Here is a 144,179-nt window from a genome sequence, read left to right on the forward strand (position 1 = left end):
AATCCTCGTAAGACAGGTCTGGTGTCTGACAAGATTTTCTTTCAGATTGTAGACTTCCTTTTGCAATTCTTGTAAGGCAGATCTGGTGGTGGTGAATTTTCTCAGCTTTTTGTCTGGGAAAGCTTTATCTTTCCTTCATATTTGAAGGATAACTTTGCTGGACACAGTATTCTTGTATGACAGTTTTTTCATTGTTTTGTTTTTTAGTTTTAGCACTTTGAAAGTGTCATCCTATTCCTGCCCTGTATGATTTCCATTGAGAAATCTGTTGCCTAATGAATTGGCGATCCTTCATATGTTATTGACTTATTTTCTCATTCTACTTTTAAGATCTCTTCATCCTTGACCTTTGAGAGTTTATTATATGCTTGTGGGGATAGTATTATCTGGCTTGAATCTGTTTGGTTTTCTCTGACTTTCCTATAGCTGGATATTTCTCCCTTTCTCAAGTTTTGAAAAGTTTTCTGGTTTTTTTTTTTTTTTAAAATAACCTTTCTTCCCCTTGCTCTTGCCCTACTCCATCTTGAACAACAATAATTCTTACATTTGTTCTTTTGAGGTAATTTTCTGTATCTTGTAGGTGACCTTCGTATTTTTTATTCTTTTTTATCTTTTTTCTACTCCAACTGTATTTTCAAATAGCCTATCTTTGAGTTTACTGGTTTTTTCCTCTATTTTATCTATTCCACTGTTGAGAGTCTCTCGAATTTTTCAGTTCAGCAAAACTCTTTGTCAGTTCCAAGGGTTCTATTTGATTTTTTAAGTATTTTATTCTCCTTGTTAAATTTCTCTAATAAATTTTCGAATTGTCTTTCTGTGTTGTCTTGGAAATAACTGAGTTACACTGAAGGATTATGTATTCTAGTCTTCCCTGTCTGGCTTATTCTGATTTTTCTCTTAGGTTTATTTGCTTAGAGATTCTTTGTGACTTATAATACATCTGTTAATTTTCTTTTTTGTTGTTGTTATACTTTAAGTTCTAGGGAACATGTGCACAACATGCAGGTTTGATACATAGATATACATGTGCCATGTTGGTTTGCGGCACCCATCAGCTCATCATTTACATTAGGTATATCTCCTAATGCTATTCCTCCCCCAGCCCCTGACCCCACAACAGACCCCACTGTGGGATGTTCCCTGCCCTGTGTCCAAGTGACCTCATTGGTCAATTCCCACCTATGAGTGAGAACATGTGGTATTTGGTTTTCTGTCCTTGTGATAGTTTGCTCAGAATTATGGTTTCCAGCTTCATCCATGTCCCTGCAAAGGACATGAACTCATCCTTTTTTATGCTGGCGTAGTATTCCATGGTGTATATGTGCCACATTTTCTTAATCCAGTCTATCATTGATGGACATTTGGGTTGGTTCCAAATCTTTGCTATTGTGAATAGTGCTGCAATAAACATACGTGTGCATGTGTCTTTATAGTAGAATGATTTATAATCCTTTGGGTATATCCCCAGTAATGGAATTGCTGGGTCAAATGGTAATTCTAGTTTTAGATCCTTGAGGAATCACCACACTGTCTTCCACAATGGTTGAACTAATTTACTCTCCCACCAACAGTGTAAAAGCATTCCTATTTCCCCACATCCTCTCCAGCATCTGCTGTTTCCTGACTTTTTAATGATTGTCATTCTAATTGGCATGAGGTGATATCACACTGTGGTTTTGATTTGCATTTCTCTGATGACCAGTGATGATGAGCATTTTTTCGTGTCTATTGGCTGCACAGACATTTTCTTTTGATAAGTGTCTGTTCATATCTTTTGCCCACTTTTCGATGGGGTTGTTTGTTTTTTTTCTTGTAAATTTGTTTGAGTTCTTTGTACATTCTGGATATTAGCCTTTTGTCAGATGGGTAGATTGCAAAAAATTTCTCCCATTCTGTAGGTTGCCTGTTCACTCTGATGGTAGTTTCTTTTGCTGTGCAGAAGCTCTTTAGTTTAATTAGATCTCATTTGTCTATTTTGGCTTTTGTTGCCATTGCTTTTTGTGTTTTAGTCATGAAGTCCTTGCCCATGCCTATGTCCTGAATGGTATTGCTTAGGTTTTCTTCTAGGGTTTTTATGGTTTTAGGTCTAACACTTAAGTCTTTAGTCCATCTTGAATTAATTTTTGTATAAGGTATAAGGAAGGGATCCAGTTTCAGCTTTCTACATATGGCTAGCCTGTTTTCCCAGAACTACTGATTGAATAGGGAATCCTTTCCCCATTTGTTGTTTTTGTCAGGTTTGTTAAAGATCAGATGGTTGTAGTCATGTGGTGTTATTTCTGAGGCCTCTGTTCTGTTCCATTGGTCTGTATCTCTGTTTTGGTACCAGTACCATGCTTTTTGGGTTACTTTAGCTTTGTAGTATAGTTTGAAGTCAGGTAGTGTGATGCCTCCAGCTTTGTTCTTTTTGCTTAGGATTGTCTTGGCAATGCAGGCTTTTTTTGGTTCCATATGAACTTTAAAGTATTTTTTTCCAGTTCTGTGAAGAAAGTCATTGGTAGCTTGATGGGGATGGCATTGAATCTATAAATTACCTTGGGTAGTATGGCCATTTTCACGATATTGATTCTTCCTATATATGAGCATGGAATATTATTCCTTTTCTTTGTGTCCTCTTTTATTTCATTGAGCAGTGGTTTGTAGTTCTCCTTGAAGAGGTCCTTCACATCCCTTGTAAGTTGAATTCCTAGTTACTTTATTCTCTTTGAAGCAGTTGTGAATGGGAGTTCACTCATGATTTGACTCTCCATTTGTCTGTTAATGGTGTATAGGAATGCTTGTGATTTTGCACATTGATTATGTATCCTGAGACTTTGCTGAAGTTGCTTATCAGCTTATGGAGATTTTGGGCTGAGATGATGGGGTTTTCTAAATATGAAATCATGTCATCTGCAAACAGGGCAATCTGACTTCCTCTTTTCCTAATTGAATACCCTTTATATTTTTATCTTGCCTAATTTCCCTGGCCAGAACTTCCAACACTATGTTAAATAGGAGTGGTGATAGAGGGCATCCCTGTCTTGTGCCAGTTTTCAAAGGGAATGCTTCCAATTTTTGCCCATTCAGTATGATATTTGATGCGGGTTTGTCATAAATAGCTCTTATTATTTTGAGATACGTTCCATCAGTATCTAGTTTATTGGGAGTTTTTAGCATGAAGGGCTGTTGAATTTTGTCGAAGGCCTTTTCTGCATCTATTGAGATATTCATGTGGTTTTTGTCACTGGTTCTGTTTATGTGGTGGATTACATTTATTGATTTGCGGATGTTGAACCAGCCTTGCATCCCACAGATGAAGATGACTTGATTGTGGTAAGCTTTTTGATGTGCTGCTGGATTTGGTTTGCCAGTATTTTACTGAGGACTTTTGCGTCAATGTTCATCAGGGATATTGATCTAAAATTCTCTTTTTTTGTTGTGTCTCTGCCAGGCTTTGGTGTCAGGATGATGTTGGCCTCATAAAATCAGTTAGGGAAGATTCCCTCTTTTTCTATTGATTGGAATAATTTCAGAAAGAATGATACCAGCTCCTCTTTGTACCTCTGGTAGAATTCAGCTGTGAATCCATCTGGTCCTGGACTTTTTTTGATTGGTAGGCTATTAATTATTGCCTCAATTTCAGAGCCTGTTACTGGTGTATTCAGAGATTCAGCTTCTTCCTAGTTTAGTCTTGGGAGGGTGTGTGTGTCCAGGAATTTATCAATTTCTTCTAGATTTTCTAGTTTATTTGCATAGAGGTGTTTACAGTATTCTCTGATGGTAGTTTGTATTTCTGTGGGATTGGTGGTGACATCCCCTTTATCATTTCTTATTGTACCTATTTGTCTCTTCTCTCTTTTCTTCTTTATTAGTCTTGCTAGAGGCCTGTCAATTTTGTTGATCTTTTCAGAAAACCAACTCCTCAATTCATTGATTTTTTTGAAGGGTTTTATTATGTCTCTATCTCTTTCGGTTCTGCTCTGATCTTAGTTATTTCTTGGCTTCTGCTAGCTTTAGAATGTGTTTGCTCTTGCTTCTCTAGTTCTTTTAATTGTGATATTAGGGTGTCGATTTTAGATCTTTTCTGCTTTCTCTTGTGGGCTTTTAGTGCTATAAATTTCCCTCTACACATTGCTTTAAATGTGTCCCAGAGATTCTGGTATGTTGTATCTTTGTTCTCGTTGGTTTCAAAGAACATCTTTATTTCTGCCTTCATTTCTTTATTTACCTAGTAGTCATTCCAGAGCAAGTTGTTTAGTTTCCATGTAGTTGTGCGGTTTTAAGTGAGTTTCTTAATCCTGAGTTCTAATTTGATTGCATTGTGGTCTGAGAGACAGTTTGTTGCGATTTCTCTTCTTTTACATTTGCTGATGAGTGCTTTACTTCCAATTATGTGATCCATTTTAGAATAAGTGTGATGTGGTGCTGAGAAGAATGTATATTCTGTTGATTTGGAGTGGAGAGTTCTGTAGATATCTACTAGGTCTGCTTGTCGCAGAGCTGAGTTCAGGTCCTGGATATCCTTGTTAACCTTCTATCTCATTGATCTGTCTAATATTGACAGTGGGGTGTTAAAGTCTCCCATTATTATTATGTGGGAGTCTAAGTCTCTTTGTAGGTCTCTAAGGACTTACTTTATGAATCTGGGTGCTCCTGTATTGGGTGTATATATATTTAGGATAGTTACCTCTTTTTGTTGAATTGATTCCTTTACCATTATGTAATGGCCTTCTTTGTCTCTTTTGATCTTTGCTGCTTTAAATTTTGTTTTATGAGAGACTAAGATTGCAACCCCTGCTTTTTTTGTTTTTCTGTTTTACTTGGTAGATTTTCTTCATCCCTTTATTTTGAGCCTATGTGTATCTCTGTACGTGAGATGGGTCTCTTGAATACAGCACGCTGATGGGTCTTGACTTTATCCAATTTGCCTGTCAGTGTCTTTTAATTGGGGCATTTAGCCTGTTTACATTTAAGGTTAATATTGTTATGTGTAAATTTGATCCTATCATTATGGTGTTCACTGGTTATTTTGCCATTAAATGATGCAGTTTCTTCATAGCATCTCTGGTCTTTACAATTCTACCTGTTTTTGCAGTGGCTGGTACTGGTTGTTTCTTTCCATGTTTAGTGCTTCCTTCAGGAGCTCTTGTAAGGCAGGCCCGGTGGTGACAAAATCTCTCAGCAATTGCTTGTCTTTAAAGGATTTTGTTTCTCCCTCTCTTAAGAAGCTTAGTTTGGCTGGATATGAAATTCTGGGTTGAAAATTCTTTTCTTTAAGCATGTTGAATATTGGCTCCCCACTCTCTTTTGGCTTGTAGGGTTTCTGCTGAGAGAGCTGCTATTAGTCTGATGGGCTTCCCTTTGTGGGTAACCCGACCTTTTTCTCTGACTGCCCTTAACACTTTTTCCTTCATTTCAACCTTGGTGAATCTGACAATTATGTGTCTTGGGGTTGCTCTTCTCAAGAGGTATCTTTTTGGTGTTCTCTGTATTTCCTGAATTTGAATGTTGGCCTGCCTTGCTAGGTTGGGGAAGTTCTCCTGGATAATATCCTGAAGAGTGTTTTGCAACTTGCTTCCATTCTCCCCTTCACTTTCAGGTATACCAGTCAAACGTAGATTTGGTCTTTTCAAATAGTCCGATATTTCTTGCTTTGTTCATTTCTTTTTACTCTTTTTTCTCTAACTTTGAATTCTCACTTTATTTCATTAATTTGATCTTCAACCACCGATATCCTTTCTTCCACTTGATCAAATCAGCTACTGAAGCTTGTGCATGCATCACATAGTTCTCGTGCCATGGTTTTCAGCTCCATCAGGTCATTTAAGGTCTTCTCCACACTGTTTATTCTAGTTAACCATTCATTTAATCTTTTTTCAAGGTTTTCAGCTTCCTTGTGATGGGTTCAAACTTCCTCCTTTAGCTTGGAGAAATTTGTTATTACCAACCTTCTGGAGCTTACTTCTGTCAACTCATCAAAGTCATTCTCTGTCCAGCTTTGTTCTGTTGCTGTCAAGGAGCTGTGATCCTTTGGAGGAGAAGAGGTGCTCTGATTTTTAGAATTTTCAGTTTTTCTGCTCTGGTTTCTCCCTATCTTTGTGGTTTTATCTACCTTTGGTCTTTGATGTTGGTGACCTACAGATGGGGTTTTGGTATAGATGAACTTTTTGTTGATGTTGATGTTATTCCTTTCTGTTTGTTAGTTTTCCTTCTAACAGTCAGGACCCTCAGCTGCAGGTCTGTTGGAATTTGCTGGAGTTCCACTCCAGACCCTGTTTGCCTGGGTATCACCAGCGGAGGCTGCAGTGTAGCAAGTATTGCAGAACAACAAATATTGTTGCCTGATCCTTCCTGTGGAAGCTTCGTCCCAGAAGGCAGCTGCCTATATGAGGTATCTGTCAGTCCCTAGTTGGAGATGCCTTCTAGTTAGGCTACATGGGGGTCAGGGACCCACTTGAGGAGGCAGTCTGTCCATTCTCAGAGCTCAAACACTGTGCTGGGAGAACCACTGCTCTTTTCGGAGCTGTCAGGGACATTTGAGTCTGCAGAAGTTGTCTGCTGCCTTTTGTTCAGCTATGTCCTGCCCACAGAGATGGAGTCTAGAGGCAGTAGGCCTTGTTGAGTTGCAGTGGGCTCTACCCAGTTCGAGCTTCCCAGCCACTTTGTTTACCTACTCAAGCCTCAGTGATTGCAGATGCCCTTCCCCCAGCCAGGCTGCCATCTTGCAGATCAACCTCAGACAGCTGTGCTAGCAGTGAGCAAGGCTCCATGGGTGTGAGAGCCACCAAGCCAGCCACAGCAGAGAAACACCTTGTTTTCCGGTTGCTAAGACTTTGGGAAAAGCACAGCATTTGGGCAGGAGTGCCCCCTTTTTCCAGGTAGTCTGTCATGGCTTTCCTTGGCTAGGAAAGGGAAATACCCCAACCCCTTGCACTTCCCTGCACTGCTTCAGCTCGCCCTCTGAGGGCTACCTCCACTGTCCAAAGATTCCCAGTGAGATGAACCAGGTACCTTAGTTGGAAATGCAGAAATCACCCATCTTCTGCATCAATCACACTGGGAGCTGCCGACCAGAGCTGTTCCTGTTCGGCCATCTTGGAAAGCCCCCTGATTTTCTTTCTCTTCTTTTCTTTTCTCTTTCTCTTTCTGTTTCTTTCCTTTTCTTTTCCTTTCTTCTTTCTTTCTTTCTCTCTTTCTTTTTTTCTCCTTCCTTCCTTCCTTTTTCCCCACTAGGTTTCTGATGCCATTTTGGCACTAAATAGCACTTTAAGCCCTGGTTTGCTTGGTTCTAGTAAACAATCAGAGTGCTATCCATCCCAGATAAGGGAGGTTCCAAAGGGGATATCCCAGTAGTGTGGGAAGGCTGGCTAAGGATTCATGCCCAAGGGACCTGTGGAAGAAACTTCCTGTAGTGTGGCACTGTTGAACAGCCACTCTAATTTGATGTCTCCTTTGGCTGAGTTATAGAACAGAGTTTTCAGGGCTGGAGAAGGTAGTCCTGCCTCCCTCCTTTGTCTGTGACTGTCCTCAGGGATATTTCTCCCTTCAGGCATTTCTGATGCTGTCTGTGGGTTGAGATTGAGACATGTCTCTTGCTAGGGAACTCAAGATGATGGGGAAGCTTGGTTTCTGCCTCAATCTAACTTTTTCCAGGGTAGAAACTGTGAGTTGGGCAGACTGGGGAGAAGGGTTTTAAAGACATGAAAGTCTGGTTCTTTTCCTATCTGCTTATTTTTATTTATTTATTTATTTTACTTCTTTGTGGCCTCAGAAACTGTCTCCTTCTTATATTTGAGATTTGGGATATTGGTGGTGATAATCTTGGTGCTGTGTATTTGTTTTAGTTTTTCTGGGAGGAGAGTTAAACCACCTTGCTCTATGCTGCCATTTTGGAACCAGAAATTTCTACTTTCCTAACTCTTCTGTGATAATTGCTATATAAATGTTCCACTCCTTCTGAGGTCAATTTTGGTACTTGTGTTTGTTAGAAATCCATCCATTTCTTCTAGATTTTTACATTATTGCCCCTAGGTTGTATATATTAATTTCTTGAAAGTATTTTAATTTATTTTGTATGTGTGTTTATATTTACTTTCACTTTACTAATCTCTTTCACTTTTCCTTAATTCAGCTTGTGAGGATTTATTTATGTTATCAATATTTTCAAAGTACCTGATTTTAGATTTGTTTATTCTTTTCCTTTTTGAATTTTTTTGTTCTTTAATTTCAAAGTTTATATTAATGAGTTGTGTATTCCTAGATTTTTGGTTTCTTTTGCTTTTCTTAATTTAATTTCTTAAATTCTAAATTGCCTTAATTTTAATTTTAGGTAGTAAAGGTATTTAAGGCTATTAATTTTTGCTGGTATGGTTTTTTTGTGACCCACGGAAATGTTCTTTTTACTGACGTCCACAGAATTTGTAATTTCCTTTTTTATTTCTTTTTCTATCCAAGGATTTTCTAGGATTTTATGTGTTAGTTTATGTAAGTGGTTAATATTTTTAACTGTCTTTTTGTTATTTCTAATTTTATTGGGATATAATAAAAAAAGGCTGGGCACAGTGGCTCATGCCTGTAGTCACAGCACTTTGGGAGACCAAGGTGGGTGGATCACCTGAGGTCAGGAGTTCAAGACCAGCCTGGTCAATATGGCAAAACTCCATCTCTACTAAAAATACAAAAATTAGCTGGGCATGGTGGTGTGGGCTTGTAATCCCAGCTACTTGGGAGGCTGAGCAGGACTATTGCTTGAACTGAGGAGGCAGAGGTTACAGTAAGCTGATATCGCGCCACTGCACTCCCACCTGGGCGACGAGAACAAGACTCTGTCTCAAAAAAAAAAAAAAAAAAGAATATAATAAAAAAATTTTCTATTTTATATGAATCTCTAGATTATAGAATATTCAAAACGTTTCTTTTGGGGAAATAGTGTCAATATTTTACATGATTTGTTTATGCTGTATTTATATTTTATTATGTAACAAAGTCAAAGCAATTATAGATCATATATATGAAGTCAAGATTGACTTTTTAAAATTCGTATGTGTCCATATTTAATTTAATTTATTAGATATAATATTTTGAATACATTTTCTGAAAATTTTTCTGTATAATTTTATAAATCAAGCTATTCTTGTATTTCTTTCCTTTTCTTATTTTGAGATGGAGTATCACTCTTGCTACCAGGCTGGAGTGCAGTGGTGCAATCTCGGCTTACTGCAACCTCCACCTCCCGGGTTCAAGTGATTCTCCTGTCTCAGCCTCCACAGTAGCTGGGATTATAGGTGCCCAACAGCACACCCAGCCAATTTTTTGCATTTTTAGTAGAGACAGGGTTTCACTATGTTGGTCAGGCTGGTCTCGAATTCCTGACCTCAGGCGATCCACCCACCTAGGCCTCCCAAAATGCTGGGATTACAGGCATGAGCCACCATGCCTGGCTTATTCTTATATTTCTAAAAGCTTTAGCTTTATATGTTTAGCTTATGTGTTGTTTTGCACATACAGTTTTTGAAATATTTTCATAAATTGTACAATGTGTTGTTATTCAATGTCACTTTTTTATCCTGTTTAGTATACAATCTTGAATTCTATCTTATTTAATATTAAATATTGCCAATCTTGTTTTATATTTGTTTGCAATTTGCCTGGTATCCCTCCTTTTATCCCTATAATTTGAATCCCTTGTTACCAATTTATTTTAAGTGTATTTATTCTAAGGGTATAAATGTTGTAGGTTTTCTTTTCTCTTTTTGAAACAGGGTCTCACTTTCTTGCCCAAGTTGGAGTGCAATGAAACTGCATCGTAGCTCACTGCAGCCTCAAACTCCTGGGCTCAAGTGATCTTCCTGCCTCAGCATCCTGAGTAGCTGGGACTACAGGCATGTGCCACTGCACCCAGCTAATTATTTTATTTTTGTAGAGATGGGGTCTCACTGTGTTACCCAGGATGGTTTTGAACTTCTGACTTTAGGGAATGCTCCCACCTCAGCCTCCCAAAGTGCTGGTTTAAGTGTGAGCCACTATGCCCAGCCTGCTTTTGGTTTTTAACCCTCTCTGACAAGCTGTATCTTTTGACGAGACGATTCACTTTGTTCACATATTTAATAATTAAATGTTTAATAATGTGCATGCTTGTCTTTTCTGTTTCCTATTGTTTTATATTTGTACTTTATTTTAAATTGCTTTTTCCCCCTTATTTTCATTGGTTTGGTCAAATTGTTACTCATCTTTTAATGTGTAGGGTCTAACAAAACTGTTACATTTTATTAATAGTTTCTATTTCCTTGTACTCACAATGGAACACGTATTTCTCTATTGTTCTTTGAAACAAGATACCAACTATTTCACGGGGGGGTGAGACATTTCCACAGCTTTCTCCCCTTCCTCCCCACATAAGATAAGACCACTAGAACACCTTCCTCTCTTATCCTTCCCTTCATCCCTCCTTCTCTCAGTCCTGAGACGGACATTTGGAATGTCTCCAACCTCCTCCCCCTCCCACTGCCCCTGCTGAAATTGTGTTGCTGAAATGGTTTCGTGCTATTAGTTTTTGGCTATTGTAATAATTTCCCTTGAAATATCGCCCTTCAATTTCCAGATTATTTAAGGTTAATATTTCACATTCCCAGAGAATCCATTCTTCTCCATTCAGATTTTTCTCCTGTTACTGAATTATTATCTTTTTGCTATATAGCCCCCCTTTTTTTCCTTCTGGAGCCTCAATACTTGAATGTTAGGTTCATGCATCCATTCCCCAACTTGTTTTTCATCATTTTCATCATCTTATAGTTTTGCTCTGGGTGTTGGCATATATTACTTCCACTTGACTCTAATTCAGGTCTCAACAGTAGCCACATTTTTCTTTCCTTCACTTGTTATGTTTTGTAGTTGGGAAATCCACACTTTAGCTTTTGAAAGTCTTTTTGGGCGTGTCCTGCTCTTGATTACCAATAAGTGCTCTGTTTTTCTGTTCAGTCTCAGAGATAAGGATTTGAAAGCAGACACAGCCGCAGATACAAGATAAATTAAAATACTTACAAGAGAAGAGTATATGTAACTTTGGCAATAATTTTAAAATCTAGAAGAAATGGATGATTTTCTAGCAAACAAAAGTTTCTGCAATTGACTTCAGAAGAAGTGGAACACTTCAAAAGACCTATTATGACAGAAGAGAGAGAAGTAAACTACCTTTTAATCAACGACCAGGGCCCAATGATATCACAGCTGAATTGTATCAGACATTGAAGGATTAAGAGAGCAGCCTTCTGTGGCTAGGCGTGCACTTTGTCTGATAGGTCATCCTCACTCTGGACACCTTGAGCATTGTTGCAGGTGGGATCCCCAGGAAGGAGAGTAAGCTGGAGAGTGTCCTGCACAAGTGTATCAGGGAGTTCTCTTGGGACCATCCCTGGAGGAAAAGGGAAGAAAGCAGGGTTGAGAAGAGGGAGATAATGGAGTGTGGTGGTTGCCTCCACAAAGCCACACTCTAAGAAGAGCCACTAGGCTTTTAGGACTCTTCAGAGTTGTCCTGAACTGAGTTGAGAGGGCTGGGATTTTATATCCCTGTATCAATGAGGCATTTGACATTGCCTGCCTTGGATATGCCAAGGCAACTCCCAAAGAGACCTGACAATTGAGTGCCGTTGCCAAGAGCCTCTCAGAAGCTGAGGATAGGGCGGAGCCCTTCATTCCTGTAGGGTGACACAATACAGCATCCACTACAGATGGGCTGGTATTTTTCTTTGTTCTCCCCTGAGTTTTTGGTCTGTTACTGCATCTCACAAGAGGCAGCAGTTTCAGAACTGGTGGTGAGTGGTGGAGCAGTCCTCTCACTGCAGCGGCAGTAAGGGTGACCATGTATGGCATCTGGAGGACATTTTCCTGGCCCCTCCTATTCTCTCAGCTGCTGGAGCAGGGAGGACTCAGTCTACTCATTCAACTCTCTCTTGGCCAGGCACATGAGAGCAGGGGGAAAGGAGGGTAGCACCTCCCTACAAGAGGACCTGCTGCCTTATCATCTTTGCCACGGGGCCTGTAGGAGAAAGTTCTACGTTGGTTTCCTTGGCCACGACTCACCTTATACCCATGGCCTCATACAGGCCACACACTGGCCCCAGAAACTGGTTGACTTGGGAGAATCAAATTAATGAGATCTGTTAATGGAGAGGAAGGTAGCCGTAGGCAAGTGGCGTTCTCCTGAGAATCCCTTCCTCCTACCTTTCTCCTTTCTCACCGTGTCCATGAGACTCAAGTAAAGTATGTTTTAGTTGAGTAGCTGAAATCAGCATGCTAACTCAGCAGCCAGTGCAGCCAGTAAGAACTCGGCTGTGGGCAGAAAACAGACAAACACACTCCACTTGAGGCAAGGAAAAAGTTTAATCAGTCACCACACAGGTTCCTCAATGGAGAGTTCTCAGCCCTGGGCTATGACCCATGGGGAACCGAGGGAGGAACAATGAGCAAGCTCCTGCCACTGTCCCTGCACTTCCTCATCAACGTTTATGTATTTAAGTAAAGCCTTATGTCTTATATATGAGTGTGTGCAGGGAAAATGTTTACTCAGCCTGAGGCTCTGATGCAGATCTCTGTGATCCAGGTCCTTTGAAATTTAAACATATTCATGAGGCTGAAACACAGAGGCTCTTTATTAAAACAAAGAGGCTGTCTAAAAAAATAACTCGCAACACTGTATGTAAGCTTGGGAATAGACGTGTCAATTGAAGTACCCTATGTGGAGGAGCAAGGAAGAGCTGATGACTCCCGGAAGGGCTGCTCCATTACTCACAATGGGGCAAAAGTTAAATGCCACCAGCTGTCCTGACTGCATATCCCACCTGAGCCCAAGGGAAGCAGTGGGGAAGGCAGGGCCACGGGTGCACAGGGAGCTGAGTCTGAGTGGGATGTCAGAAGGAGACACACAAAAGGCAGACACACAGCCAAGGACAAACGCTGAAGCGTGCTCTGGGGCGGTAAGAACAGCATCAGGAAAAGCTACCGTTTGGAATGAGCTAAGATTTGGAAGAAAAAAGCCAAGGACAAGAGAAAATCAATTCTTTTTTTTTTTTCTCTCATTTTGTTTGGAGCCAGGAAAATACAAATGTGGCCACAATTTGGGGCCACTGGGCTTCTCTGCCTTCGGTGACCAGGTGCTCCCCAAGCCCACAGGGCAGACAGGTGTGTAACAGGGCACAGAGGGAAAGCACACCCGCCCAGCCACCCACTCCTCTCCCATCGTTTTCCTCCCGAGGGGTTTTCAAGACAGCGAGAGAATGAACCCAGCTGTGAGGTGGGTAGATTAGGGAGAGGAAGGAAGCTCCCTGCCGGCCATTCATGCTAGCAGCATCATCAGCATTGACTTCATTCAAGTCCTGGGCTGCCCCAAATTGTACTTCAAATCCAGAAAGAACTCCCTGACATGAGCCCAAGGAATCCGCTGTGTGGAATCTCTGAAGACTCAGAAAGGACAAGAGGGAGGAGAAGACTCGCAACCAACAAATGCTGTCTGGATGTTCAAAATCCAAAAACACAAAATAAAGTCAATTTCCAAATCAAAAACTAAAGGCCATTGACCTTGGCATTAATTCCTGGGAAAAAAACTCCAAACGCAGTTGTTAAATGGTCCAGTTGTGCCTGTGTGAGGAGGGAAGCAGCTGGCCAGTGAGGGCTCCTGAAGAAGAGCCGTGCCGCATGGACCTGGTTGATGAAGGTGTCTGCCCATCTGCAAAGCTCTTCACAGTCTCTCAGTATTGTCCGGTTCATGAGAGAGAAGCATGTGGGGTACACGGCTGCAGTGGGAGGACTCGGGTTGGATTTGACGAGGCGGCCCAGAAGCGTGTTCATGAGGAGACCTGAGTCAGCCTGAAGGGTCTCTAGTGGGTTGTCACAAGGCTGGGTTCCGGAAGACTCTGCTTTACTCAACAGGGAGACAGGCCAGCCCAGTGGTTAGAAGCACAGTTTTTGAACTTGGATGAACTTTCTATACTTAAATCTTAGCTCAATCACTTAGCAGGTGTATGATCAAATAAACTTAATGTTTCTGAGCCTTAGTTTCCCCATCTGCAAAATGGGAGATAATATCCACTTCCACTTACAAAATTTATACATACACACATAAATTATACACATACGCACATACATATATGTGTGCGAACATGAATGTGTTTGTATGCATACATATATATATAATATACGCCATATATATGTATGGCGTATATTATATATACATGCATGGCATATTTTACATATACATGTATAGCATATTTTATATATGCATTTATATGTATATATAAATGTGTTTATTACACATGTGTGGACAATATACTATGTAGTATATTATATATACACATATGTGTGTGCATGTGTATATATCTCTCTACTTACATAATGCTTAGCACAGGCGTGGAGTGTTGTGGGTATTGAACCAGTGATTGTTGGGTGGTGGTTGTTTATCTGAGGGCACTATCACCTCTTCCTCTAGGAAGCAGAGGCAGGAGTTTGTGTCTGTGAAGGACAGGGTTGGGGTGGTTCCCAGGGCACAAATGTACGAGAACATCAGGAACTTCATGAAAGGGGAAAATTTAAGGTTGAAGTAAGCCTAAAAGAAAATAATAAATCTTGAGCAGATTTGCTAAACGAGACTGGATTGAGGGTCTCTGGCCAGCGGGAAATTTAGGAGTTAGTGCAGCAATTATAGCCCTCCCAGAGGTATAGGGAGCACCAGAGTCTTTAACCAATGCCCTGTAGCTGGAAGAATAATTCACAAGCCAGGACTGTGTGTCTAAAGAGAAGCCCTGCTCATGACCAAGCAGTTTTTTCTTCCAAATTAAAAAGCAATTTACATCTGTAAATCACAAGCTGCTGAGTTCTCCCCCACACCACTATGCAAATCTTATTCTATAGGCAGACAGATTGAGACTGCAGTTTTAAAAAAAAATCACCGCTCCACACAAGCTTCCAGAGGACACACTCTATGTGGCTGCGTGCACCCAGTCCATTCACTTGCTGAGCTTCTGCCGAGCGTGAGACAAAGTTCACATACCCATCTGAATTGCCAGCTCAATACAGAGAGCTCATCAAGTCCCAGAGGTCCAGCTGGATCTCAGGGAAGAAGTAGGTGATATTAAAATGAAACAGAAGAAATTCATAGCTGTTGAGCATCTCTCATGCATAAGGAGCTTTCAAATAGGAATTTTCACAAAAGAGAGCCTCAAAGATATTATCCCCATTTTACCAACGGAGCTACTGAGCATTGGTGAGGTGAGAATTCTTCCAGATTCAAGTGACAGAAGCCCAATTCAATGTAGCTTGAGCAAGAAAGGAGGTTTAGGGAAAGGGTTCTGGGGGACCTTTTTTTTTTTTTTTTTTTTGGTCCATATTCATACATTTACAGAGCTCATATGTCAAAAACTTTACACAGTGATACCATTAGCCTCTGGCCCACCCCTCTCCTTCTGGACACCTATGTGTCCCACCCTGCTTAGACCCTGGCACACAAAGATTGATCAAAGGCAGTGGCCACCTCAGACTGACACAGTGCTCATCCTGCAGGGGAGAGGCCTGGCAAGGTGAGGGTGAGGCCCCCGCAGCCCAAGACAGGTCCCAGACCTTGACCCACCCAGCGAGGACAAAGGGGCCTCAGGTCCCCAAACTTAGCTCACGTTAAGAGCCACCACCCACTATTGCCCCTACCATACTAACTTTTATGGGCAGGACCCTGGCCCAGCAGCACGGCAGGCTGAGGGCATGGCGGGCTCAGGTCCGAGAGCTGAGGGTGGCAGGTGCAGAGCAGCGCCGGAGAGCATGCTTCTCACAGTGCGGCTCATCGCCTACCCGGAAGCGCCTGCGCATCTTCAGGTTCACAGAAAGGTGTTGTGTGAATCCTGGGGCTGTGGACCCCAGAGCCTTTGTCCCCACCTTGCTCTCTCCCCACCTCTCCTGGCTGTCTCACTCCCTGCACACTCACACCCTCTGCCTGGCAGCTCTGACGTTCTTCGATTTATCCAGGTAGGATTACGTGCCCACCCTCTGGACCCCTCATAGTGGCACCATGGCTGGCAAGCCAGTGGTGCAGCTGGAATCTGAAGAGCAGTTTTTCAAGGCAGTGTGTGGGGGTGGGGGTGTGGATAATGAGTAGGAGGGGTATTGTTGCAGGAGAGGAAAGGAGAGTTAGGCTGACAGAAACCACCATTGTCACCGGTTTTGTTCAAAGATACCTGACTCTGAAGCAGTAGTGATCAGGTTTGAACACACAGCAGTCTACAGGGAAAACTTGCCTGCTCATATAGTGAAAAATTAGCAAAGATATCCACTGGACAACTGAGATTTGGGTTCAGTTAATTGTGGTGTTTTTTAACGTGTGTTCCAATGTTCATTAATATTGGAATCTGCTGGGGTTGCTTGCTAAAATGCAGATTCACAGGCCCAATGTCAGACCTAGTGAGTCAGACTCTGTAGGGTGAGCCCCAGTAATCTGCGTGTTTAACAAGTCTCAGAGGGAGCAGAGGAGAACCTCAACAGTTAGGGCACAAAGTGGCTGAGACACATTTTATCCACGTCTTTCTTGTCACCGTTATATGGAGCAGAGCTCTGTAGCTTTCAAACCAGGATGTCTCGAGGATACCATAGGCCTTTAAGAACATCTGTTCCTCCATCCATCTATCCATTCATTCATGCATTCCTTCCACACCTACTGACCATCTACTATACACCAGGCACTGGGCTCAGTGCCATGAGATCAGTGAGACATGACAGCTCCCAGCTTCAAGGAGTCTACAGAGGGCAGGAATTACATGAACTGACTTTTAAATCTTCCCAAAGAGGCTAGGCACATTGATTCACCAAGCAAACTCTCTGTAATTGAGAGTGAATGAACGAGTGGAGTTTGTAGGACCGCTAAGCTTTCATTTACTGCCTGTAAAATACAAGCATATGATAAAGAATTTTTAAAAACTAGAAAATTAGGGAGAAGACCGGCACACTATAGAAATATGTATAGGGTGGCTTATCATGGGTTGAGACGATTATTTATCTTGATTGTGTGAGCATTTAGGGCTCATCAGATGCCAGCCAACTTGCTGGACAAGGGCTGGCCAGACGTGGGATCTGTAAAGTGCCTGAGGACATACCCATCACAGGTCTTACCTTGGGTCTTGGTCTATGTCATCAACAAAACCCACCTATTAGGTGCCTAATTGCCTGTTAAGCATGACATTTCTCCCCCTCCCTGCTTGTTCACTTGCAGCCTACAGCTAATTTTGAGGTAGAAGACAGGGCTTTCCATTTCACATGTCATTACCCTCTTGTCCAGGAGAAGCCAGGAACCAGCCAGCCAGGGAGCAGCAGGGCCATTGTGCTTCCACGAAAGCAGAGTGTGAGCCCTCTTGAGGTGGCCCATAGTGTCTTCATGTTTAGCTCTGCACACCGTCCCTGCCCTGTAGCAGACACAAAAATGCTGGCTGAAAGATGCCGCTGGCAGTCTTGATCGCTGACCCCTGATGGGGCAGCCAGCCTTTCTGGCCGTCCAGGCCACCCAGCCTGGAAACAGGCACCCTCACCGTGCGTTCTCTGGCCTGCCCAGCACTGTACCCACCCTCCCATCTGTCTGCCTGTCTCCCAGTCCTCCCTGAGTTGCAAGAGTCTGCCAAGTCCTGGGTATGAAGGTTAAAGAACCCGCAGCTGTGGGCTCTCCGGGGTGGGTCCTCTTGAGCATCCTGGTTTCCTGCCTGCCATGGGGCCTTTGTCTTTGCATCCCAGCCTTTAAGTCCTCCTCAGAGGAGCTGGTTCTCATTAAACATCCACTAGCTGGTGTCCCACTCTGGCCAGTTCCCTCCCACATACAGACGCACCCCTCCACCCCCAGCCAGTCTGGAAGAGGCTGACCAGCTGCACCCGCATGCAGAGTCTTCTGTCTGTGGCCTGGTGAGCAGGCTGCACATCTGCCAGTTGCCAGATGTGGCTGCAGAGTTTCCAGAGAATGAGAAGACAGAGAATCTCCCTCTAGGAGCTTGGAGTCCCTTTCAAGAGACAATGTCTGGGAACAACTAAAACCATGGGAGAGCTTCATGGTCAGCTGGGACTGCAGGTGGCAGGAGATCCTGGGCAATGAGGGCTTCAAGGGGAGGATGGGGCTAATGGAAGGGAAGGAACAAATCCATAGGCAGCTGGGGTGTGGCTGGAACTTGGAGGAATGGGTGAAGTGAGGAAGTGCATTTGCAGGCTCAGGCAGGCCTTGTGACGTGTCCCACCCACCACTACATTTTACAATCAGGCTTCTTGTACTCATCTGGTACTGCAAGAGCTGGCTCCCATCCCCAAGCCTTTGCATGCTGGTTTATCCCTGTCCAAATCTCTGTCCCCTCCTGTGATTTCTGCAAAACCCTGTGAGCAGCCTCTTCTCTCCAAAGCCCAAAGCCCACAGCCCAGGAGAGTGAATCACCCCTTCCTGTCCCACTCCTGCTCCTCATGCCCCCACAACCTGCTGCCTGACTTTCATGGCTTGCTCTTCCCCACTATACCCTCCCTGGGACTGGCTGCCTCTTTGTTTGATTGTTTTTTAGAGAGAGAGACAGGGTCTTGCTCTGTCATCCAGGCTGGAATGCATTGTTGGGATCATAGCTCACTGGAACCATAAACCCCTGGGCTTAACTGATCCTCCCTCCCCAGCCTCCTGAGCAGCTGGGACTACAAGTACATGCCACTTTGCTCAGCTGATTAAAAAACTTTTATCTATTTTCCTTTTGGAGAGTCAGGGTCTTGCTATGTCGCATAGGCAGGTCTTGAACTCCTGGCCTCAAGCAATCCTCCTGCCTTGGCCTCCCAAAGCACTGAGGTTGCAGGCGCAAGCCACCACACCTGGGCAAAACTGTGTCTTACCTTACTCATTTCTGACCCCATCCCACCATGAGCCCTGGCATACAGTAGATGCTCAACAAATGCCACTTGTGTCAAACTGAGCTGCTAGCCAAACCCAGCCCAATGGCATCTCTGCTGTGAGGACGCTCACTATGTATGGTGTTGGTCTGGTCATCTCTCCTGGTGGCCCTACATCTCCACTCCTCCTCCCAGGTCTCCTTAGACCCTGACTGCTGGGAGGTGTAGGAGGAATGAGACACTCTGAGCTTCGGAGTCAGGCCTGGCCCTGCCACTTACACCGTCATGCTTGGAGCCACTTGCTTTGACTCCTGGGGCCTCAGGTTCCTCTGAATCAGTTGATCATCATAAGATCTTCACACAGTTGTGATGCTTACATGGCCCAGTGCCTGACACCTTGAAGATCCCCAATAAACATCCATTTCTCTCTCCAATGCTTAACACCTTTCTCTGCCTCCACCCATCCCCTCCCAGCCTGTCTTCCCATCCTTCAATGTCATTTTCCACCCCTAACACCTCTCTTTGGCCGAGGTGAGCTTTTCAGGGCCTAGTGAGGCTTCCCCAGATGGGCAAAGCTTCCCCACAGCATCCTTTAGCTTGTATGGTTAAGGTGGGAGAAAACAACCATGGCAGTGGGAAGCCTGGGGAGTGCAGTGGTGGGAATGGAGGGCCCAGGGAGATGGGCCCTCAAAGAGGAAAATAGAAGCTCATCAAGCACCTCATCTGCTGCTGCTCTAAGGGTGTGTTTGCTGTGGCTGGAGGAAGTGGGTCTGCCCAGCTGCAGACACCCTAGCCCTGTTGAAATGTAACAGAGACCAAGGGAAGGGGAATGTGACAGCAACCACACAGGCACTGGGTCAGATCCTGCTTTGGTCACCTATTCTGCTGTGTGACTTCAGGCAAGCTGGTTTAGCTCTCTGAGCCTCAGATCCCCCAGGTAGAAAATGAAGATGGTGCTGGAACAGGCCTCACAGAGGGTGATGTGAAGATGAAACAATGCTAACACCATGCTTAACATGGTTCACGGAACGTAAGAAGCATTGAATGAATTATACACATTAGTAAATATGTGCATTTTTGCAGCTTCAACAAGCCCGAAGAACAGAATGATCCTTAGGGTGCATGGAGCCCCAGGAAAACATCTGATTAAAACTGTGTTATGAAATCCACATGGAGTATAATGATTTACTGATGAAGGTTTAGAATAATGAGCAGAGAAAAGGAGCTTAAGTGTGTGCTGATTGTCCAGTCAGTGCCGGTGAAGATAATTTGGAGTGAATAGGCACTGTGTCTTCCTGGTCAGGTCCAGGAGCTGTCTCCCTGTCAAATCACATACCTGGCTTGTTTCATATTTCCTACTGTGAGAAAGAGGTGGCAGCACCATTGTAGCTCACAATGCCACAGCTTTTTGTAACCTGTATGGATTGAAACCATATTAGTCTTTTTACCTCTGCGGTTCCTTCATGCTGTTTACTTAATGCTGGTTACATCCTTGCTCACCCACGTGCTGCCCGTGAGTGCTGACTTCAGTGACTCTGAGTTGTTATTGTGTTGCTGATGACCACATGTGCAAGCCTTGCCCTAATAATGCAAGACAAACAGTAATTTGTCTTCCAGTCATGTTAAGTTTACCATTTGGAATTTTGTAGCATAAACATAAAACCGCACATCCTTCACCCACATCTTCTCTTGAACTTGTTAGGCTGTGATCACTGCATCGCTAGAATGTGGCCGCTGTCATCGTGGCCCACATCCCTGCCTTCCACACACCATCACAAGGGCAAAGGATAGGCAAGGAGATGAGGGGAGCAAGAAGACTGGTTCATTCCCACGTTGGTGTGTCTTAAGATGATCTGAGGGAGCATGATGTCACCACACCCATCACTGCAGGAGCATGCATCCATTGGACAGGTCCATTGGCGTTCTCTCCAAAGCCCTCAGAGATGGGCATGGCCACCCCTGGAGGCTGCCAGACTTGGAATCTGTGGAGCAGATGGGTGCACTGTCCTGGGGCCAGTGACGAAAAATGCATGGAGTAAAGGATGCCTGTCACCATCCTCACCACTCTTAGATGCCATAGACTTGAGAGAGCATTGTGGTGGAAACATGCACAGTGAGACCAGTACATGGGCACACAAAGGTGGTTTGCACCCAAGGGTCTGAAGGAGATAGTGGGTAGCTCAGAGCCCTAAATTCCTCCTTTGTCCATCTTGAGTGAGGCTTATCCCCAGTCAGCAAGTCAGCACCATTCTGGAGGCCCACGTTCTTGCCATCCAGTGAAAGAAATACTATCCTGGTCAGTAGTCACAATCCACTCAGCAGACCAGCCTTCTGGAAACATGGGCTATCTTGGGACAACCCTCCAGGCATGAGTGCTAGAGCTCCTTCAGTTGTCTTATAGATTTTATGTGCAGGTAAGAGGGCGTCCGAGCACCTGGAAGGGGAGAAATATGGACAGAGGCCTTTCTGGTTCAGGTCTGGGTGGCTGGAGATGTCCAGCATAGATGGCTCTGCCAGCCCTGGAGATTTTCAGGTACTAGAGGGACCTTAGGGAAATGTCGGTGGGGGTGCTTCTAGAATCTCAGATGTACACAGGACCTGGCCCGGGCCTGAGATGGCCTGCCTGAACAGAACTCTTAGCCCTCGCTTGGCCCAGGTACCCAAGGGGAACTCAGAAAATTTCAAGGAAAGTACTCCAAAGTGGGGACACCTGAGGCACAGGGCCAGCGCAGGACCTCCATGCCTGGGCCTTAGGGAATACTTCCAAAGAAAGTGCTGAATAAGATTTTTAATCTAAGGTTAATGAAAAACTGAATTGCTTAGGAATTTCTCGGCCCTGTCCAGCATTCAGCCTCATTGCTGTGGGCCTGCTGGGCTGAAGCTGGGCAAATGGGCTCAGCTTGGGCGGTGGTGGCCCAGCTCTCCCAGGGAGGTCATTACTTGCACAGAATAACTCAAAGGCTGGCATTTCTCCCTGGGCCTTGCCTTCCTGAGCCAGGGCAGGGGTTCCCAACCTGGTGGGACATTGGTATTTTTGGGGGATGTTCCCAAAGTCACACCAGATCAGTTTAATCAGGCTCTTTGGTGACTTCTGTGCTCAGAGAATGGATAAAGAGAGGGAATGAGAACAGCAAGGTCTTTGGGGTCAGCAGGTCTCAGTCCAAATCTAATTCTTTCCCTTATAAGCTGTGTGACCTTGAACAAGTTAACTAACTGCTCTGAGACCCAGTTTCCTCCTCTGTGAATGGCATGCTTATGCCTCATAGGACTGTCATGAGTACAGTGATGAAAGCTTGACTTGTAGGTCAAGCAGAGATGCGTCTGTTTTTTACTGGATGCTTCTGTTTTTTACTAGGCAAGGTACCTAACCTCTCTGAACCTTCATCTCTTCAGTTTTTAAATGAGTATAATAGTACTACCTCCCTGGACTGTGAAGACAGAATAGGATAAAGTGTTTTATTTTATTTATTTATTTATTTATTTATTTATTTATTTTTGAGATGGAGTCTTGCTCTGTCATCCTGGCTACAGTGTAGTGGCACAATGTTGGCTCACTGCAACCTCTGCCTCCCTGGGTTCAAGCAATTCTCCTGCGTCAGCCTTCCAAGTGACTGGGTTTACAGGAGCATGATACCACACCCAGCTAATTTTTGTATTTTTAGTAGAGATGGGGTTTCACCATGTTGGCCAGGCTGGTCTCAAACTCCTGACCTCAAGTCATCTACCCGCTTTGGCCTCCCGAAGTGCTGGGATTACAGGCATGAGCCACCGTGCCTTGTATTTAAAATACTTTAAATTTTAACACAGTGCCTGCACTTCATAAGGATTTTTTACAATGTGTAAAAGTAAAGACTGTTCACTTGCCTGTACAGAGTAGAGGATCCAAATCCCCCATCCAGCTTTTAGCTGTCTCCACTGTCACTCTCCGGCTCCCCCGGCCTGACAACACACACCTCATCAATCCTTCTCTCCCCTAACTGCTCCAGTCATATTAATCTTCCTTGTTCTTTCTTATCTCAGAGCCTTTGCTCCTGTCAGGTGCGACTGAATGATCGCCCCTCTCCTTTCTGCCAAACTAGGATGAGCACCTCATTCACGCCTTTGTCAAATTAAAATTTTCTCCATGGTGAAAAAATACCATGAACGAAGCAAAGGGACAAACCAAGGGAATATATTTACATATTCATATCCATGCAACATGAAGGGCACTTACAAATTAGTGAAAAAGAGCAATAACTCAACTTTTTAAAAAGAGGGAATGAACGCATTTAGGCAGTTTACAAATGGGGAAGTACAAATGATCACTAAGCACGTGAAAAGAAGCTCAGACTTACTCGTCATTAAAAAACGCACATCAACGCAATGAGATGCCATTTTCCACAAATATATTGGCAAAACAATGATGATGATATACAGTGCGGGCCAGGGCGTGGGGAGGAAGGCGCAGTCGTATACTGCTAATGGGAATGTAAATCAGTGCAGCCTCTTTGGATGAGAATCTGGCAATATTTACCAATAATTTTGAAATATTTGCCAATATTTAAATGTGTCTCCCTTTCAGAGGGCAGTGCCACTGGCAGGAACTATTTTACAATTGTAATACACATGCACTGCTAGTCACTCAACAAATCTGTAGTAAGCTCCTACTACGTGGCACTGGTGGTGACATTGGGAATGCAACGTGCAGGCACCAAAACCACCTTTGTATTAGTTCCTTGTTGCAGTGGTAACAAACTGCTATAAACAGAGTGACTTAACACAGATGTATTATTTACAGTTCTAGAGGTCGGCGGTCTACTGTGAAGGTGTCAGTAGTGCTGCCTTCCCTCTGGAGGCTATTGGGAAGAATGTTTCCTTCTGTTTCCAGCTTTAGAGGCTGCCAGCACTCCTGGTTTCGTGGCCCCCTCACTCTTGCTCTGACTTTGACCCTCCTGCATTCCTCTTCCTCGGACCCTGGGATTTGCTATTGGACACACCCAGATAACACAGGATCATCTTCCCTCCTTAAAATCTTTAATTGAATCACATTTCCAAACTCCCCTTTGCCACATAAGGTAACCTGTTCACTGGTCAGGGGACTAGGATATGGGCATATTTGGGGATCCATTATTCTGCCTGCCACACTGCCTCATAGAGTCAATATTCTAGGTTTAGTGATACACAAAGATATTCATGGCAGCAATATTTGTAACCTCAAAGAACTTGAGAAGCCTAACTGTTCTTTAATAGCCAGCTAGTTAAACTGGTTCCAATACAGCCATTCGGTGGAATATCAGGCTGCCAAGGATCTGAACGTGGTATCGAGGTTGTGGTCATAGGGATCCATCTCCCAGATACTTTGCTAAGTGAAAAGTGCCATGCAGAGCAAGATGAGTACTAAGCTGACACTTGTGGAAAGATAAGCACACATGCTTTTATATGTATAGAATATATTTGGAATGATACACAATAAACTGTTAACAGAGACCAGGAATGAGAACTAGGGGGTTCAGTCAGGGTGAGACTTACTTTTCACGATATAATCCGTTATGTGGGTTTGAAGGCATTTATAGGGCATCTGGAGGGTGGCAGAGCTGTGGCAGTGTTGTGGCAGTGGGCAAAGTGGCCCAGGCAGCAAGGTGACACCCAGGAGGGACAGAGCAGCAGCAGTAATCCTGGAGGGGCACTTGGCTCAAGGTTGCATGCACACATATAGCACCCTGCTCTTGCTCAGATGACCCCAATAGAAATAACAAAGTCTTTGAAACATGTGTTCATTCAAGCTTTACTTAAGAATGAGAAAACACACACTTTGCTTCTTTTTTTTTCTCCCCTTCTCCCCACTCTTTCTTCCTTGTCTGCTTTGCGGGGCTCTTTGGGAGGAAGCAGATGAAGTTGGGTGGTAACCACCCCCAACCACCGCTTGGTGTCATCCCTGCTAGGGAACATGTGGACAGAGAAGAAAGACGAGGGTGGTGTCAACTTTTAAGGGGCAAGCTGGGAGAAAGAAGCCAGGGAAGAAGGCTCAGGGAGAGGCTGGGAGACAAGTGGCTTGAGACTCTAAGAGAGGTTGAGAAAATCATGAGCAGAAAATGTTTCAAAAAATATACAATGCATTTGGTATTTTAAAATCAGTTTTTTAAATGGGGCAAAGCAAGGGTGAACACTGTCAAATATTTCCTGTATCCATCTATCTATCTATCTATATCTATCTATCTATCTATCTATCTATCTATCTATCTATCTATCTATCATCTATCTATCTATCTGTCTGTCTGTCTGTCTGTCTCTGTCTGTCTGTCCGTCCGTCCGTCTGTCCATCTATCTATCTATCTATCTATCTATCTATCTATCTATCTATCTATCTATCTATCTATCTATCTATCTATCTATCTGTCTGTCTATCTACCTATCTAATCTGTAAATCTATCATCTATCTTATCAGTAAATACCTTAAGGCATAACTGCCAAACACAAGGCATTGTGTTAGAATCTGCAGGCAATGTTATAAGCAGCTTACACTTTATTTGGGTGAAAAATGAAACGACCTCTAATATATTTAAATAACAGCTTAGCCCCGAAGCCACAAAGGAAAAGACTGATAAATTTGACTACACAAAAATTTAAAAGCTTTAGTACAGAGATGGGGGAAAAGCTTCAGGATAAACTGTAAAGGTATTTGAAATGCATATGACAGACAAAAGACTAATTTCCTTAATTTACGTTGAGAGAATCATTGAAAAAAAGACCCTAGATGAGCAGATGTGAACAGGAAGTTCTTAAACATGAAAGCTGGGAGGGAAATATTCTCATCCCAACTCATAATTAAAGAAATGTAATTCAAAACAACAACGAACCTTCGTTAGTCACATCTCAGATTGGCAAATATTAAAATGCAAATTATTACCCGGCACTGTCAAAGGTGTGGGGAAATCGGCACCCTCTTATTGCTGGTGGGAGTCAATGGGCACAACATTTTTGGAAGACAATTTAGGAATATGTCAGCATTTCAACTGCATATACTATTTAATCCAGCAATTCCGCTACAGCTGCCTCTGCAGATTCACCAAGAGGCCCTGGGCAGGGGCTCCTGGCAGCACTGTTTGCAATAGCCCTGACTGCAAACAACCTACCAACACCCACTGAGGACCAGGCGAGTGAGTTATGCAGTGTCTCTACTGTGGAATATGCTGTAGCCATAAGGAAGGCTAAAAATTGGCTTGGCAGAGAACAGTATGTTCAGCGTCATGCCATTTGTGTTAATAAAAACTCCATATACTGTATACAGATTATAGTAAATTATTTTGGGGGCGGATACATGTGAAACTAATAACCATTTCTGGTTTGACACGCTGTGTGCTGTGTGAATAGTTGTTCTATCAAGTGAGATAAGAAATGTAGGAGCAGATTCCTAAGAAAAGATGTGTTTAAAAAAACAAAAAACAAAAAACAGACTTGCCCCTTTGGTGTAAACCATGAGTCTAACTTTTGACTGTGGCGTTTAAAGTACGTCTGGGAGGAGAACTGAGTGGGGATGGGTGTAGAAAAGAAGGCTAAGGCTGGTATTGTGTATTTTATGTTTTCAAGAACTGTTTTGGGAGGGGAACAACACACACACGGGAATGGTGGGAGGTGCGGTGTGGGGAGGGAGAGCACTGGGAGAAATAGCTAATGCCTGCTGAGCTGAATACCTAGGTGAAGGGCTGATAGGTGCGGCAAACCACCATGGCACACGTTTACCTGTGTAACAGACCTGTACATCCCGCACATGTACCCTGGAACTTAAAATAAAAGTAAAAATTAATTAAAAAAAATAAAACCAAAAAAATTTAAACTGTTTGAACTTTTAAATCAGCTAAATATGTTGCTATTTTATCGAGCATTTTAAATAAAATTACGTACTAAGACGACAACTGAGTAGCTGGTCCGCACAGGAGAAACGTCATTGAATTGCTCAGCCAACAGGGGCCAGGACGGGGAGTCTCTCTGACAACCCCTCTGACCACATCGTTTCTCTATTTTGTGAAGTCCTTTTGTCACTGCATCTTGCTCACTGAGGTCCTTAGGAAGATCTCCTGCAAAGTGTCTGAGATGTTCCCTACCACCGGCCCCCTTCATCTGGCCCAAGACACTCCCATAGCAGAAGTTTGTTCTGAGTAATTTCCATTTCACTGTGATCTCAAAACATCAAAGAATTGTGCTGCCCAAAGATAGAATCATTCGCTGATTTGAACAACTCTCTCTCTCTCTCTCTCTCTCTCTCTCTGTGTGTGTGTGTGTGTGTGTGTGTTCCAAGAAGAGTGGCACAGCTTCTTGAGTGAATGAAGCCCTAAATTGGGAGCCAGGAGATCCGAATTCTAATCCAGAGCAGTAGTCAACCAGCTGTGTCCTGGGGCCAATCTTGTTGCCACCGTAGGCCTCCATTGTCTCTAAATGAAGGACTTCAACTAAAGTCATTATGTTATTTATTTATTTATCTATTTATTTATTTATTTTGAGACTGAGTCTCACTCTGTTGCCCAGGCTGGAGTGCAGTGGTGTGATCTCAGCTCACTGCAACCTCCTCCTCCTGAGTTCAAGAGATTATCCTGCCTCAGCCTCCCAAGTAGCTGAGACTACAGGCGTGTGCCATCATGTCCGGCTAATTTTTGTATTTTTAGTAGAGACGGGGTTTCACCATGCTGGCCAGGCTGGCCTCGAACTCCTGACCTCAGGTGATCCACCCGCCTCGGCCTCCCAAAGTGCTGGGATTACAGGCTTGAGCCACCATGCCTGGTAGTCATGCCATTTAATAATCCTCCCACACTAGCATTCTGATTTTTCTACATTTTGTCCTAGGCCTTGGCTCAAGCCTTGGTTATGTATTCTTCCATTTCTCTACTTTACTATAGCGGCTCCCATAGAGTGGAGCCTACATAGGGCTGGGGCACACGGCACTGTAGGATGGAGAGTTTGGGCCTTGGAGTCAGATACCCCTGGATTTGAACCTCTTTTCCTCTCCTCACCAACAGTGTGGGGTAGAACAAGCCAGTTATCCTTTCTGAGGGTGGTTTCTCCCACTATAAATTGCCTTCTGAGTGGTGGCACAGATTAGAGATGCTTCATCTCAGGGACCTGGTAGATAGTAGATGCTCAATTAAAAAATTCATATGTTTGCACCAGAAAGTATGATAGGAGAGCACAGTGTGCCCTGCTTCCTCCCCTTCTTCAAGTCTTCTCAAATGCCCTTCCTCTAGGCATTTATGTCACCATCCTGTAACTGTGTGTGTGATGTGTGTGTCATGCCCTGCTGGAATTGTCGGATGTCCACTAGACTGTGAAGTCCTGAGGGGCCTGGATCTGGACTTTCATCCCTGGATCCCCAGTACCTGGCCCAAAGAAGCTGCTCAATACACTTTTCTTAAGTAAGTGCATCCCTGTGGTTTCTTGCCACACGTAGGCCTGAGAAGCCTGCAGGCTTTACAGGGTAATTTTCCCTCTGGTCTGCCTATGCCCCCGCTCTGTAAGTTAACCCTCTATGGATGCGAGTGAAGAGGGCTCTCTGGGCACACTGATGTAAGCAGTGACACCTTGGTCTCCTTGCCCCATGGGGATTTGGCCTTAGGCTGTCAGCTTCTGCAAGAGTCAAGTCCATTCATCCAGGAGATAGAGTGCCATCGGGTGCAGAGCTGGGAGCATCTGTAAACGCAGTCCACCTGGGGAGGAGGCTGATTTTTAATTGCAGCCTCTTTTATCAATGGCAGCAGGGGCCACAATCAGCATCACAGAGTCGCCTTTATTGTCTCTGAGAACTTTCCACACTTGGGGTGCCATGGGAGGGCCTCAACAGGCCCAGGTAGCCCCAAAGGGTCCCTGCTGCCCACGCCAATTGGACAGCTCTTCTCAGGCCCCGCAGGGAAACCCAAGCCTATCCCTCCCTGACTTGCCTGTCTCCCGCATTCTCTGATTTGGTGACATTCCTGGGCACCGCAGCTGGGAACCTGGAATCAGCCAGGACCGTGCCCGCTGTTCTGTGCATTGCGGCCCGCCCATCCCATGCCCCTTGGCCTCTCCCTGCCCCATGCTGTCGTGGCTGGGCTGCTGGGCTGGCCTCCTCCCTGGTCGTGTCCCCCGAATGGCCAGCCCCATACTGGCTTATGCAGCTCCCTCCTCCCGCAGTGTCTGCTTTTCTCCTTGTTGCCTTGTACTCATTTTCCAACTCAGGTGGGGCTCCCAGGGGAAGGCTCTCTGCCCTTCACCAACCCAGGTGGGTTCTCATCCTCCTCTGTGTCCCTGCACCTCATACTAGATCATCTAGTTGTCTGTTGATGGTTCTGTCCCCACAGTGGGCTGAGCACCTTGAGGGTCCGGCTGGCCCAGGTCACATGCCCAGCACCTGCTGCAGGCCTGGCACTTAGAATGAGCCCAGGTAAGTTTGTTGAAACATAATTAAACCAGAAACACTCCTCAGGAAAAGAGCTGGAGGAGTGAGGCAGCTTCTAGCAGGGGGAAGGGGGCTATCAAATGCCAGAGGGCATGAGACAGCAGGTGGTCACCAAGACCATGGGTGAGTGTCCGCTGGAGTGGGCCTGTGCTGCCCTGCCACCCAGGCAGGCCTGTGGCCGGGGCCACTCTTCAGGGTCTCTGGGCCTCTGGTATCCAGCAACCTTACTTCACAGATGGCGCAGCCCAAAGATGGGTTGTGTGACGGCCTCCTCTTGGCTCCCTTCTCTTCTCACTAACCAGCCCTGATCCAGGAGTCTTCCATGCACAAACTGTAGGAGATGGTGGTGGTGTTTAAATGACCCAGTCCCACTCTTCCTAGTCCAAAGGAGGAAAGGGGACCTGGAGGAGAAAGACTTGGCTTGACGCCATAACCCACTATTTGGCAGACAAGGGACTAGAACTCAGTCTCCTTGACTACTTTGATGCTTTCCCACTACAGAACTCCTAGTCTCCCCAAGCTCTTCAGAAGTCCCTCCAGCAAACCTGCTGGAGTAGCCACCTCCTCCTGCCCAAATTCTTTACCCCGTGGGGGTTGGCATGGGAAGAGGGCGACAGGTATAGGGGAAGACATGGCCTTCTGGGTTAATCTTAGGTTTCCACCACCAATTCTATTGCTTACCGGCTTGCTGTGTGGCCCTGGGCAAATAACCTAACCTCTCTGAGCTTGTTTTCTTCTTAGTAAAACGGGCACTATGGCGTGTCATGGGATTGTTCTGAGGAATTAATGTCTATAAAGAACCCCACAGAGTACCAGGTCACAGTCGGGGGAGTTTCCCAGCCTCCTAAGGGTGCTGGCCCCCTTCACATAGCTTTTTGAATGCCATCTGACCAGGGTCAGCAGTGGATTTGTTATCACGGGGGGGTCGGAAGGAGAGAGCGAGGAGGGAGTTTGGCGGAGCCTGGGGCCGGTACAGCTGAAGAGGGGAGTATTTCTTCCGAGGTGGGAGGGCTGGGTCCAGGAGGCGCCGGCCGGCCGCAGGAGCCTTAGCGGGGAGCCGCAGCCTCTCCCTGTCCCAGCGCCGCCCGCCAGCGCAGAGACGGGCCGGCTCCTGGAGGGTTCAGCACGGCCTGCAGCGCCCCCGCGTGCCGGGAGAGAGAAAGCAACCTCCTACAGCGCGGCCGGCAGCCACTGGACGAAGCCCCCTCTTCTACTCTGCAGGGACAGGGGCGGGGCAGCCCAGGTCACGTTTGTGGAGCCCAGCGACCTGAAACTCACCCTTCCCCAGGCTGTTCCCCAGTCTCCAGCCCTGCCACTACCTGCAACAGCCAGTCATCCGCCCAGGGTTTGCCAAGTTCCTCGGGGGCCAAGCACCCGTGTATACCAAGCAGCTTCTGTGTGCCATGGAACACCTGCTACATTCTTCCCAAGCCCCGCCAAGGTGTGGAGATGTAGAGAAAAGCTCTCATCAGCTGATCCAAGCACTGCAATCAGAAAATCCAGGAAAATACTGTTTTAACATGCATTTGAACAAATCTGCAAATTTCGCGTTTTATCTTTAATGTTATTTTGAGGAGACAAAATAGAGCAATTTTGTCCGTGTTCATTAAGGTTGTACTATATGGAGTTAGGGAGCGGGGTGCAGGAAGGAATCCCAATCTGGCCCTGGGCCTGGTAGAAGTTCACATCAGAGGCCCTGCTGGCCCTCACCTTCCTGGGCCACTCTAGCTCATCACTGTGCTGAAATCACACTTCCTGGTGGTTTTCTGTGGACCCTGGCCTTGGCGCAGGAACTGGGGTTCTGATCTTCCTATCAGCGGTGTTCAGCACAGTGCCTCATGGATAGCAGGCATGTGTCAATATCTGCTAAGTTGTGGTGGGGAAGATTCAAGCGTGAGATGGTGAGGTTGGGGACACGGTTGTGACAGGTACAAAGGAAAACAGAGGGGTGGCACAGGATGAAGCAGTGAAGAACCCTTGGGTTAGGACATTAAACTATCAGCAGCCATCAATAATACATTGATGGCTCTAATACAGAGCTCCCAAATTTGCCCTTCTTGGGAAATGGGACTTAACCAGGAGGCTAGCCATGGCAAGACTTGGTGCCTAGCTGGGTAGGAAGAAGAGGGAGCAGATGAAGGTGCTGCACAGGTGTCTTCTGCAGGATGAGTGGAGGACCACTCATCTCTACACACACCTGGGTTCAAATCCTGCCTTGGCCTCCTACCAGCTGTATAACTGTGAACACACAGCTCCTCATCTGTAAATGGTCCTTGCAGTATCTACCTTGCAGGTTGCTCTACAGATTACATGAGAGAGCGTGTGCCTGGCACAGGGTGAGCCCTCAAACGATGGCTGCCTGATGATCCCCGACACTTCCAGGAAAGGCAGCAGCACACCCTCCCCAGTCTAGAGTTGGATCCTTCTCCCTTGACAGCCCGCCAGCCCCTGTTCCTCCCCATCCGCTCAGCTGCTGACTTTGGCTCATGCCCTCTAAGAAAATAGAAGCAATTTTCAGATGAGAACTCCTTCATCCCTCATCTTCCCACCACCAGATCCACCGGTGACTGCATCTTTATTCATAGTTTTGTCTTCCTTACTGCTGTACTGGAAAAACTATTCCTGTTTCCACCGATTGCTCAGGATCCTTTGCCCTCTCGTCTTCATAACGACTCTGCTCCTGAAATTATGCCCTGTCTCTTGAATTATTGATTTCTCCCTCTCTATTGGGTCATTCCCATCGGCATACAAACAGGATGTATTATATTTTGCTCTAAAACATCAAGTTCTCTCCTCCACCCCATCTCTCTCTCCCCCATCTTCAGCCTCATTTCTCTTCTCAGCCCGCCCAGCATCCGTGTTCTCTGGACACTGTACCTTCTGTTCTGGAGTGGGCCCGCCCACCAGTGACACACAGCAGACCTATGGTGACCAAGACTGAAAGTCTGAGCTCAGGAGGAGGAGAAGGTTTCTGGGTTTTTTGATGATGCATATTGCACTTTTATTGTTTGCTTTAACTGGCAATTTTTTTTTCTGTTTATAAGCTTACACTCATGGTAGACAACCCCCAAGCCATGGAAAAGTATAAAAAATAAAATTAAAATCAATCATAATCTTTTTACCAAAGAGAAATATTTTGGTGTGTTTTCTTCCATTTCTTTGTAATTTTCCCCTCAGCGTGTACATTTTTTAAACAATTCATTTGTTAAATATGTATATATTCACTGTGTGCCATGCACTGTGCTCAACAATGGGGTTGCAGCAAGGTAGATACAGCCCCTGCCTCAGAGCAGAGAGAGACAGTGAGCAGTTCCAGACCTCGCTGAGTACCATGATGTTAGCAGAATCCAGGTGTCTGAGCCTCAGGACAAAAAGGGTAGAGGGAGAGATGAATGACCACAGGCGCTCTGAGTACTTAGACTAAAGCTGACATCAGGCTGGAGAGTAGATTCCGGATAGGTGGAAAGTGGTGATCTGAAAGCTGAGAGGTCATCAAGGCCAGATGACTAAGGACGTCTTACACTGTGGCTGGGAGTGGGGACTTCCTTGTAATGGCAGCAGGTGGTCTTGGAAGGGTTTTAAACAAGGGAAGTGACTAGATCTGAGGTCCTTCTGGCTGTTTTGGTCTAATGGATAGAAGGGAGCATGACTGAAGGGAGAGAGACCAGTTCAGAGGCTATTGCAGTCTTCTAGGCCACGAATGGTGTGGCTTGGGCATGGAAGGGGTAGGGGTGGAGTGGCTGGGGTTGGGGAATAAGAGGACAGACCCAAGAAGCATCGAGGGAGACTCACAGGTCTTTGGTGCTGGATTGAATCTGGAGTGGAGACAGTGAGGGAGAAGGAGGAAATTGTTCTTATTTCATTGTAGTCCTTCTGTACATATTGTTTTACAACTTTTTCCTTAAATATATCGTGAATGCTTCCCCATATTCCTAAGCATCCTCTGTAATATGGTTTATAATAGTTATGAGTCTATAATTACATTTAATGTACTATCATTTAGTTAACCAAACCTCTACTGTTGGTCATTGACTATTTCTAATTCTTCTCTAGAATAGAAGCAAATCTTAGCTCATACATATTGTCAAATAAAGTGAAATACCTTGGAAAACCCCTTAAGTTATCCATAAAGTACAGTATTCATTGTTTCATATACACACAACATATACTAATGTATATGTGTAAAGATATAATGTGTAGCCTATAATAAAGAAGATACATATGAAATAGCACTTTAGACTACCGTTTAAATGGCCTCTTTCTTTACATGTTTCTGAACACAGGTGGGAGAATTTACATAAGTTAAAGACACATTTGTGTGACTCCACAGTGCTCTTCACAATACTCCAAAGAGCTCACATGTACTTCTGTGGGTTGGCAGATTGTCTCATTAGCCTGGTTCTGCACCCCTCCTGTCCATGCCCTTTTCTATGTGGCTTTACCATCCTTTCACTCTAGGTAGAGTGAACTTCCTTGCTCTGACTTTGGGCTTGACTATGTGACTTGCTTTGACCAGTGAAATGTGCCACTTCTGAGTCCAGGCCTTAGGAGAAATCAATGTCTTCCTGCTTGCCTTTGTATCCACTACTTTCACCAGAAGAGCTCCAGAGAGAAGACAGATGGAGCAGACCTGAGCCTGAGCCACAGCAAGGAGCCAAGTCCAGCTGGTCCTGTGGCCTGAGGCAGAGCTGCTTAGTCGAGTCCAGCTTAGATAGCCAATCTCCAGCTGACCCAAAGATGTGTGGGTCAGCATAAATAATTGTTGTAACCTACCATCTAAGTGTGATTTGTTACACAGCAATAGCTGACCAGTACAGTGGGCATTTTGATTAGTTTTTTTGTTTGTTTCAAAAAATCTTGAGTTGGGGAAAGGATTCCCTATTTAATAAATGGTGCTGGGAAAACTGGCTAGCCATACGTAGAAAGCTGAAACTGGATCCCTTCCTTACACCTTATATAAAAATTCATTCGAGATGGATTAAAGACTTAAATGTTAGACCTAAAACCATGAAAACCCTAGAAGAAAATCTAGGCAATACCATTCAGGACATAGGCATGGGTAGGGACTTCATGTCTAAAACACCAAAAGCAATGACAACAAAAGCTAAAATTGACAAATGGGATCTAATTAAACTAAAGAGCTTCTGCACAGCAAAAGAAACTACCATCAGAGTGAACAGGCAACCTACAGACTGGGAGAACATTTTTGCAATCTACTCATCTGACAAAGGGCTAATATCTGGACTCTACAAATAACTCAAACAAATTTACAAGGAAACAACAAACAACCCCATCAAAAAGTGGGCAAAGGATATGAAGAGACACTTCTCAAAAGAAGACATTTATACAGCCAACAGACACATGAAAAAATGCTCATCATCACTGGCCATCAGAGAAATGCATATCAAAATCACAATGAGATACCATCTCACGCCAGTTAAAATGGCAATCATTAAAAAGTCAGGAAACAGGTGCTGGAGAGGATGTGGAGAAATAGGAACAGTTTTACACTGTTGGTGGGACTGTAAACTAGTTGAACCATTGTGGAAAACAGTGTGGCAATTCCTCAAGGAGCTAGAACTAGAAATACCATTTGACCTGGCCATCCCATTACTGGGTATATACCCAAAGGATTACAAATCGTGCTGCTATAAAGACACATGCACACGTATGTTTATTTTGGCACTATTCACAATAGCAAAGACTTGGAACCAACCCAAATGTCCATCAATGATAGACTGGATTAAGAAAATGTGGCACATATACACCATGGAATACTATGCAGCCATAAAAAAAGGATGGGTTCAGCCAGGCACGGTGGCTCACGCCTGTAATCCCAGCACTTTGGGAGTCCGAGGCGGGTAGATCACGAGGTCAGGAGATCGCGACCATCCTGGCTAACATGGTGAAACCCCGACTCTACTAAAAAAATACAAAAAAATTAACCGGGCGTGGTGGCGGGTGCCTGTAGTCCCAGTTACTCCGGAGGCTGAGGCAGGAGAATGGCATGAACCCGGGAGGCGGAGCTTGCAGTGAGCAGAGATCGAGCCACTGCACTCCAGCCTGAGCGACTGAGCGGCACTCTGTCTCAAAAAAAAAAAAAAAAAAAAAAAAAAAAAAAAGAAAAGAAAGGATGGATTCATGTCCTTTGTAGGGACATGGATGAAGCTGGAAACCATCATTCTCAGCAAACTATCGCAAGGACAAAAAACCAAACACTGCATGTTCTCACTCATAGGTGGGAATTGAACAATGAGAACACTTGGACACAGGAAGGGGAACATCACACACCAGGGCCTGTTGTGGGGTAAGGGGAGTGGGGAGAAATAGCGTTAGGAGATATACCTAATGTAAATGTCGAGTTAATGGGTGCAGCACACCAACATGGTTGCATACATATGTAAAAAACCTGCACGTTGTGCCCATGTGCCCTAGAACTTAAAGTACAATTAAAAAAAAAAAAAAAAAGCTTGGGTTACATCTTGCCATTTTGCCCCTTTCTGTCACTGAAAATACATCTCTATTTCTATTCACAGTGGGTACTGGGGCCTGTTTTCTCCCTGTCTCATCAACATCAAGGATTTTTTTTTTTAATTGCCAATTTAACATGCAAATAAATGTTCTCTCTTTTTTGCATTTGTTTTATTATAAGTGAAGATAAACTTTTAAAAAATATGTTTACTAGCCTATCGTCTCTCTTTTTGTGAGTTTTTGGTTTATATTCCTAGGACTTGGCCTTATTCACTTCTGATTACCCTGCCACAAAGGGGAACTGAAGAGTGTTTTAACAAATTCCTTGAAGTCGGCTTAATCACCTGGCTAATCCCACAAACTTAGAACAACACCATCAGGTGAGTGCTATTTGTGTACAATTTTATTAATAAAGATTCCTATATACTCTCTGATTCAGTTTGCAACAATGCATGTTTTCTGAATACCTCTTGAATCTAGCATGGTGCAAGCAAAAATGTATTTAAAACTGAAAGACCAGAAGATGAGTTTTAAAGACTAAAGACCAAAGGAAAATCATTTTATTTCTCTCAGCCTCAGTTTTTACATTTTTGAAATGGAGATAATAATGGAATTTTCCACGCAATGTTGCTGAGAGGAATAAAAACAATCATGGGTATTTAGTGCAAAGATATAACGCATCTAGCATCTAGCATGTTACAAACCACATGGTAAGTAAGTCTTAGATTCTTACTGAACTTTCCTTCTTTATGTGGGTGGGCTATATGGATAAAGAGAAAGGAAATATTTATCTGAAGTGAGAGCAATCAAAAAGGTTTTCTAAAGGAGGCACAATTTGAACTGGGCCTTATAGGGTGGGGAGAATTCTGGAGTGATGGATGGAAGAAGGGAAGGTATGCTGGGTGGAGACATGGTAAGAATGAGGCTTGGTATCAGAAGCGATTCTAATCAAGCTATGGTTATTCAGTCCCCAGTATGTACCAAGAGCACAGCAGTCACTCCAGATGGCAGTATTTTCATTATCATTATTCCCACCTTACAGATGAGAAACAGAAACTCAGAGAGGCTTTGTGGCATCCCCAAAGCCACACAGCTGGTCACTAGTGCTGGGATCTGAATCTGATCTCAAATCCTATTCTCTTTTCAGCAAACCATCTAGCAGCCAGGGATTCTCTGAATCTCTCCAGTGCTTTGGAATCTCTGGCCTCTGGAGAGAATGTGCCTTCGGGCCACAGAGAGCATGGGAGCCTCCAGCCCCGTGGTGGCACCTTCAGGACTCCCTTCCACTCCCCAGGCAAGGCTGTGCATTTGGGGCAGCCCCAGGCCAGGGACCGAGCAGGGCAGGACAGGGCACTAGGGTCTGTTACTCCTGCCCACCCAGGACCCCTCTGAGAGGCCATCTTTGCTCTGCATGTCCTTGTCAATGTAGCCAAGTCAGGGCATGTCTGCATCACAGTCTGAGGCTCTCCTGTTCATCCCACTCCCTCCACTTTTTCCCTTTCACAGACGCTACCCCCAATACGTCTCTTGCACTCCTCACTCCATCTCTGTCAGCTTCTGGAGGAGCCACAGACTCACCATCCTAGACCTCCCAAGCCTGGTGCTGATGGGAGGGTCTGAGAAGACCTATCTACCTTGTGCAGAGGGCTCAGTGGGGCCAATGTTGGGGAGGGGTGAGCTGGGAAGGGTCTTAAAGGATGACTACAACAAAGGCTGAGTGCCTACTGTGTGCTGTCTTTTTGTTTGTGATTTCAATGAATCCTCACAAGAACTCTATGAGGAAGAAACTGTCACTATTTATTTTACAGGGAAGGAAACTGGGCCTGGAGAGGCTTGATGCCTTTCTTGTGCAGATGACAGAGCTGTTGTACAGCAGCACCAGGACCCTAATCTGGGCCATCGGAGTCCAGAACTTTTGTTCTCAGCCACACCACTATGATCTGCCCTGTGGGTTGCCCTGCTAGGCGAGGGAGTGGCAGGAGGGCTTGTGCACAGGGTTTCTTTTTGAGAGGCCCACCATCTCTGTCCTGCCCAGCCAGTCTGCTGAGAGCTGCAGGCCTCAGCCAGGAAAGGAGCATAGGAGGGAAGACACATTTCAAGTGGACAGTGCAGCCAAGTCTCCTGCCACAGAGTCATGTGGAGACCATGCTTCACATTCAGCGGCCCCAGATGACGTCGTAGTGCTGATTTTACCCAGTTGTTCACCAACTACAAAACCAGTGTCCTGACACACGGCAGTCATGTGCATGCGGCAGCCCCTGTGGATCTGAAAGAGAAATCTCTTCAGCTTAGCACAGCCTGAGAGCTTATGGGTGGAGTCACCTGGCAGAGATGCCAGCAGCAGCAACCCTCCTTTCTCTCAATCTTATTGGTGTCAGACCGTCCTGAGTTTGAATCCCAGCCTTGCCCTTCCTAGCTGTGTGTCCTCTGTAAACTAATTTTTATCAGTTGCTGCATAACAAGCCACCCCCAACCCTAGTGGTGGTAAGCCACAGCCATTTGTGATTTCTCAAGAGTTTGTGGGTTGGTTGGGCAGGTAGTTCTTCCGCTGTGGACTGAACTTGACCAACTCAGCTGGGCTTACTAATGCAGCCGTGGTTAGCTGTGAGCCAGCTGATGAACAATGGTCTCAGCTGGGGCAACTGGGCCCCCTCCACCTGCTCACTCCCCCACTAATGGGCTAGCCAGTCTTGTTTTCATAACACAGCTTGGATTCCAAGAGAGGGCAAGCCAGTGCAAGGTCCCTTGAGGCCCAGGCTTGGAACTGCTTCCCAGCACTTTTGCCACTTTCTGTTAGCCAAAGCAAGTCTTTGAGACCAGCCCAGAGTCAAGGTGTGGAAAGCAGACCTTGCTTCTTGGGAAAGGAGCTGCAGTCACATTGTTAGTGCCATGAATATAAGCTGGGCAAAGCGCAGCCAGCATACCACATTGCTTCACCACTCTGAGGTTGAGTTTGCTCATTTATAAAATGAGAATAATATTATTTATATTATGTGATACCCCAGTGTAAGGGAAATGGCTGCACTTTAGTCAGGAATAGGCCGAGGCAGCCAGCCGGCGCAGCGTGACTCAGTGGGTTTGGAGTGCAGGCGCACAACTCCAAACATTATATAACCATGCCACGTGAGGCACATTATGTAACCACTCACACATGCTCATGTGAGGCTCAGAGCCACTGTTGTCTGTAAAAGGTATAACTACCTTGCTGACGCTGTACATATGGCTTGCACTCATGGCTTTCTTGTGCCCATGGCTCACTCATGCCCACAGCTGGCTTGTGTCCAGAGAGAGAGAATAAAACCATATCAAAACTCCTTATAATTCCTTGAGTGTTCTTCCAGCTACCTGCCACTTGCCCACTGACTCCCCTCGGACCTCAGTCAAAACCTGACACCTAGCATTCTGTGTTCTTTCAGTAGATGGTTAGTCAGTTGTTGCCACAAGAAGGGACACAGGAGAGGCTCAAGAAAACAAAGTCTTTTATACCTACAGGTCCTAGAATGACAGAGTCACTGTAGTGCAAGAAGGGGTCACATCCTCCCCACCCTTTAAGGTCCAGTTCAAATTGTGCTTTTTCAGAAAACCTTTTTGATTACTCTCACTCCAGATAACTATTTCCATTCTGTAAATCCGACCCATGTATGTAAGGAAAGATCAATGAGACTCTAAGACTGATTCAAGCTTACTATGTGGTTTACAACATGGAGAGTGGGCTTAGCCCAGCAGGCAGGGAGCTGAGAGAGAGCAAGGACCCAGGGGCAGGTGGAGTCAGGGTGGAGCACAGAGCACAGGGCATGAAGAGAGTTCACGTGTGTGCTGGAATGTTACCAGGTCACGGTCAGGGGAGGACAAAAAAGGGGAGAGAGAGCTCACCATGAGAGATGTTATGTCTGAATGACTGAAGAGATGGTCAAGAGTAAGGTTGACCATAAGTGACCTTCACCTTCTGTGTCACCACTTCCACCCTCTCCTTCCCCTGGCTATGGACATGAGAGAATTCAATGAAATGTTGTGGTGCATGGAGTGGGCACATCAATGGGGATGAGACGTATGAACACACTGACACTCAGCCACAGTCAATGATGTTGAACTTTATTAACGGCCCCTCTCCGGAGGCTGCTCAGTTGTCCCTAGGGAACTCCTCAGAGATCTTCTGCCTTCCCATGTGTGAGCCCGAGGACACTCAGGAGCAGAGCAGTGAAAGGGTTTCCCGGTCAGACGCTGCACTCCACGCCTGCGTCCTCCTCGTGGCTGCAGTCGTGAGAGCCCCAACTATTCTTGCTGCAGCTCCACAGGGTACTCTCCGTGCCCCGACACTGAACATTATCCAGCCAGATCTGCCCAGTGCCTTGATAGAGAGAAAGCAAGAGAGAGAGAGAGAGAGAGAGCAAGAAGGGTAGGATTAGAGTCATAGCAAAGCAGCCACGTGTGTGCCTGGGAGATTCCATCCGGGATAGACTGCCAAATTTTCTCACAGTAATTCTGGCCCATTCTGGTCCAATGTGCTGATGGCTGGCTTAGCCTATTTTTTTTTTTTTTTTTTTTTTTTAACAATGACTCTGCCTCCATTCTATTCTCTACCCTTTGACGAAAGTCTCATGCAAATATTTAATACTTAAACCCCACACTATTTGAAATATCTTCCTGGGGGGTTGGGGGTATCCTAATGTTTAGTCTCCTCCCTGCTAATTCACTCCTACTGTGTCCACCTTTCTCACATGCCTCTGTAATCATGCCATCGCCCTGCTCTAAAGCTAGCATTTGCTTTGGGTTGGAGTAAGGACAGGGAGCACTTGGGGTTGGGAGCAAGCAGGGAAACCGGCCTCATGTCCTGCTGGGGCAGCTTCTATGGCCAGAGAAAAGGGCTCTGCCTGGGGACTTGACTCCTTTGCTCAAGGTTTGAACTTTCGGCTGAAAGACATAGGCTGAGTCTCCAGCGTCTGAAGACATTTTCCCCAAATTTTAGTAAGCCCCTGCTCTGATTTGTTTCCTCTTCCCTTCCCATCTTTTCTTTAAACGTGATCACAGCCAAGACTGCTGGTCAATCCAGGATGCTAGTTTGCAGATAGCTGGAGTGAACGTCTCTGTTTGCCTGCCCTGAATCTTCTCTCTGTTCTTCTAGTTCCAGCAACTCATCTGTCCTTTGGAGAGCCATCTCCGGCAAACACCCTCAGCCATGTGGCATTCTGACTCCAGGGCTGGATGGACATTGACTGAAGCAAGGCCAGCCTTCACTGTCAGCGCTGGAGGAGACAGGTCATCTTTCTGCTGGGGTGGCCAAGCTGGAAGGACGCATACCTGGAGCCCTGTGCTGCAGAGATTTCTGGTTGCTTGGACCAATTCTTTTTTTTTTTTTTTTTGAGACGGAGTCTCGCTCTGCCGCCCAGGCTGGAGTGCAGTGGCCGGATCTCAGCTCACTGCAAGCTCCGCCTCCCGGGTTCACGCCATTCTCCTGCCTCAGCCTCCCGAGTAGCTGGGACTACAGGCGCCCGCCACCGCGCCCGGCTAGTTTTTTGTATTTTTTAGTAGAGACGGGGTTTCACCGTGTTAGCCAGGATGGTCTCGATCTCCTGACCTCGTGATCCGCCCGTCTCGGCCTCCCAAAGTGCTGGGATTACAGGCTTGAGCCACCGCGCCCGGCCCCAATTCTTTTCTTTTAAGGCAAACCACACTGAGTCACTCGCCAACACCCCACCAGCGAGAGAAAGCCACATCCACACCTCTGGGGAAGAGGCCCTTGGCTGGTAATTCACTTACCAGCTCCCACTTTGTACAGGGCCCTTCCTCTGGAGTAACCCAGCATGCGGCAGAAGACGGTGGCATCAGAATTATGCCATTCATCATCGCAAATGGTCCCCCAGGTACCACCATAGTAAACTTCAGCCCGGCCTCGGTTACTACTGCCAACAATCCTGACGGACACTGCGTTTTCACCTGGGTGAAGAAACACACGTGGGAGAGGCGAGGAAGGCGGGGCTTTGGGTAAGTGTGGGCTCTTTCTTTTCATTTTGGAGTTCTACAGTTAAGGAAAAGAAATGCCCCTGCTTGACTGTCATCAGAGCCTGGAAGATCCCACTTTACAGCACCCACCCAACCCGGCATGCAGCCTCCGTGCACCTGGGGCCTGCGGGTACAAGGCCAGGGGGGCAGGTGCCCCTGTGGCTGGTTTGCAAATTGCATACACCAGGTCTTGTCACGTGTTGTGGAGAGAAAAAAAAGAAAAGTTGAGAAAAGAGAAGGAAGGAAGGAAAGAATGGAGGGAGAGAAGGAGGGAGAGAGGGAAAGGAAGGAGGGAGGGAGAGGAAAGAAAGAAGGAAAAGGGGAGGAAGGGAGGGAGAGAGAAAAGGAAAGGAAGAAGGCGAAAGGGGGAAGGAAGGGAGAGAAGGAAGGAAGTGAGAGAGTGGCTGGGGAGGGAAACTGCTAACTGCTGCTGTGTGCCGTGGGCAGGCTCATTCACGGGACTAGACCCTCAACTCTTCCCCAAAATGAGAAATTTATTTGAGAACCATCTTTTCCCCCAACACACACAATTTTCAGGTGCAGAATTGACTTTAAAGCACACATTAAAGAGAATATAAATAGTGATTACCTGTTTCACCTTTTTCTCCCTTTACTCCTCTCTCCCCAGAAGATCCTGTCATGAGGAGAAAACCCACACGGTTTGAAAGAAATCCAGGCAGGATGCCTTTGCCTGCATTTGCAGGAGTGGGGAGCGGGTGGAGGGGTGGGGATGGTCAGACTCTCCCTGGGTCTCGCCTGTGGCCTGGTATTGTGGGTACAGGACGTCCTGCGGGTGCCAATGATTAAGCAGGAAGAAACGGGCCTGAGCTATAGCAAGAGGGGTTGAAGTCAGATTGGTGAGGGACCCTTGGTCAGGGACATGGAGTGGGATGGGCTCATCTCCTTCATGCAAACCGTCTAGGGGTGTTGGGTCATGGGGCATGGCTCAAGTGCACATTCATACCCCTGTCTCAGATTCTAGAGCTGCGCCTAATCCACTGCTGTGTGCTCCACGCCTAGGACAACCCCCAGCGCAAGACTTGCCAATTAAGGAAATAAACCTCTACCCTCCTGGGTTCTGAAAACCCCCAAAACTCTTAAAACAGGGCATTTCCTGTTTTCACGTACAGAACTGGCTGTAAAGCATAGTCCTAAGAACCAAGGAATCAGATGCAGAGGCCTTACCTTTTACTCCCTGGTCTCCCTTCTGGCCAGCTCGTCCAGGGGCTCCCTTGGAGCCTGCCAGCCCCGGGCTCCCCTGTTCTCCCTTCACACCTGCAGGGCCTGGAAGGAGAGACAGTGCCCTGGTCAGGTACCCTGCTTTGCCTTCCCAAGAGAGACCCAAGGGCCTTGCTGTTTAATAAAAGTTATCCTTAACTGCCAGACCTCCCCCATGGCTGGGCTATCTGAACGTTCAGCCTGTCTTTGGTCCATATGGGGGCTGCACTGGTCTCTCAACTCTTAGGTAAACGCTGTCGAGAACAGGCAGTCTAAAATAGCTGGTGGTATTCCACAGATTGTTGGTTCTTCTAGAATTACATAGTTATGTGGAAGTTCTAGCCACGCTGGGAGAATTTGCTAGAATGTTTCTAAGCCTCGATGTCTCCTTTAGTGAATTGAAATAGTAACAGAGGCCAGGTACAGTGGCTTGCTCCTGTAATCCCATGCTTTGGGAGGCCAAGGTGGGAGGATGACTTGAGGTGGGGAGGCCAAGGCTGCAGTGAGCTATCCTGGCACCACTGCACTCGGGCCTGGGTGACACAGAAACTTTGTCTCTAAAAAAACTGAAAAAACAAAACAAAACAAAACACAAAATGGTAATAGAATATCTAGCTTATGAGGAAGAAAAGTTGCTCAAGAAATGTGTCTGAAAAACTTTACTTTTGCACTCACAGGGGCAGGGCTGTCGAGAGGCCTAGAAACACCCTGCAGCTGGTGCCGGCTCAGGACCCAACTGAAGCACAGGCTCTGGAGGTGAGGATAAGAATAAGAAAGCCCAGCGACAGGCAGCGGGAGGCAGACAGGAGAGGCTTGGGGGCCAAGAAGAAGAGGCAAGTGGGCCACAGCTGAGGCGGGGAAGCAGCAGCCGTGGATGGAGCAGAAGGGGCACAACTCCATGGCAGCTGTACAGCCTGGAGCCTCCGCCTGCACCCCTAGCTCTCCTGACATTTTCCCCCTTTGCCATCCTCAGCCCCTGCCCCACATGCTACACCCCTCAGGATGCTGAGTTCCTGTTATTCCCAGGTTTTGCAGTGGAGAAATCTGAGACTTGAGTGACAGAGCCCTGGAGTCTTAACCTCCACTTTGGAAGAAGGTCACAGCTGTGCGTTCAAAGTCAACAAGACCTGCCCTCTGAGTGGGCAGGCCTTCCCCGTCATCACCCCGAGGGATGAAAATGCAGTCAGCCCTTTACCTGGAACTCCTGGTTCTCCTTTTACTCCTTGCTGTCCTTGAAGTCCTAAGATCAAAACAAAAAAAGGGGGGGAGGAGATAATAAAACTTAGATATTAGACATTTTTAATCTTAGACAACCTCTGCCTTTTGTCTGATTAATGCAGATGGAAAGATACATTGGTTCTCCACGATTGTTTAAAGCCTCTTCAGCAGATCATAAAAAGAGACAGTCTGCAGATGAATGAGAACAGGTGTATTGGGGGTGAAACAGCAAGGTACTGGATGAAAGCCTGGATTAGACAGACCTCAGATGCACCGCTGGCCTTCCCTGCCCACCAGTAACCTGACCTGGCATCTAAATCCAATCCCATTCCCTGCTGTTGCATTTATATTGGAAGAGAATTGGGAGATATCTGGTAAATAAAGTAATTGCCAAAATAAAGTTATTGCCAAAAGACTGTGGAGGGGGCTCAGTGGCCACCAGGAGCTTTGGGGGTCCTCACCCCTAATAGATGCTCTACAAGTATTTGTTGGTTTATTTCATTGCGGCCCCCAGTGGCTAAAGATTCACGTGGCTAAAGGGTCTAATGTCCAGAAAATGGAAAAATAATAACCACAATCATTGGTGATTATCCTATTGTAGTTAATGTTAAAGTTGCCCCATTCTTCCTTCTTTCTGTCCATTCATCCTTTTTTTTCAGTAAAGTTTCATGGAAGACCCACTGTCCCCAGCGCCCTGCTGGGTCACTGTGAGATAATAATTTGTTCATTTAGCAAGATCATGTCCTCTTGATTCTAAGTGCCAATATTTATTTTATTTCAGAGAAATAGGACTCCTCAAAGCAGTTACACAAACTTGGGAAAATGCAAGCTCATTATTGACTATCAATAAAAGTTACTAGAGGGTAACAAGGGGAACACCAACAGTGAGTCATAAGTATCTGTGCCCCCGGCCAAGCACGGAGCTCAGTCAACCTCCTTGCAGTTGCCTTGGGGAAGTTTCTGCCTGCCCTGCCCCACCTCTCACTTCAGTCCCTGGATTTTCCAAGCACCTGCAGTGTGCTGGTTAGTGGAGGGAGAGGCAAGGGGCTGGCAAGACTCTTCAGGGCCCCTTCTTGGAATAATGAGCAAGAGCAGTTGTGAATGCCCCTGAAATCCAGGGGCATTTCAGATCCCACCCCCAGGCTTGGCGCTGCCTGGGGAGGAGGGCGGGAGAGCCAAGGCAACAAGAGAAGCAGGAAGCACCAGAAGATTCTGAGAGGGCATGTACTTCTGTTCCTCATGTTAGGGAAAGGGACAGAACTGAGGCTGGGATAGGTTTTTGTAAGAGCTGGAGGTGCTTAGAGGTCAGCCCCTGGCAGACAGGCCCTAGCTTACACCGGGCCATTTGTGTACACACCTGTCCCTCTGAATAGAATGCCTCACCCCTTTGGTTCACCTGGAGAACTCACATTTAGCTTGTAAACTCTGCAAAGATGTTATCAGATGTCACCACCTGTGAAGCCTTCCCTCTCTCGCCCAAGACATGATATCCTTTCTCCCAAGGTATTAAAGCAAAGTGGTTCCACAGTCTGTCAGCCTGGGCTTGAGTCCACTTCTGTCTTATACTGACTTTGTGACCTTGAACCAGGTGTCCCTGCTCTGAGCCTCAGTCTCCTTCTCTGAGTCTCCTTGTTGCCTCCTGAGGCAGTTGTGAGGCTGAAATGAAATTGTGTGTGTCAAGTGCTGAGCCTGGTGCCTGGCCAGTGCTAAATAAATGATGTCACAGGACCCTGTGCCCCCTTCAGGTGGGGGAGCACCTCAGGTACTGAGGTTGAGTCCACACATGAGCACAAGGATTGCTGCACAGCTAGCACCCAGCAAATGTCTTCTATTGACCTGAAGGGCTGAGCTGAGATTGTCCAGGAGAAGCGACAGATGTTTCCCTTCTGCTTACCTGCATCTGAACAGCATATGTCAAGATGGGTTAGGAGAAAGATCACATTCTATATGTCTATGATGGTGATGAAGTAGGAAACAGTCTACATCACAGTGTCTTGGGGTCCCTGAACCCTGTCTCTAGAGACATGCTCTTAAGGTAGAGATTTCTGCAACATGGCACCCTCTGGGATGCAGATAGAAGGGGCTGAGAGTCTGGATGTGGACTGTTTCCTACTTCATCACCATCATAGACATATAGAATGTGATCTTTCCCCCTACCAGTCTTGAAATACGCTGTTCACATGCAGGTAAGCAGAAGTGGCCTCAAAACACTGTGACCTCCCTTTATTGTGACCACCCAAAGAGATGCACCCCTCCAACTGTCCTCTAAAGCACTGAACAGTAAACGCCCTCTAAAGACAGGAATCATAGGAAAGCCCCTGTTCACCAGGTTCGTGGCCCCAAGCCTGACCCTCCCTCTTTGCTTCCCATACTCTCCCTTCCTAGCTCCTCACCTCCAGGGGACTCAGCATTTTCTGCCGCTTGCATTGTGCCAGGCACTGTGCCAGGGGCTTTACATACCTTGCCTTGTTTGATCTTTCTGCCACCCTCCAAAGCAGTGTGATTTCCCTCCTTTACAGAGGAGAAAGTACACCCTCAGAGAGGCTAGGTGAGTTATCCAAGGTCACATAGGAGTGAATGGGGAAGTCGGGGCTGTCACCCAGGCCCAGCCTCCCACTGTTCCCTGAAGGCACCTTTGTTCCACTAGTACTAGGCTCACTCCTCTCCGGAGTTTCACTTGGTCTATGCACTTGGTTCCCAAGACACCTCCAGCCTTCCTGCAACCATTTTTCCCCCTAAAAGAGGAGTAGTCAAACTAGAGTATACATCAGAATCATCTGGGTGCATCTTGTTAGTAAACAACTTGCTAGGGCCCACCCAGAGTCACTGATTCAGTGGGGCTGGAGTGGGAAGCCAAGAATCCACATTACTAACAGGTTCCCTGGTGATGCTAATGCTGCAAGTCTCAGGACCACATTTTGAGTAGCACTGCCCTAAACGACTCTCACTCATTCTTGAGGGACCAGCTCACAGCCTACCTCCTACGAGCAACTTTCCTTGTCTCTACAGGAACTCACAGCCCCTCTGGCATCTGAACCCTCCCAGACCCACAGTTCATATGGCAGAGGTTGGACCTTGATGAAATGTCTTCTGATATGTGTTTAATGGGTATTGGAAATTAGCATTGAGGTTTGTGTGATTTCTCTCCAAGCCTCACTGGACTCTAAGAGAACACTGGCTGAATGGTTGTTCATGGACTAATCGATGGAGGAACTAGTAATTACTTCACTATAAATCAAGGCAGCATCCTGATAGGATCAGCTCCTGCAGAGTAGAGGGAGAAATGGCCAAAAAATAGGTTCCAGAGCTGCTTGTTGTAAAACTACACTGGAGAGCAAATAAATGCTGGATTTTTCTTCTTAACCATAAGTAAGCTGGCTTTCCCCGAGTATCACAAGCTTATCAAGCTGAGAGGGCTCCAAATATTTACTTGCAAAGTATTTTTACAGAAAAAATTTTCCCCCAAGAAACATGTGTTACGTTAGAAAACACATGCCTTCCAGTTGTTTAGTGTTGAGCTGGTGTTCTAACTAAACTCTTCAACTGTTCCTGCTCCCAAGGAAGCTGCCTATTTCAAACCTAGAATGCTGTGAAACTGTCAGGGACCTGGTGTTTTTCTACACTGCTTGCACGCCACAGAAAAGGAAACAGGATCAGCAAAGTCAAGTAGCTGAGCCTGTGGTCACCCAGCAGTCAGGGGTAAGTTCAAGTTGAGGCTCAGGTCTCCTGATTCTGAGTGAAATGGAGAAATTTCCAATACATTAAAATAACTTCCTTCCTTCTTCCCTCCCTCCCTCCCTCCTTTCTTTTCTTTCTTTCTTTCTTTCTTTCTTTCTTTCTTTCTTTCTTTCTTTCTTTCTTTCTTTCTTTCTTTCTTTCTTTCTTTCCTTCTTTCTTTTCTCTCCTTTCTTTTTCTGACAGGGTCTCACTCTGTTGCTCAGGCTGGAGTGCAGTGGTGCAATTATAGCTCGTTGCAGTCTCAAATTTTTTGGCTCAAGTGATCCTCCTCCTCCCCCTTCAGCCTCCTGAGTAACTGAGACTACAGGTACATGCCACCATGCCCAGCTAACTTTTTTGTATTTTGTAGAGAGGGGGCCATTGCTGTCTTGCCCAGGCTGGGGAAACCTTCCTAAATACCATGCCAACTTGGAGGCTAGGTGCTACCTGGCAAATTGAGGATTGAGTGAATAACTGACAAATTGGCCTTGTGGTAAGAAGTGACATGAAGGATAAGGGACTCAAAATTGGGGTATGTGTAGACTTCTGCAGAGCTCTCTAAGAAACTCAGAGAAAAATGAGGAAGAGTTTTATAAATGACAATTTAGTGATTTGACTTAGTAGAATTTAATAAATTATTGGACTATCTCAGTACTTAGATATGAGGAATGGAATTAACTGAGAAATTATACTTTCAAATGCAGATGAGAAACATCTTCAAATACAGATGAGAAAATGGATTTTGTGTTATTTGCACTTCAGTTTTGCCCGAAGAGGAAAATAAAAGGGCATGGAAAATTCACACTGTTATAGTTTAGACATAAAGGCCATTGAGATAAAGAATTTCCAATCAGATTGATGTTTTGGAGTTTAAATGTTTTGGCTGCTTCTAATGTTATTTCATGAGGTAGAAACAGTAAAAAGAGAAATGTCATGATTACAAGCTGAAATAGAGTCCTTCCTTATTTCTAAACAAATATTATATCAAAATAGCTAAGGCATGTAGAGCTAAAATTGGATTATTCTTCTGCAATCTTTGAAAGTGAAAATGTTAGAAATACTAAGTGATGGAGACTGGACAGGGTCTGTTTCTAGCAGGTAAAAAAAGTGACCCTGAGAGAAGGTTCTGAATGCCTTGCTTGATAAAATGTGGAGGTTATCTTCCCCCCAGAATGGAAGGAATTTCCTCTTTGTCTTATTTAATATGAGCTGGCTCCTCTCTCTCAAGAGGTGCAAACAAGAGGAAGCATTTCACCTGAATAGGGTAGAGTGTGGTCAGTGGCTGTGGGGGAGGTAGAAAGGCTTGGTGACCAAGCCAGGATTTACCCATTTAGGGAGGAGTGGAAGGTGTGGCTGGGGTGGGGATAGGGTGAAGGTAACTGATTTCTCTCAAATCATACACTCTACATTCTTCCATAAAACCGAATCTGGAAAAGCACAACTCTGGAATCAGACTTTGGGATTCACTTCTGAATTCAGTTCATGCTCCCTGTGATACTGTGAGCAAAGGGTTTACTCTCTCTGAGCCTTTGCTTCCTCGGTTGTAAAGGAGAACGGTAAGTTCAGTGCAATCATAGGGGTCAAGACCCAGGCACAGTACCTGGCCCAGAGGCACTGATAACAATGAACAGACCACTCATCTTTTAAAAATAGTTAATGCGCAGTAATGAAACCTAGCTGTCACCTAGGTCAAGTCAACACACAGTAATTTTTCTGTTTTCATTTAAAGTGGCTAGATATTCTCTTGAGAGATTAATGATTTTATTTACAAAATGGGAAATACATCAGTTTGGAAACCTGGCTTGATATATCAAAACTGGCCAAGCACTGCAGTGGCTTTAGTTTGGGGAATACCGACATCCTGACATTGACAAGTATACACTGTCCTCCATGATGGGGAGATCGGGCTCCCACTCTCCGCCTGCCCTTCCTTCTCCCACTTCATAAGTTGTCAGATGTAATCTCTCCAAAAGTTTATTAGCCTATGACTCCAGGATGATCTACAGACCCAGCCAGATTAGTCAGATTATGGTCCTATTGGAATTCCCCTCTGAGATGTGCATGTGGACTGTCAGCTACTTAATCAAGGCAAACATTTGGACTTGGGTGGGCAACCTGCACAGTTTTAGATAAACGGTAATTATCACAAGCCCCAACTTGAAATGCAATTCCTCATGTTTACTTGGTCAGCCAGGGGTAACCCCTAGAATTTGCTGGCTGGTACTCACTACTAGGCCTAATTATTGGAGAACGCCATAAGAGTGCTCAACAGATATACAAGGTCTCAATGATGATGAAATTAAAACGATCCCCAAGCTATGGGCCAAAAGTCTTTTGCTAAAATGGGTGTGGGGTCCTGGGTACATAACTAAGAACTGTGATAGGGCCTGAGAGCTTCATGTTTCCTCCCAGGAATGGAACAAGCTGCTACCTTCTGCTCCGATCCTTTCTGAACTGGGATGAAGGGAGGAGGTGTCACTCATCAGCACGCCCTGATGGTGGGGCTGGGTAGGAAGACCTCATGATAGATTGTACTAATAAGACCCCAAGGTTTGTCTTGTATGGGCCTAGATTTGAACCTGGCTGTATCTCTTAATGGCTGTTTGACTGTAAAGTTGCGCTACGGAGAGTGCTTGTCCCACTGGTGTCAAGAAGATGCTCATTAGCAGGACTGCTTTTGTTCTGCAAATCCTCCCAAGATGCAAAGGGCGGGGCAGGATTCCCTACCCTCAGACTGTGGGAGACCCAGGCTTGGGGCTCGGAGAGTGAGCACAGTGCTCCTGTGGGCAAAATCATGTTTTACCTCCAATACTCTTGGTTAGTCAAGAAACATTAGTCTAGCAGTCGGGGCGGGGACAGAGGGTGGCTACCATTCACAACCGAGAGATTAAAGCAATCATCTCCATGAAACCACACAGAAGGTTCAGGGGCAAGAGAGCATCAGGTCTATAGTCAGACGGATTCTGAGACTGGGGACCAGTGAAGATGGAATTATAAGATCAGAATGGACAGTGAACAAGCCAGGAACGTCTGACGACCATATCCAGATGGAACCTTTCCCATGGTGAGACCTTGCTGGTGGCCTTCAGGTGGCATCCACATGGGATCAGGTAGCAGGGATCCTCCCATACCAACACATCATCCATAAAAAACACAACTGCTGTGGGGCTGGACAGATTACAAGGACAGAGAGGGTGTAAAAGCTGCCCTTGCCATGGCTCCCAACAGCTTTCAAAAAAACCCAAAAGTTCAGACCCAGGGTCCAAGGTTTGCCGGGAGGTGGTGATGAATGAATCAATCAATCGATTAGAACCGTGGAGGACCAGGTCCCAGTGTGGGTCTCTAGCACAGCGTGGGGGGTGAGGGCATCCAGGTTGTCCGACACAAGCATGACCTTCTTCTTGGGCAGAGGACAGGGGTGGAGGCAGACTGTCTACAGATGTCCTTGGCAGACATGCAGCTTTACATCATAACCCTGCCTTCCCCATAGCCCCTCCTGCCTGCTCCTGGCTTTCCAATGTATGCAACAGTTCTCCATAGAAATACCCAATCAGAGAGTGCCCACACCATCAGGCAACAGTCTCTCTGTTCACTGCAATACCCTGCATGTCTGAGGGCAGAAAGGCAGGAATTGGTCTTATGCATTGTGATAGTAGTCTGGACTTTCTAGACCAAGTGAGCACACTCCGACTGGACCAAACTGGCTTATAAAATAGACTATCTTGGTACAATGGTTTATGACCTAGACTAAATGGACATGATGGTATATAACCTAGATTGGGTTGGCATTATGGTATAAACTCGTCTTTGTGAGTTTGGCTAGTGTGGGTCAGTGCTCCCAGGCTGCTCCCTTAGGAAAATGTGGAAGAAGAGTTTTCTGGATCCTCCAGCCTGAATCCAGACTCCTGGACCTCCTCCTGGGGGTCCCAATGAAGGGTCAGCAGGAGAGAGCAGAAACATACAGCTGGGAGGCAGACCAGGGAGATGGTATGAGCAAGGTGCTTTGCTCTCCTCCCTGATGCAGGAGGTTTGGTCATGGCATTCAAGGCCTTTCATGAGCCATGAGAAGAGAAAGAACAGCCCTAGGCCGTTGGGCTTAAGTGGTCCTGGCAGGGGCAACTGCCCTCCATAACCAGGAACCTCAGAGGCCAAGGCGCAGAAGATCCTCTGCCTCCTCCGTGGGCCTAACAGGAGGCGGTTTTTCTCCCTATCCATCCTGCCACCCAGCAAGCCCACCTACTCACCCACTGCACCCTCTGTTACCTGTGTCCCCTTTGCTTCCTTTCAGGCCTGCGGCTCCTGGACTCCCGGGGCTCCCTGGAAGTCCTAGACAACAGACACCACAGAGGGCATAAGGGCTGGACTAGGCAGGTTTTCACACATCACTCTCTGTGCTCGCCACGGGACCCAGGATCTCACCTGTTAGCCCACGGGAGCCAGCACTGCCAGGCTCGCCCTTGGCTCCTGGCTGTCCCACTGCACCAGGAGGGCCTGGAACACCCTGCAGTCCAGGTTGTCCTGAAAGGAAAGTAGTGACTGCCAGGCTGTGGTAGTTGGCAGGGGGCCTGGCTACCCCAACCCCTGGTGCTTCTGTTCTCAGCAGTGAGACATGTACCTCTTAATACCTTAAAGTCCTCTTGGCAGATTTAACACCTCTCTTTAGAAGCCATGAGCTAGCCCTCTTAGTAGTAGGAAAAATGATTCTCAGCAACTTACTAATCTTTTCCATCTGCAGGGTTTGGGACTTACGGACTTACTAGGAGCTCTGGGTGTGACTGTCTAACTTCATGCCATGGGTGGCAAAGTGGGGTGAAGTCTAGAAAGAAACATCAGTGAGGCCTGCCTCCCGCTGGCTGCTCTGTTCCTGTTAGTCAGGGCCAGGTTTTAAAGAAACCCCAGGTGCTCTGGGTGAACACCAAAATGAAGCAAAAGATGGTGGAGCCAGGTCCCCAGCTTCACTCTGCCAGGGACAGTGGTAGCTGGGATGACGCCAAGATTCCTATAGTTCTTACCTGGATCTCCTTTAGCTCCAGGAAAACCAGCCAAACCTAAGATGAAAAAGAACTTTTAGGAATTTTTTTTCCCTTTGGCTCAACCAGCCAGAAAAAAAAAAAAGAAATACCTAGAGGTCAATGGATGTGACCACGCGCTCTCTTACCTGGTGAGCCTGGCCTCCCTGAGTCACCTTTACTCCCCTGGGCTCCAGGAGGCCCCATGACCCCTGCATCTCCTTTCATGCCCTTGTCCCCTTTGCTTCCTGAAAAACCAAAAAGTCTCAGTCAGGTGTGGGAGGAAGGCCAATCAGGCCACCATGTCCTCCTCTGACACTTCCCATTCCACTGAAATCCCAAATCCTAAACTCCTTGGGCTCCTACTTGGTGCCCACTAGAGGAAGATATGACCGCTGCCCTCAAGGAGCGGACCACTCTGCCCCAGAGACAAGAAAGAAACTCATGAAAATTTGGTGAGGTGACCTGGTATGGCTGACAGTCAACAGAAAACCCTGGTCCCCTTGGGAGGGACAATAGCCCAGGCTCAACCAGCACTGTCTGGCTCATTTTTGTGTCTGCATTTTGGCAATTATTTGACTTCACTTCAAAAATTGAAACCTGAGTATTCCAAAAAGCAGATCCCAAATGCTGAGAATAGCAACTTTGAGGCGTCAACAGACAGAAAAACATTGCAACAGCTCATATTCCTGCCAGCACTTCAGACATGGGCTTTCCTGGTACCCAAGATTTCAAATTTTCCACTTATCATCAGAATTCAGAGCTCATCCTAGCCTGTCCCCTTCTGAGTCCTCTGTCGCTCCCTCCTCTCTTGCTGGTGCCTGGTGCATATCAATTGACAGAGGCTCCTCACTGGGGTAGGGCTCTGCGACTTCTTTGGTTTAGGGGTGGACTGCCTGGACCTTGCCAGCCACTCAATGCAGGACACTACTGGTAGGCTGCCAAAGTCCCACCATCAGCTGGGTGTCCGTGCTCAACTCCACTCCCTTGGGGTTGGGGAGAGTGGGACAAAGGTCTAAAGAGGAACATCTCACTTCAACACAACCTTTTAGGCTTTCAAAAAGGCTTATTGGGAGGCAATTTTGTTAAAAGGCATTTATTGCTCCATTCTATGATTTTGATAATTCTGAAGCTGGGGAGGACTCAGGCATGACACCAGCCTTCTCTCCAGTGACTTAGAAAAGGGGGCAGAGAGCTCTGAAGAGGTGAGGAAGAAGGGAGAGCCCTGGGTCTTGGCATTGAGTGCTGTGAGTTCATGAGTTGTGAGGCTCATGAATCAGACCCCTTGAGATGGCTGAATGCTTGAAGGGTGGCTGCTCCTTGAGGAAGACAAAGCAATCCTAAGGAACTTGGTTGTGGCTGAGTCATCCTATAACAGCTGGAGGGGCAAAAAGCAGAGAAGGCTGTTCTTGGCCATTCAGAGTGTCCACTCTGGAGACGGGGCCAACGGCACCTGTTAGAAAGCACTGAGAACTGTTTCCCTGGAGGAATCTGTTGGTGCCTTTTTTGCTGTGGGCCAGGACCATCAAGTTACAGCATCGCTGGGCCACATGAGGTTTCTTCAGAATGGTCTGGGCCTGCATCTGCATTGCTACAACTTCCACTCCCCAGCAAAGGGGATGGCTTTGGGAAGAGGGCAGTATCGCATCAGTCAGAGGACCACACTGGCTCTAGCCAAGGAAGCACAGCTGCCTCTGACTTCAGAACTTTCCAAGTGCAGCTAAGTAGTATGGTGAGGAAAATAAGCTTGTCCCCTGGGACTTCAAGTTGGTGGCTTATCTGTCTACTAGCAGGAAGAGAAGAGGTAAAATCTCAGCACTATTGGGGTCAGGTCTCCCTTGGTTTGCACAGCCCAGCCACTGGCAGTGGATTGAGCAAGCCATGGATGAGAGAGATCTCATGATCTTGGGAAATGAAATTTGGCAAGAGGAGGAGTGGGCCAGAGTCCTGATTTTTGAAGAACTCAAACTGCTGCCTTTCTCTTCACCGACCACAGCGTTTCCAGGCCTGAGTCTTGGTGTGGATTCTATGCTTGCCTTTGTGACAATGTGGTTGGGAAGCAGCATAACTCAGACTCAGTGGGCAAAGACCTAGCTGTGGCCCCTTCTCTGGGGCTGGCGGGACCACTTTGAGAAAGTCTGGGTTTCCCTTTCCCATCTATAGAGAGAACTATGTTGTTCCAGCTTTGGAAGGATCCTCAGAGGTCAACTGCCCAACCATCTTCCTGTGCCAGTATCCCCCATCAGCCCAGCCTAGGAGAATTCTGCAGCCACTCCTCCCGTCCCAGCAGTCAGCTTCCCGCTAAGACCAGTGCCCACCCAGTTCATCAGGGGTCAACCCCAGGTTCTGAATCATTCTTCCTCCCTTGCCTTAGCACAGTTGGTCCTCCTGAAGCCTTAGTCCATTGGTCCCTTGGTCCTTATTCTTCTGCTGGGCACCACCTTGGGCAAGACCATTTTCTTTCCCACAAATGCCCTTTGAATATTTTAGGATGGCTGACACATCCCTGCTAAGGGCTGTCATCTTGAGGGCAAGCCTTCCCAGTTTTTTGTAGGGAATTCCCATGTGCCAGGTACAGTGGTACACATCTCATATGTCTTATATTCCTGCAGTAATTCATCCTCATTAAAGGTTTGTATTATTATTAGTCCTCTTTTCTAGGTGAGTAAATTGAGGCTGAGAAAGGTTAAGTCATTTGCCCAAGGTCACACAGTTAGTGAGCCATAGGAGAACCCAGGTCTGTCTGATCTTGAAACTGAAGTCCTTCCCTTTCTACCTTACGGGATAACTACTACTACTGCTACTATTACTACTACTACTACTACTACTACTACTACTACTATTACTATTACTAGCTGTCATGTATTTGATGCCTATTATTAGTTATCACATATTTAATGCCTATCATGTGGCAGACAGTTTGAAAGCATGGTCTCTAACCCTTATTACTGTCTTGTAAAATATGTCTAATTTAATTACTATTTTAATTTAATTACCATTCTTTTCTAAAATGAGAACATTAAAGCTCAGAAGGGTGAAGCATTGCCTTAGTCACACAGGTGACCAGGTGCGGAGGAGGGATGGGAACCAAGCCCACCTGGCCCCACAATCGTCACTCTCTGCCATTCACTGCAGAGCCTCCCCAATGGCTGCAGGAGGCTGAGAGGTGGAGAGCATGGCATGCTCAGTCAAGTCCAGAGCCCCTAAGCCAGTGTTTCTCCGAGTTTGGTGCCCAGACCTTCAAGGTCAGAACCGTCCAGAGCATTTGAAAGAGACCCTCGAGCCCTCCCTGCATTTTAAGCAAGCACCCAAACAGCTCTTATCGTATTGGCCCGTGGCTTGAGGAACACTGTTCTAGAGATAGCACCCTCAGTCAATGGGGGATTCTGGCTGGCTGGGGTCTCCCTCCTGAAATCAACCCTCTTGCCCTTGTCGTCAGTCAGTCTGCCCTGCTTCCCAAGGCCCAGTGCAGGCCCACTGTCCTCATCCCCTCGGCTTCCTCTCTGAGCTCGTAGCACTGCCTGTGCCCCGACTTGCCATAGTCATGCCTGGAATGACATTGTTCTCCCTCTCACGTTGCATCTCTTTGCTCACCCGGGAAGAAGAGACCCCGTGTGGTGCTCCAGAGGTTTCCATAGACAGAGCACTGCCCTGCCCTCAGCACTGAATAGACCCAATGGGACAGAAGTCAGGCCCCAGTTCCCTCAGGCCTCCTGGCAAGCACCGACACTCCCAATACGGCCCTCACCTGGGAGGCCCAGGTCTCCTTTATCTCCCTTAGTTCCAGTTTCCCCTTTTGGGCCAATGAGACCCCCATCGCCTTTGCTGCCCTTCTCTCCTTGGGGTCCTGGGGTGCCTGCAAAGAGAACGGCTGGTGAGGTGGGCTCCCACTATCCTTTTGGGGACAGGCTACTAGAGGCAAAGGGGCAGGAAGTGTTTGGGAGAGAAGGGAATGGGACCCCCAGATTTCTTCTGGGGGATGTGCTAGCTCATTTCTTGGGTGGTCTTGAAGAGGTGTGGCAGGACTCAAGAGAAGAGGACTGTAGGGCAGGCGGTAACCTTCTGGGGCTGGGGTGGGGCTGTGGAGAGAGGTCCGGGGGAACTGCCTCAGTGCCTCAGGGAATGCATCATTTGTCCCTAGCAGAGCAAGCACAAGTTACCAGTGGCTCCTTGCTTCCCTGGAGCACCCTGGGGTCCTTGGAGGCCTGTGAGGAAGGGAAAAAGAGCTCAGTTGCTGTGGTCTGAGAATGTCTAAAATGTCTTTAATCAGCTGACATTCTAGATCCGCTTAGCTGGGAAGGTGCCCAGAAGGAGATCTCTCTCTCTCTCTCTTGCTCTCTCTCTCTCTCTCACACACACACACGATTGCACAAACACAAACAGCAGAGTCCCTGGCAGTTCCAGGCAGCGTTTGCTCTTGCTACGGTTTGAAAGCATCCCTCAAAAGTTCGTGTATTCGAAGCCTGGTCCTCAATGCAACAGGTCCTAGTGGGAAGGTGTTTGGGTCATAGAGGCAGATCCCTTATGAAGAGATTAATCCCATCTGGCAAGATGGAGTGAGTTCTCGCTCTTGTGAGACTAGATTAGTTACCGAGAGAGCTAGTTCCATTTCTCCACCACATTTTGACTCAACACAAGGCCCCCACCAGAAGCTGCCAGAGGGAGCTACCCAATCTTGAACTTCCCAGCCTGCAGAATCATGAGCTTCTATTCTGTGTGAATTACCCAGTCTCAGGTATTCTGTAATAGCGACACAAAACAGGCTAAGACAGTTCTCTTCCCAAAGGTCCAGAACAGCACCTAGGAATATGTCCTGCATGGCAGTGCAGGAAAGGCTTTAGAGTCAGGCAAGTGTGTTTGAATTGTAGCTCTGTCACTCCCCAAACTGGATGACCCTGGAAAAGCCACTTAAGTATTCTGCACCTCAATTTTCTCATCTGTAAAATGGGGCTGGTAATGACTACCTGGTCCTCAGCTGATGCATAATTAGTGCTCTAAGACAAAAATGGAATTGAGAATGGTGATTCCCACCCATGTGGCCCAGGTATCCAAGGCTAGCATGTGGAGTAGACTGGAGGTGCTGGGTGTTCCTGGGGCTGGGGCAGGGGCAGGGAGGGATCTGTTGGGGAGAGAAACGGTAAGAGTATGAGGGGAAATTGAGGGATCCAGGAGGCAAAGTGGAAAAGGATGGGAATGAGAGGAGTGAGAGGAGGCGGGTGTATATAGAGAGGCTCTAAGTGAGTTGCTCAATTACAAAAGCTTTTTCTGAGGACACCAGTGGGGCCCAAGCAGAAGGTGCAGATGGGCTCTGGACTCCACATTCTCTATGGAAGCACAGCAGCCTGCTTTGTGGATCTGTTTCAGTATGTGAGTTCCAGAGGATTTGGGCTGAAGAAGGGGTTGCCTGGTTTTAGTGCTAGTGATTGCACAGTCCTGCTCTGATCCCTGTGTCAGGGCTGTGTGATGTGCCTGCCTGTCAGAGTCCTAAAGAGAAGGGGAGGCTCTAGCTCTATTCCTTCTTGAAGGAAATGACTGAGCTCATCAGGCTTCTGGCTTTTCCTTCAAGCCAGCCTCAGTGGTTCCACTCTGGTGAGTTTCAGGCACCTAGCCTGAGTCCCTCTCTCTCAGAGGAAAGAGGATGGAGGGAGACCCACTCCCCTCTGAGTGAGCTTGCTCTGCTTAAGCCCCCACAGGCTGAGTGTGAGTGTGTATGCATGGGGGGTGTGAATGTCTGCGAGCATATGCATATGTGCCCAAGTGTGATTGTACTTGTGCAAGTGTGAGAATGCAAATATGCACATAGATGTGTGCTCAGACAGGGTGTGCATGAGTATATGCTTGTGTATGAGTGCATGTGTGTGCATGAGTATATGGGTATATGTGAGTGCATGTGTGTGCATGAGTGTGATTATGTTTGTGCGTGAGTGTGAGAATGCGAGTATGTGCACAGATGTGCCCTCAGACATGAGTGTGAGTATGTGTGGTGTGAATGTACGTGCACACCTGACTGCACCATAAACCTTCCTTCTTATGGTCTGCCTATCCTCCCCCCTTAAATCCTCCTCAGAAAACCCCCTGCTGGACACAGATCAATAGGCTCTTTGTGGTCCCTTCTATTAAATTCCTTCCCAAAATCAATTTCTGGAGGATTCTCCTTTCTAAAAAGTTTCCTTTCTTGTAACTGGTGGTGTTTTCTTTCTGCCTCAGCAGCCTGGCAGCTTAGAGCCCTGTTTGTTTACTCCCAACTCCCTTGTAAATCCTCTCGTCTGCCCTTTGTCTAGTAAAGGTCTTAATGTCTTTGCATCTTCACATCCCAGCAGCCTCGACCCCTTGGGGAATTTGCAAGATGGAGGTTCTAAATGAAGGGTGGATGGGAGTAGAGTGGAATGGAAAACCAATGTTTGGGTTTGTCCCTGGGGAGGGACAGCTCTGGGTCCCCCATTCTCTGACTGGGCCCCGTGAACCCATTTATATTAATAAGATGGCTGGGCAGAATTAGGCAACAGTCTAAAAAAATGGAAACTAATACTTTCCCAGGAACAATCACGAGCTTTGGGTCATTGTCTCTAATCCCCCCCGCCCCTGGCAGCCCTGTGTAGCCCTCTCATCCCCAATCACAGAAAAAGAAACTGAGGCTCAGTATCTTTGGAAACATCAGGAAACATTCCCAAGGGCACAGAGCTAGTCCAAGGTGGAGGTGCATGTGCCTGACAACAGAGTCCCTGTTGGACCAAGGAGGCCAACTTTCTGAAATGGCACTGGCAGACTTACATTCTCACACAGAGGAGCGGGTAGGAGTCACACCCACCAGCCCCACCCAGGATGAAGGCCATCTAGCCATACCTGCCCCTGAGGGCCCTACTCTGGCCACCAGAAAGGGTGCTTCCCAGCCTCTCAGCCCCTCTGGGGTCTCCCACCAGACCTCCGTTCACCTACAGACCCCTCAGAGGTCCAGACTCTGGAAGGGGGCTGAGTCTGCAACCCGCGGCAGTCACTCTGAGAAGCTTGCTGTGTATTTCTGGGCACACAACTGGCACCTACTCACCTGCCTCTCCCTTGACTCCCGGTGGGCCTTGGGGTCCTGGTGGGCCTGGAAGGGAAAGGGAATTCAGAGTGAAGCCAAAGAAGGAGGAGGAAAATGATTAAGGGTCAACAGAAAAAGACCTGTACCTGTTGCTCCATCTCGTCCGGCAGCCCCCTTGGCTCCCTTCTCAGCAGGTGGCCCCGGTGGGCCAGGGGCACCAGGCATGCCCATGGCCCCCTTATGACCTTGAAGACCTGAGGAAGAGGAACAGTGACACTAATGAGTCAGCCAACAGGATGGGGCAACTCACATGGTGATTCATTCAACAAACGTTCACTGAACATGGAGATGAGCCAACTGTGTGGAAAGAAGGAAAGAAGACAGAGTTTCTCCTGCAAGAAACCCATGGCCTAGAAAGCAAAAGAGAGACACTGAGTCAAACAGTCCTGGGGGCAGGTATTAGCACTGCCCCTTTAGCTGGGTGACCTTCTGCAAGTTACATTATCGTTTTGAGCCTCAGCTCCCTCATCAGTAAGACGGAATTAGTGTACTAGTTACACATGGATGTCCTGAGGTTACCATGTGGGGACAATCATGGAAAACATACAAGGCAAGCTCTGGATAAATGGAGCCTATAATTTCTAGAACTCACATGATTCTCTACCATTTCCAAGGACCACTTTGCAGATGGAGTTTCACTGGAATCTCACAACAACCAGAAGGGGCATACAGGGCTCCTCGTCCCCATCGCCAAGGTGGGCAGTGATGTTCTGAGATGCCCAGGTCTTGCCTGAGATCTCACCTTTAGAGTGTGACCACAGATTCCAGGTCTCCCCAGGGCAAAGCCTGCACAATTGCCAAGACACTGTGGCGGTAAAGCATGTGATGTGCTTTCTATTTCAAAGTAGAATCCCATCCAATGTGTGGGATCCATATGTCCTATCATTTTATATATACAAGGCTGGAAGGATGGAGTTCCAACTGGTGACTAGAACCTCTCACTTCAGCAAGGGATCCCTTTTGGATGTGTCTCTGGAGAGAGAATCATTTCAGGGTTTGACATCTGCTTCCACTGATGAGTGGCATGACCTGGATAGGGGTCTTCACTTGGCCTAGCCCTGGTTTCTTGCTCTGTACATGAGAATAGCACATCCACCCTACAGGGTCTTCGGGAGGACAGCAGAGGCCATGACGCATGGAAGAAACCCAGTGAAAGGGGCTCTTACTGTTGGCCAAAGGGAAGGGACAAGAACCTCAGAGACTCCACAATGCCAGAGATAAGACCCCTCCCCTGCAGAGCTGTCCCTCCTCCTGGGTGATCAAAGCTAGAGGTTTCTGCCTCTGGCACTTCTGAGGGAAAGTGCCCCACTACTCCCAGGCTAGAAGGCGATTTTCAGGGTAAGCTCCTAGGATCCTGTGCCCATTAGTGTCAGAATCTCTACCATCCCTTCTCAGGAAGAGCAGTGCAAGCTGTTCCGGCTCCACTGTGGTGGCCTGGTCCCCTGGGGGCAGGGATAGGGATAGGGCTCAGGCTCAGGACTCTAATTCAGCTTCTCCAAACCTGCCTGCATCATCTTGAGTGAGTCGATGTGCCTCTGAACCCCAACAGTTGCTTGGGGTTAGTGTGAGCAGTCAACAAACCCTAAAGCAAAGTGCTTGTGCTTATCTAGGGGTGCCCTCAGGGCCTGCCTCATCCTTGCCCCTCCATAGCCTCATCTCCCCACACCATCCTGTTGCTCTTGTGCTTCAGACACATGAACCTTCTTTCTCTGTGGTCTTTGACTCACTAAGCTCTGTCCTGACCCAAGGGCCTTTGCACACATGGCTCTCTCTGCCTTGCCTGCAGGCAGCTCAGGCTAGCTCTCTGCCTTCTTACCCAGGGAACTGCCCCATCCTTTCAGAGCAGTGGCCAGGGCTGTGACTGCATCAGGCTCCAAATTGATTGCCTCCTAAATAGGAAGGCTCATGAGGGCAGAGCCTCGTCTGTCTTCTTCATGTCTGGATCCCCAATGCCTATGGCAACTTCTCATCCTCATGGAACTTTCAATAGATATTTGTTGGGAGGAAGGAAAGAAGTCCAGGATTGATAGGGGAGAGAAACAGAGAGACAGGTGGGTTTTGCAATCCTCTTCCCTGAAGCTTGGCTGAGGAGCAGTTCCCCTGACTGTGTCCCAGGCAGCCTGCGTGGGAAGGCAGTTCCACAGGCAGGCTCTCTCCAGCAAGACCATGACTTCTGGGTTCCACATCCAGCCCTCCTCCCCTGCCCACCTATTTGTCACTGGGGCCTTTTCAGCCAAGGAACCTCCTGGGAGCCCTGACCAGGCAAGGCAAGCCATGGGGAAGGGGAGAGAACACAGCCTCCCTGGGTGGGAAAGGGCGATGGGCGGGGAATCTGGAGAAGCACGTGGTGCCTGAGGAGGAGCCGAGAACTCTATAGCCCCAGCTGCTGGAAGAAATTTCCTGTCTCTGGTTTCTAGGCACAAAAAGAAAGAGTGGGAAGAGAGAGACAGACAGAAGTCAGAGACAGAGAGAGACTGAGAAACACATGGAGAGCGAGAGTTAGAGATTTTCTCTATGTACACACATCTATATTCAGAGAGAGAGGGAGAGAGGGAGACATGGAGAGAGAGAGTTGGAGATTTTCCTCTATGTACACATATATCGATATTCAGAAAGAGAGAGAGAGAGAGACATGGAGAGAGAGAATTGGAGGTTTTCTTTATGTACATACATCTATATTCATACAGAGAGAGAGAGACATGGAGAGACAGAGTTGGAGATTTTCTCTGTGTACACATATCTATATTCAGAGAGAGAGAGAGGGAGACACGAAGAGAGAGAGTTGGAGTTTTTCTTTATGTACGCACATCTATATTCATACAGAGAAAGTGAGAGCCACAGGGAGCCCATGTTCTGTGCTCTGGGATGAGGTGGGCAGCACTGTGCCTAGGGTGGGTGACAGGCAGATTTTGAAGGTTGTACTGAACCCATTGGGTTGAGAAGAAGTTTAAGCATTGATTCTGTCAGCAAAAGCAGTTGAAATTGTTGAAACTGCCCCTCCTTGAAGGAGAGGAGCCAGCATTCATCAGGCTGGAGGCTCTCCTAGTATTAACAGTTAGTCTTCTCAAGAATAACAGAATAACAACCATAATAACAATAGCAAATAATAGTCATAATAATGACGAAGACAAGAACATCATTGAGTATTTGCTCTCTGCTGGACACTCGACTAAGAGGTTTATATTTATTGTTTTATCCTGACACTAATCCTAGGAGGTCCTACCATTATCTCCATCTTATTGGGGAGGACAAGAGCTCAGAAACGTTAGGTGATTTGCTCAAGGCCACCCAGTTTACAGGGGCAGATCCAGGATTTTCTGTAGGTCCACCAGTCTCCCAAGTCCCTGCTTCCATCATTTTGCAAGGCTGCCTCAAAACCCTCCCCGGTCAATAGTGTGATCTGGGCCGTCCTTGAAATATTATGGGACCAAAGGATTCTGTTCTGAAAATGGCATGTATATTTATCCACAGGGGGGCATTTCAACCACTCAGCTGATGAAATGGAACAGGGCTGTGAGTGAAGCGTGTGTGCAACACAACACATGTGGGTTGAGGAGGGAAGAAAAGGCAAACAAGCCATAGCCTTGTCCTCAGAGAGCACATGCCATTGTCAGACAGCTTTTGCACAGCATCTCGCTTGAGTCCTACAGCAACTCCGTGAGGCGAGTCAGATTACCTCCACTGCTTCCTACACAGGTGAGTGGCTGAGGCTCCAGAAAACTTAAGCAACTGACCCAGTGTCATACAGCCAGTAAGCCCCAGACCCAGGATTAGAACTCAAGTCGGCCTAACTGCACAGCCTGGGCCTCCATGACACCTGCCTCCCATCATTACTGCCCTGTAGGAGAGAGGAGTCAGACACCATGGAAATGAGCACAGCACCACTGGTGGGAAGTGCTATGTATGTGGTAGGTAAGAGTCACCTGGAAGGAGTGCTTATGGGAGACCAGGAGAGAGGCTGCCCTGGCAGCTGGAATGCTGCCTGGCCTGGCCTGGGAAGGTAGCTAGATTTGGAAGGGTGGGGTGGAGAGAGGAAGCCACTTTAAGTAAGGAGGGGCTGGGAGTCCAATTAAGGTCCGGGAACAGAGAGGAGACTCAACTGAAGACAAAGGAGGCTGTGGGGACAGGGGAAGGTAAGCTGGGGTCAGGTGTCCCCGACCCAGAATGGCAGAGGCCAAGGGGACCTTCTGGGGAGGTTTTGTGGAAAGAGCAGGGTGGGTGTCAGTGGAAATGAACCTACCTGGAGGGCCTTGTTCACCTTTGATTCCAAACATCCCTGCAAGGGAAGGAGAGTGAGCTACGGCTGAGCTGTGCCGCACCCTTGGCCCTAGCCCCAACTGAGAGTGCCCAGGCTCTGCAGAGGGAGGGTGAGCCCTCCCATGTGAGACTCCCATCAGACTGTGGGGGTTTGGACAACAGGAGCCAAACACCTGGCTGTTTTTTGGGAAAGAGTCCTTGGAAAGAGCCAGATGCTTAGCTGTAACTAGCGGACTGCACCCTGAGAACTGTAGATCCCTGGGAGCCTTGGAGGTGGGGAAAGGAGGTGGCTTCAAACCAGCCTGAGGAGGTAGAACCCCTCTGTGTTGGTCAAAATGAGCTCCTTCACATTTCAAGGAAGAGACACTCCCGTGGTGTCTGAGTGTCTGAACCTGGACTCCATCCATCTGCCCACAGCTATTACTCCTCTTCACACCCCCACTCAGCCTTCATCTTTGCTCCCAGGGAGGCTCCTCTGGAGGGATTTTCCTCCTGGGTCTGTGCTGGGCGTACCCCTTGGTCACAGGACCCAGCCATGGGATCACCCTCCTAAGCCTCAGCTCACATGGGGCCCAGAACAAGGAACCCTGCTGGGGCCGGAGCTCTGTGTCACAGGGTAAACCCTACAACAGTTGGGCCACACCTAGCAGCTGGTTTTGCCCAAACTGTCTGAGGGCGAGGCTCTTCCCATTTTGGGGCAGCCTGAGAGAGGAGAGGGTGAAGCTGCAAGGCCCTGAAAGCTACGAGGGAAGGGGCACCCCCGGAGTTTTCACCCTTGGCTCAGTTTTCCCCAGCCTGCAGTCCTACCACCCAAGTCACCATGTTTCCCCCAGCAGGTCTGGTTGTCCTCCTCCCTCTAAAGTCCCCATATTGTCTGAACTAGTTTGGTGGCTTGAGTTGCTCTCTCCCCAACCTCATGTCAATGTAAGTCAGCTGTGGAAGAGTGGTCCAGAGAACCACCCCAAGCTCTCTGTTTTACCCTCCCTCCTAGACATTCTGGATCTATCTGGGGACTCTGGGTTCAGACTTGGCATTGAATTTGTTGCTGTAAGTCCCTGGCTCTTGGAGGTCACACTTTGCTTGGACAGGGTCGTTTATTTCCTGGTTCCTGATCCGGCTATCTCCCAGACCTCTGTTGAGAAGTCCCAACCCAGAGGGGAGGAGGCCAAACCTGGGTTCTGAGTGAAGTTGTCTACCCGCTGCAGCAAGTGCTCGTGGCTGACACGGACCCAGGTGAGTTGGGACTGCAGGACTTGCAGCCTCGATGCAGCCTGAGCCAGGCGTTCTCCAGAGTGTGTTGACCGCAGCAAGGAGAAGGGCAGGCTGTCCTCAGCTGACAGAGTGTCATTGAGGAGATACATCTCCAGGACCCGGAGCCGCTCCTGCAGATTCAGAACTGGGCCCCACCCCACAGCATTCTTTTAGGGACTGAGGCATTTGAGCATATCCCTGACATTCTTGTGTCATGTGTGCATAACTTCTACGGGCCCTGAATTTGTAAACACAAATTCCATGTGCTGTCAGACCTAGCGTAAGCACAGAGCCTTTTCTACATCTTGACCATGTGCGCTCCACACTCAGGCATGATATTGCACAACCACAAAACATTTCTGCATGGCCTAAAGCTGTGCCTACTGCATCCATAATCAATCTCCAACCTTCAGGCAGTTAAGGCCTTCCTGCATGCTCTGGGTGTGGATGCATGACAGCTAACATGCTGGTCTGACCTAAATAGTGCAAGCAGCATTTGTGTGTGATCTTAATATACACATGATGTGTTTATGACAACTTTGCATTCAGCCTTCTTGAGTGACTTCAGTGTCTGCTCATGGAATTACTTCATGATTCTAACCTTTAGATTGGGAATACTTCAAAAGTAAAATCATGTTCAAATGGACACTTGGATCAGCAAAGCCCTTCCCACTCAGAGGCTGGGAGTCTTAGATGTCAGACATGTGTGGCATACCCTGTGTGAAATTATTGTGTCTTTCACTGCTTAGACACATAGGCTCCCAAGTGCATTCTCGATGTCTCTCTCTCCCTCTCTTATGCACACATACACACAACATACACTATCTTCTTTGCTTCTCTCATCACTGTGGCTGCCAGGGGCTGAGACTCTCTCCCAGTGGATGGGAGGAGTGGCTTAAGGTTCTCCACTCAACCTGAGCCCTTCATCTGAGGGACCCAGCTGGGTCACCTCTCTCCCCCAGGAGGGACTACACAGGACCAAGCCTGCTTTACCTTGGACCACTAGCAGCCCAGCACCAGCGGTGAGCAGGATCAGGTAGATGACCACCACAGCCAGGGAGAAGTTCACCCCATTTCTCCTCTTGGGCTTTGGATCTGAAACACAAGCCAGGCAGAAGGTGGCTGCTGCAGAGAGCACAGCACAGGGAGTCCCCGCCTGCTTCAGGCCCTACTCCATGTGAGCAGGGGGCACCCTGTGAGGTCAGCTAGGAAAGACACCAAAAGCTCATGAGCCCCAAATCATCCCCTGATCCTCCTTCTCGCCACAAAGCAAAAATTGCCACTGTTGGTCACTCATCTGTGTGGCTGGGCAAGCAAACATCTGTGCCATATATCATTTGCTGGAAAAGGTGTTATATCAACCTTGTTCACCACTGAAGCCCCAGCATGGTGCCTGGCCCTGCTGGGTTCTCAGTCTATATTTGTGGAATAAAATTATGAATTAATGTGTTTAAATTTCAAAACTCTGGGAGGAGGAAGGTTGTTCCCACTTAGCAAACAAGTAGTGAGGCTTGGAGAAATTAAATAACTTATTAGGATATAAGAAGCAGATCTGGAATTCATGTCTAGATCTTTTTTTTTCCTTAAGATTTGTAAATTATAAAAGCAAAACATGCTTGATATATTTTATCAAATAATGTACAGGGCATGACAAGGGTTAATAATCATCCCTCAACCCCCTAAGGTCCTAACCCAATGAGATAAGCTCTATTAGCACTCTGGGGTATGGTCTTCCTCTCATCCCTCCTGCTCAGAAATCCTACAAACCCATAGAGTCTGAGACAGCCTTTTTTTCTTTTAATCTTACAAACGCTATCATAGAACATAAAATACCACACATTGCTTTTCACAATGAAAGGTTTTCATTGACATTTTCTTAGTTTTCTTTGTAGAGAGAGATTAGCTGCCTAATATTCCTTAGAGACAAAAGCCACAGTTCATGCTAATATTTCCCTTTTGATGAGCTGTTTCCAGTTTGTGACATTACAAAAGAGGCTGTAATAATTCTTGCCTGGAAGTCCTGACTCTAGCCTTTTGTCAGCTGTTACTCTGTCTTGTTTAGGCGTATTAAAGGGAGGATCCCAGATGCAGAAGGCCCTGCAGCTCCTACCACTCACATTAAATGAGCACCTATTCCACACCAGGCATTTACCAACATCATCTCTAACCATTGCAGCAACCCTGCAAGGTAGGCATGGTTACGCTCCTTTACAGAGGAGAGAGCTGGGGTTAAAAATTAAGGCGGCAGATGACACAGCAGGCATGTGACCCCAGGTTGGTCTCACTCCAAGGCCTGAGCTTGCCTCACTAGCCTGCACAGACCACTGCCCCTAGGAAAGATCCAGTTGAAATGGGCCCCAAGGGCACATCTGAAAGGGAAAGAGATTATAATTAAGCAGCCCAAGGGGATGTGTGCCCAACCGTGTTTGCTTCTGTGATAGGGGCAGGTGGGTTTTAACTATTTTGACAGATGCACTTAAACCCCAGATCTTCTCCTATCGCCTGCAGCTCCTGTGTTTACCCTGCTGATATTCCTTCCAACCCCTGAACAGCAGGAAGCCCTGCTTGAGAATTGCCCAGATGAACAATGGTCTAGAGGTAGCTCTGGCAGCACAGAGAGGAGTGGTTTTGTTGGTGGGTTGGTTCTTTAGCTAGCGGTACTCGATTATACTCAGTTTAGTATGGAGTGCCCTGTCTCCTCTGCACCCCGCCCCCCAGAATCCAGGCTCACACAGCAGCCTGAGTAAGCCCCACAACACATAACCTGGCCAAGTCATTCTCTGCTGTCAGCCCGTCAGTGGGGGCTCACTGCTCCCGACTTGGCACCTGAAGCCCCTCTGGCCAGCTCTCCTGTGGCTGCACTTCCATGTCACACCACCACATGGGTCCTGACTAACGGCCAGGCCAGATGACAATTGGTGGCATTTTTCTGACTTGGGGCAATGTATGTCCCCTGAATACTGGCTCTCCTCCTTCCATTTCACAAGACTAATTTCTGCTCATCCTTTGGAAGTTCAGTAGAGCCCTTCCTGTTTCAGGACACCTACTCTGGTTCCTCTGGGCTGGGTGGAACCCCTCTTGGCTCTCCCACATCACTCCGTTTCTCTCTTCCATAGCACTGATCACCCTGGATTGTGTATGTTTATATCTCTGTCTCTCCAAATGGCCTGGAAGCTCTTTGAGCTGTATTCCAGCACCAATATGGTACCTGGCACACAGTATGCTGGGAAGACAATGACTGAATAGATGAATGAATGAGTGGCTGCAGAGGTTTGGGTGCTGAACATGTGCAGAGTTTAGAAGTGTTGAAAGAGCATCAGGAATGCAACTTAGGGCCTCGAGTATTCATGCAACCATCATGATGAAGATGAGTGACACACGAAGGGAGCCTCACATTTAACACAAGGTGGTGGATGGCAAATTGGCAAATACAGTGTCATGGACAGCACTGTTTTTGGACAGCGCTAAATTTTATGAAACATAACATCATGGGAATGGAAAGGTAAACTGTGCTTTAGAGACACAGGTAATAGAGATGTCAGAGGTTGGAGCAAGCATGAAAAACACAGATATTTTAAAACCATATGGTCAGAGCATGGTGGAAGGCATGTGAGTAAGGACACAATGAGAAAAAATGAGGTATGGTAATGCTGTGACAGTAGTTCATGGATAGCTATCCAGGCCCAGAATGCTTTTTAAATTCAGAGCTACCACCTGGCATAGAGGCAAAGTATTTTAGAAACTGGGAACGTTGAGCACGTAGGCCTATCTAACTCACTCTGTACAAAATGGAGAGTCTGATAAAGTCTTTAGCCTCTACACTGTTCATTTCATCTCTTAGAGGATAGAAGAAACTATAAAGAAAACATCTATTCTAGATCAGGTTTGACCAAAGAGGAAGAGCTGCTTGACATGAGAGGATAAAAACAGCCTCTAGTAAATAAGAATGGCCTTCCCTGGAGTAAACCTTGGTGAGCATGGGAAAGGATTTTAGGCAAGCAGGTTTCAGATATTTGACAGCTCTGTTGTCTGACCCACAATGAAAATGTGGCTCCAGAGGGAAATAAAAATAATGTTTCAAGTCTGCAAAAGATCCCAATGAAGAAAAAAAGGCTGCACACAAATTCTAGTCTTTCCAGGTCTGCCACCTCCTGGGGTAGCAGGTAGTGCTGGTAGGGTGTCCTCCTCCCATACTATAACACTAGTGGACATTGAGCAGGAGTCCCCACTCTACCCTAGCACTGGGCTGCCTGGTGAGCAGACCCAGAGAAGTGATGTCTTCCCTTTGGGCCTGATGTATCTCACTTCCTACCCGACAGCACCAGGCAGTACTGGAACGTGCCTTCTGGCCTGCAGGAAAGATCAGCAGGGGACCAGAAAGAACACTAATGGCACCAGGTAAACAAAGTGGACCAGACTAACACTGACAGGGCTCTGAAAACTAAATTGTCATTGTACTGTAGCCCACACAAGTAAGCCAGAACATACCTAATAAACCTAAACTGTATGACTATGTGACTGTCTACTAAAATAGAAGTTTTAAATAGGACCCAGAATCTCCCAACATACTATACAAAACATCTATTATAAGGCCGGGCGCGGTGGCTCAAGCCTGTAATCCCAGCACTTTGGGAGGCCGAGACGGGCGGATCACGAGGTCAGGAGATCGAGACCATCCTGGCTGACACAGTGAAACCCCGTCTCTACTAAAAAATACAAAAAAACTAGCCAGGCGAGGTGGCGGGTGCCTGTAGTCCCAGCTACTCGGGAGGCTGAGGCAGGAGAATGGTGTGAACCCGGGAGGCGGAGCTTGCAGTGAGCCAAGATCACGCCACTGCACTCCAGCCTGGGCGGCAGAGCGAGACTCTGTCTCAAAAAAAAAAAAAAAAAAAAAAAAAAAAACATCTATTATATAATGGAAAACCACCCATCATACCAAGAATAGAGGAAATCACAACTCAGATGAGAGGAGACAATCAAGAGATACCAGCATTGAGATGACACAGATGTTAAAACTATTCCACAGGAATTTTAAAGCAGCTGTAACAAAATGGCTTAGTGAGCAATTAAAATTATTCTTGAAACAAATTTTTTTAAAACTCACCAAAAAAGTATAACAATAAAAAAAGAACTGAATAGAAACGATTGAACTAAAAAATACCAATTAAAGAAAAAAGACTCAGTAGATGGGCTGAATAGTGTAATAGATGTAACAGAGGAAAGAATCAGTGAACCCAATGATAGAACAATAGAAATTACACATCTGAAAAAAAGAGAAAGTCAGCTGGGAAAGCAAACAAACAAAAAACGTGAACAGAGCTTCAGAGACCTGTGGGCCAGTAACAAAACACCTACAATTCATATCATTTAATTCCTAGAAAAAGTGTGAGGCTTTAAAAATATTTAAGCAAATAATGGCTAAAAGTTTCCCGAATTTTGTGGAAGATCTAAACCTACAGATTAAAGAAACTGTAAAAAATCCCAAACATGATAAACTCAAAGAAATCCATATCAAGACACATCATAATTAAAAAATTGAAAAACTAAAAAGGCAGAGAAAATTAAACATCTAAAGAAAAAGAAAAATCTAGAAAGCAGCCAGAGACAAATGGTACATTACTTATAAAGGAATATCTTTTTTTCTTTTTTTTTAAGATGATGTCACACTCTGTCACCCAGGCTGGAGTACAGTGGCATGAAGTCTGCTCACTTCAACTTCCATCTCCTGGGTTCTAATGATTCTAGTGCCTCAGTCTCCCAAGTGGTTGTGATTACAGGTGCACACCACCATGTCTGGCTAATTTTTACATTTTTAGTAGAGATGGGGTTTCACTATGATGTCCAGGCTGGTCTCAAATTCCTGACCTCGAGATCTGCTTGCCTCAGCCTCCTAAAACGCTGGGATTACAGGCATGAGCCATGGTGCCTGGCCAGGAATACCAATTTGAATGACAGAAAATTTCTCATCAGAAACTATGGAGGCCAGATGTAAGAGGTGCAGCTTATTTTGTGTTTTTTTAGAAAAAGAATTGTCAACCAGGAATTCTATTGCCAATAAAAATACGCTTCAGGAATGGACAAGAAAGAAAGACACTCTCAGAGGAAGAGAAATGAAGAGAATCTTTTGTGGGAGAACTAACTTTAAAGAATGATTAGAGGAAGTTCCCCTAACAGAAAGGAAATGATGTAGTAGACTAGAATTTCAAAAAAGAAAGACAATAATAGAATGAGTAAAAATAGGGATATATACTACACCATCCTTCTCCTCATGAGTTTTAACAATCACATTAGCTTTTTAACACAAAAATTTTACCACCTGATGTGGTATTCAGTGAATGTAATGGGAATATGACAATTACATTTAAAAAGTGGAGAAGGCTAAAGAACGTAAATGAAAGTAATATTTCTACACTTGACTCAAAATGGTAAAATGTTGATATGTTCTGTATATATATTGCAATAGTCATGCTGTGATAACTTCCATATATATATATACATATATATATATATTTCAATAAGTAGAGAAACCCTTAAGAAAACTATTCAATAAAAAACACTATAAATAAATCAAAATGGAATTCTAAAACTTGTTCAAATAATCCACAGGAAGGCAAGAAAAGAGAAATATATGAATGGGAAACAAAGAAAAAATAACACACAATAAGATGGCCAATTTAAGCCCTGATATATCAATAATTACTTTTGGTATAAATGGTCTAAATCAGAGGACAGATATTGCCAAACTATATTTAAAAACATAATCCAACTATGTGCTATAAGTAAGAAATCAAACAATAGAACTTCCAAATACATGAAGCAAAAACTGATTTAACTGAAAAAAGAAATAGAAAATACACAATTATAATTGAGACTTTAACACCCACTTTCAGAAATTGATAGAAACTCTACAAAGTTACAGAAGAACTAAACACTACCACGACTGACTGATAGTATCTAACGAATACACAGAATACTCCAGGTAGCAACAGCAGAATGTACATCCTTTTCAAGGACACATGGAACATTCACCAAAATAGACCATATCCTAGGTCATAAAACAAATTTCAACAAAATGAAAAAAAAAAAAGATCATATAGAATATGTTATTTGGCAATAATGCAATAAAAATAAAAATCAACAATGGATAGGCAACAGGAAAATCTCCAAACATTGGGAACATTTGAAAAAGGACTTCTATAAAATGCATGGGTCATTAAGAAAGTCTCAAAAAAAAATTTTAAACTAGAAATGAAGTTTTGGAGAGGTTCCAAGATGGCTGAATAGGAACAGCTCCAGTCTGCAGCTCCCAGCATGAGCGACGCAGACAACAGGTGATTTCTGCATTTCCAACTGAGGTACTGGGTTCATCTCACTGGGGCTTGTCAGACAGTGGGTGCAGCTCCCCCACGGAGCAGGGCAGGGCATCGCCTCACCCAGGAAGGGCAAGGGATCGGGGAATTCCCTTTCCTCGTAAAGGAAAGCTGTGACAGATGGTACCTGGAAAATCGGGACACTCCCACCCTAATACTGTGCTTTTCCAATGGCCTTAGCAAACAGCACACCAGGAGATTATATCCCATGTCTGGCTTGGAGGGTCCCATGCCCACGGAGCCTCACTCACTGCTAGCACAGCAGTCTGAGATTGAACTGCAAGGTGGCAGCGAGGCTGGGGGAGGGGTGTCCGCCATTGCTGAAGCTTGAGTAGGTAAACAAAGTGGCCAGGAATCTCGAACTGGGTGGAGCCCACCACAGCTCAAGGAGGCCTGCCTGCCTCTGTAGACTCCACCTCTGGGGGCAGGGCATACCTGAACAAAAGACAGCAGAAACTTCTGCAGACTTAAACATCTCATTCTGACAGCTTTGAAGAGACTAGTGGTTCTCCCAGCATTGAGTTTGAGATCTGAGAACGGGCATACTGCTTCCTCAAGTGGGTCCCTGACCCCCGAGTAGCCTAACTGGGAAACAGCCCCCAGTTGGGGCTGACTGACACCTCATACAGCTGGGTGCCCCTCTGAAACAAAGCTTCCAGAGGAAGGATCAGGCAACAACATATGCCGTTCTGCAATATTTGCTGTTCTGCAGCCTCCGCTGGTGATACCCAGGCAAACAGGGTCTGAAGTGGACCTCCAGCAAACTCCAACAGACCTGCAGCTGAGGGTCCTGACTGTTAGAAGGGAAACTAACAAACAGAAAGGACATTCACACCAAAACCCCATCTGTACATCACCATCATCAAAGACTAGAGGTAGATAAAACCACAAAGATAGGGAGAAACCAGAGGAGAAAAGCTGAAAATTCTAAGAATCAGAGCACCTCTTCTCCTCCGAAGGAACACAGCTTCTCGTCAGCAATGGAACAAAGCTGGACAGAGAATGACTTTGACGAGTTGAGAGAAGGCTTCAGATAATCAGTAATAACAAATTTCTCTGAGCTAAAGGAGGATGTTCAAACCCATTGCAAAGAAGCTAAAAACCTTGAAAAAAGATTGAACAAATGGCTAACTAGAAGAAACCGTGTAGAGAAGTCCTTAAATGACCTGATGGAGCAGAAAACCATAGCATGAGAGCTACATGACGCATGCAGAAGCTTCACTACCTGATATGATCAAGTGGCAGAAAGGGTATCAGTGATTGAAGATCAAATGAATGAAATGAAGTGAGAAGAGAAGTTTAGAGAAAAAAGAGTAAAAAGAAATGAATAAGAAATATGGGACTATGTGAAAAGACCAAATATACATCTGATTGGTGTACCTGAAAGTGATGGGGAGAATGGAACCAACTTGGAAAACACTCTTCAGGATATTATCCTGGAGAACTTCCCCAACCAACAAGGCAGGCCAATATTCAAATTCAGGAAATACAAAGAATGCCAGAAAGATACTCCTCACGAAGAACAACCCAAGACACATAATTGTCAGATTCACCAAAGTTGAAATGAAGAAAAAAATGTTAAGGGCAGTCAGAGAGAAAGGGCGGGTTACCCACAAAGGGAAGCCCATCAGACTAACAGCAGATCTCTCAGCAGAAACTCTAGAAGCCAGAAGAGAGTGGGAGCCAATATTGAACATTCTTAAAGAAAAAAATTTTCAACCCAGAATTTCATATCTAGCCAAACTAAGCTTCATAAGTGAAGGAGAAACGAAATCCTTTACAGACAAACAAATGCTGAGAGATTTTGTCACCACCAGGCCTGCCTTACAAGAGCTCCTGAAAGAAGCACTAAACATGGAAAGGAACAACCAGTACCAGCCACTGCAAAAACATGCCAAATTGTAAAGACCATTGATGCTAAGAAGAAACTGCATCAACTAAGAAGCAAAATAACCAGCTATATCATAATGACAGGATCAAGTTCACACATAACAATATTAACCTTAAATGTAAATGGGCTGAATGCTGCAATTAAAAGACACAGACTGGCAAACTGGATAAAGAGTCAAGACCCATCAGTGTACTATATTCAGGAGACCCATCTCACATGCAGAGACACACATAAGCTCAAAATAAAGGGATGGAGGAAGATCTATCAAGCAAATGGAAAACAGAAAAAAGCAGGGGTTGCAATCCTAGTCTCTGATAAAACAGACTTTAAACAAACAAAGATCAAAAGAGACAAAGAAGGCCATTGCATAATGGTAAAGGGATCAATTCAACAAGAAGAGGTAACTATCCTAGATATATATGCACCCAATACAGGAGCACCCAGATTCATAAATCAAGTCCTTAGAGACCTACAAAGAGACTTGGAGTCCCACACAATAATAATGGGATACTTTAACACCCCACTGTCAACATTAGACAGATCAACGAGACAGAAAGTTAACAAGGATATCCAGGAATTGAACTCAGCTCTGCACCAAATGGACCTAATAGACATCTATAGAACTCTCCACCCCAAAGCAACAGAATATACATTCTTCTCAACACCACATTGCACTTATTCCAAAATTGAGCACATACTTGGAAGTAAAGCACTACTCAGCAAATGTAAAAGAACAGAAATTATAACAAACTGTCTCTCAGACAACAATGCAATCAAACTAGAACTCAGGATTAAGAAACTCACTCAAAACAGTTCAACTACATGGAAACTGAACAACCTGCTCCTGAATGACTACTGGGTACATAACAAAATGAAGGCAGAAATAAAGATGTTCTTTGAAACCAATGAGAACAAAGACACAACATACCAGAATCTCTTGGGCACATTTAAAGCAGTATGTAGAGGGAAATTTATAGCACTAAATGCCCACAAGAGAAAGCAGGAAAGATCTAAAATTGACATCCTAACACCACAATTAAAAGAACTAGAGAAGCAAGAGCAAACACATTCAAAAGCTAGCAGAAGGCAAGAAATAACTAAGATCAGAGCAGAACTGAAGGAGATAGAGACACAAAATCCCTTCAAAAAATCAGTGAATCCAGGGCTGGTTTTTTGAAAAGATCAACAAAATTGATAAACCACTAGCAAGACTAATAAAGAAAAGAGAGAAGAATCAAATAGATACAATAAGAAATGATAAAGGGGATATCACCACGGATCCCACAGAAGTACAAACTACCATCAAAGAATACTATAAACACCTCTACGCAAATAAATTAGAATATCTAGAAGAAATGGATAAATTCCTGGACATATACTCCCTCCCAAAACTAAACTAGGAAGAAGTTGAATCCCTGAATAGACCAGTAATAGGTTCTGAAATTGAGGCAATAATTAATAGCCTACCAACCAAAAAAAGTCCAGGACGAGACAGATTCACAGGTGAATTCTACCAGAGGTACAAAGAGGAGCTGGTACCATTCCTTCTGAAACTATTTCAATCAATAGAAAAAGAGGGAATCCTCCCTAATCATTATATGAGGCCAACATCATCCTGATACGAAAGCCTGACAGAGATACAACAAAAAAAGAATTTTAGACCAATATCCCTGATGAACATCGATGCAAAAATCCTCAATAAAATATTGGCAAACTGAATCCAGCAGCACATCAAAAAGCTTATCCACCATGATCAAGTTGACTTAATCCCTGGGATGCAAGGCTGGTTCAACATATGCAAATCAATAAATGTAATCCATCATATAAACAGAACCAAAGACAAAAACCACATGATTATCTAAATAGATGCAGAAAAGGCCTTCAACAAAATTCAACAGTCCTTCATGCTAAAAACTCTCAATAATTCGATATTGATGGAATGTATCTCAAAATAATAAGAGCTACTTATGACAAATGCACAGCCAATATCATACTGAATGGGCAAAACCTGGAAGAATTCCCTTTGAAAACTGGCACAAGACAGGGATGCCCTCTCTCACCAATCCTCTTCAACATAATGTTGGAAGTTCTGGCCAGGGAAATTAGGCAAGAGAAAGATATAAAGGGTATTCAATTAGGAAAATAGGAAGTCAGATTGCCCTGTTTGCAGATGACATGATTGTATATTTAGAAAACCCCATCATCTCAGCCCAAAATCTCCTGAAGCTGATAAGCAACTTGAGCAAAGTCTCAGGATACAAAATCAACATGCAAAAATCACAAGCATTCCTATACACCAAAAATAGACAAACAGAGAGCCAAATCATGAGTGAACTCCCATTTCACAACTGCTCAAAATAAAATGCCTAGGAATCCAACTTACAAGAGATGTGAAGGACCTCTTCAAGGAGAACTACAAACCACTGCTCAACGAAATAAAAGAGGACACAAACAAATGGAAGAACATTCCATGCTCATTGATAGGAAGAATCAATATTGTGAAAATGGTCATACTGCCCAAGGTAATTTATAGATTCAGTGCTATCCCCATCAAGCTACAAATGACTTTCTTCACAGAACTGGAAAAAATGACTCTAAAGTTCATATGGAACCAAAAAAGAGCCTGCATTGCCAAGAGAATCCTAAGCCAAAAGAACAAAGCTGGAGGCATCATGCTACTTGACTTCAAACTATACTACAAGGCTACAGTAACCAAAACAGCATGGTACTGGTACCAAAACAGAGATATAGACCAATGGAACAGAATAGAGCCCTCAGAAATAATACCACACCTCTACAACCATCTGATCTTTGACAAACCTGACAAAACAAGAAATGGGGAAAGGATTCCCTATTTAATCAATGGTCCTGGGAAAACTGGCTAGCCATTTATAGAAAGGTGAAATTGGATCTCTTCCTTACACCTTATACAAAAATTAATTCCAGATAGACTGAAGACTTAAATGTTACACCTAAAACCATAAAAACCCTAGAAGAAAACCTAGGCAATACCATTCAGGCCATAGGCATAGGCAAGGACTTCTTGACTAAAACACCAAAAGCAATGGCAACAAAAGTCAAAATTGACAAATGGGATCTAATTAAACTAAACAGTTTCTGCACAGCAAAAGAAACTACCATCAGAGTGAACAGGCAACCTACAGAATGGGAGAAAATTTTTAAAATCTACCCATCTGACAAAAGGCTAATGTTCAGATTCTACAAAGAACTTACACAAATTTACAAGAAAAAATCAAACAACCCCATCAAAAAAATGTGCAAAGGATATGAACAGACACTTCTCAAAAGAAGACATTTATGCAGCCAGCAGACACATGAAAAAATGCTCATCATCACTGGCCATCAGAGAAATGCTAATCAAAATCACAATGAAATGCTGTCTCACACCAGTTAGAAGTCAGGAAACAACAGGTACTGGAGAGGATGTGGAGAAATAGGAACACTTTTACACTGTTGGTGGGACTGAACTAGTTCAACCATTGTGGAAAACAGTGTGGCTATTCCTCAAGGATCTAGAACTAGAAATACCATTTGACCCAGCCATCCCATTACTGGGCATATACCCAAAGGATTATAAATCATGCTGCTACAAAGACACATGTGCATGTATGTTTATTGTGGCACTATTTACAATAGCAAAGACTTGGAACCAATCCAGATGTCCATCAATGATACACTGGATTAAGAAAATGTGGTACATACACACCATGGAATACTATGCAGCCATAAAAAAGGATGAGTTCACGTCCTTTGTAGGGACATGGATGAAGCTAGAAACCATCATTCTGAGCAAACTATCACAAGGACAGAAAACCAAACACCACATGTTCTCACTCATAGGTGGGAATTGAACAATGAGAACACTTGGATACAGGGTGGGGAACATCACACACTGGAGTCTGTCATGGGGTGGGGGGAGGGGGAAGGGATAGCATTAGGAGATATACCTAATGTAAATGACAAGTTAATGGGTGCAGCACACCAACAGGGCACATGTATATATATATGTAACAAACCTGCATGTTGTGCACACGTACCCTAGAACTTAACGTATAATAATTTTAAAAAACTAGAAATGAAAGGAAATGAAAGTACAATATATTAAAATTTATGGGATAAAACAAAAGCAGCTCTGAAAAAGAAAATTTATACCACAAACTGTTTACACTAAAAATAAAAAGGGCCTCCAATCAACACACTAAGTTTTTTCCTCAAGAAATTACAAAAGAACAAAATAATTCCTGATCACCAGAAAAAGGAAATAATAAAGATAAGAATATAAATAAATAAAATTTAAAATAGGAAGATAGAGAAAAATCAATGAAACAAAACTAGCTCTTTGAACAAAATCAATAAAATTGACAAATCTCTAGTAAGACTGACAAAAATTAAAATGAAAGAAGACACAGAGAGCCCATATCAGAAATGAAACAGGTGCTATTACTACAGATCCTGCAGCCATTAAAAAGAAAATAAGAAAATACTATCACTAACTTTATGCTCACAATTTAAAGGAAATGGGCCAGTCCCTGAAAAGCCACAAACTATCAAAACTCAGCCAAGGTGAAATAGATAATCTGAATATCTATAATCATTAAATAAATCTAAATTTTAATTTAAAAACTCCCAGAAAAGAAATATTCAGGCCCAGATAGTTTTACTAGCATATCCTAATAAACATTTAAAGAAGAATTAGCATCAATTTTACACAACCTTTTATAGAAAAGGAAGAAACACTTTATAACTCATTTTATGAGGTCAGAATGATCCTAACACAAAAATCAAAGGCAGTCCAAAAAAAAAAGAAGGAAAGAAACAAACAAAACTCTCTCAGGAACTTTGACACAAAAATCTTCAGTAAAAGGCAAGCGGAGAACAAAATCGTGAATGAACTTCCATTCACAATTGCTACAAAGAGAATAAAATACCTAGGAATACAGCCAACAGAGGATGTGAAGGACCTCTTCAAGGAGAGCTACAAACTGCTGCTCAAGGAAATCAGAGAGGACATGAACAAATGGAAAAACATTTCATCCTTATAGATAGGAAGAATCAATATCATGAAAATGACAATACTGCCCAAAGTAATTTATAGATTCAATTGCATTTCCCATTAAACTACCACTGACATTCTTCACAGAATTAGAAGAAACTTAAAATTATATGGAAACAAAAAAGAGCTTGCATATCCAAGAAAATCCTAAGCAAAAAGAACAGAGCTGGGAGGCACCACACTATCATACTTCAAACTATTCTACAAATCTATAGTAACCAAAGCAGCATAGTACTGTTACAAAAATAGACACAGACTAATGGAACAGAATAAAGAACTCAGAAATAAGACAGCACATCTACAACCATCTGATCTTCAACAAACCTGACAAAAACAAGCAATGGGGAAAGGATCTCCTATTCAATAAATGGTGCTGGGAAAACTGGCTGGCCATATGCAGAAAACTGAAACTGGACCCCTTCCTTACACCTTATACAAAAATTAACCCAAGATGGATTAAAGACTTAACTGTAAAACCCAAAACTATAAAAACCCTAGAAGAAAACCTAGGCAATATCATTCAGGATATAGGCATGGGCAAAGATTTCATGATGAACTTGCCAAAAGCAACTGCAACAAAAGCAAAAATTGACAAATGGGATCTAATTAAACTAAAGAGCTTCCGCACAGCAAAAGAAACTATCGTCAGAGTGAACAGGCAACCTACAAAGTGGGAGAAAATTTTTGCAATCTATCCATCTGACAAAGGTCTAATATTCAGAATCTACAAGGAGCTTGAACAAATTTACAAGAAAAAAAACAAACTACCTCATTAAAAAAGTGAATAAGGGACATGAACAGACACTTGTCAAAAGAAGACATTCATGTAGCCAACATACATATGAAAAGAAAGCTCAACATCACTGATCATTAGAGAAATGAAAATCAAAACCACAATGAGATACCATCTCATGTCAGTCAGAATGGGGATTATTAAAAAGTCAAGAAACGACAGATGCTGGTGAGGTTCCAGAGAAATAGGAACACTTTTACACTGTTGGTGGGAATGTAAATTAGTTCAACCATTGTGGAAGACAGTGTGGTGCTTCCTCAAAGATCTAGAGCCAGAAATACCATTTGACCCAGCAATCCCATTACAAACCATTCTATTATAAAGATATATGGCACATGTATATTCATTGCAACACTCTTCACAATGACAAAGACATAGAATCAACCCAAATATCCATCAGTGATATCCATATAGATAAAGAAAATGTGGTACATATACTCCATGGAATACTATGCAGCCATAAAAAGGAATGAGATCATGTCCTTTGCAGGGACATGGATGGAGCTGGAAGCCATTATCCTCAGAAAACTAATGCAGGAACAGAAAACCAAACACTGCATGTTCTCACTTATAAGTAGGAGCTGAACAATGAGAACACATGGACACAAGGAGGGGAACAACACACACTGGCGCCAGTCAGGGAGTGGGGGTATGGGGAGAGCATTAGGAATAATAGCTCATGCATTCTGAGCTTAATACCTAGGTGATGGGTTGATGGGTGCAGCAAACCACCATGGCATATGTTTACCTATGTAACAAACCTGCACATTCTGCACATGTAACCTGGAACCTAAAATAGAAACAATTTTTTTAAAAATTTTCATTAAAAAATTAGTAAATAATATCAAGCAATATATTTTAAAAATTATATGCCACAACAAAGTGGAATTTATTCCAGATATGCAAGGATGGTTCAATAATTTAAAATTAATCAATATAATCCACCAAATCAGCAAGCTAAAGAAGAAAAATCATAAAATTGATGCAGAAAAAGCACTTGCCAAAATCCAATTCATAGTAAAACTATCATCATTATAATTCATAAATATGACTCATAACAAATAATAAACTCACAATAAAAATTCTCAGCAAACTAGAAATGGAGGAGAACTTCCTCAACTTAAAAAATTGCATCTACAGAATATCTAAAGCTAATATCATACTTAATGGTGAATGACAGGGCACTTTTCCCTTAAGATTTGAAACAAGGCAAGGATATCTGTTCTTGCCTTCTTATTCAACATAGTACTGGAAAGTTCTAGCCAGTGCAATAAATAAGGCAAGAAAAAGAAATTAAAGGCCTACAGATTGTAAAGAAAGAAATTAAAATGTTCTTATTTGTAGAGTACATGACTATCTACATAGAAAACTCCACAAAATCTACAAAAAACTTTTATTTTTATTTATTTATTATTATTATTTTATTTTATTTTTCCATAAGTTATTGGGGTATAGGTGGTATTTGGTTACGTGAGGAAGTTCTTTGGTGGTGATTTGTGAGATTTTGGTGCACCCATCACCCCCGCAGTATACATTGCACCATATTTGTAGTCTTTTTTCCTTCAACCCCCTCCCACTCTTCCCTCCAAGTCCCTAAAGTCCATTGTATCATTATTATGCCTTCATGGCTTAGCTCCCTCATATCAGTGATAACATATGATGTTTGGTTTTCCATTCCTGAGTTACTTCACTTAGATTAATAGTCTCCAATCTCATCCAGGTCACTGAAAATGCTGCTAATTCATTCCTTTTTATGGTTGAGTAGTATTCCATCATATACACACCACAGTTTCTTTATCCACTTATTGGGGTTCCACGATTTTGCAATTGTGAATTGTGCTGCTATAAACATGCAAGTGCAAGTATCTTTTTCAAATAGTGACTTCTTTTCCTTTGGGTAGAGACCCAGTAGTAGGATTGCTGGATCAAATGGTACTTCTACTTTTACTTCTTTAAGGAATCTCCACACTGTTTTCCATAGCAGCTGTCCTAGTTTACATTCCTATTAGCAGTGTAGAAGTGTTCCCTGATCACCACATCCATGCCAACATCTACGGTTTTTTGATTTGTTGATTATGGCCATTCTTGCAGGAGTAAGGTAGTATCCCACTGTGGTTTTGGTTTGCATTTCCCTAATCATTAGTGATATTGAGCATTTTTTTCATATGTTACTTGGCCATTTTACATCTTCTTTTGAGAATTGTTTTTTCACATCCTTAGTCTACTTTTTGATGGAATTTTTTTTTTTTTCTTACTGATTTGTTTGAGATTGCTGTAGATTCTGGACATTAGTTCTTTGTCAGATGTATAGATTGTGAAGATTTGCTCCCACTCTGTGGGTTGTCTGTTTACTCTGATGACTGTTCCTTTTGCCGTGCAAAAGCTCTTTAGTTTAATTAGGTTCCAGCTATTTATCTTTGTTTTTATTGCATTTACTTTTGGGTTCTTGGTCACGAAATCTTTGCTTAAGCCACTGTCTAGAAGGGTTTTCCCAATGTTATCTTCTATAATGTTTACAGTTTCAGGTCTTTGGTTTAAGTCCTTAATCCATCTTGAGTTGATTTTTACATAAGGTGAGAGATGAGGATCAAGTTTCATATTCCTACATGTGGCTAGCCAATTATCCCAGCACCATTTGTTGAAAAAGGTATCCTTTCCCCACTTTATATTTTTGTTTGCTTTAAGTATTTGGGCTTATTTCTAGGTTCTCTGCTCTGTTCCATTGGTCTATGTGCCTATTTTTTATACCAGTACCATGCTGTTTTGGTGACTATGGCCTTATAGTATAGTTTGAAATTAGATAGTGTGATGCCTCCAGATTTGTTCTTTTTGCTTAGTCTTATTTTGGCTATGCATGCTCTTTTTTGGTTCCATATGAATTTCAGAATTGTTTTTTCTAACTCTGTGAAGAATGATGGTGGTATTTTGATGGGGATTGCACTGAATTTGTAAATTGCTTTTGGCAGTATAGTTATTTTCACAATATTGTTTCTACCCATCCATGAGCATGGGATGTGTTTCCATTTGTTTGAGTCATTTATGATTTCTTTCAGCAGTGTTTTATAATTTTCCTTGAAGAGGTCTTTTGACTCCTTTGTTAGGTACATTCCTAAGTATTGCATTTATTTATTTATTTATTTATTTTGGCGGCTATTGCAAACGTGATTGAGTTCTTGATTTGATTCTCTGATTGGTCACTGTTGGTATAAGGAAGAGCTATTGATTTGTGTACATCAATCTTGTATCCAGAAACTTTGCTGAATTCTTTTATCAGTTCTAGGAGCTTTCTGGAGGAGTCCTTAGGGTTTTCAAGGTAAACAGTCATATCATCAGCAAAAAGGGACAGTTTGATTTCCTCTTAACTGATTTGGATGCCCTTTATCTTTTTTCTCTTGTCTGATTGCTCTGGCTAGGACTTCCAGTACTATGTTTAAGGGGAGTGGTGAGAGTGAGCATCCTTGTCTTGTTCCTGTTCTCAGAGGGAATGCTTTCAATTTTTCCCCATTCCGTATTATGTTGTCTGTGTATTTGTCATAGATGGCCTTTATTACATTAAGGTATGTCCCTTGTATGCTGATTTTGCTGAGGGTTTTAATTATAAAGGGATGCTGGATTTTGTTGAATGCTTTTTCTGCATCTATTGAAATGATCATGTGATTTTGTTTTTAATTCTGTTTATGTAGTGTATCACATTTATTAACCCGGGAATGTTAAACCATCCCTGCATCCCTGGTATGAAACCCACTTGATCCATGGTGGATTATCTTTTTGGTATCCACCATAACTAGTATTTTGTTAAGGATTTTAACATCTATGTTCACCAAGGATATTGGTCTGTAGTTTTCTTTTTTGGTTGTGTCCTTTCCTGGTTTTGGTATTAGGGTAATGAAGGCTTCATAGAATGAATTAGGGAGGGTTCCTTCTTTCTCTATCTTGTGGAATAGTGTCAAATGGGATTGGTACCAATTCTTCTCTTAATGTCTGATAGAATTCTGCTGTGAATCGGTCTGGTCCTGGACTTTTTTTTGTGTGTTGTTGTTGTTGTTGTTGTTTTTCTTGGGGAGGTGGGGTAATTTTAAGCTAGGAAGGTTGTATTTTTCCAGGAATTTATCCATCTCTTCTTGGTTTTCTAGTTTATGTGAGTAAAGGTGTTCATAGTAGCCTTGAATGATCTTTTGTATTTCAGTGGTGTTAGTTGTAATACATCCTGTTTTGTTTCTTAGTGAGGTTATTTGGTTTTTCTCTCTTCTTTTCTTGGTTTATCTTGTTAATGGTCTATCAATTTTGTTTATCTTTTTAAAGAACCAGATTTTTTTTTTCATGTATCTTTTGTATTTTTTGTTTCAATTTTATTTAGTTCTGCTGTGATCTTGGTTGTTTCCTTTCTTCTGCTGGGTTTGCATTTGGTTTGTTCTTGTTTCTCTAGTTCCTTGAGGTGTGACCTTAGATTGGCTGTGCTCTTTTAGGCTTTTTGATGTAGGTGTTTAGGAGTATGAACTTTCCTCTTAGCAACACCTTAGCTGTATCCCAGAGGTTTTGATAGGTTGTGTCATTATTGTCATTCAGTTCAAAGAATTTTTTAATTTCCATCTTGATTTCGTTTTTGACCCAATCCTCATTCAGCAGTAGGTTATTTAATTTCCATGTATTTGCATGGTGTTGAGGGTTCCTTTTGGAGTTGATTTCCAGTTTTATTACACTGTAGTCTGAGAGAATGCTTGATATAATTTCAATTTTCTTAAATTTATTGAGGCTCATTTTATATCCTATCATATGATCTGTCTTGGAGAAATTTCCATGCACTGTTGAATAGAATGTGTATTCTTTGATTGTTGGATGAATTGTTCTGTATATATCTGCTAAGTCCATTTGTTCCAAGGTATAGTTCAAATCCATCTTTTCTTTGTTGACTTTCTGTCTTGATGACTTCTCTTGTGCTGTCAGTAGAGTATTGAAGTACCTCACTAACTATTATTGTGTTGCTGTCTATCTCGTTTCTTAGGTCTATTAGTAATTGCTTTATAAATTTGGGAGCTCCAGTATTAAGTGCATAAATGTTTGGGATTGTGATATCTTCCTGTTGGACGAGGATTTTTACCATTATGTATGTCCCTTTTTGTCTCTTTTAACCTCTATTGTTTTAAATATTGTTTTGTCTGATATAAGAATAACTACCCCTTGCTCACTTTTGGTGCCCATTTGCATGAAATGCCTTTTTACACCCCTCTATTTTAAGTTTATGTGAGTCCTTATGTGTTAGGTGAGTCTCCTGAAGGCAGCAGATAGTTGATTAGTAAGTTCCTATCCATTCTGCAGTTCTGTATCTTTTAAGTAGAGCATTTAGGCCATTTATATTTAATGTTAGTATTGAAATGTGAGGTACCCTTGCATTCATCATGCTCTTTGTTGCCTGTACTTTGTTTTGTTTTTTGTTTTTGCTTTTTAACTTATATTTTTGTATTATAGGTCCTGTGTGATTTATGCTTTAAAGAAGTTCTGTTTTGATGTGTTTCTGGGATTTGTTTCAAGATTTAGGGCTCCTTTTAGCAGTTCTTGTAGTGGTGGCTTGGCAATGGCAAACTGTCTTGGTGTTTGCTTGCCGGAAAACAATGGTGTCTTTCCTTCATACAGGGATGCTTAGTTTTGCTGGATACAAAATTCTTGACTGATAATTGTTTTGTTTGAGAAGGCAGAAGATAGGGCCCCAATCCTTTCTAGCTTGTAGAGTTTCTGCTGAGAAATCTGCTGTTAATCTGATAGGTTTTCCTTTATAGGTTAACTGGTGCTTCTGTCTCACAACTCTTAAGACTCTTTCCTTCATCTTCACTTTAGATAACCTGATGACAATGTGTCTAGAGGAAGATCTTTTTGCAACGAATTTCCCAGGTGTTCTTTGTGCTTCTTGTATTTCCATGTCTAAGTCTCTAGCAAGGCCAGGGAAGTGTTCCTTGATTACTCCCCCAAGTATGTTTTCAAGCTTTTAGAATTGTCTTTTTCCTCAGGAACATCGATTACTCTTAGGTTTGGTTGTCTACCATAATCCCGGACTTCTTGGAGGCTTTGTTCATATTTTCTTATTCTTTTTTCTTTATCTTTGTTGGACTGGGTTAATTCAAAGACCTTGTCTTTGAACTCTGAATTTCTTTCTTCTACTTGTTCAATTCTATTGCTGAGACTTTCCAGAGCATTTCACATTTCTAAAAGTGTGTCCAAAGTTTCCTGAATTTTTAACTGTTTTTTTTCTTTAAGCTATCTATTTTCTTGAATATTTCTCCCTTCGCTTCTCATATAATTTTTTGGATTTCCTTGCATTGGGCTTCATCTTTCTCTGGTCCCTCCCTGATTAGCTTAATAACTAACCTCCAGAATTTTTTTTTTTTCAGGTAAATCAGGGATTTCTTCTTGGCTTGGATCCATTGCTGGTGAACTAGTGTGATTTTTTTTTTTCTGGCAGTGGATTCGGGGGTTTGGATGAGCCTTGTTTTGTCATATTACCAGGGTTGGTTTTCTGGTTCCTTTTCATTTGGGTAGGTTCTGTCAGAGGGAAGCCTAGGTCTGAAGATTGCTGTTCAGATTTTTTTGTTCCACAGGGTGTTCCCTTGATGTAGAACTCTCCCCATTTTCCTGTGGATGTGGCTTCCTGTGAGTCAAATTGCGGTGATTTTTGTCTCTCTTCTAGGTTTAGCCACCCAGTGACTCTACTCAACTCCAGACTGGTACTGGTGGTTGTCTTCACAAAGTCCTCTGATGTGAACTGCCCAAGCGTCTCTTAGCTGTGGATACCAGCGCCTGTTCCAGTGGAGGCAGCAGAGGGTGCAGTGGACTCTGTGAAGGTCCTTAGCTCTGGTGGTTTAATACTCTATTTTTGTGCTGGTTGGCCTCCTGCCAGGAGGTGGCAATTTCCAGAAAGCATCAGCTGTAGTAGTGTGGAAGGGGACTGGTGGTGGGTGCGGCCCTAGAGCTCCCAGTATCACATGTCCTTTGTCTTCTGCTTCCAGGGCAGGTAGGGAAAGATCATCAGGTCCAGGGGTGGGGCTAGGTGTATATGATCTCAGAGTCTCCTTCGGCAGGTCTTGCTGCAGCTGCTGTGGGGTATAAGGGTGAGATTCCCAGGTCACTGGAGTTGTGTACCTAGAAGGATTATGGCTGCTTCTACTGAGTCATGCAGGTTGTCAGGGAAGCTGGCAGTTACAGGTCTCACCCAGCTGCCACACAAATCAAAGGGCCAGTCTCACTCCCACTGTGCCCCCAGCAACAACCCCAAGTGTGTTTCCAGGGGGAGGGTGAGACAGCCTTGAAAACTTGCCCGAAGCTTTGTCTGCCTCCCAGCTGCCAAAGAAAAGGACTTTAATTCTTCCCCTGCCTGTGAAGTCTGCAAGCTGGATTTGTGCCCTCCCCTGAGTTCTGGTCAGGAGGCTTCTCACCCTGTTCAAATTGTTACAAAGTTCAGCTAGAGAATCCCTTCTCCCTGTGGAGTTTTATCCCCTGCTCCTCTGGCCACCTTCCTGATGGATCCCTGTGGTGCCAGCCAGGAATGGGCTGCTTGGGGACCCAGCAAGCTCCCAGGGCCTTTCTGCTGCTTCCCCCACCCCTATATTTCACTTGGCGCAGCTCTTTAACTTGATCAGCTCCAGGTAAAGTTGGAAAGTTCTCCTGCAAACAGATCTTCAGCTTCTCCAGTGGGGATGTGTGTTCAGGAGACGAGGGTCTCCCTTTCCCACTTACATGGCTGGGGCACTCACAGTATTTGGAGTGTCTACTGGATCCTCCAGGAGCAGGCCACTTCCTTCAGAGCGTCTGTGGATCCTCTCAGGATTGCTGGTTTGTTCTTGCAGTTGATATGGAGCTAAAGTTCACAAAGCAAGCCTCTGCATGCTGCTCTGTCTGGAGCAGAAATCTAGTCCCACCTCTCATCTACCATGATCCCCCCACCTCCAGAAAACTTTTAGAATGAATAAATAAATTCACAAAGTTGGAAGATACAAGATCAACACATAAAAATCAACCACATTTCTATATACTAACAATAAGTGGAAACCAAATTAAAAGCATAATAGAATTGACAATCACACCAAACGGAGAAAGTAAAAAGTTTCCTCTTCAAAGTTTTCCTTCTTGTTGAAGAATAAATTGTGAGCGTTGGAAATGATGGTTTCTTTTGAGAACTAAGTTTCTTCAAGCCTCCTTGCTTTGTGTTTAATAACTTTTTGTTAAGCCCTAGCCTATGTAACTGCTGATTACACAGGCCCATTCCAGCTCACAGCCTATGCCCCTTCCTTATTTGGGAATGTTACTGCTTCCTTAAACCTTTTGTTACCAACTTCTTTGTTCTTCCCTGTACTTACCTATTTAGGAAAGTTTTAGGCTATTAGCAAATCGGGTATCAGTTTAAGATTGTGAGGTCCTGCTCCAGCCAATGGATGCAGGACACACAGTAAGGACGACCCAAATGCGTAAAGGATAAATATGTCTGCTTTTCCTTTGTTCAAGTGTGCTCCTGCCATTGTTCCATCTGCAATTGAGCACCATTTCTGCAGAAAGTAAAGATGGCCTTGCTGAGAGATCTTTTGTCTCTGTGTTGACTTTCCTTTGTGGCACCAATTATCTATTTCTAACAATTTTGATATTTCTAACAATTTTTGTGGCAATTGTATGGGGATACATTCTCCTCCAGGGGCGTCTCTAGTCCTCTTTCATGAGGAGGCACCACACCACCTCTTGCCGTGGCCTCAGACGTAAGGTAGCAAGACCTACCTGGTGCGAGGAATAACCTGAGCTCTCAGCAATGCAGAAAGAAACTGGCCAGCAACCTAGCTTAAAGGATCCTCACATACTGCGGCGACGACTTTGTGCACAGACAAAGGAAGGAAATCCACAGGAGCTGGTAGAGTACTTCCTTGGTGATGAAATTCTGGAGGGCTAAATGTGCATGTGCGTGAATGATCACAGACAACCCTGCTTGCGGTGTTGTTTGTGTGGATGGTGACAAGTCCTACTGCTGGATGGAGTGAGTGTGTCCTCTCTGCGGTTCCGTAGCTACCTCATATGGCTTAGGGCGGATCCTGCCATGGGATTTATACTGGCATGCCAACACTAAGAGGCGCCTAATTCTCCCTTGGGGGAGCAGCCAGAGAGGACAGCACAAGTGGGAAGTCTGCAAGGGACCTTCAGAGGGGTGAAAGGGAGAAACCAGGTCAACCTCCCAAGGCAGGCAAGGCAAGACATCCCCTGGTTTGAGGGGTTGAGCCTTCCAGGACAGGCAAGGCAAGACATCCCTGGTTTGAGGGGTTGAACCTTCCTCAAATTTCAGGTGGTTGAACCTCAAACAAACTTCTGGTAGTAAGAAAAATATTCAGAACTCCCCTTTCCCTTCTTCTCGGGGGTAAGAAAGAGACTAAGCTCCACTCCTGCTGGTTGCTTCCCAGGGGAAGGGGAAGGAGAAGGGAGAACAGCAGCATAAGCGGCTGGCAGAGGCAGGGAAAGACCAGCAGAGAGGAAAGAGAAATTGGGAGAGGAAGTAAGGGAGAGAAAGAGAGAGAGACAGAGATACAAAGAAGGAGTCAAAGAGAGAGAGAGAAAGAGAGAGAGAATCAGAGAGAGAGTGAGAAAGAGAGAAAGAGACAGAGATAAAGAGGGAGTAAAAGAGAGGAAGAGAGAGAGTCAAAGAGAGAGAGAGAAAGAGAGATAGAAGCAGTAAAGAGAAAACAGTATACCCTATTCATTTAAAAGCCAGGGTAAATTTAAAACCTATAATTGATAATTGAAGGTCTTCTCCATAACCCTATAACACTCCAATATCGCCTTGTTGTCAGTGGGAACAAGGGCGTAGCCCGAAAGCACTGAGGCCACTGACAACCCGTAGCTTTTCTAATCAAAAATCCTTAACCCAGTAACCCACAGATGGCCCAAATGCATTCAATCTGTAGCAGCAACTGCTTTGCTACCGGAACAAAGTAGAAAAATAACTTTCAGAGGAAACTTCATTGTGAGCACATGTCATCACGTCAGAACTATCCTAGGTCAAAACAAACAAACAAAAAAACAAAAAACCCCAAAAGCTAAAAGGTAGCTCACTGACTCAAGAACCTTAAGGTATGAGGCTATTCTGTTAGAAAAAAATGATTTGACATTAGCCACTGAAAATTCCCTTGACCCAGTAGGTTTCCTAACAAGGGATCTAAATCTTAATTACCAAGCAAAGGTGCCACCAGACCTAGGAGGAACTCCCTTCAGGACAGGATGACTGATGGTTCCTCCTGGGTGACAGGAAGATAGATGGTTCCTCCTGGGTGACTGAGGGAAAAGGACACAATGGGTATTCAGTAAGTGATAAGGAAACTCTTGTAGAAGCAGAGTTAGGAAAATTGCCGAATAATTGGTCTGCTCAAAAATGCGAGCTGTTTGCACTCAGCCAAGCCTTAAAATACTTACAGATTCAGGAAGGAGTCATCTATACCAATTCTCAGTTAAATTTGGACTAAATTAGGTTTTATTAATAGCAAAGGATAATTGAAACCCAAAACCTACAAGGTTTTCAACAAAGTAAAGTTTGCTAAATGTTAACAGTGTAACGCGTATTATCCTAACTTCTAATCTTGTGGTCTTAAACAGTCTAGTCCACAGACATGAAGTAATTTCACTTTGGAAAAGAATGGTTATCACCTTTGAGGAAAAAAAAAGGGAGGGGAGAAAAATTTATGTAAAAAGGAATGTTATATGGTTAATTCTTGTCCTAAAATAAATTAACTGGTTGTTTAAAGAAAGGGATGTTTGCAACAATTCAGAAAGTTAAAGTATATCGAAGAATTTTCTGTGAAAGTCGCGAAAAAATAAGTTGTAAAAGGGAATTTATGCAAGAAATGTTGTATAATTTAAAAGTGATTAGGCCTTCTGAATGTGAAACTATTGAAGAAACAGTTTATATGTAAGGTGTGTAAGGAAAGTAAAATATACTTTTGGTAAAAGGATTATAAAGAGGCATAAGAATGTGGATTTTCACCTACATTAAAAGGTTAAAAAAATTTTGTTTTGAAGGTTTAAGCAAGTTTTGAAACTTAAATTGTAAAGGAAATTCTGTGTGTAAACATATTGGCTAAAGTTAAAGGGGTGTCATCCAGTTTTTCTGTGAACTAGACATTAAAATAAAAGCACAACAGGTTTTCCTTAAAGCACTAACCTGCTCTTTAACAAAAAATTATAAAAGGTTAAAAACAGTCTATAAAAATCTTACCTTATGGTCAGACATTAAAATTAGATAAATATGTCTACAAAGTTTTATTAAAATTAAGTTTAACATTAATAACACTAATATAAAGGTAAAATTTAGCTTATGTGGTATACAATCATACAGGAAGCATTGTCAAATATAAAATGATATTTGGCTTTCTTTGGTCTAAAAACTAATAAAAATAGGTGCTAAAGAAAATTTCTCAGCAAGAAGGCACCAAGGACTATAAAGTCCACTGTTGATGTCCCCACATTTTAAACAAAAGATCAGTTTCTTAGAAATTATATACTTGGTTTATCCTCCACCTTCTCTTCCCTTAAAACAAAAGGTCTTTTAGCACAGGTGCCACCCTTGGAGTTTCCAGTACACCAGCACCAGCCTGGGGATCACATTCTCCTCAAAGCGTGGAAAGAAGGGAAACTCAGGCCAGTGTGGGAAGGACCGTACCTTGTGCTACTAACCACCGAGACTGCTGTTCATATAGCAGAAAGGGATGGACACATCACACCTGAGTCAAGCGAGCACCATTATCCTCAGAATCATAGGCCATTGTTCCTGGATCAAACCCTACCAAATTAAAGCTAAGGAAAGCTTAGTCTATCTATCTTTTCCTTTCGTTTCCTTACCCAGTGCTTATATCCATTATATTCCTACCACCAGCAACTCTAACCCCACTGTAGGGCGCTTCTGTGGTTTAGGAACAGAGGTCACTGGAAAGGATCCTATAGGCACCTCCTACAGCTGCCCCTTTTCCAAACCTACAAAATCAAACTATGACTCGCCTCATGTCAAATGACAAAAGCAACTTCTCAGTAGTATAAATGAGAAACCTACGGCAAACCATAGCCATTGAAACAGGGTATAAAGATGTAAATGCCTGGTTAAAATAGATTAAATATTCTGTTCACACTTTAAATAAAAGTGACTGTTACGCTTGTGTGCATGGTAGGCCAGAGGCCTATGTTGTTGCCTTTCCACTAGTATGGTCCTCAAATCAAGCGGACATGGAGTACATGGTAGCTCTTTTTCAAGATTCCACCTCCTGGAATAAAGAATAGTGCCAAGCTCTTTTTCTGCTATTTCCTGAAGTTCAACACCCTGGGGGTCAGCCCTTGAGGGTCATCCAGCCTCCAACTTCCAAAACCAATTTTACCTCATGTCTCCAATGACAAGGGGGAAAATCTGGCATTCCTTGGAGACATAACAGGGTGCAATGAAGTCAGGCACTTCCAAGAGCTGCCCCATCAGTCTGCCCTTATTCATACATCTGCCCTGAGTGGATGCATGGTGGGATTGTGGAGGACCATTACTGGACACTCTGCCAAATAATTGGAGCAACACTTATGCTCTAGTTCAATTGCCTATCCCTTTTATTCTGGTATTTTGTTGACCAGAAAAGGAAAACAACAACAACAACAAAGTAGCTTCAATTCTTACCTCTTTAACAACTATAGTAAGTATACTCTTTCTTCTTAGGTATTATGTTGTACCATATATCCAGGAGTTAATCAAAACAATTAAGCCAAGACATGTTAAGCAAGTTTGAAGAGGAAAAGTAAAAAGTAAAAGAGGAGGGATTATAGAAAGTAAAAATTTCCTCTTCAAAGTTTTCCTTCTTGTTGAAGAATAAATTGTAAGTGTTGGAAATGATGGTTTCTTTTGAGGACTAACTTTCTTCAAGCCTCCTTGCTTTGTGTTAATAACTCTTTGTGAAGCCCTATCCTTTGTAACTGTTGAACATGCTCACAGGCATGTTCCAGCTCACAGCCTATGCCCCTTCCTTATTTGGAAATGTTATTGCTTCCTTAAACCTTTTGTTACTAACTTCTTTGTTCTTCCCTGTACTTACCTATTTAGGAAAGTTTTAGGCTATTAGCAAATCGGGTATCAGTTTAAGATTGTGAGGTCCTGCTCCAGCCAATGGATGCAGGACACACAGTAAGGACGTACCAAATGCCTAAGGGATAAATATGTCTGCTTTTCTTTTGTTCAGGTGTGCTCCCGCCATTGTTCCATCTGTGATTGTGCACCCTTTCTGCAGAAAGTAAAGATGGCCTTGCTGAGAGATCTTTTGTCTCTGTGCTGATTTTTCTTCATGGCACCAATTATCTATTTCCAACAACTTTGGTATTTCTAAGAAATGAAATATTTAGATATAAATCTAACAAAACATGTACAGGATCTGTATGCTGAAATTTTTTTAAATTTAATTAAAAGAACCAAAGACCTAAGTAAATGGAGAGACGTACATGAATTGGAAGTCTGCATATAATAAAGATATCAGTTCTCTCTACATTTGTCTATAGATGTAACACAATGCCTATCAAAATTTCAGCAAGATCATTTTGTAACCATAGACAAGCTGATACTTAAATTTATATGGAAAGGCAAAAACCCTAGAATAGCTAAAGCAGTTTTGAAAAGAAGACTAAAATTTGAGGAATAACTCTGCCTGATATTAAGGCTTATAATATAACTATAGTAATCAAAGCACTGTGGTATTGGCAGAGGGACAGTCACATAGACCACTGGAACAGAATAAAGAATGCAGAATGAGATGCACACAAATTTACCCAAGTTGTTTTTGACAAAGGTGTAAAAGCAATTCAACAGGGAAAGGATAGCCTTTCAATAAATGGTGCACGGAATGATGATATATCCATGGTCAACAAAATGAAACAAATGAAAACCTTGGCCTAAACCTTATACGTTATACAAAAATCAATTCAAAATGGATCATAAGCATGATCTGGGCATGGTAGTATGAGCCTGTAGTCCCAGCTACTTGGGAGGCTGAAGTGGGAAGATCACATGAGCTCATGAGTTTGAGGCTGCAATGCACTGTGACCACACCTGTGAATAGCCACTGCACACTCCAACCTGGGCAACACAGTGAGAGCCTGTCTCTAACATATAAAAATAAAAATAAAATAGAGCATGAACTTAACTGTAAAACATAAAACTAAAAAAATTTTACGATAAGATAGAGAAGAAAATCTTCAGCAACAAGGGCTAAAGAGCTCTTAGACTTGACACTGAAAGCACAACACATAGATGGAAAAATTGTTAGGTTGGACCTTATCAAAATTAAAAACTTTTGCTCTGTGAAAGATGCTGATATGAACATAGCAATACAAGTTACAGACTGGGAGAAAATATTTGCAAACTGCATATCTAGCAAAGGACTTCTATATAGAATATATAAAGAATTCTTAAAACCAAACAGTAAAAAACAAAAGATCCAATTAAAACATGGGCAAAAGACACAAAGAGTCATTTCACTGAAGAGGTTATACACATGGAAATCAAGCACATGAGAAGATAATCAACATTACTAGCCATTAGGAAAATGTAAATTAAGTCTACAATGAAATATCACTATACACCTATGAGAATGGTTACATTTAAAAATAGTGATAATGTCAAAGGTTGGCAAGGTTGCAGAAAACAGGATCAGTTGTACATTGCTGCTGGAATGTAAAATGGTATAGTCACTTTGGAAAATATATTGACTGCTTCTTGTAAAACCGAACATACACTTAGAATCCTGCAATTACACTTTTGAACATTTACATTGGAGAAATGAGAACTTAAAGTCACACAAAAGCATTTACAGAAATGGTCATGGCAACTTTATTTGTAATAGCCCCCAAACCGAAAACAACCCAAATGTCCTTCAGTGGGTGAATGTTAAACAGTCTCTGATACATTCATATCAAGGAATGCTACTCAATAAGAAGAGCCAACTACGGATGGATACAACTTGAATGGGTTTCACTATATGAAAAAAATCAATCTTAAAGAAAGTCACATACTGTGTAACTTCTTTATGTAACATTCCCAAAATGGCAAAATTATAGAGATGGGAAGCTGATTAGTGGTTGCCAAGGGTTGATGATTGCTGATGGGGGAGTGAGGGATATGTGGGGTTATTTAGCATAGAATTGGTAGAACTATATACATACCCACGGATGAGTGCATGTAAAATTAATGAATAAGCTCTATGGATTGCACCAATATCAATTTCCTGGCTGTAATTTTGTATTAATGCAATGTAAGATGTTACCACTGGGACAGAATGAGTCAAGTGTCAGAAAAGCTTCTTCTCTGTGCATTTTTTTGCAACTTTCCCTGAATCTATACCTATTTCACAATAGAAAGTAAAGACAGAACTCTACATTAAAGCCAGATTTTAAAAGATGTTGAGAAATATTGGTATGATAAAGAGCAAAGTCAGAACAACGACTTGAAATAATAGCAGTCGTGTCAGCAAGACTGAGCCTGAATGTACTTGAGGGTTTGGGTTTGTTAAAGGTCGCTCTAGAGTATCTTAAGGGTGGGAAGAAAGGATGGTTAGGCTCACTACTGAGAGACAATGGTTAGTGTTAATTAAAACAACAATAAAAACCTTAACTTTTCTTCTTGTATTTTGTTTCAATCTTCTCTCTCAGGAAGAATGTTCTTCAGACTGAAGTTGGTGGGAAGCCTGAAGTAGTTGAGAAGCTGGGGTAAGAGGTCCCAACAGGGCCAGGTGTGTGGCTCATGCCTGTAATTCCAGCACTTTGGGAGGCCGAGGGGGGCAGATCACTTGAGGTCAGGAGTTGGACAGCAGCTTGGCCAACATGGTGAAACCCCATCTCTACTAAAAATATAAAAGGTAGCCGGGCATGGTGGCGGGCACCTGTAATCCCAGCTGCTAGGGAGACTGAGGCATGAGAATCACTTGAACCCCAGAGATGGAGGTTGCAGTGAGCCGAGATTGCTCCACTGCACTCCAGCCTGGGTGACAGAGGAGACTCCATCTCAAAAAAGAAAAAAAAAAAAAAAAAAAAAAGAGGTCTCGACAGATCACATTGCACAGCCTAACAAGTGCTTGTTGGTGTGGTAACAGTAGTCTTCCTTGAGAAACCAGATGTACCAGAAGTGTGACAGGAAGCCTAAAGCGAGACACAGGTTGCTAATTTTCAAAAAGGTAGAAAGAGACACATCTCAGAAAGATATTGTCAATAGGTAAATCCTCTCTTTCAAGCCCAAATGTTCCATTGTTGAGGTGGATGATGGGGCTAAAGAGCAGTTTCTATGGCTCTGAGGAGAGACCTGGGATTGTGTGGGACCCTGAGGGCCACAGAAGCCCACCCTATGTCAAGTCCCTTCAGGAAACTAAAGTAGTCTTTCTGGTGGTCATTTGTCAGTGGATACGTATATCAAATCATCATGTGTACATCATAAATATATACAGTTTGTATTGTTAATCACAATTCTAAAAAGCTAGAATGAAAAAGAAAGAAAAGAAAGAGTACCTTAATTCTAGTGCAGATAATGGAATGAAGGAGGCTTGTTCTAATGAGGGAGGCTGGAGGTGATGTCAGGAAAGAGGGAGGCAAGGTGCACTGTGCTTCTAGAGGGTATACTGTGAAATTTACACTCGTCATCATTTTTTTAGATTAATTTTAGAAAAAATGAAAGTTATATTCCAAAAGTTTCCCAAACTCACTTCTAAAATTTTCTTCAGCATGTGGTTAAAACTTTCCTAGTCCGGTATCCTTGGATAATAATAATAAACTAGTTTAATACTTTGTCATCAGGGAAAAGCAGCATTTTGTATTTCAATACAAACAATAGAGAAAAATAAATGGGGAAAAGGACCTTAGAAATGTTTTTCAGTGCTGTTTTTCATGAACCATACAAGGGAAGTTTAAGACTGTATTTTCAGAAGAAAATAAAACTATATATGGCCTAAATAAATAAATCTTCAGCAAACAAAAAATAAATAAGGTGCGTAGAGCCGGCCCTGAGGGGTCACTGTGTTACAGAGCCTCACAGTGATTACCTGCATAATGGCACTCTTCTAGGAAGTTTCACATGTTCCACAGTCTTTGTATTAGAAGGCAGGATGTTGTGAATGCATTTAAGAAAATGTTTCATCCAAATTGGAGTAGTTTTAGTGTTTTGGTAAGACACTTTTAAACTTTTTATTTATTTATTGGTGGAGATAGGGTCTTGCTATGTTGCCCAGGCTGGTCTGAAATTTCTGGGCTCAAGGAATCCTCCTGCACTAGTTTGGTTACATTTTTAGTTGGTGACACACACAACCTGGGTCAGAAATCTGGGGTTCACCCTTAACTCTTGCGTCTTCCTCCCCAGCCCTGTCCTGCCGTTGTAGTCCAATTGATCTGATTTCCAGGGTTTCTCCAGAGCATTCCTCTCTTTTCCTGCCTTCCATCCACTGCCCCTCATCACCTCTTGCTGCCAAGTTCCTCTCTGTCCTCAGCTTCTCTCCAGTCATTCCCATGTAGGACAAAGAGCAACCTCACATACACATTGGTGTCTTTCAGCCCCACATCGCCCCCTTCCCGCTTCCCCACTGACTTCAAGATGAAGTCAATGTTTTTGGTTCCGGCCTCAGTCCCCACTGGTCTTTCCCTCCCAATTATGGCCAAACAGTATGGATTTATTTATATTTCTCCAAATATTTCTTGTGAATACAATACAAACATGTGGCGCCCACCCCTGCCCCAGGCACTCACTTCTTTCTCTAACGGACCCCCTTTATCCTTTAAACTTTGGAAGAGGTGTCAGCTCTGCCCTCCGGGGTCCTACACTCGGTTAGATCCATCCATCATGTCCTGTGGAAGTCTCAGTCACAACATGGAAATTGTCAGTTCAGGGGCAGCTCACCCTGTCCCCTGTCCCCTCCTGCCAGAAGCCAGAGGCCAGAGGCTATGTTTATTCAAGCCTGTTTCCTTGGCACTGAGCACAGTGCCTTGCTGGAAATAGGTGCTGAGTATGCTTGAACATCTTCAGTCTCTTCAACAGTCATGTATCCAGAATGTTACATTCTGAGAAGTTCTAAATAGCCAATGATTATTATAGTCACTAGCACTCATGCCTTTCTCTGTTATTACACTGTAAATTCCTAGAGGCATAGCCCCAGACGCTTCATCTTTGTACCCATAAAAATTGCAGGCAGGAACCTGGACAGACAGGTGTGGGATGAGAAGGATACTTTGGCCAGGAGACAGACAGAGCCACCAATTTTCCTGCATAGACATCTTCCAGCAAAGCCTGGGAGTGGAAATGACCGATCAACTTGGAAGATGATCCCAAGAGAATGTTCTAGAACTAGGAAATCAGAGCTCATGTGTGGAATGCAAGCCCACCCATGACTTCAAATGCTACAAATTCTGGAAGATTTTAAAAATGCATCACCTGTTGAACACTGAATGAGAAAATAAACACGACAGAGTTGACTGAATATTACAGACCTGAGTTTAACCTAAGACAAACTAATTATGAAACTATGAACATATTTCAGTCAACATGAAATACCGAATGTTTCCTGACCAGCATATCAGTTATAACAGAAATCCCCTTAAACAATTTTAAAGAAGCTGTGTTTTGAAAACTGTCATGCTTGACTTCAGTTTTGTGGTCCCCTTTCAGTACCCCTGTTTTGCGTTTTCATTGTATCACCCAACCTGTGTGTCGGAATAAGACAGTCATAATAAAAGGGGACATTTAATAAGTATTGGCATTTTTTCAAGGGAAAATATTTAAATATGATTAAAACAATAGTGAAGCTAAGAAAAACCTGACTATATGCTAAAGATACAGCATCTATTATTAGCATTCCAGAAATTCCAAATTGAAGCACTCCCGACACATATTAGTGATGGTTACGTGCAAAATGCAGCAATAGGCCAAACCCAGACTTTCTATTGACTTGTCTATTTTCGTATCTCGCTAGCAGAAAGACTACATTTCTGATCAATTCCATTATTGAGGAATAGTACTTTACCACTGATTTCGAAAGGCTCCATTGCAATTTGATGAAAAACTGCTTGTTGGGTCTCACTCAAGAGCTCGTCCTCCTTGAGAATTTTCTTATTTCTCATTGCCAAGCTTTATAGATGGCCAAAGTCCTGGAGCCAGCAGAAATGCTCCCCTCAAGAGGAACCACTCGGAGAAAGATCCTTCCCATCGAACCACTACAGCTGGTTGTAAACCTCGCAGCACTTCCCTTTAGCTCTGATTTCGGAATTTGCAGAATGTTTCCTGACATGATCAGGATTGGACATTTCTCAAACACGGGGTATTCACATGTAGATCTCCTACACAGTGCTGCTGCTTGTTAAGGGGGATGGAGGAGGCTTTGGGGCACAAGTTACGGGCCTCTGAAAGCACCCCCTCGCTCCCAGGTCCCTGAGACCCAAAAGCTGCATGCCCCCAGAGAGAGCCAACCAAGCCCTGCCATGGGCCCAGACTCAGCTCACTGTCCCAGGACCTCTCCAGCCCACAGTGAAATCTCCCTTCTCTGACCTGCCTCAACCTTTAGAGTTCATCCTTGCTGCTCAAAGTGTGGTCCATGGACCAGCAGTATCAGGATCACCTGAGAACTTGTTAGAAATGCAAGTTCGCTTGTTCTAATAATGAGTCTCTGGTCCCACCCCATCAGATCAAATCCAAACCTACAGTTTAACTAGATCCCCAGGTGATTTACATACACATTACCGTTTGAGAAGCACTGCTCTGAATCACATATTTTAGCACTTAGTATTTCTTCTTGGAGTTTTCCCATGTTCTCTGTGTGTGTGTGTACACATGTGTGCACATGTGTACATGTATTACAGGTGTCCTTGTCCAGGCCCCAGTGAGATCTGGACTCCTTAAGGAAAGTAACCTCTTCCCTCTCTCCCTCCTGGCAGGCATCTCTACCAGGGATGCCGTATAGCATGGTGGTTAAGACACAGACACTATGAGCTAGAAAGCCTGGCTTCAAATTCCACCTCTTCCACATAGGAGCTGTCTGGCAGTGAGCAAGTCACTTGAGCTTTGAGCATCTCACTATTCTGTTTGTGAAAGTAAGGAAGATATGAATTTTGTGAGCCTTAAATGAATTAAATCATGTCAGGTGGCTAGGATGGAAGTATTAGGTAATAAACACTACGGTCATGTTGTTATTATTATCACTGGAGACATTGTGAGCCTGCTGGGTGCCAAGGAGATGAAGAAATGGCCTTTGTTTTCATTAAAGATATTCACAGTCTAGCACGCAAGATGGATGCGGCTACAACCAGATTCCAGAAAGCTGCTGAGAAGTGCGGCAAAGGTTGATGTCCCTGAGAAGACAGAAGTGCCTGGAGGCAGGGGAGACAGGGCAGAAATATGACAAAAAGCTTTATCATCTGAATCAAGGGATGCCAGAGCTGGGCTTAAAGGGATAATGGGGGATTGATCCAGATCAAGATGAGGAAAAGGCCCTCCAGGGAGGAAGGAGGGAAGGCACAGCCTCTCAGAGGTGGGACGGCCCGGAACAGGGGAGCCATAGACTTTTGGCCTATTTGAAATGTAAGAGGTGAGGAAGACGGGTGGCAGGAGGTGAAGCTGAGCCAGGCTAAGTCACTTTCTTTGGCCTGTGGTATGTCAGAAAGTGAAAAGGGATGAAACTCAGGAAAGTGAGTTCCTAGCAGTGCCCTGAAAAGCAGAGGTCCCCCGTGGCGCCCACAATTTCAACATTCAGGAAGTCACTGGTTCCGCCAGAGGACAAGCAGCAGAAGCCAGGACAGAAAAATTTAAAGAGGAGAATTGGAAATGAGGAAGTGATGACTCCAGCCAGAGTCTGAGGGGTAGATAGGACCAGATAACAGGGGATTTGCTCATTGGAGGGCAATCCCCCAGGCAAAGGAACCTGCTCACTTAGCCTGGCAGAGCTCCCTGCTCTGCCTCTGCCTCTGCCTAGTCAGCTTAGCTTTGATTCTCGTGAGTGTGGGGAGGGGACTTATTAGAAAATGTCATGGGCTAATTATTGAGGATCCCTGTTCTTAGAGGAAGCACTTAGTGGATGTCAAGTGTAGTCACTTCACCTCTGGCTATGGGGCCAGAGAGACTTGGGTCCCAAACTCAACTCTTTCATTGACTTGCTGTGTGACCTTCAATGACTTACTTCTCTGAACCTCCACACAGAGTAATGGCTTGTACAAGCATTAATTCTTATCCGGGATTTACTGTTATGCCAGACACTGTGCTAGACAAATTTACATACATTGCTCAACACTCATAACTTGCAACTTGCCTCAAATTGTATGGTTATAAAGAGCTACACCAGAATTTGAATCCAGACTCTCTGCCTCAGACTATAGACAGATTTAATTCTGGTTTAATCCAGGGGCTCCAATCCAGAGGTTTGCAGCAGAGGAACTTTTTGATAACACACATGCCAGTTTCCCATCGCAAGCCTGAGGCTCTGGTTTTAATAAAAATTTCAGAAGGAGCTCTAATGTGCACCAGGCTTAGGACCATCGAGCAGTATAATTGAGGCACTCATGTGCAGTGTGGCCTCCTGACTCCATCCTAGGAGGATCCATTAGGTTGAATGATATGAAATGACTGATATCATCCGTTTTTCATATGTAATAAATGGATACGTTATATGATTCAAGCTAATCCATTCACCTTGCAGGGCCTGAGACTCAGGGATTAGGACGAAGCAAGTAATTCACTATCCTTGAGTACAAAAGATTCAATAATCAATATAAATAATATTTTAGTGCAATATATTTAAAAAATCAAAGTTAATGCAAAAATTCTGTGATGAACAAAATATCAACATCTTAAAGAAAGACAGAATCCCACTTTGCACGTACAATGACTCTCCTCATTTGCTTACCGTAGTCCTGGCCCTCTCATTAGCTCTGTGTTTCAGCATCCCCATTACAAAATGGGATACCCAGAGTTGCCCTGTTTGCCCATGGAGTGGATGTGTGGATCAAATAAATGAGCAAGTACATGTAAACAAAAGGGCTATATATAGAATAGCATTTTATATCAAGAGAGTATGTCATACAAAACTGCATTGTCAATGAATCCCTTACAAATCCTTTAAATCTTCTATAAATAGAAAACACACAATTTAGGAAATATGGTACAGTCTCTTCTGAAGTCTTACTCAGACACTTTTATCTCCAGGAACACAGATCCAGCTGTTTCTTCCCAGGTGAAGTGGCACTTGGAGACCAAGTTGTCCAATAAATGCAGGGTCTAGTTTTATTTGTCTAACGGCATGCATATAATTGGACTGGAGTATTTAAATGTGCGTTTGGAGAGGGCTCAATGCCCAGTGTAGTTACATCAAGTTCTGATATTCTCTGAAGTGATGGTCAAGTGGCTCCCAATGCTTAATCACACAGGAGTGGTGGGGCTACAGTCCCAGGCAAGTGTGGCCACTCTTGATGGTCTCCATGGAGCCTGATTTCCTATCAGCTAGTGGGTTCCAAATTAGTTCAGTCAGTGAGCTGCCTGGCAGATCATCAAGAAGAATCCTTGAGCAACCCAATTCCAGCTTAAAACTGGGGCAACCAAGTTAACGCATGATATAAAAATTACCGGCGCAAACCCATGTATCCGAAACGAACCAACCAATTCACAGCAGACAGGCGAACCGAGCCTTGGGGACCACTCTGGAGTCCCTTCCACGCATCTGCTCAGTCATCTGCCTATGTCCACCAGCAGAAGGGATGGAGAGCCTGGACTGAAGGGAATGTATAAGAGAGAAACATTTTTAAAAGTTTTATCTATTGACTTCATTTTTCCTGCCGGTTGTGAGTGCCCAGGCTTACCTAAGCTCCTGGTACTTAATGAAGCTCAAGAAGTGTTAATCATTTAAAAATTAGAGAAAATCAACAACACAAATGACCATCAACAGGCAAATGAATTGTGTCCTATCTATGCAATGGAATACTAGTCTGCAGTAAAATGAAATACGCCATGTGAATGAGTCTCAGAACCCATTATGCTGAGCAAAAGAAGTTAGACTTCAAACAGGACATACGGTATGATCTCATTTATACAGGCTTCTAGAACAAGCAAAACTCATTCAAAGTGTCAGCAAACGGAACCATTGGGTCCTGGGGTGGGAGTAAGGGGGACTCTACCACAGTGGAGCACAAAGGAAACTTCTAGGGAGAGGAAAGTGTTCTGTATCTTGTTTGGGGTGTTAGTTACAAAAGTCACTAAACTTTACACTTGAAGTGTGTGCATTTTATGGTATGTAAATCATGCTTCAGTAAAGTTACTTAAAACAGAAGTTAAAGGACAAAAAAGAATCATTGTTGTTGGACCTTGGCCCAACTCACAGAGGTTTGTCTTTTGAGAGTCATTGGAATGAGAGGGTGACAGTGCCAGCCTCCCAGTGACAGGTGTGAACTGGCCACCCACACCCTCTCTTGCCTGACGAGGATCCTTACACTCGCTGGTGTGGTAGGTCAGTTCTCCCTGACAATCACACAGACAGGCAGGCATGACAGTCACACAGACAGGCCTGCGTAGCACCCGAGTTACACAGACAAATTTCCACAGAGCTGCCTTAACATTGAGCAAATAGTTAAACCTAGGGAAATCAGTGCCCAGACATCAAAGCTAAAAATGAAACATGGTCAGTAGGAGCATTGCATGGGCTTCTTCCTAACCTAAAGCAAGCCAAAATAATAGAGACAGTTTTACATTCCTAGTGCCAGCACCCGTCTCGGGTCGATGAAATTTGAGACCACTCAAGGTAACCGAGGCAGCTGTTTGAATAGATTCATTGGAGAGCCTAAGGCAGCTCTCTGGACCAAGCGGTAAAGGAGATAACATAGAAATAATCACTTGGGTACCATAGTAGACAGGGCTTGAAAAAAATAGGGACCTTTTCATTGGACTTAGCAAGCATTTTTTGCCTCTGACCTTCTAGCTGAAACAAAATTAGTTACCAATAGACTTAAGTGAACGCTATACTGCATGTAGGCACATAACCCCAACCTATATAAGCACTAAGAAAATAGCAATACTTTGGGTTGGTACGATGGAATTATCTCTGTCCTTCTCCCTGTATCCAGCTACAGCAATAAATTCCCTTCTTTCCTAGTTTGTTTGCTTCTCATTATTGGGCCTTGAGAAAATGCAGCCAGACCCGGCTTGGTTCCGGGAACACTGGGACTGCAGAATTCGGACTGCAAACTCCGCTGTGAGAACATAGGAAAGAAAAGAGAAGCAAACTGGTCTCTTATGAGACTCTTCCACTGACTCAGCACTCCCAATTCTGGGACCATAAAGGGCAGAGGCTGGGAAATCTGCAGCCTTCCTGGTCTGATTTCAGGAACACAAGTTGTCCTGACCCCAGACACCATGCCCTGCCTTCCTGACACCTGCAATGTTTTCATAGGGGACCAAACTTTATATTCCCTCAATTAGAAATGAGATGTAAACATACATCCCCTCTAGGAGAGGAAACAGAGACATACACCGAAGTGTAAATGAGCAATATTATTCTTTTTCAGAGCAGGTTTGGAGGATTGAGGAGATGGGAGCACAAGAGAGAGTGGGAGCACCCAGGCCCTAGAAGCTCTGCACAAGAGAGTGCTATAAATGCATGGAAAGAAAAGCAAGAGCCACGAATAAAAACTTTACGGGTTTCACAGTTCTACCAAGGGTCACCTGTGCTAATTTGCATTGACCTGAAACCATTTTGCCTGACCAATCCTGGATTGAGAGCATATGGGTGGAATAGAGAAGCCAGGAATTCAATTAGAGCTGCTGGGGAGGTGGTAGTCATTCCTCACTCATTCATTCATTCAACAGATTTATAATGAGTGCCTACTACGTTCCAAGCTCTGTGCTAGTAGGAAAAGAAAACAGAACCTTACCCTTTCCAATGAGCTTGCTATTCACCCTCCCTTAGTCATGTACTCGTGGGGTTGTGCCCTATCTTGTCATTTTTAGCAACTGTAACTCCTTCCTAATTGTTCATTTATTCCTCTTTCTGGCCATGCCTCCTATCTTTCCAGCTCATTTCCTTAGCACTAACTCCAACAATCTTTTGACTCTAGGACCTCTTATCTATTATTCTGCTACTCTGCCACTGCCCATCATCTACTTTATGTCCTCTCTTCCCTACGTAATCAGCTTAAATTTATGGCTACTCACCCCCTGGCACACATCCTTAACTCCTTTATCCCTTTTTTGCTTCATTGTCCTCACTTGACTAAACCCACAACCCTGGTTAGATCCAACTCTCAGTGCAGCTGAATGTAACTGGAGAGAACGATGTGGCCCTGTTGATGATCTTACTTTAATTTTGTGACGTGAACTGCAAATAAACCTTAATCCTATCTGGGAATAGTATAATAGTCTTTATTCAACTCACTCTCCCAAATAAATCTTTCATACCTGTCTTCTCTTTAATCTTGTCTTCGCTCTTACCTTACTTTCACTGAGGAAATCCAAACAACCAGAAAGAACATTCTCTGCACCTCCACCATCACCAGTATCTATGCTAAGGCTTCTGCCTGCCTCTCTTTGATGCAGATGAACTTTTTAAGTTTCTATCAAGAGCCAGTACTTCAACCTGTGCATTAATTCCATCCCCTCTCACCTACTCATGGGCATTTTCTCAGTAGCAATTCTTCCTTCAATCTCCTCTACAACATTGATTCTACAGTCTCTACTGAAGTTATTTCCAACTGCTGAACACACATACCATTTCTCATATTCTAAAACACCTACTCTTGACACGCTGTCCTACAACTTACTACCTAATTTCTTGCTCTCTATTCAAGTAAATTTTCTCAAAAGAATTGTCTATACCCACTATCTTCAATTTCTCTCCTCCCATGCTCTTTTAGAGCAACTCCAGTGGAGTTTTCATTTCCATCACTCAACCAAACCACTCATGTTAATATCACCAGTGAACTCTGCATGGTGACATCCTATGGTCAAATTCAAGTTTTCATTTTATTTGTCAGAAGCATTTCTTAGGGTTGCTCACTCTCTCCTCCATGGAATAATCTCTACATTTTCCTTTAAGACATAAAAGTTTCTTGGCTGGCCATGTCTCAGGCCTGTAATGCCAGCACTTTGGGAGGCCAAGGCAGGCGGATCACCTGAGGTTGGGAGTTCGAGACCAGCCTGACCAACATGGAGAAACCCTGTCTCCACTAAAAATACAAAATTAGCCGGACGTGGTGATGCATGCCTGTAATCCCAGCTACTCAGGAGGCTGAGTCAGGAGACTCACTTGACCCACAGAGGCAGAGGTTGCAGTGAGCCAAGATCATGCCATTGCACTGCAGCCGGGGCAACAAGAGCAAAACTCCGTCTCAAAAAAAAAAAAAAAAAAAAAAAAGACATAACAGTTTCTTGATAGTCTTCCTATCTTACTGGTTACTCTTAGTTCACTCTGCTCATCCCTTCTCTTTTCCTCACCTCTTAATGTTGCAGTGCCCCAGGGTTCTAGCCTTTGTCATCTTTTCCATTCTTACATACTTTCTTGGTGATGTTACCTAGTCTCATGGTTTTAAATTCCATGATTTTCAAATTTCTACTTCTGGTGATCTCAGAAGGAGAAAAGAGAGGAAAGGGCAGAAATAATGGAATTTTTCTGCCCTAATGGAGACTTTCATCAAAGTCTCCAAATTTGATGAAAGACATGAATTTACAAATTCAAGAAGCTTGATAAACAAAGAAGTGGGGTAGACTCAAAGAGACCCACAGTGATGCACATTATAATCAGAAGACAAAGAGAGAATCTTAAAAGCAGCAAGAGAGAAGTGACTAATTACATAGAAGGGCTCTCAATGAGATTTCAGCAAGCCAGGCATGGTGGTGTGCACCTATAGTCCCAGCTATTCAGGAGGCTGAAGCAGAAAAACGGCTTGAGCCCAGGGGGTTCAAGTACAACCTAGGCAACATAACAAAACCCATCTCTAAAAAAAAATTTCAGCTGATTTCTCATCAGAAATCTAGAAGGCCAGAAGTCAGTGGTTTGATATATTCAAAGTGCTTAAAGAAAAAAAAAACCTATCAACTGAGAATTTAATATTCAGCAAAACTATTCTTAAAAATAAGAGTGAAATTACAATATTCTCAGATAAACAAAAGCTGAGTTTATTACCACTAGACCTTCCCTGCAAGAAATCCTTAAGGGAGTCCCTTCAGGGTGAAATGAAAGAAAATTAGACAGTAACTGGAAGCCACATGAAGAAATAAGGATCTTCAGTAATGGTAAATACAGAGGCTATTATAAAAGTTAGTATTATTGTAATTTTGGTTCATAACTACATTTTTAATTTTCTCTGTGATTCAAAGACAAATGCGTAAAAATGAATTATTAATATACATTACTGGGGACACAATTTGTAAAGACTTAATCTGTGACACTAATAACAGAAAGAGAAGACTGGGCACTATGAAAGCAAAGTTTTTATGTTACTGAACTTAAATTGGTAAAAATTCAAATTAGACTGTTACAGCTTTCATGTATTCAATGTAATCCCTGAAGTGAGAACAAAGAAAATATCTATTGAATTAACACAATAGAAAATATCAGTTAAATTCATTAAAAAGAAAATGTATTTTAAAGTAAAAACAGACTTTTAACCCAAAAAGGTTATAAGGGGCAGACAGCATTGTATATTAATAAGAGGTTCAATACAGCAAGAAGATATAACAATTATACAGATTTACAGACTGCTATGGTTTGAATGTGTCCCTTCCAAAGAAAATGACAAGGGAATCATATTCATTAGGGTTCTCCAGAGAGGCATAACCAACAGGAGATATATATGAGAGAAGATTTTTAGGGGAATTGGCTCATACAACTATGGAGGCTGAGGAAGTCCCATACGCTCCCTTGATATTCCAGAGAGTGGCCCAGTCCAAGCCTGAAAGCTTCAGAACCAGGAAAGCTGATGATATAACTCTCGGTCTTAGGGCAAAGCCCTGAGAACTCAAAGGGCTGCTGGTGTAAGTCCTGGGGTCCTAAGGCAAGAAAGCCTGGAGTTCTGATATCCAGAGGCAGGAAAAGAGGAGCATTATAGCCAGAAGACAGAGAGCTAGAATGCTCCCTTCTTCTGCCTTTTTGTTTCATCTGGGCCCCGAGCCATTTGAATGGTGCCTGCCCACATTGGGGAGGATCTTTTTCACTCATTCCACCAACTTGCACACAAATATCCTCTGGAAATGGCTTTATAGACACATCAAAAAGTATACCTTATCAGTTCTCTAGGTATTCCTTAATTCAGTCAAGTCCACATTCAAAACTAATCATCACAGGAATCAAAAAGTTTCACTACAAAAAAAGCAACTAAACACAAAGGTGGTAATGGAGGAAATGAGGAAAGTAATACTACAGGGCATATGGAAAACAAATAGCAAAATGGCAGAAGTAAGTCCCTTCTTATCAGTAATTACCTTAAATATAAATGAATTAAATCTTCCAATCAAAAGAAAGAAAAATGGATTTTAAAAAAACCTACATGATCCAACTATGAGACTCACTTTAGATTCAGATACAAGTAGGTTGAAAGTGAAAGGATGGAAAAAATTATTCCATGTAAATAGTAACCAAAAAGAGAAGTGATGTGGCCATACTAATATTGGAAATATATAGACTTTAATCCTAAAAGGTCACAAGAGACAGAAAAGAACATTATATTTTAATAAAAGACTCAATAAAGAAAGAAGATGTGACAATTATAAAGATTTACAGACTGCTATGGTTTGAATCTCTCCCCTCCAAAATTCAGGTGTTGAAATTAATGGTGAATGTGATTAGGTCATAGGGGCTCTTCCTTTGGCAATTGTGATTAAAGTCCACATAAAAAAGTGTTATTTTCATGCAGTGTTCCACTTGCTTGCCCTTCCACTATCTGCCATGTGAGAACACAGCATTTCTCCCCTCAGGAGGTTACAGCAACAAGGTGCCATCTTGGAAGCAGAGAGCAGCCCTCACCACAAAACCAAACTTGCTGGCACCTTGATCTTGTGCTTCTCAGGCTCCAGAACTGTGAAAAAATTAATTTCTCTTGTTTATAAATCACCAGTCTCAGGTATTTTGTTATAGCAACACAAATCAACCTAATAAAAGACTCTCAAAATATACGAAGCCAAAACTGATGGAATTGAAGGGAGAAATAGATACTTTGATACCACATTTTCAATAATGGATAGATTAGTCAGATGGAAGATAAGTAAGGAAATAGGGGACTTGAAAGACACAATAAGCCAACTAGACCCAACAGACATGTACAGAAACTCCATTCAACAATACAATGCACATTCTTCTCAAGGGCACAAGTAACCTTCTCCAGGATACACTCTGTTAGGCCACAAAACAAGTCTCAACAGATTTTAAAAGATTGGTGTCATACAAAGTATCTTCTCCAACCATAACAAGATGAAGTCAGAAATCAATAACAGAAGAAAAACTGGAAAATTCACTAACATGTGAAAATAAACAGCACACTCTTAAACAACCAGTGGGTCAAAGAAAAACATCACAAGGGAAATTAGAAAATATTTAAAGATGAATGAAAATGAAAACACAGCATATCAAAACTTACACTTGTTTTTTTTTTGTTGTTGTTGTTGTTTGCATAAAACAACACAAATTTATTCTTTCACAGCTCTGGAGACTAGAAATAAAAAATCAAGGCATTGGCAGGGTCATGCTCTCTTTGAAGGCTCTAAAAGAGAATCTTTCCTTGACTCTTCTAGCTTCTGGTGATTGACTGGCAGTCCTTGGCTTGTAGATGCACATTCCAGTCACATGGTCACCTTCTCCCTGCATGTCTTCACACTCTCTTCCCTCTATGCATGTCTGTCTCTGTGTCCGAATTTGCTCTATGTCTTTATATATCTCTTCTCCTCTTAATATAAAATCCCTGCATACTGAAACTTTTTCTTTGATGTCCACTATCATATTCAACATTAGTCTTGTATCTCCACCTAATTATTATTAAATCAGGTGCAGATTTAATTTCTCTTCAGGTCCAGAACCTATTCTTTGCACAGGAACCATCAAATGTGTCATTCCCGGCTAATTTCATATCTTCCAGTTTCAGCAGGCTGTGCAAGCATGATGCCAGTGTCTGTTCAGTTTCTGGGGAGGCCTTGGGGAGATTTTACTCATGGTAGAAGGCAAAGGGGGAGGAGGCACATCACAAGGCCAGAGAAGGAGCAAGAGAGAGCCAAAACATATGTACATTTATAAATGGTTAAAATGATAAATACTATGTTTTGTATATTTTACCACACACAAACAAAATGTAAGTCAGATTGGCCAAAATGGCCTAGTACCATGCCTTGCTAAAAAACAGAACTTTACGCCCAGGAAATCTGGAGGATGGGTGTGTATTTTGCCTTTTCTCTATCCTCAAGCCTGTTCCTGCCCATTATCTCCAAGAAGTCTGGGTTCAGATGGACACTGACTTTGGAGAGAATCAGTGTTCATTCACTAACCATTCAGGGTGGTATGACTCCTTGGGAACCCCAAAGATGAATGGCGTAATCTGAGCCTAAAAGATGGAAGAAAGTGCATGTGAAGGAGGACCTGGGTCAGAAAGAATTGCTTAGGTTTCTCTTCTCTTTCTGACTTTCATTTCTGAACACTGCTAGCAGTGAGGCTCTGAATGGAGAGGGGTAAATGGTCATGTAAATTGGAAATGTAGGGTGAAGAATGATCCATTTACAATCTCGTGGAGATCCAGAGAGCACCTAGAGGGCTTTGAGAGGAAGGAGAGTGGTGAGTAGCTGGTTGGTATACCTGACAGATGAGTAGCTAGATGATTGATGATTGCTGCATCATGGTGGACAGCTGGCTGTGCAGATCCAAATGTATTTCTGGTGTCACATTGTCTCTGACACAGTTTGGATATCTCATGTTGAATTGTAGTCCCCAGTGCTGGAGATGGGGTCTGGTGGGAGGTATTTGCATCATTTGGGGAGATCCCTCATGAATGGGTTGGGCCATTCATGGTGATGAGTAGAGGGTCTCCCTCTCAAAGATCGCTTAAGAAAGGACTCAGAGGCAGCTCATGACTTGGTGTGAAGTCAAGAATGTGCCAAAGGCCCTGGATAAGGCAGTTTTACGCTTGTTTCTTTATGACTAACCTGTTTTTGAGCACCGTTTCAATGTTTTGGGTCTTCCCTGCCTTTGGAGAGTTAATGGGAGGCAAAACCCTATTCTACTAAAGAGGCCAAAGGGTTGAATTGCTTGAGTTCTCAACCTCACTTGCAGACAGGCATGGTCATGTGGCCAACCAGACGTGCCACCACATTCCTTTAAAGAAGAGGGATTGCTGCACACCAGGGAAGGGGCAGCAGCTAGACAATGCCTTGGGTCCTACGACTCCTCCTGCATAGGCAGCAGAGGCAGCCACAGCAGTAGATGGGTCTTCACTGGATGGGTTCTGTGGCATGATTTCGGCTGTGACCTGTTATCCTCGTCCCTGATCTTGTCTAGACCCTCATTTGACGGTCTTACCAGTAAATCTGTGAGATCCCAACAGTCTTCCAGGAATTTCCTTCTCAGCTTAAATCAGCCAGTTATCCATTTCTGTTGCTTAGAGCACACTGCAGACTGACACAGAGAACAAAGAGATGTGATCAGCAATTCAGACCCTCAGGAGGCCCAGGAGATTAGAGTTTTGGAGAATAAAAAGGTCCAAATTCCTTAGCTTGGCAAATAAGGGCCTTTGTGCCTGTCAACACCACCCTCTCCTCCACCCAACCCATATTTCTCCTGTCATCCTGAAATTACTACAGGTTACCACGGCTGCTCTTTCAGCTTGAAGACACTTTCCCATTCCTGCATCTCTTCTGGTGAATGCCTGTCACTCAGTCTAAAGGTATCCTTCTCCATAAAGCCTACTGCCAAATGGAGCTGACCCCCACACTCCCTACCTGCCTTTTCCAGGTATATTCTGCATGGAGGTTCATCCATAGCACAGTAACTCTGCAGGGCTAGTGTTTATTAGTCTCCTTCCTAAACTGTGAGCTCCCCAAGAGCAGGAACTACACATTACCGTCTCCTCAACTACATTTCAACCAAGACTGAAGTCAAGGCATTACTGGGAAATAGCCAGGTGCCAAGGAGCAGCTCCCATGCTGCATTCAGCTACACCAGGGTTTGTGTATGTCCCCCAGAAATAAGTGGAAGGAAAGAGGAGGAAAGGACAGGGCAAAGGCCCTTTTATTCTCTTGTTGACTCTGTTAGATGAGATCTCAAAGAATAGCGATCCAGAAAGGCTCTGTGGAACCTGTGATTTGTTTTTGTCCAGCACAAAAAGTTATGCTGTGAATGCTCTAAGGAAGTTTATGGCCGAGTGCACCCGAGATTCATTCTTCAAGGCTCTTAACCTCAGCCCCTAATTGCCAACAACTGCTACTGACCCTGGGTATTCATCTTCCCAAGAACTACACATTTTAATAGGGAACTTAAACTATAAATTGGTTAAATTTTTGTAGAGAAGAGACGCTGAGGGCTAAGGGCTTTGGTGGAGGCTGTACCTCCTCACTTCCCTGCCCCTGCTGGGAAATTGTGTACACCTAAGGACATTTCTAGCCATTCAAAGGTAAACTCTGCCTCTCTCCACATTTTAACCATTTTTGATTGAAAGATGTGCAATAAGCAACACAGCTTGATTCTTTCCATCCTTTGGACTGATTCTTTGTCCTTTCTTCTAGATGAGGCTGACATCTGGGGGCTCACAATTCTAAGAGCTGACTACAGTAAAATGATCTAAAACATAAATGCAAGGAGTGATGCAAAATTCCCAGTCTACTATTATCTCTCTTCCTGTGTCATTTCTGATCACAGAAAGAAGTTAACTAATGGTGATTGTGCAAACTGGTTACAAATAAGAAGAGAAGCAAAATTACGATGCAGTTTTTAAGAGCTGGGTGGAGGGAGCTGAAGTGACTGCATTTCCGTAGACTCATTTTCAAAGTGGCGTACGGGATAGAATCAGTTCCCCAGGAAGGAGAGGTGAACAGTTAACATTTTAGTGCCTACTCCAGGCCAAGCTTAGTTAGCCTTTTAAACAGGTTCTTTCTCTACAACAATCCTCTTTAATGTAAATACCATTTTTTTCCTTTCTACGAATGCAGAAACTGAGACACGGGAGCCATTAAAAGCCCCCTGTCCAACGTCACACAACCAGCCCCAACTGGCTGCAGAGTCCAATGTGTTCACTGCATCATACTGAATGCTGGAGTGACTGGGGCACTGAAGAGGCACCAAACGTTTTCAAGTGGTGTGTTTACGGGAGGAGTTTTGTCTGAAGCAATATAACTGATGCCACCAACTGTTTAACAACTTTAACCAAACTTTAAAAACAAACACAGAGCGTTAAGGAGCTGGTGGGTCCACAGGAAACTTGTGAATTAGGCAACATATATCTTTGACGTGTTCTTTTTTTAAATTTATACGTTGTTTCCCTGGCTTGAGGTCCCTGTTCTTCCTCCGCAAGAAGCTGTGCACTCAGCACTTCCCCAGCCTGAATTGCCCTAAAGAGATACTCACAGAATTCACTGTGATCCGAATACATTGCCGTATTATTTGCCATAGCAAAAACCTGGAATTAACTTAAATGATCTTCAGTGGGGAACACAATCAGTACATTCTGGAATATTATGAAGACATTAATAGGAATATGGTAGATCTGATTAAGTAAATTTGGAAAGAATTGCAAGAGTTATTATTATGGAGAAAACAGAGGAGTGGAACAAATGGATAATATGATTCTGGTGATGCAAGTTAAAAAGTATATATGTATGTACACCTATATGATGGGTTATTTATAATTTTTTAAAAAATTGAATAGTACACCAGAATTTCAGCAGTAGCTGCCTTTGAGTTAAGGTGGGAAGAATGTCTTTTAAAAAATAATTTTGTTATCACTTTATTATAAGAGCTGTAATTCTTGTATCATATTTACATCACCCTTGCCCTGTCCTGAGCTTTTTATGAATTTTTAATGTATTTAGGTTGGGTATGGTGTCTCATGCCTGTTATCCCAGCATTTTGGGAAGTCAAAGCAGGAGGATCGCTTGAAGGCAGGAGTTTGAGACCAACCTGGGCAACAAAGTGAGATGCTGTCTCTACAAAACTCTTTTTAAAAAATTATCTGGGCGCAATAGTGCCCATCTGTAATCCCAGCTACTCAGGAGGCTGAGGCAGGAGGATTTCTTAAGCCCAGGAGTCTCGAGACTACAGTGAGCTATTATCATGTCACTGCACACCAGTCTAGGCAACAGAGTGAGACCCTGTCTCTAAAAAAATAAATTTTAAAAAATGTATTTAATCCTCATGACAACACTACAAAATTGGTACCATTGTTATCTCCATTTTGCAGATGAGGAAATCTGGGTACAGGGAAGTTAAGTAACTTGTCCAAGGTCTTACAGCTTTAAGGAACAGGGTAGGTATTTGAACTCAGGCATTCAGGCCCATAACCACTACACAACACTGCTTCCTAGAATAGCATAATACAGTTGGGTATCCCGTGCCTGAAATGGTTGAGACCAAAAGTGTCTCAGATTTCAGATAGTTTCAGATAGTTTTGGATTTTGGAATATTTGCATATACATAACAAGATATCATGGGGAGGGGACCCACGTCTAAACACGAAATTCATTTATATTTTGTATACTCTTTATACACATAGCGTTAAGATAATTGTACACAATCGTTTTAATAATTTTGTTCATGAAACGAAGTTTGTGCACATCAGAAAGCACAGCTGCCACTATCTCAGCCACCCGTGCGGACAACCTGTGGTTGTCTGGCATCACCATCATCTTGACTGAATTTATATGCTATGGATAAGCAGTCCTTTTCCAACACTACTCACACGTAAGTACTTGAGAGTAAAAAATATTACATCATTAATAGAATGAAAAAAATGTGTTCATGGTAATGAGGCAGCACAATGGCATCATCAGATACCTGGATCTGCTGCAAAACAACAGCCACAACAAACAATGGCAGGTTTTCAGTCTCCATTTACAATGCTGTGCTTCAGTTGAAGGATTACTGTATGGTGTATTTTACTCTTTAGGTGACGGAAACATCAGAAACAGTTGAGGCACCAGGCAGTGGGTCCTTGAGGGATGAAGAGGCATTCTGCTAGATGGCTTTTTAAAATGTTTCCTCCAGAGTCATCTGCCTCATTAGCAATGGTTTTTGTCTTAGAAGTCTGTCTTTGATTTTATAAACAGACTGTACGAGTTGAAGAGGAAAGAAACACGAAAAGTGGCTCAACAGTCAAAGATAGGCTTATTTTGGAGAATAAACCTGTGAGGGGCTTCTGGCTGATTTTGGTCAGGAGTACTCTCTCTTACAGACTAATAGTATTTATTGGTTTTAGGGTGAGAGAGTTTATTACAGGTTTGGAATGTTTCTGTGTTGGGGAGAAGTTTATGGCAGGGTTGGAATGTCTCTGGTCAGAGGGGAGGTTATCTTGGGGCTGACATATCTCTGGCCAGAGGTGAGGTGATCTTGGGGCTGGCATGTCTCTGGTTGGGAAGGGGTTTACTTTACGGTTTTTGAATGTTTCTGGTTGGAGATGTTGTTTGTGGTTTATGGTCATGCTGACCTTAGCCATCAGGCTGATGCCCTTTGGATTTGGGCAGTTTTTGATCAAAGTGAACTTTAAGATAGCAGTGCTTATCCAAGATGGTGATGCTCCTGCTCTGCCACAGACATGATTTTTGTTCTGTTTTACTGTTCTAGTCTTTCGATAAGCCCATCACATATTTTCACCACATCACCTATAAGCACTTTTTTTGCAGTATTAACATCATCTTCATCATCAATATTATCACGATCCCCTTGTTTCAGAACCATTTTGGCTACTTCACCATTGGTTAGTGAATGAACAACTGGAGTCTCCTCATTGATGTCAAACATTTCTTTGATACCCACTTCTTCCAGCTTACTGACAGACTCTAAAGGTATATATCTCTGCATATACGAGATCAAACATTATTTTATTCTCACTTGACTTGCAGACTCCTTCAAAGTCATTGCCTTGTTTATTGTCATCCCTGAACACAGTCACAGGCCAGAGGTTATGCCAGGCGGCACAACTGTGTTTTTAGTCACTGTGTTCCAAGCATTGGCAACAGCATACATGGTGTCTTTCATGCTAAACTTCTTTTGAAAACCATCCACATCCACACTTCTGTTCGCTGCTGCTAGGATGCTATTCAAGAACGTGTTTTTATATTTACTCTTTATTTTCCCAAGAATATCCTGGTCACATGGCTGAATTAATGAGGTCACATTTGGGGGAAAGTATATTACATGAACATTATTTTTGATGAGAATTTCAACCAGCGGACAAGCAGAACAGTTGTCAAGATACAACAAAATCTTGCAGTCATCATCCAATCCAGTTTTCCTGCGGTGAGCACAAGCCACGTGAGCACAAGCCACTGGTACAAAATGTTGTGAAAACTATTGGAAAAGATGTCCCTAGTGATCCATGCCTTTTTGTTAACATAGTAATGAAGTGGTAAGAAATTCACCCCTTGAAAACAGTGAGTACACAAGATTTTTCTATCACAGCAACTTTACACTTATGCAACCCTGCTGCATTTACACATTCCAGCACGGTCTGCCCTTGGCATCCTTAATTCCTACAAGGATTGTCTCATCAGCTGTAGTCAGTCTTTCTGGGGCAGTAATGCCAACACATTGATGTTTTATCAGCATTATATAGTAGATTTGTTCTGACATCAGAGTTTCATCAGGCGTGACCTTGACCTTGGCAAACTCATCAATGAATTTCTCTCCTGCTTTGTGATCAGCAGATACTTTGTCACCACAAACTTTAAAAATTAATGCCATGTCTTTTCTTAGATTTCTGAAACCAGCTTGTTGAATATTCACAGTTGCCTTCAATTTGCAGTTCATCGTGATAGATCTTTGCTGTTTTATGATCAGCATACCTTTTAGAGGCATGTGTTCACTGTGATGCTGATGAATCCAATCTTTCAATACATGATCAAGATCTTCATTTTTAGCTTTATGCGTGTTTTTCAATGTTTCATTAACTTCTGTTGATCACTATAGAGCTTCAACAGTTTATCCTTCTGTGTCTTCGGGTCATATATGGTGGTCATTCCAACACCATACTCTTTTGTAAGACATTTCACACTTACACTGCTGTCCAGGTTCTCCAACAGCTTGATTTTCTGTGTTATAGATAAATATAAATGCTTCCTCTTATTCTTATCACTGGGTTACCCATATGGGTATCTGTGTGGTTTTCAATACTGCAATTATCTTTACACCACAGAGCAGAGATGAATGAAAAAAAACAGAGCAATGCACATAGGTCTTGACCCCGCATGGGGATTTATGGGAACCTGCTGTTGCTGTGTCCAGCCTCCAGTGCCATTTTATTTTCTTTTGTGGATGTCTTTCTGTCAGGGAATTCAGGCAGGCATGGAAAAGATACATCGCAGCAGAAGGGGGCTGAAAGGTCTTTCTTTCTTCCCTTCGGAATGCCACTTAAACTGTGTGTTGTGTGCCTGGATTTTCACTGTGACCTGACACAGGAGGTCAGGTATGAAATTTTCCACTTGTGTTATGTCAGTGCTCAAAAGTTTTGGATTTTGGAGCATTTTGGATTTGGAGTTTGGGGATTAGGGATTTTTAGCCAGTACATGCATGTAGATTACAACAGAAAAATTGATAAGATACTGATATCTAAAAAGGAGGAGTCTGCTGCCTTACTCTCCCTCCCCAGAGGCAATCACTTCCAAACTCTTCTGTTTCTTTTGGTTCATTACTTCTTTCTCTTATGTAGGTTTATGCTGCTATTTTTGATTTAACTATTTTAGAGCAGAATCTTCCATTACAAGCATGACTTCTTGTTATGGAAGATGAGGCATAGCTCTCTTCTACTGCCACCTCTTATTTCTCCCACTCCTGCTCTCCCAACACTTAGTGAATGATTCGTAAATTTATAGGTAGTGCTTAAATCTTCATGACTATATATACATACACAGCTGAGCCCAGTCATCTACCGTAATTGTCTTTCCTTTCTGGTATGATTTTTTAAAAATTAATACTTGGCTTTTTTCCACATTGTTTTCATTTTCTATGAATTCATCCTTAAGTTTTTCCAAATGTCCCATAAAATGTTTAATTAACAGATATTCATTTTCAAATAATCAGACATACTCGGTACTCTCATAATTCCATTTTTCTTAGAGAACTGTCTCCTGAAATTTTCAATCAAATAATTTTCTATACTGCTTGAATTTTTGTATCATGTGCTTATATTGCCTTAAAAATACTAAATAAAGGTTTAAAGCAACTTCATTGAGATATGATTGACATACAATAGACTGCACATATTTAAAGTGTGCAATTTGAGATGTTTTGACATATATATACACCTGTGATATAATCACCACAATCAAGATACCCATTACTCCAAAATGTTTCCTTGGGCGCCTTTGTAATGTCTCCATCCTGACCCCATCCCCAAGTAACCACTCATCTGCTTTCTATTATTACAGATTAGTTTGTATTTTCTAGGGTTTCTATAAATGTAATTATACGTATGTAGTCAGTTTGTCAGGCTTCTTTCACTCAGCATAATTATTTTGAGATATATCCATCTTGCTGCTTGTATCAATAGTCCATTATTTTTATTACTTAGAGTATTTCATTGAATGGATATATCACAATTTGTTTATCTGTTCACCTGTTAATGGAATTTGTGTTGTTTTCAGTTTTTGGCTATTACAAATAAAGCTGTTTTGAAAAAACATATATACAAGCCTTTGTATGAACATTTATTTGCTTTTCTCTTGGGTAAATACCTAGGAGTGAAATGGCTGTATCATATGGTAAATTTATGCTCAACTTTTCAAAAAATTGCCAAACTGTTTTTCCAAATAATTGTACCATTTTACATTCCAATTGGCAGCGTATGAAAGTTCCAGTTCCTACACACTTTTGCCAACACATGTCTTATGGTGACTTTTAAAAATCTGAGCCATTCTGTTAGGTCTACAGTGGTATTTCTTTATAGCTTTAGTTGGCATTTTCTTAATGACTAATAATATTTATTTATTTATTTATGTATAGTTACTTATATTTTATTACTATAAGTCCCTTATCAGGTATACAGTTTGCAAAGACTTTTCTCTCAGACTTGACTTGCTTTTGTTTGTTTCTTTGTTTTTTGTGAGATGGAGTCTTGTGATTCTCCCACCTCAGCCTCCTGAGTAGATGGCATTACAGGGGCACATCACCACATCCAGCTAATTTTTAGTAGAGACGGGGTTTTGCCGTGTTGCCCAGGCTTGTCTTGAACTCTTGGTCTCAAGTAATCTATCAGCCTTAGTATCCCAAAGTGCTGGTATTACAGCCATGCACCACCATGTCCGGCCCTTGATTTGTTTTTTCATTCTCTTGAGATTGTTAAAAGAGAAAAAAGTTTAAAGGAAAAACTATGTGGTTGTCTCAGATGCGACAAAAAACACGCGACATAATCCAACATCAATTACTGATAAAGGCTCTCAACAAACCTGAAACAGAAAGGAATTTTTTAACCTGATAAACGATATTATAAAAGTACTTAAATTAAATATGATATTTAATGATGAAAGACTGAAAGATTTCCTCCTATTATAAGGCTAAATAAATAAATAAATAAATAATCTCAGTTGGAAAGAAAAAACTAATTCTGTCTTTATTCACAAGCAACATAATCATCTACATAGAAAGTTCCGTGGAATCTACACAAATGCTTCTAAGACTAAAGAGAAGTTTAGTAAGGGTGCAGAATACAAAAGAATACAGAAAATTCAATTTTCTATATGCTAGTAATAAGCAATCACTAAAATTGTTTAAAATTATACAATGCGCAGCAGTACCATAAGTATGAAATACTTAGGGATAAGTCTGAGAAGAGATGTATAAAGCCTATAGACAAAAATCAATAAAATATTTTTGAAAGAAATAAAATAAGACTTAAGTAAGCAGAAAGGTATACCATCATCAAGGATCACAAAAACTCAACGTCATTGTTATTTCTTCTCAAACTGATTTGTAGATTCATTGCAATCTCAAAAAAAAATTGATAAGCAAATTCTTAAATTTATATGGAAAAGTCAAGGGCCTAGAGTAGCCAAAATAAACTTGAAATGAAGAATCAAGTTGGAGGACTTACACTTACTGACTTTAAGACTGATTTTAAAGCTAATCAAGCTAATCAAGACATTGCAGTATTTGCTATTTGGCAAAGTGTTCACGTTTTTCTCATTCTACTTTGAGTTTTTACTTTTTTATTATTTAGTTTTGAGAGTTGTTTACATATCATAGACAGAAGTCCTTTATCAGCTATGTGATATCCAAATATTTTCTTTCAGTTTATGATGTGTATTTTCACTCTCTTAAGAGTGGCTTTTGATGAGCACATGTTCTTAATTTTGAAATTCAATTTACTTATTTATTTTTCTTTGATGTGTCATGCTTTTGGTGTTCTATTTTTAAATTATTTGACTAACCCAAGGTCACAAAGATTTTCTCCTATGGTTTCTTCTAGAAGTTTTATAGCTTTAGATTTCCAATTAAGGTCTATGATCCATTTGGAGAAATTGAGAAGTCTGGGGCACTTTCTAGGGATTCTGACCTAAGACCCAGGCAATCTTTAAGGCCACTGAGCTTGACTAACTTTTGATAGTGGTGTGTAGACCACAGTGTGTTCAGTTGCAAGTATCAGAACACCCATCTTAAATTGGCTTACACCATAGGGGAGCCATTGGTGCATCAATTGCAAGTTCAAAGTGAGGGTGGCCTGTAGGGTTGGTTTAGTTCAGTAGCTCAATGATGCCACCAATGTGCAGTCTTTCTGCTGCCAGCTATATCCTGATTTGGGTTCTTTTGGGGGTTGAAGGTTGCTAAAGCCTCCTCATTGCCTAGAAAGAGTGATGGACTCATATCCAGAAGCCCCCATCATACTCCAACTTGGACCACGTGTCCCAGTCTGAGTGTTTATCTGTGACCAGGGGTGGTAGAGAGATTGTCATGGTTACTGTAGGTGTGAGCCACATGCCTCACTGCCAGAAGCAAGGGAAAGCAGCTTTTCCCAAAGCACATGGACAATGCGGGCAAGGTGGGTACGCTGAAGGGTCAATTGCGGGAAGAGTGAAGGGATGTGGAGGAAGCCATCTCAGTGGCTATTACAGGTGGATTTAAGGGCAGAGAAGGGGATGAGTTTAGTGATATATGTAAAATAATTAACAATTTTATAGAAATTACCATTATTTGCAGATTTGTGATTACTTACCTGGAAAGCTCAAAAGAATCAACTGAAGTAATAACAAAAACATAAAGAAAATCCCGTAAGGTGGCTGGTAGCAAAATTAATATGCAACTGTAGCTTTCTTTATAGAAACAACTATCAATTAGAATATATAATAAACATAAGAAAATACCTCATTAAGACTGCAAAGAGATGAAATACCTGGAAATAAATGTAACCAAAAAAAGTTAAGACTCAGCCCAGCATGGTGGTGCATGCCTGTAATCTCAGCACTTTGGGTAGCCAAGGTGGGAGGATCGTTTGAGGTCAGTAGTTTAAGGCCAGCTTGAGCAACATAGTGAGATCCTATTTCTACCAAATAATTTTTTAAAATTAGCTGGGCATGATGGCTTGCCCCAGTAATCCCAGCTACTTTGGAGACTGAGGTGGGGGCATCGCTTGAGTCCAGGAGTTTGAGTCTACAGTGAGCTGTGATTGCACCACTGCCCTCCAGCCTAGGTGACAGAGTGAGACCCTGTCTCTAAAAACAAACGAACAAAATCTTAAGACTCCATGTGAAAAAAACAACTTGTAAATTCTACTGAAGTATATTTTTAAGAGACATGAATAAATGTCTTCGATAATGATATTCAATGTTATAACAATACCAGTTGTCCCTAAATGAATCTATAAATTGAATGCAAGCTCAATAAAAACACTAACATAATTTTTTTGAGAGAAAAAAATTAGATACAACTTTTTTCTAAAACTTATGCGCAAAAAAAAAGGTAAGAATGAAAAAAATGAAAATGAAGAGTTATGGAGGGGGAACTATCTTACTAGATATTATAAAGTACTATAAAGGTACTGCAACTGAGTTTTATCTGCCTATGACTAAATAACAGCAATGGAAGAGAAGAAAGAGTCCACAAATACGAAAATAAACATTAAAATTCAAGGTGTGGAATAAAGTAGGCTTTATACCAGAAAAGATAGATTATTTAATAAATTATGTTGGGACAACTGGTTAGGAACTCCTTACCAAAAATTAAATGCTGGTGAGTCAGATATATAGCATTAAAATAAAAAGTGGGAAATACCGGAAGGAAAGGTGGTCTGTTTTAGTTTATTTTTTGCATTCTGGAGTGGGGAAGAATTTTCCAAGCAACACCAAAACATAGAAGCTATCAGTTTGACTACATAAGAGATAGCTGTATGGGAAGAACATCCTGTAAACAAAGTTTTACTTTAAGAGGATAAGACACTAGGTGCGGTGGCTCACACCTGTAATCCCAGCACTTTGGGAGGCCGAGGCAGGTGGATCATGAGGTCAGTAGTTCAAGACCAGCCTGGCCAAGATGGTGAAATCCTGTCTCTACTAAAAATACAAAGATTAGCCAGGTGTGGTGGCAGGCGCCTGTCATCCCAGCTACTCGGGAGGCTGAGACAGAGAATTGCTTGAGCCCGGGAGGTGGAGGTTGAAGTGAGCCGAGATCACACCACTGCACTCCAGCCTGGGTGACAGAGCAAGACTCCGTCTCAAAAAAAAACAAGAGAGTAAGACAAAAAAATGGTTAAAACACATTTCGCAAAGGGCTGATGTTCTTAGTATGTTAAGAGTTCACAAACAAATGAAAATACTACTAGGAGAGTGGACAAAGCACATAAACAGGGAGTTTAAAGCATGGGAAGTGGGTTATAAACAAATGATAATGCAAGTTAGAGTTTCATTTTTTTAAATCTGTCAAATTGGAAAGAATTTTCAAAGCATGACAAAACATTACTGGCAAAAGTATCAGGAGAATAGGCATTCTCATGCAAAATTGATGGGAATGTAAATCGCCTCCTCCTTTGAAGAACAATTTGGCCATATCTGTGAATATAGCTGTCTTTTGGTTCAGTGATTCCTCTTCTAAACATTTATTTTACAGGTATTCTTATATATGTGGTGAAGAATGTTCATGGAGGCAGAGTTTGTAAGGAAAAGACTGGAAAAACCTTGAATGTTTCTTAATAGGAAGCCAGTTAAATAAATTATGATCCATTCATACAACGGAGCCTTTTTATAATCCAGTAATGTTTCTGAAGTATCACCCTATGTAATTTCCATCTTTCTAATTCTCTCTCTCTCTCTCTTTTTTTTTTTCCATTTTCTTTCCCTGACCCTGGGCCATCAAGTCTAGTCCGGAAGCCCGGGGCTTGTGCGGAGTGCTTGCTGTCCCGTCAGGGTGGGGGACGGTTGAATCAGCTTAGAACAGAGAAGTCTTTTTCAGTTCTGATTTCTGGACCTTATAAGGTTCAGAATGAGCACAAACTCTTGAAAGTTCAACACTTCCAGAAATAGAAAGGGGGTGCGTCTCACAACTCCCAAAGCTGGATTTTCATATTTCAAGAACCAAAGTTTGGAGGGCAGGCCTCAAAGTTATTGACAATAAAATGATTAAAGTGATCAACTAAGGGGTGGCCCTTCCTAGTGCTAAAGGAGCAGCCAGCCAGGAGGTGCTGGAAGGAGGGAGTGGTTGAGCAGAGTGAGTGTTTAGAGGTGCACTCCCCTTGCGGTGCACCAAGACAGGAATGTGGGAAATCGGACCAGCCAGGGGCTCTTGTGGTACTTTTCCAGGAAACACCTAGAGAGAGATGAGCCTTCAGCTTAAGGTCATGGCTCACCCGGTTAAGCAGCGAAAGGGGACCACATGGGAGAGGCAGGTAGACCTGAGGGCAGATCTCGATATGATGTGGTAAAGGCACTTGGGCTTCTGGGGCACCAAGGAGCTATAAATACTCCAGGGGACTAGACCCAGGCACTAGGAGAGGCTTGGACTTAGAATAAAAGGCCACTGAAGGCAAAATCTTGATGCTGAAAGCCTTTGCAATCTCTGAGGTCAACAACAGAGGGTGCCAGCACTTTATGGGACCAGTCACATCTCAGTGGATACCAGTGCAGGTGCTTGGGATCAGCAGCTTATCACACTGCAGCAGATGATACAAAAAAAAAAAATAGTGTCTAATTTGCATTACCTGCTCACACAAGAGACACAAGAAACTGATGGCAGTGGTTATTCCCCAGAGAAAAGGCTTAAGGAATAGAAGGTGTGAGAATGTCCAGGCACACTCAGAGTACTATGTGAGCTCCCCAAGAGAAGGGTCCACATTGTCCCCATCAGACTAGGCACTCACCAAGGTTAAGGCCAGTGACTCCCCTATCAGACTAGGGGTTCTGCAAAGGCTGGGAATATGCTTTCCCCAGCAGGTGCAGGATCTGAGGGCTTCCTGATTACGCCCATAAGGGCCTTAGGAATGGCCTTATTGAGTCCTGCCCCTCCGACCACTGTTCTGCTCCTCCCCAGACTTCAGCAAACTTGTGTTGAAGAAAACGGGAGATGAGCTGAATGGGAGCTGACAGATGACTGAAGAGGTGGCCCCCAAGTAGACTTCACATGCTTTGTAGAAAGGACAGTCTCAGTTTATGCCTGTCATTGTGCCTGTTATTCCAGTGTGATTATTAGTAGTGTCCTCTTTTACTCTTAAGAGTGACCCTGTTTTGATGATAAATCATGTGGTGACTATTTCTAGATCTCTGAAAACAGTGTTTCCCTCAGCTCCCAGAAGGGAGAGTCAAGACCCAAATTCCTCAGCTCTCCATCAGCAATCATGGACTCATCATCTCCTGTGAGACTCATGGGAATGCATCAGACATGTCCTGGGACTTAGGGAGGCAGGGACAAACACCACCAGTTGGGAATTGTTGCATGCACAACAAATGTTCCAAGAGCCCCAGAACTTCCCCTATTCAGCTTCCTCCTGGCTTTTCCCTCAGATGGAAACAAGATGATTGCAACAATGGTAGAAATAACAGTAGCTACTTATTGTTTGGAACTCTCAAAATGTCATTGCTTCCTTTAGAAAGCTCCCTGACCAATATGGGGAAATGAGTTTGACTCTGCTCATGGGACAGCCCAGTCCTGTGGGCAACGCATAGCTACAATCCTTTTAAGAGGAAACAGGGACCCCTCTTAGAGGCCTGCCATGTTCCCCACCCCACCCCTCATGCATGGAAATACAGAAAACATTTTGAGTACCTTCAAGGGAATTCCAGGCATCTAGCTAGCCTTGAGAAGTAAATGAACAGCCCGGTAAGCAAGAAGAGAGTAGAAATAGCTTAAACGACAGCCACCCAAGTAAGCCAGAGTCATGAGATGTTTGCTTCCCCATAGAAACTAAAAGATAACACCTTAGCATATGTTCTTGAGTTTTCTTTCAGAAAACACGACTCCCAGTAGATGAAAATTGCCAACTGCTGTCATGCAGACATCAGATAAGCGGGAGCTGAGGACTGAACTCTGACCACTGTTTTTTGTTCTAAATTTCTTCCTGAGAGACACAGAGAGAGTCAAGCCTACAGGCCATCAATCTTGCTAAGCTGGTCACTCTGGCCCAGTATATCGCAGCTTGCTTGCATGACCTGACTCTGGCATAGCACATGGTAGTTTATGGGTTTCTTTTTCCTAAGTAACCTATGTTAACGCCAAGCCTTAACATTCCTTTCTACTGGCCCCAAGCTTTTAGATAAAGTCTTGCTCACTTAACCAACTGCAGTTCAATGAATCTCTGAATTTATTTGTGACCTGTAAGCCCTGCTTGAAGATATTCCGGGCCAGGTGTGCTAGCTTATGCCTGTAATCCCAGCACTTTGGGAGGCCAAGGTGGGCGGACCACCTGAGGTCAGGAGTTCGAGACCGGCCTGGCCAATAGGGTAAAACCCCATCTCTATTAAAAATACAAAAGGCATGGTGGCGAGGGCCTGTAGTCCCAGCTACTCAGGAGGCTGAAGTGGGAGAACCACTGGAACCTGGGAGGCAGAAGTTGTTGTGAGCCAAGATCGCGCCACTGCTCTCAAGCCTGGGTGACAGAGAGAGGCTCTGTCTCAGAAAAGAAAGAAAGAAAGATATCCCACCGTTTTGGGCCAAATCAATAACTTCCATGTATTGATTTATGATTTTGCCTGTAACTTCTGCTTTCTGAAATGTATCCTGCCCTTGAAAGCCCTTTTTTGTAAGCCATCGAGAAGCTCAGGTCTTAAGCGTTAGCTGCTGATTTCCCTTGCTTGATGTCCTGCAATAAATGCTTTCTTTCTCTCCCTGAAAATCGCAGTGTCAGTGTTTGGCTTTGCTGTGCTAGGTGAGCAGACCCAGGTTCAGCTCAATAACACTTTGCAGTTCCCAGACTGAGGGGGAAAATCAGACATGTCACTCAGAGAGTGACAGGAATTCTTTACAAAACCCTGCAGGACAACTGGTCTCATGCCCATTTTGCGGATGAAAAAGCTGGGATTCAGCAAGTTGATATAACTTATTAAGGTCATACAGCAATTTGGTGGCATCGCTGGCTTCAAGCTACAAATCCTATTATGATGCGATGCACCACGGAATATGGTAACAGAGTTTAGAAGAAGGAGGGCGGCTTTTAAATCTACTTCCATTCAGAAGGGCACATATTATTCTATTCCCTGAAAGTGGCTTTGGTTTCCATGCCCAGGAACATTGTGGTGGCACCTTCATCATGTGCCCTGTACACATGGACATCCTGTGCCACTTCCTCTGGGTTCCACCTCCCACATGTTCTGTTTGGTGCCCTGAGCAAAGCTAGGCCACCAGAGGCACCAGGAACTGGGGACAGTCCTAGATGCTCTGCCACAAGTGCAATGTTAATAAGTTTTGTGATGCTGACCAGGAGTTCCTTTTAGAATAATTCAGTATTCTCATCTTGTCAATTTTTTATGTTCAATTTTCTGTGTATCTTACGAAACCTCAAATATTATGTGGAACAAGTTGAAAGAAAAAGAGACAGAAAGAGAAATAGTTAATGATGAAGGCTGGTGGTTAGAGAAGGGTCAGAGACTCTCATGGGTCTAGCCTGTTTACAAAAGCCCCCTCTTTACATCTCTGACCAGCATCCTTGACTAGCACCCATGATACATAATCATCCTGGTCACTAATCCATATCCAGACATTAGCCCTGTGGTGCTCTGGTCATACACGCATGAGTCAATGAACAGCACCATCCTCAGCATTTGCTGTTGTCAGAACGACTAACAACATTGATCCTACTCAAGGAACTTGTAATCTTGCTAGAGAGACAAGAATCTAGATTCTGAAACAATCAAGGTTATAAACAAGCAACAATCAGAGGATGATACACAGGAGCAAATAAAATCCATTTTCCTTGAGAGAAGAACATTCTTTCTTCTATAACACAAGGAAGTGGACTTTGGCAATGATCTATGCAGAAACCACAGATCACTGGGAAATTAAGAGCCCTTCTTTGGCTTCCTGAGGACTCAAATTGGCTGTCCACATGGTGTAATAACTCAGATGAACCAGGCCTCCTCCCTGTGAACTGTGTAGACATGGCTCCAGACTTGGGGGCCTCTGGCTGAGGATTGGCTGCACAGAGTATCCAGGTGTCTGGCTGAACTTTTCCTTATTCCAGCAGATGTTCCAGAGTCAGAGACTGGATGAAGATGTCTTGGAGTTCTCAAAAGGTCCTCAGCCTTTATAGGAGCTAGATCCTTTCCAGACCAGCGCTCAAATATCTGGTTCTTCTCTTCTTCCTAGATCCATGGAAGATTTACTTCTCAGTCACTTTTATTTAGTTGGAACCATGTGACTAGTTTTAGCCAATGCCCCAAGAGTACAAGTTACATGTAGTTAAAAGCAGGTGCAGGTGCTCCATGCTCTCTGTTGCTCTGCTACAGTGACTCAGGAAGTCACACATAAAGATAGTAGAAATATAGGATAGAAAAAGTACGAATTTCTTAGTCATCACGTAGGACAGCTGCCCACTAGAATTCTACAAGCAAGATATAAACTTTGGTTGTGTTAGGCAGTTGAGATTTCAGTATCAATTTGTTACTGCAGCATGACCTAGCCTGTCCTGACTCTGCAACATCCCAGAGTACTGACTGGGAGAAGAGGCTGGGAGAAGGGGAGAGCTTGGATGGAAGTCTTTTGTCTGTCTTTAATACTCTGTCTTTTCATTTGATGCTCTTGTTCACCCTCTTCCTCCCATTCCCTCTCTTCTTCAGTTATCCAAAGACCTAACATGGCACTTTTCCTCTGCTCTGCCACTACAGACAGAAGGACTTGCCTGATGGCCTTGCTTCATAATCCACTGTAATTCAGAAAAATATTAGGGCCAAAGGTGGGAGAGGTGCAGAGCCTACCCAGTTCAACATTCTCAATGAGTAGAGAAAGAATCTATGGCTTAGGAGGTAATTTGTGTTGCCCAAAGCCACACAACACCTGGGCGACAGGACTCATACCCAGGTTTCCTGGCTCTGAGGCCCAAACTTTCTCCTCTGTCTCTATCCATTGACCTGAATCCTAGTCTCATCTGGAGGGTTGATTGTCATGTTATTCTACATTTCTTGTGTCAAGAAAAAAGTATTGAAATCTTGTAACTAGAGAGCAAGTACGGTATGTCCTTCAATGTTTTACCAGGGCATTGTTTAACAAACCATTTTTAATTCTCAGGGAGAATGTACTTGTACTTGACTATGCTATATACTATTTGATTAGAGCCTAGACACTGGGAAATGACATGTTTAGCTGCAGATTTCTGTCTGGCAGAAAAAAAAAAAAAAGATAACCTCAAATATCATGCTGTTATTGCCCTGTAGGACATTAACCAGTTTTGATCTAGCCTAAACAATCAATCTTCCTTCGTTCCTTCCTTCCTTCCTTCCTTCCTTCCTTCCTTCCTTCCTTCCTTCCTTCCTTCCTTCCTTCCTTCTTCCCTCTCTCCCTCCCTCCCTCCCTCCTCTCTCTCTCTTTCATACTTTCTCCTGACTATATCATTCTAAGTCATCAAGTGCTCTTGGAACCAATTTTACCATATTACTGGTCTCTCATTATTTAATTCATAAGTTGAGTAAAATCTTTGGCCCACATTCACCCTATATTGGTAAGAAAATTGACGTTTCTAACTTTTTGAAAATTATATGTTGACACTTGAGAGAAGTGTCCATAGTTTTTCAGCTTTGTACCACCAGCACCTAGCATAGTGTGTGACCTAGAACTGGAGGTCATAATGTTTACTGAATGAACAACAGAACCTGGGCCTATTCATCTAGGTTATAGATCTGCATATCAGCATCTTTAAAGTCTGGACTCAGAAGTGAAGATCTGATGTGGGAGTCTTGGGGACCAGGAGAGTCTGTTGGGGGAAAGGTCTGGGCTCTCACCAGCCATGTCTGATCTTCCTCATAGGCGTTAACTCCATCTTCACTCAGGAACGTGGCACTTCTGTCCTGATGGCCTTGGAGACAGCTTTTGCTCAGTGGGAGAAGTTGGGATGGGTGTATTCCTCTAGGGCTCCCTTGGACAGACCCAACTGCGACCTCTACATTCCTTTAGCAGTTACGAGGGAGGAGGAGCTGCATTCCATCCACTCCTCCCTTTCCCCTGCGCTCCATCAGCTAAGCCACCACCTCTGATATTCAGGGGAGCCCTATCAGGGAGCCCGAAGCCAGAATAGCTTACTCTGCACCCTCTTACTTGTTCTAATTATAGCCTTTAAACCCAAAGATCCCAGTCCTTTAAGACGAGGCTTATAATGGTGTCATTCCCCAGAAACTTTTATGGGGACTCCTTGGTTGGTTTTTCCTTCCACCTAGAGGCACCGCCAGGTCCTCAAAACCTTAAGGCAAGCTAGCTTTCCATCTCCAATAAGCAGACCCTTCCACCCAGAGGAGGGTCTTCCAAATGTCACTGAGTACGCTTTTTTCAAAAGGAGCGGTGTCCTTCGCTTGTCCAGGAACTTCACTTGGGCTGAAGGAAACAGTTCATTCTGCCTTTCATGATTTCTCCCTTTCCAGCAGCAGCCAGTGTTTATCATTCAGCACGGGGCTTGGGATGGGACTGAGTGGATTGGAACTAAAGTAGCTGATTTATATTCAGAGTGGAGTTTAAATTAACTGCACAGAAGTCAAATCTCGCATTGCTCGTGTTTACTTTTTCTGAGCAGTGCTGAGGACTTATGCTCTGGTCCATCCAAATTCCTAATGGGCCAAGTGCTCCAATTATAGATGATTTTGTGAACATCCGTAGCTTCTGAGCTGACGCCAGGATGATTCAGGAGAAGCTTTGGTGTCCTTCAGCCGGCTGTGGGCAAGTGACACCGCTGAAGCACGGCTGCTCCGGGCTTAGAATGGCTTTGGGCAGGGCTGGGTGACTTTCGCAACTCTCCATGCCCCTTTCCCCACCTGGGTCTTCAGAACACAGAGGCCTTAAAAGGAATTGGGGTCTCTATTAGCACTTTTCAACAAAATGGACCCTCGGTGGGGGAGTGGACGGTTGTATAGATGAAACAGGATTGGCCTGTTTGGGTCCATGTATTGATAAGGTTGAAGATACTGTGGGAGACAGATACATAAGGGTTATAGCACCATTCTCCCCACTTTGAATATGAGTGAACATTTCCATTGTCAAAACTTGTGTAGTTTTTTCTTTTTTGATTGGAGAAACCTTCTTTCTCTAATCGGAAATACCTTTTTATGTACCAGAGACCTGAGATCGAAGCAGCTTCAGAGAAGCCCCCATGGCCCAGGCAGACCCTACTTCTTCCCCATGCCCTGACTGTGATTAATAACCTGTCAGAGGAGCCAGGGGTCTGAAGCCAAGCTCTGCCACTGATGTCAAGGGGTAAACGGCTTGAACGAGAACTTTCTGAGCGGCTGACACTCTTGCGCATGTATCCAGCAGTCACTCTACCTTTGTTCTTGCTGACAGAGCACCGCTGAGTTGAGCACGTGCTTGGGAGAGGTGCGCTCAGACCCTGGAAATGCATCATGTCAGTGAATGGTTAGGGGTGGCCATGTGACCCAGTGAAATGCAAGGAAAAGTTTTGGGGTGGGCAAGACTGCTGGGAAATCCTCTCTGTTAAACAAAAGGGTGGCTTTAGGGGAGGCCTTCCTTCCCCTGGTGCTTTGGCAAGCTGTCATTCCTTTCAAGGACCTGTGGCCCCCTTTGTTCCACTTTCTACAACATTCCTCCTCCATCACACCCCCCAGCCACCCTGGCCCCTTTGCTTTTCTAGAACACGCCAAACACTCTTGCCTCAGGGCCTTTGCACTTGCTGTCTCCTAGGCTTTCCCTCCAGGTCTTCACTGGCTCCTCTTCCACATACTCCAGGTCTTTGCCCAGACATCAGCTTTGCAGTGAGACCTTTCCTTGCCAAATTAAAACAAATCCTTACCCTTCTTCTCCTCCTTTTCCCTTTTTTATTACTCTTCATAGCATACACCACTAATATACCGTGTTATGTCCTTCTGGCACTGCTATCAAGAAATACCTGAGGCTGGGTAGTTCATAGGAGAAGAGGCTTAATTGGCTCATTGTTCTGCAGGCTGTACAGGAAGTATAGCGGCCTCAGAAAGCTTCCAATCATGGCGGAAGGCAAATGGGGAGCAGGCGCATCCCATGGCCGGAGTGGGAGCAAGACAGAGAGCAGGGAGGTGCCACACACTTTTCAACAACCAGATCTTGTGTAAACTCAGAGTGAGAGCTCATTCATCACCAAGGGGGTGGCCCAAGCCATTCATGAGGGATCTGCCTCCACGATCCAAACACCTCCCACCAAACCCCACCTCGCATACTGGGAATTACAATTCAACATGAGATTTGGGTGGAGACAAATATTCAAACTATATCACATACTATGTAGTTTTCGTATTTATTTTGTTCATTGTCTCACCCCATCTCCAGAATAGAAACTCCTGAGGGCAGGGATTTTTGTCAGTTTTATTCACAAATGTGTCCCCAGGACCTAGAAAAGTGTTTGACACACAGTAGCACTTATTAAATATTCGTTGAATGAATTAATGAAAGTTTGCTATGGTTGGAGCTTCAGCAGCCATTTTGTGATCGTGAGGAGGAATTGAAGAGAATCACAGAGAAACAGACCCACAGCTGTCACTGAGCTGCTGTATTAACAACCCTGTCTGCTGAGTTATTCTTATTGAAGAAATAATGTCCTAATAGTTTAAGCCACTGTTAGTTGGGGAATGTTTTACTTTTGGCTGAAATTATCATAAATGATACACCTTTCAAAGTTGTTGGGTTAATGGCCAAAGGATCCTTTGTTATTCTATCCTAGGAGGACTTAGGCTGAGGGCTCCAAGAGAGAGACAGGGAGCCCAGAGTTTGGCATGTCTGGAATGTCATCAGCCGAGGAGGTGGGCAGTCTGGCCCCAAACTGCTCCTTGGTGTACTCAGGGTCTCGGTGCTTCCATCAATACAATGGACATTATAATACTTTCAGTAGAAATCGCCTTGGTGCTCAAGGAGTGACCTGCCTGCCAGCATGTCCATTTTGTAAAGGAAGTGGCAGAGGCTGAGTGGCATTGCAGTGAGTCCCCTTTAGCTACACAGCCTGGTATCAAGACTGGGACACATGCCCAGGACTCGTGCCTTCTACATTAGTCTTCTTTCTCCCACTAGCTCCTGAAGCTGCAGTCATTCCTGGGAGGGCTGGGGATTCTCAGAGTACCCCCATCTCACACAGCGGAAGTGAGGAGTTGACAATCACCTGGTCATCTCAATCTGCCTAGACGAGTAAAGCAAGTCACTGGCTGAGACTTGTGCCCAGTACAAACAAGGCTGAGAAGACGGGACTCAATCTGGTTGCCACACAGTAACCAGAGCGTCCTTTTACAAGCTAACCATGGATCCCTGGCTTGAGAATCTTCCATTGATTTTAATTGCTCGAAAAATAAAACCCAAACTCCTTCACAAGACCTCCAAATCCTCACTGGTCTGGCCCTGCTTTCTCTCAGATTCACACCATCCCCCCTTCTTCATCTCACCAATTCCAGGCACAAACCTCCTCCCTGAAGCTTTATAACCATTTTTGTCTCTTCCTGGGGTGCTCTCCCCAGCCCTTTGCATGACTGACTGATTCTCAGCCTTGAGGTCTCCACTCATGTATCTTTCTCTTTGGAGAAATGGTCTCCAATCTCCCTACTCAAAGTGGCAGTGTCCCAGTTCCTCAATATCATCACCCTGTTTATTTTACTCACAGCACTTATCACGGTCTGTAATGATCTCAGTTACCTGTTTACTTATTTATTGACTGTCTCTCCAATTAGACTGTCCGGGAGGGCAGGGACGGTCCTCTGCTCCTAGCTACATCTATAGTGCCTCACTCAACACCTAGCAGGTGATAGGTACTCATTAATTGTGTGGGGTGAATAAATGGAAGAAGGAGTGGATGCTTGTGTTCACCTCAGCCACAGTGCCAGGTGGCCAGGCCCCAGCACAACACTGGCCTAAAGACCCTGTGATGGCCCTGGACAAACCAGATATGCCACAGCCACCACAATATAGTGATGCTCCAGCTCACCCCAAAAGAAAATGGGTCCAACAGACAAAGTTTGGATGTTGCTTTAACCAATGAAATGTAGGGCGAGTAACACATGTCACCCAGGGAGAAAGCAGAAAGTTTCAGTTGGACCAAAACAGGTCCAACCCAACAAACCAGTCTGCCCTCCAGGGTATGGAGCCACATCAAGCCAAAACCCCAGGTCTTGCCCTGGGCAATCCTGAAACTTATGACCACAAAGGAGCTCTGTCCCCCGAGGTTTGTTCACCACTATTTAGGGGAAGTCATGCCTGACCTCCTGCAGCCAACTGGGCAGTCGAGCGGTAACTGAGGGGGAGCCAATGGGATGTTGGGCAGCGCTGAGCAGCTGTCCTCCTGGGAGCCACCTTGGTCTTTCCTGCGCTGGTCTGATTCATGGAAACTTAGGCAGAAGAGTGTCCCACAAATCAAGTGTGCTTGGGGATTTCTGATGACTAGGGAAATGGAAACCTTCACCTTATATAAAGGTGGAGTTTGCAGTATTAGAAAGATAACCAGAAAGGTCACATGTACCATTCCTCCTCACTCCACCCTCAGCAAGAGAATGGAAGCACACACACACACAAATATACAGACAAACATACACATGCACGCATATACACCATGCACGTACTCCAAATGCATGCAAATAAACTCACATATACACAATATACACACATAGAATCACACAGTTACTCCCACAAAAAAGGCACATCTCCCTTCCTTCAAAACAATTTAATGTTTTGGGGAAAGTTATTCTGAAATCAGAAATTCCCTGGCCTGTATCCTCAACCATTAAGGGGGCCAGAATTGCCACACTGGGTCAGCTTCTTGACTTTACCCAGGCCAAATTTCTGTCTCTGCTGGAGGTCCCAGAGAAATGTTTAGTGGAAAGATGGGGATGTTTTTCCTGATATCAAATTCTGAGTGTTCCCGATGTGAATGTATCAAGTTTCCCTTAATACGTTCCAATCTGGGTCTGTCATCCTTCTCTTAAATCTAGTTATAATTTCAGCTGTCAGTTTATTTCCCAAAGTGAGAGTAGCAAACGGGACTTTAATGAATCAATCAGCAAGTGCTGTTGTGCAAACAGGAGCTGCGTAAGGAATGGATATTGTACTGGGAAGCAGCAGTCCTGGTTCCCGGGTCTCTTGCACCACTAACTGGCTGAGAACCCAGGAGTCACGACTTCCAGAGGTCTCGGTGTCCGCATCTGCACATGTGAAAAATATTAATACCTCCCTGCCTGAAGATGGGCCTAAAGGTTGTCCCTGAGGCTGAACCATCTACCTAGCACTGTGTTCAGTGCTGAGGAACTCATGAGTCTCAGCTCCTCCCCTTGAAGCTCTGAATCTTTCTGTGCTTATTCATAAAGTGTCAGGGGTGAGCACGGACCATCCTCTTCTAACTCTTGAGGGGAGTTTTTGGTGTAAGGGACTCAGGTTCTTGAATCAAACTTACAGCAAACACTACTAGGGATTTCACAACTGTGCCCCTCCCCTTTCTTGACAACAGAATTAGGTGACCTTGTGCTTCAGGGAGGATGGGTCCCTCATCTGCCCCAGGGAAAGGAGCTCAATCTGTCCTGCAAATCAATGTTGATTTTGTTCCCTTGGATACTTGAGTGGGCGTGTGACACAGATCTGATCAAGAAGGCTTGAAGGAAACTCCACTGGGGGAAGGAGACTAAGAATGAGCACGGGACATGTGAAAGGGAAGCTCTCTCTCTCTCTCTCTCTCTCTCTCTGACCCTTGGATATTTCTGTGTGAGGATATGATGGCTGGAGCTGCTGACGCTATTTTGCCCCTCTGAGGGGAGGAAATGTAGTGCTAGCCATGGTAGGTGGAAAAACACCTGAGTCCTCAAGGACATCATTGAGCTTCAGAATTGTCCAAACTTGCAGTTACTCTGTTTTCAGACTTTTTTCTACAGGAGATAATGCATGTCCTTACTGTTGAGCCACTTTCTGATGGATTTTCTTTTCCCCACAGCCAAAAGCATCTCAACTGTATCAGTCAGGTTAAGTTAGGTTATGCATGATGACAACAACCATGCTTGCACCCTAGGAGTTTTATACAAGTTAATTTCTCACTCAGGTGCAATGCCCCTTGGGGGTTGGCAGGGGAGCTCTGCCCATCTCGGCTGCTTGGGGATCTGGTTGTGAGAGGCTGGGAAGAGAGTCTTGGGAATGGCACACTGGCCCTAGAAGCTTTCTCCCTGAGTGACATCTGTCACTCCCCACATTTCACTGGTTAAAGCAAGTCAAACAGATTGCTGTATTTCAGAAGTGTGCCATCTGCCCAGAGAGTGAAAGCTGGAATGATGTGGGGGAAGACACTAATTCTACCACAGTAACTGACATAAACTGTAATAACAGCAAGTCATATGGTGCCAGACCAACAATTTAACTTCCTGGAACTTTGGTTTCCTCATCTATAAAATTTAATTTCTTTGAATGCTTCCTGTTTTTCCACTGTGGTGAGGTTACAATGAGTAATACATATGAAGGTGTTTTTAAAAACAGAATAAAGCGTATGGGAGCGGGTGGTTGAGGGGGTGTTTGTGCCATCTCAGCACAGATCACCGGATATCTCCATCAATGCTTCGATCAGATGTGCCACTTTCTCAGTCTCTGCCACACGTCCAGCCAGGCCACTTTGGAGACACTGGATGTGTTCTATTTCCAGGATAAAACAGAGAAAGATGTTTATTCTGGAGGTGGAGGTAGAGGTGAGAGATGGTGGGAGAAAGGAAATGGGGTAGGAATTATTTTCCCTATGGCACTTCTGAGAGGCTGGAACAGTCAGCTCAGGCTGCCAAAACAAAAGACCACAGACGAGTTGGCTGAGACATCAAGAATTCGCTTCCTCTCAGTTCTAGAGGCTGGAAGTTCCAAAATGAAAGTGTTGGCAGGTGGCTTTCTTCTGAGGCCTCTCTCCTTGGCTTGCAAGCAGCTACCTTCCAACTGCCCTCACTGGGCCAGCCTTCTGTGCACTCACATGGTAGGGTCTCTTTTTGTGTCCCAATTTCCTTTTCTTATGAGGACACCAGTTAGACTGCACTAGGGGCAGCCTTAACTGCCTCATTTAACTTAATCACCCCTTTAAAGACCCTCTCTCCAAATACAGTTCCATTCTGAGGTCCTGGGGTTAGGACTCTGACATCTGAGATTTGGGGTTGGGAGACACAACTCATCCCATAACACAGGCTGTTCTTTTCCTCTCGGTCAGATGTCTGCAGAAAAACACATGCTAACTTCCACTGTAAGTGAGAGAAAAGGAGCCGATCAGGGAGAAGGGAAAGAAGAGAAGAAGGAAAAAGGAAAGAGCCCTGGGAGGGGCAGGGATGAGGCACACAGCTGTCCACAGAGGGCTTCAGTGGGTGTGGGCATCACTCAACTTTGAGGGCCCACCCACCCAGACATCAGGGCCAAATCTGCAGACAACGACAGACACAGAAGCAAAGAGTTCACTGAAGCCACTTCAGGCCAGGGGATGGTGCCAGCTTGCTGTGTGCAGAGGGATTGATGGTAATGAAAGCCAGTGCCGAGAAGTTTACTTACAGCTATAGTTGTAGAAGATATTCATAATTAATTGTGTAGGTTTAAGTGCTTATGAAAGTTTATTTATAATCTTAACTGTAGTCCCTGCATTAAGTTTATCTTAAACAGAATCCTAATTTGGGAACTCACGAAGATATGCATCAGCTGGTCTGTTTCAGTCTGGGTGAGCTCTGCTTTCCCTCTGGGCTCTTATGGCCTCTACCCGAGGTGGGCAGATCACAAGATCAAGAGATCAAGACCATTCTGGCCAATACAGTGAAACTCCGTCTCTACTAAAAATACAAAAATTAGCTGGGTGTGGTGGTGGGCACCTGTAGTCCCAGCTACTCAGGAGGCTGAGACAGGAGAATTCCTTGAACCTGGGAGGCAGAGGTTGCAGTGAGCTGAGATCGCGCCACTGCACTCCAGCCTGGCGACAGAGTGAGACTCCATCTCAACAACAACAACAACAACAAAACAACAACAAATATATATATATATATATATATATATATATATATATATATATATATATGTATATATAAAACATTGTGATGATGATTTGTTCCAGGTGAAGAGTGAATGTGGTGCTAACATTGGCACATTGGCTTTTTAGACCCTGTTATGGGCTCAGTGGTGACCTCTCAAAATTTATATTTTGAAATCCTAACCCCCACTACCTCAGAACATGACTGTATTTGGTGTATTTGGAGATAAGGTATTTAAAGAGGAAATTAAGTTCACACAAGGTGATTAGGGTACCCTCTAATTCAATATAACTGGGGTCCCTGTAAGAAGAGATAAGGACACAGACAAACACAGACGGACGACCGCATGGCAAAGAGGGCTGGCTGCAAGCTAAGGAGAAAGGCATCAGGAGAAACAATCCTGTTGACAATGTGTTCTCAGACTTCTAGCCTCCAGAACTGTAAGAACATAAATTTCTGTTGGTTAAGCCACCCAGGCCATGGTAGTTTGTTATGGCAATGTGAGCAGACTAATACGGTCCCTGAGATTCCAAGACCTAAAAGAGAGGATGGTGCACAGCCAAAAAAATAAATTCAGAACGATGCAGTGGTTGTGTCCATTATCTGAGCTCCCCCCATGCAGAGCTGGGTGACCCACTGTGCAGAAGCAGCACGAGCTTGGGGAAAAACAGAGAGAAGAAAAAAGCAATTTTAAAAATACTTGACTTTTTAATCTTTCCCCCAAATGTCATTCAAGTAACCAGCAGGGAGAAAAGAGAATTTTATTGGACCTTCTTGCTGTTATTTTACAAATTACTGTTGGGCCAGGGACATCTAAATCATCATTCAGGACTTTAGAAGAATCTGCTCTTAAATGAGGCAGGTGAGTCTGTACCTGTCACATGAAGTAGTGACTTGGAGGAGATGATTCTGTTAAATGAGGCCCCAAACATTGAATATGTAGAACATCTAGATGATGGATGTAGAGGTAATTCCTGTACAGTCCCGGTATTTCCCTGCCTTTCGGTCACAAAATCCAGCCTCAGCCTGATGCTGCCTCACAAAGGACTTTGTCCAACTGCAGACAGAAAGTGAGGATGAAACGATTTTTATTGTTATTGTCATCATTAATCCTTTAATTAAGGTCTCCTTTCTTCGTGTCAATATCCTGCCTTTTTCTCCCCTCCCTCTCTTTTAAATCTCATTCGTTGGGCTGGTTCCTCCAAGCTCTACCAGCTCAAATTTTAATTAAATTGAGTCACAAGCCTTGAATCTCTAATGAGGCCCTCTTCCAAATTCCATTAGAAATCAGAGTTGCTGCACTCTCTGTGGTGTTGTTCATTAGCACAGTATTATTTTTTGAATATAGACACCCTTGTTCTGAGCCTTTTTGCTGTTAGTTGATATTCAGATATGAAATTACCCCTTTCTCACATTTTGCAAAGGTGTAAGGCAATGACATTGAAGATATCAAAATGAAACAAGCAAAAAGTACATGAGCGGAACCTACCTGATCCTGAGACAGGATTAGCTATTTATCCAGCACCATCAGAGATGGGGGCCTGGGGAGTGGGGAGGCATACTGGGGATCTTTTCAGATGACTGAGAGCTCTCCTTCTTGACACAAGACTTCTTTTGTTTGAACCAGTTCAAAATGACAGTTCCCTAAAATGCATTCTCTTCTTAAACAGAGGGTCTGAAGCCTAGGTCAATGCTCTCTTGGTGCTTTGGACCCAGCCTCATGATGAATGAGCAGCTGAGGTTTGGTAGAGGGATTGCTCAATCATTTGCTGGGTTACAGTCCTGCTCTGGAAAGTTCAGATGCCTCAAATTGGACTTCCAGAAAAGTCTGGAGGAGTGGGAAGAGAGTGGGTCACTGCATTCACTCTTCACCCTGCTGTAGAATGTGAGAGAACCTCAACAGTCATCAAGTCCAGTGCCATAATTTCACAGACTAGAAAGACAAGGAGGTGTTTGGTCAAGATCACAATGGAGTTGTGGCAGAGGTGGGCATGGAGCCAGCCCTGATCCAGAGCCTGTGCTTTTCCTGATCTGGAGCAGGTGGCTCACCACACAGGTAGCTTCCGCCAGGCACAGTCTCAACACCCATCCAGTTCTCTGCAGCCACAAGGAAGTGGATCATCACCTGGGGAAAGAGACAAGAGACAGGACCGTATGACCTTAACCAGATGATCACTCTTACTGGAGGACAATGACATTCTTCCTCGTTCTCTTGTCTAAATACATTTCCTCATCCCCAGGTCCCCTCCACACACTCACTCTTATGATTATTCACCAATGTTTTATATATTTATTATTCACATAGTCCTTTCATCCAAGTTCATTTTTAAATTTTTTTAGCTTTTCAAAGACATATTTTTAAGCATATGCAAACATGAAAGAATGGGGTAATGAACCTTCACGTGCCTTTGCCCAGGTTCAGGAATCACCCACTCATAGCCAATCCTCTCTTTCTCTTTTGTCTCCCCACCTGATTCCCAGCCCAGCCCAGAGATTGTGTCACTTCATCTAAAAATGTTTCAAATGTTTCGGTATGCATCTCTAAAATGCTACCATTGGCCAGGCATGGTGGCTCATGCTTGTAATCCCAGCACTTTGGGAGGTCGAGGCAGGTGGATCACCTGGGGTCAGGAGTTCGAGACCAGCCTGGCCAACATGGTGAAACCCTGTTTCTACTAAAAATATAAAAATTAGCTGAGTGTGGTGGTGCACACCTGTAGTCTCAGCTACTCGGGAGGCTGAGGCACGAGAATCACTTGAACTTGGGAGGTGGAGGTTTGCAGTGAGCTGAAATTGCACCACTGTACTCTAGCCTGGGTGACAGAGCAAAACTCTGTCTCAATAAATAAATAAACAAATAAATAATGCTATTGTTGGCTGGATATTGTGGCTCATGCCTATAATCCCAGCACTTTGGGAGGCCAACACAGGAGGTCCCTTGAGGTCAGGAGTTTGAGACCAGCCTGGCCAACATGGTAAAACCCCGTCTCTTCTAAAAATATAAAAATTAGGCAGGTGTGGTGGTGCATGCATGAAATCCCAGTTACTTGGGAGACTGGGACATGAGAATCGCTTGAACCTGGGAGGTGGAGCTTGCAGTGAGCCCAGATCATGCCACTACACTCCAGCCTGGGTGACAGAGTGAGACTCTGAAAAAAAAAAAAAAAAAAAAAAAAAAAAAAGCTACTGTTGTTAGTATTGTCTTGTTTTCTAATATTAATTTGCTTTTTAAAAGATAAATATAAGAATCTTTTCTCCTTTTTTTTTTGGTTTAGCTTTTTTCCTTTTTCTAGCTTTTTGAGTTGGTCTTTAATTCATTTATTTGTGTGTTTTTATTTTCATTGATAGAGACATGTAATGCTGTCAATTTCTTTCTGATTCCATAGCATCCAATACATTTTCATTATTATTTTTAAGAAATTCTGTAATTTTGTTTTATATTTCTCCTTTGATTCAAAAATTATTTAACAGTAAGATTTTTTTCTTTCTAAATTTCTGAGTATAAGAGCCTTTGCTTTGTTATATATTTCTAGTTTCATTGCATTGTGACCAAAGAATGTTGTTTTTATATAAGTTCAGTTTCTTAGAATAAATTGAGGTTTCTTTTTGAGTCCTAAAACATGGTCAATTACTGTGAAAGTTACATGTACATTCCCTATTATCAAGATTCAGAATTTGATACAGATCTTTAGATTTATCTTATTGATTCTGCTGTATAGGTCTTCTATATTATCACCAATTTTTAAAAACCATTTGATTTTCTCATACTGAGAGTGTTATATGAAAATCCTCCTAGTATGGTGTGTTTGTTTACTTCTTTCATCTCTGATAGCTTCTTCTTTGTAAAACAAACAAACAAAAAAACCTGCTATTTGGGTGTGTGGATGTTAAGAACCTCACTAGCATTGTAGACTTCAGCACAATAAAGTGTTCATCTGTGTTTCTTTTAATGCTTTTTGATGTGAATTCTACTTTGTTAGGTATTAAAAGTACAATTCTTAGTTTTTTTATTTGTAGTTGCCTGTTATGTCTTTGTCTAACCTTTCATTTGAACTTTTCTGAATCTCTTTGTTTTAAGTGAATCTCTCTTATGATTTCACGGCATTGGGCTTTGTTTTATTAGCCAGTCTGAAATCTCATGAGCCATGTGTCAACTCTGTCCCACTGCATGCATGTTTGTGTGTTTTAAGAGTCTTTCACTATGTGGTCTATTTTGTTCGCTCTCTTTTGTTAATATATATATTTTTTGTTTTTAGGAAAGTTTGCATTTTTGTTCTAAAGGTTACTATGACTAACATCCTCATATCATACTTTATATTAGCTGCCCCCCTTTGAGATCTCTTCTTATTTATTGGTTCCCTCTTATAAACAATATTGAAACTAGCTAGTTATGTTTTTTATCCCTTCTTTTTGTCTATACTTCAGCATTGATCTGAAGTAATATCCTTCTCCTTTCAGTTAATAACTCTAAGAAAATTAGCACATTTATTTTATTTTTCACCTATTTCCCCCTTTTAATGATTGTATTGTATCTACATTGGCAGGGTACATAGCCATTACATACAATACTGTCTCCCTTAAAAGCATCCTTTATTTTAGATCCACAGTAAACATATATTTAATATTTACTACCAGTCCTCACTTTGATGACTCTTTAGTCAACCGACCCTTTTGGTTGTTTGAAATTGTTTGATGACAAATTCCTGAGAAAAGAACCATAAGAACAAAATTTCCTCTGTTCTTCCTTCATAATAATAATTGTTGTGGTATTTCTTCTACTTAAAAGTTAGTTTGCTGAATATGGAAGTCCATAGAGTGTTACTGTTGAACTCTGAAGACAATCTGATTTTCCTTCTCTTAGAGATGAGATTATCTTTTTGTCTGAATTCCCACTGAATGTATTTTATTTTTCTTTTAAAGTTCAATAGTTTTATCATACCCTGTCTCAGTGTTGCCATTTTGGGTCAATTTTTCTAAGTATGTTCTTTCAATACGTGCTTTAAGTCTTCTGTTTTTTAATTTTATGATTTTTTATTTATTTATTTATGGATTTTGGCATTAGCTCTGTTCCATTGATTTGGCTGTCTTCTTTGTGAACTCCTCTTATATGTAGGTTGGATCATTATTTTCGTATTTTCTATATCTGTTACATTTTCTTCAATACTCTAAAAACTTCTTTCTGTTTCTTCTTGATATTTAAAATGTTCTATTTTTCACCTCCTTCTGTTTATCTTAAGGCATTATCCACTGTCATTTGTCAGCCTTGTGTTCATTCTAGTTTAGTTTTTATTTCCTGTTTTTTCTTTTACTTGTAATTATTTTCTGAATGCTAACTCCCCCTCTTTTCAAATCTTCCTTTTCTCCAATGACCTCATTTCCAAGCCTTTCTAATTTATTTTAATGTGGTCTTCTCTATCCTTTAAAATATTTTTAGCACATTTGGAATATTAGGGTGTCGTCTCACGTGGTTTGTGGGCCTATCTTTTTAGTCTGCCTTCATCATTTGTGTAGGGACATGATTCTGTTCCTGGTGTGTGTTTTCTTATAATGACTTTCCATGTATTCTTTGGCAATCCTTTTCTGTTGCTCAGTTTTAAGGGAAATGCCTCTTCTTGTACTTTTTAGGAGGGTGCATGGGCCAGCTTTTTACAGCTCTGGTCTCCTTGTTCTATTGTCTTTGTGAAGAAATAAAAAACATAGTCTTCTACTTTGTAGTACCTGCCTCCTCTAATTATTTTCCTTGGATATTTTCCTTCCTTTGCCTCTGTTGTCCTTGTCTTGCTTAATTTGAATTCTACCCACAGCAGCTTCTTCTCGGGGCATATTTCATTTGGTTTTT

General features: G+C 43.6%; 1 protein-coding gene across 1 annotated transcript; it reads right to left on the reverse strand.

Annotated features, from left to right (window-relative positions):
- Positions 1 to 39,793: 39,793 nt before the first annotated feature.
- LOC105492495 (macrophage receptor with collagenous structure) lies at positions 39,794 to 99,843 on the reverse strand. Its single transcript, XM_011759692.2, has 17 exons — positions 99,630 to 99,843; positions 66,470 to 66,571; positions 65,397 to 65,621; positions 64,209 to 64,244; positions 60,055 to 60,162; positions 59,930 to 59,974; positions 57,045 to 57,089; positions 56,633 to 56,740; positions 53,034 to 53,132; positions 52,888 to 52,923; positions 52,295 to 52,393; positions 52,139 to 52,201; positions 44,136 to 44,180; positions 42,908 to 43,006; positions 42,312 to 42,356; positions 41,480 to 41,656; positions 39,794 to 40,070 (listed from the first exon to the last, which is right to left on the reverse strand). The coding sequence occupies exons 1-17, from the start codon at positions 99,724 to 99,726 to the stop codon at positions 39,937 to 39,939; spliced, it is 1,563 nt and encodes a 520-aa protein (XP_011757994.1). The 5' UTR covers positions 99,727 to 99,843; the 3' UTR covers positions 39,794 to 39,936.
- Positions 99,844 to 144,179: the final 44,336 nt, after the last annotated feature.

The sequence above is a fragment of the Macaca nemestrina genome, chromosome 11 (genome assembly GCF_043159975.1).
Source record: "Macaca nemestrina isolate mMacNem1 chromosome 11, mMacNem.hap1, whole genome shotgun sequence".
In the NCBI taxonomy this organism is placed as follows: domain Eukaryota; kingdom Metazoa; phylum Chordata; class Mammalia; order Primates; family Cercopithecidae; genus Macaca; species Macaca nemestrina.

Coding starts and splice junctions, on each gene's coding strand:
- LOC105492495 (XM_011759692.2), bottom strand. CDS start 99,726: ATGAGAAATAAGAAAATTCTCAAGGAGGACGAGCTCTTGAGTGAGACC. Junction 64,245..65,396: donor CAACTTCACTCAGAACCCAG/GTTTGGCCTCCT, acceptor CTTCCCTTGCAG/GGATGTTTGGAATCAAAGGT. Junction 43,007..44,135: donor AGGAGAACCAGGAGTTCCAG/GTAAAGGGCTGA, acceptor CTCTCCTTCCAG/GCCCTGCAGGTGTGAAGGGA.